Source organism: Vigna unguiculata, chromosome 8, assembly GCF_037176805.1.
Source record: "Vigna unguiculata cultivar grain cowpea cultivar isolate G323 ecotype 2 chromosome 8, ASM3717680v1, whole genome shotgun sequence".
Lineage (NCBI taxonomy): Eukaryota > Viridiplantae > Streptophyta > Magnoliopsida > Fabales > Fabaceae > Vigna > Vigna unguiculata.
The window spans coordinates 38,743,512-38,885,893 of NC_140799.1; the positions used below are offsets into that span (position 1 = coordinate 38,743,512).

The 142,382-nt window shown below is 30.3% G+C and overlaps 18 protein-coding genes, 1 long non-coding RNA gene and 3 pseudogenes across 29 annotated transcripts in view; 13 read left to right on the forward strand and 9 right to left on the reverse strand.

The window, feature by feature from the left end:
* Positions 1-2,197: 2,197 nt before the first annotated feature.
* On the forward strand, positions 2,198-3,147 carry LOC146884470 (uncharacterized). The gene is made up of 3 exons (XR_014984061.1): positions 2,198-2,319; positions 2,539-2,686; positions 2,919-3,147. It is a non-coding gene; the product is annotated as an uncharacterized LOC146884470 (long non-coding RNA).
* Positions 3,148-8,677: 5,530 nt separating this feature from the next.
* On the forward strand, positions 8,678-11,965 carry HMG1 (hydroxy methylglutaryl CoA reductase 1). Its single transcript, XM_028084407.2, has 4 exons — positions 8,678-9,740; positions 10,237-10,418; positions 10,949-11,295; positions 11,411-11,965. Exons 1-4 carry the CDS (start codon positions 8,806-8,808, stop codon positions 11,651-11,653), a joined length of 1,707 nt encoding a protein of 568 aa, XP_027940208.1. The 5' UTR covers positions 8,678-8,805; the 3' UTR covers positions 11,654-11,965.
* A 2,396-nt stretch (positions 11,966-14,361) lies between these two features.
* LOC114195230 (TCP-1/cpn60 chaperonin family protein) lies at positions 14,362-19,997 on the forward strand. Its single transcript, XM_028085627.2, has 14 exons — positions 14,362-14,496; positions 14,575-14,835; positions 15,034-15,159; positions 15,499-15,702; positions 16,883-17,052; positions 17,142-17,277; positions 17,596-17,712; positions 17,798-17,917; positions 18,017-18,115; positions 18,200-18,289; positions 18,619-18,706; positions 18,815-18,903; positions 18,992-19,066; positions 19,538-19,997. Exons 1-14 carry the CDS (start codon positions 14,482-14,484, stop codon positions 19,628-19,630), a joined length of 1,683 nt encoding a protein of 560 aa, XP_027941428.1. The 5' UTR covers positions 14,362-14,481; the 3' UTR covers positions 19,631-19,997.
* Positions 19,998-21,044: 1,047 nt separating this feature from the next.
* On the reverse strand, positions 21,045-24,418 carry CER10 (3-oxo-5-alpha-steroid 4-dehydrogenase family protein). The gene is made up of 5 exons (XM_028085876.2): positions 24,187-24,418; positions 23,696-23,817; positions 23,435-23,474; positions 21,489-22,240; positions 21,045-21,317 (listed from the first exon to the last, which is right to left on the reverse strand). The coding sequence occupies exons 2-5, from the start codon at positions 23,762-23,764 to the stop codon at positions 21,249-21,251; spliced, it is 930 nt and encodes a 309-aa protein (XP_027941677.1). The 5' UTR covers positions 23,765-23,817; positions 24,187-24,418; the 3' UTR covers positions 21,045-21,248.
* Positions 24,419-27,122: 2,704 nt separating this feature from the next.
* On the forward strand, positions 27,123-28,893 carry LOC114195569 (UDP-glycosyltransferase 92A1 pseudogene; annotated as a pseudogene).
* Positions 28,894-33,068: 4,175 nt separating this feature from the next.
* On the forward strand, positions 33,069-34,892 carry LOC114194197 (UDP-glycosyltransferase 92A1 pseudogene; annotated as a pseudogene).
* Positions 34,893-35,518: 626 nt separating this feature from the next.
* LOC114194196 (protein FAR1-RELATED SEQUENCE 3-like) lies at positions 35,519-40,857 on the reverse strand. 3 transcript variants are annotated; one of them, XM_028084303.2, is made up of 7 exons: positions 40,614-40,852; positions 40,233-40,282; positions 37,804-40,078; positions 37,612-37,701; positions 37,211-37,360; positions 36,111-36,227; positions 35,519-35,931 (listed from the first exon to the last, which is right to left on the reverse strand). In XM_028084303.2, exons 3-7 carry the CDS (start codon positions 40,045-40,047, stop codon positions 35,884-35,886), a joined length of 2,649 nt encoding a protein of 882 aa, XP_027940104.2. In that variant the 5' UTR covers positions 40,048-40,078; positions 40,233-40,282; positions 40,614-40,852; the 3' UTR covers positions 35,519-35,883. The 3 variants fall into 3 exon arrangements, 2 of the variants coding, with proteins under 2 accessions (XP_027940104.2, XP_027940103.2); XR_003606351.2 differs by lacking the exon at positions 40,233-40,282 and having other exon boundaries at positions 37,604-37,701; positions 40,614-40,857; XM_028084302.2 differs by lacking the exon at positions 40,233-40,282 and having other exon boundaries at positions 40,614-40,851.
* Positions 40,858-44,305: 3,448 nt separating this feature from the next.
* Positions 44,306-45,659, reverse strand: LOC114195678 (hyccin). Its single transcript, XM_028086225.2, has one exon. The coding sequence runs from the start codon at positions 45,531-45,533 to the stop codon at positions 44,451-44,453; it is 1,083 nt and encodes a 360-aa protein (XP_027942026.1). The 5' UTR covers positions 45,534-45,659; the 3' UTR covers positions 44,306-44,450.
* Positions 45,660-46,712: 1,053 nt separating this feature from the next.
* Positions 46,713-49,057, forward strand: FBX2 (F-box protein 2). The gene has a single exon (XM_028084980.2). The coding sequence runs from the start codon at positions 47,106-47,108 to the stop codon at positions 48,783-48,785; it is 1,680 nt and encodes a 559-aa protein (XP_027940781.2). The 5' UTR covers positions 46,713-47,105; the 3' UTR covers positions 48,786-49,057.
* A 685-nt stretch (positions 49,058-49,742) lies between these two features.
* On the forward strand, positions 49,743-51,734 carry LOC114195154 (GDSL esterase/lipase At1g71250-like). The gene is made up of 3 exons (XM_028085545.2): positions 49,743-50,236; positions 50,550-51,191; positions 51,289-51,734. The coding sequence occupies exons 1-3, from the start codon at positions 49,996-49,998 to the stop codon at positions 51,519-51,521; spliced, it is 1,116 nt and encodes a 371-aa protein (XP_027941346.2). The 5' UTR covers positions 49,743-49,995; the 3' UTR covers positions 51,522-51,734.
* Positions 51,735-51,901: 167 nt separating this feature from the next.
* Positions 51,902-56,402, forward strand: LOC114195668 (geranylgeranyl diphosphate reductase, chloroplastic-like). Of its 2 annotated transcripts, XM_028086215.2 has the most exons (2): positions 51,902-53,202; positions 56,213-56,402. In XM_028086215.2, exons 1-2 carry the CDS (start codon positions 51,904-51,906, stop codon positions 56,273-56,275), a joined length of 1,362 nt encoding a protein of 453 aa, XP_027942016.1. In that variant the 5' UTR covers positions 51,902-51,903; the 3' UTR covers positions 56,276-56,402. The 2 variants fall into 2 exon arrangements, with proteins under 2 accessions (XP_027942016.1, XP_085521891.1); XM_085665765.1 differs by lacking the exon at positions 56,213-56,402 and having other exon boundaries at positions 51,902-53,336.
* LOC114195669 (alcohol dehydrogenase-like 7) lies at positions 53,410-56,690 on the reverse strand. The gene is made up of 10 exons (XM_028086216.2): positions 56,525-56,690; positions 56,245-56,381; positions 55,817-55,854; positions 55,055-55,380; positions 54,841-54,923; positions 54,683-54,758; positions 54,514-54,578; positions 54,332-54,427; positions 53,889-54,053; positions 53,410-53,795 (listed from the first exon to the last, which is right to left on the reverse strand). Exons 1-10 carry the CDS (start codon positions 56,574-56,576, stop codon positions 53,679-53,681), a joined length of 1,155 nt encoding a protein of 384 aa, XP_027942017.2. The 5' UTR covers positions 56,577-56,690; the 3' UTR covers positions 53,410-53,678.
* A 15,245-nt stretch (positions 56,691-71,935) lies between these two features.
* On the forward strand, positions 71,936-76,319 carry LOC114195198 (Fe(3+) dicitrate transport system permease). The gene is made up of 3 exons (XM_028085589.2): positions 71,936-72,214; positions 74,454-74,781; positions 75,896-76,319. The coding sequence occupies exons 1-3, from the start codon at positions 72,067-72,069 to the stop codon at positions 76,104-76,106; spliced, it is 687 nt and encodes a 228-aa protein (XP_027941390.1). The 5' UTR covers positions 71,936-72,066; the 3' UTR covers positions 76,107-76,319.
* Positions 76,320-85,548: 9,229 nt separating this feature from the next.
* Positions 85,549-90,836, forward strand: LOC114194334 (bZIP transcription factor (DUF630 and DUF632)). 5 transcript variants are annotated; one of them, XM_085665757.1, is made up of 7 exons: positions 85,602-85,747; positions 85,913-86,265; positions 86,402-87,559; positions 87,976-88,047; positions 88,274-88,491; positions 88,666-88,889; positions 89,542-90,836. In XM_085665757.1, the coding sequence occupies exons 3-7, from the start codon at positions 86,464-86,466 to the stop codon at positions 90,272-90,274; spliced, it is 2,343 nt and encodes a 780-aa protein (XP_085521883.1). In that variant the 5' UTR covers positions 85,602-85,747; positions 85,913-86,265; positions 86,402-86,463; the 3' UTR covers positions 90,275-90,836. The 5 variants fall into 5 exon arrangements, with proteins under 5 accessions (XP_027940292.1, XP_027940289.1, XP_027940290.1 ...); XM_028084491.2 differs by lacking the exons at positions 85,602-85,747; positions 85,913-86,265 and adding an exon at positions 85,549-85,566; XM_028084488.1 differs by lacking the exon at positions 85,913-86,265 and having other exon boundaries at positions 85,575-85,747.
* Positions 90,837-94,537: 3,701 nt separating this feature from the next.
* LOC114192999 (Late embryogenesis abundant (LEA) hydroxyproline-rich glycoprotein family) lies at positions 94,538-95,525 on the reverse strand. The gene has a single exon (XM_028082682.2). It carries the CDS (start codon positions 95,414-95,416, stop codon positions 94,595-94,597), a length of 822 nt encoding a protein of 273 aa, XP_027938483.1. The 5' UTR covers positions 95,417-95,525; the 3' UTR covers positions 94,538-94,594.
* A 2,595-nt stretch (positions 95,526-98,120) lies between these two features.
* LOC114193808 (Leucine-rich repeat protein kinase family protein) lies at positions 98,121-102,819 on the reverse strand. The gene is made up of 5 exons (XM_028083749.2): positions 102,363-102,819; positions 101,135-102,081; positions 99,225-100,748; positions 98,551-99,136; positions 98,121-98,435 (listed from the first exon to the last, which is right to left on the reverse strand). Exons 2-5 carry the CDS (start codon positions 102,033-102,035, stop codon positions 98,414-98,416), a joined length of 3,033 nt encoding a protein of 1,010 aa, XP_027939550.2. The 5' UTR covers positions 102,036-102,081; positions 102,363-102,819; the 3' UTR covers positions 98,121-98,413.
* Positions 102,820-112,000: 9,181 nt separating this feature from the next.
* On the forward strand, positions 112,001-114,140 carry LOC114195155 (AP-1 complex subunit sigma-1-like). The gene is made up of 7 exons (XM_085665216.1): positions 112,001-112,053; positions 112,304-112,390; positions 112,688-112,779; positions 112,879-112,987; positions 113,080-113,115; positions 113,690-113,776; positions 113,915-114,140. The coding sequence occupies exons 1-7, from the start codon at positions 112,051-112,053 to the stop codon at positions 113,984-113,986; spliced, it is 486 nt and encodes a 161-aa protein (XP_085521342.1). The 5' UTR covers positions 112,001-112,050; the 3' UTR covers positions 113,987-114,140.
* A 2,601-nt stretch (positions 114,141-116,741) lies between these two features.
* LOC114193819 (ETHYLENE INSENSITIVE 3-like 1 protein) lies at positions 116,742-120,589 on the forward strand. 2 transcript variants are annotated; one of them, XM_085665613.1, is made up of 3 exons: positions 116,776-117,005; positions 117,633-117,768; positions 118,312-120,589. In XM_085665613.1, exon 3 carries the CDS (start codon positions 118,425-118,427, stop codon positions 120,252-120,254), a length of 1,830 nt encoding a protein of 609 aa, XP_085521739.1. In that variant the 5' UTR covers positions 116,776-117,005; positions 117,633-117,768; positions 118,312-118,424; the 3' UTR covers positions 120,255-120,589. The 2 variants fall into 2 exon arrangements, with proteins under 2 accessions (XP_027939564.1, XP_085521739.1); XM_028083763.2 differs by lacking the exon at positions 117,633-117,768 and having other exon boundaries at positions 116,742-117,005.
* Positions 120,590-130,789: 10,200 nt separating this feature from the next.
* Positions 130,790-133,217, forward strand: LOC114195432 (AP-1 complex subunit sigma-1-like). The gene is made up of 7 exons (XM_028085906.2): positions 130,790-130,861; positions 131,112-131,198; positions 131,485-131,576; positions 131,651-131,759; positions 131,856-131,891; positions 132,652-132,738; positions 132,916-133,217. Exons 1-7 carry the CDS (start codon positions 130,859-130,861, stop codon positions 132,985-132,987), a joined length of 486 nt encoding a protein of 161 aa, XP_027941707.1. The 5' UTR covers positions 130,790-130,858; the 3' UTR covers positions 132,988-133,217.
* Positions 133,218-133,622: 405 nt separating this feature from the next.
* LOC114195433 (L-ascorbate oxidase-like) lies at positions 133,623-137,464 on the reverse strand. The gene is made up of 5 exons (XM_028085908.2): positions 137,164-137,464; positions 136,984-137,076; positions 136,677-136,889; positions 135,784-135,978; positions 133,623-134,734 (listed from the first exon to the last, which is right to left on the reverse strand). Exons 1-5 carry the CDS (start codon positions 137,440-137,442, stop codon positions 133,775-133,777), a joined length of 1,740 nt encoding a protein of 579 aa, XP_027941709.1. The 5' UTR covers positions 137,443-137,464; the 3' UTR covers positions 133,623-133,774.
* A 1,922-nt stretch (positions 137,465-139,386) lies between these two features.
* LOC114193001 (L-ascorbate oxidase-like) overlaps positions 139,387-142,382 on the reverse strand; it is a 3,695-nt gene continuing 699 nt past the window's right edge. The window contains exons 2-5 of one of the 3 annotated variants that reach the window (XM_085665509.1): positions 142,130-142,222; positions 141,885-142,049; positions 141,281-141,475; positions 139,387-140,049 (exon numbers count right to left, since the gene is read on the reverse strand). In XM_085665509.1, the coding sequence (XP_085521635.1) occupies positions 139,903-140,049; positions 141,281-141,475; positions 141,885-142,049; positions 142,130-142,222 (600 nt within the window). In that variant the 3' untranslated portion in view covers positions 139,387-139,902. The remainder of the gene's footprint in view (positions 140,050-141,280; positions 141,476-141,884; positions 142,050-142,129; positions 142,223-142,382) is intronic. The other 2 variants (XM_085665510.1, XM_085665511.1) reach the window with 2 other exon arrangements.
* LOC146884471 (L-ascorbate oxidase pseudogene) lies at positions 139,495-139,806 on the reverse strand (annotated as a pseudogene).

Here is a 142,382-nt window from a genome sequence, read left to right on the forward strand (position 1 = left end):
CTGATGCCAAAATATCAGACTTTAAGCAAACAAAATTGCTAGAAGTAAAATAAAAATAAAACATTATAATATTGATCTTTACATATACTCAATTAATTTATGAAGACAAATATTACTAATGTTTTTTTCGAGAAAAAAATTATCAAAAAAATTGACACTATGTTTAGTTTAAAATCTTAATAAAAAATCTAAATAAATAATAAAAATCTTCTTGATTATATATAATACTTAATTTTTTTCATATCTAGCTTATATTTATATTTAAATCCCTCACCGATACGTCTGTGAAATACTGAGATATAAAACCAATTCAGAATATTCATATATAATGTACCTTTTATTTAATTATTAGAAATATATATATATATATATATATATATATATATATATATATATATTTGCAAATTAAAAAAATTTAACTAAGCATGTGAAGAGAAAAGTAGTGTGGTAGTGGTAGAGTCATAGTGAGCAATTAATTATTTCTTTTATTTTATTGATTATGAATGGCTCTATGAATATAGAATAAGCCCCCATATATGCTGTGTCCCACTTTTCAAAGGTTGACAATTTACATCATTCATTGTATCTTTCGTAAATATATAATTTTGGCTTTATAAAAATTAATCATATATTTTATTTTTTTGATATTTTAAAATCAAGTAATTTAGTTTTCAATTCATATAAAATGTTGTGTAACAATGACAATTATCTTTTCATTTAAGATATCTTAGAGTAAATTTTGCCCAAAAAATTTAATTTTTAATTAAAAGTATGCGAATAAATATGTTTTAAGAGTACTTGGATCATTGGCTGAAAATGGTTTCAAAAAATACTTGTAGTCAAATTGCTTTGGAACTTGGAAGTATAGAACTATATGTTCCTCTTTTTCTTCGCAATGAAAAAAAAATGTTTTAAAAATATCTCTTAAAAAGGGAAAACTCTTTAAGAGTGGTTTTTTTAAAACTACAGTTGTGATGCGTTTTTGTGTTAACAATATTAACAATAGAGGTTAATAACAAGTTTTATCATATGTTATTTTAATGAATATATTAACAGATTGATAATATAATAGTACTGAACTAAAATAATGCAAATTTAAAATTATCAAATGTAAAATTAATTTTGGCTTGAAAAAATTGAATATTTTGGTTTAACTATTTGTTTATTTGACGTGTCCTAATTTTACTATTATTCACATGAACATGTGTTTCAAATTTATAATATTTGAAAATAAATCCATTAAATTATTTTTGTTACTTTTTTATGACAAAAAATAAACGGCAGGACTAAAATAAAAAATAAAAATATTTAGTGTTGAAAATATCATATAGAGAGAGAGATAAATAAACATAAAATATATATTGTAATCATAAAACTTATTTAGGTCCTTCAATTTTTATAAGGACTAAAACTACTCAGAATTGATTATATTTTTTTTATAGTCTCAAATGGGTTAACTTTTTCTGCTTACCAACTCTTTTAATTACGGTAGTTACAATAAGCATGTCCTTATTTACAGTTTTGAGCCTATTTGCTTTTAAATAACGTTTTCTTTCTATTTTAAATTCGTTTACAAAGTCATAATCTTATTTATAACATCTTTCTGTTTCAAAATCAAAATTACACTAAAAATGTTTTTCTTTTGTTTTATATCTATTTTCTGTACATAAGAGAGTGAAAAAAACAGATGTTTGATCAGTGAATTTTGAGGCTAAAATAGTTTAAACAATTTGTTAAAAAAAAAAAAAACTGAAAGAGAATCAAATTCACTTTATCTAAAAAAAAATACACATGTTTAACTAATACAAAAGTAAAACCTAGAAGATGAAAATTATGCACAATCCGAATTAAGGAGATCAAGAAAAATGTAATACACACAATTCATGACTTATTACAAATATTGATTTAAATTTTTAAAATAACATTTTTTTTAATTAACATTCTATTAAGACAATCCATTGTAATAAAAATAACCAAGTTATAATTTAGTTCAGATGTCGACATTTTAAAATATGAAGAGTTGATTATATTCTTAAAAAATAAATCTGTTATGAAATATTTTTAAAAGTATAATCAACTTTGAATATATGGAAACATATATATTATATCATGATATGCATTATATTATTGTATGCATGGTGTATATGCTTAGTCAAAGGTATTTAATGGTATTTAGAAAGGTGTAATTAGGTTATTTATGCGACTTTGAAACTGAACACAAATGTTGGCATGCATGGAGTACTGGTGCAGTCATTGTTGCAGGGTTTGCCCCACTAGATTGGAACCCATCTATGGTGACATTTCGGTCCATTCTTGCAGGTAATTCAACAATCCTCTCTTTTCTTCTTCCTTTTTCTTCTTCTAATCTTATGACAAAAATTCAAAATTTGAAATTGGTTTCTTGAAGAGTGGGGATTCATCAGAAAGAAGATAACATGATTTATCTCTCTCTGCTAGAGATTTTATCAATGGATCGACTCATGTAAAATCAAATCTTGGAATGTGTATTCAATTAAATTTGAATGATTTTGTTTTCAGTGTCTGCACTTTATGTGGAAAGGTTCTGTTAGATTTGGACGCATCGCTTCACGTGATATTTGCAGACAAAAATGCTGATAAAAGTTCCACAATGTACAATAGAAGAGGGAGAAACGACAAGAATGTACAACCTCAGAAACAAGAAACAGTGAGTACTCCGATCTTTTTTTTTTCAGTTTTGTTCCTTTTGTTTAGACTCAGTAGATTTTGTTATAGAAGCTACTGTAGAGTGTGGAATCGTCTTTTTATGAATGTTTGTTCTTTAACATTGTTGCTTCTATCTGGATGATGCTGCATATTCTGTGTTTTCTGTGTGCATTTATTTTTCTTCATTTAAGTTATTAATCCTTTATTAATTCTGTTTTACAATGTGTTTGCAGGATACAAGTCAGACTTTATCAGAGGCATAGTTTTCTGTGTGGCTTAGTATCTTTAAATTTGCTACCTTAAACAATAAAGCTTATAGTTTTCACAGATATCAAATTTACAGATTATGTTAATTAGGTTTTTTTTTACCCTTCATTCATTTTCATGTACAATAATGAATATCTTGTCACCAAGTTTCAGGATAACAACCATGCTTTGTAATCAAGGATTATGGTTGAAGAATGGTTTATGATTTATTTTTTCATGTTTGTAGTATGAATATTCAATTCAATGCGAGTCATGCAAATAATGAGTTTTATTTATTTATTTTCAGTAATACCCTTGTATTTACATCACTTGTAAAACACTTTACTAGAGTGACATATTTAAATTCATACAATTTTGAAAAGAAAAATAGTTAACCCCAAGGTTAACTTTGAAATGAGATTTTTGAAAAACTTATTAGAATATTTTTGACAACAAATTAATAATAATATTTTACTCAAATGATAACACCAATAAAGCCATAATGAACAATTCAATTCAGAATAATCATACCTCAATATAATTACCAAATCTATTTTTGTTTATAAATCAATTTCAATTTAGAAAGAGATAAAAAATAAACTTGTTTTTAAATTAACAGCACTTGGTATTTAGGCTGTGTTCATTTATAAAGATGGATTTGGAAGAGAGTGTGAAAATGAATTTGTGTAGATTTGGGTGGATGAATTTTTGTGTTTTTTTGAGTGGATTTAGAGGGTAAAGTGAGAGATTTGAAGATAAGTTTTATGAAAGTTAGTGAAAAATTTGATTGATGTGATAAATAAAATAAATTGTAAAAATAGATAGAATTAGAAAGTTACCAAAATACCCTTAATGATAAAAATAAAATAAAATAATTAATAAATCAGTTAAAAATATTAAAATTTATTAATATTTTAATTATTATAAAAATTTATATATTTTTATTATTTTTAATTATTATATACATATTAAGAATAATAAAATTAATTATATGTACATAATTATATTTTTAACAATATTTTAATTATTATTAATTATTATATACGTATATTATTAATTATATATTAATATATTAATCATAATATTTATAACAATATTTTAATTATTATATAAAAAATATTAATAATAAGTATTATTATATATAAATATTATTAATTATTATATATATATAGTTGAGAATACTATTATCATACAAATTGAAAAAAAAATTATGATTCTTTTCGTTAATAAGGTCATAAAAATAAATTTAGTAGAAATCATTGCAATTCTTTTCGTTTGTGAAGGGATGAAATTTGACTATTTAACCACAAATGCATCGCTCTAAATCTGTTCAAATCTTGTTATGCGAACATGAGAAAAACAAAAATTCCATCGTCGCAAATCTGCAGATTTACAAAATTTGTGCATACGAACACAGCCTTAAGTATGACTCTAATTAATTCTTAAATCCCTTCACAGAACAGAAGACTTTATTAAATTGTAATAATAATGTAAACTAAATATTAATTAATATAAAATAGAAGCCCAAAATAATTATTTGTTAATACTTCAGAATTTGGAACAGTTGAATATCACTACTTTGAATAAAAATATCGGTGGAGTGCAATGTTCCAATTGTCATTCATTCATTGGTTCTCTTTCTTTTAAATTCTATTTCATTATACTCATACATTTATTTGGATGAAGTATTTCAATAATTTTAAGAAATTAAAATATATTGTATTTGAAATTCTTGTAATTGAATTCTCTTCATTTTATAAATAATTTGTTTGGACTAAGTAATTGAAACGATTCAATCTCGTGTTTGAATAAAATAATTGAATTTCTTTTATAAGATAAAATTTTATTTTAATATTTATTTAATATATAATTTTAGAAATTAAATTTAACAAATATAATTGTAATATTAAAATATTTAAATTCAGCCAAATTTTGATCAAGCTGACTCGACCAAATTTGGTCAAATTTTGGCTGATGTAAACTTAGACCAATTTCGCCAAATTTAGGTCGGAACTAACTCAGTCACATTCTGTCAAATTTCGGCTAATGCAAACTAGACCAAATTTTGGTTGAGGTTAACTCGGCCAAATTTGGATAAATTTCAAAATTTGGACAACCTAGTCCGTTTGGATTGTTGGAATCGTCTGGTTCATTAGGTCCCCAACCCATTTGGGTCACGGGTCCGCCTTACCTATCTTGGTTGTTGGGTCTGTCCGACTTGTTTGGGTTGTCGGGCTTGCCTGACCCGTTTTGATAGTTGGGCTCGCGCCTGTCGTTTGTGTTGTTGGACCTGCTTAGTCTGTTTGAATCATCTGGTCGGCCTGACCAATATGGGTTGTCGGACCGGCCCGACCTATCTAGGTCATCTGGATCGTATAAACTCAATTGACACCTCTAATATTGAATAATGAAAAATTTCACAAATCGTAAAATTTCAATTTCCTTCATTTTTTAGTGAATTTTAAATTCTACTATTTTAACGATTTAAAATATCTTCTTTAAATTCATCAATTTCAATTCTCTTTTAATTTCTCATCTAAGTAAATTATTTTACTCCAAAAAAATTTAAAATTTTTAAATAAATAAATTACTCTTAAATTATTTCTTCCAAACACATGCTAAACAATTTCATCAAGGAAATCCAGTAAAATTTGTTTGCCTTTCTCACACTAATAATAATAATAATATAAGATTGGTATCGCAATGGTTCAAAACTCTTTCCTTGACCAAAACACTGACAGCTGTAACATTGAGAGAGAATTCTTCTGATGCACGTTCTTGTACGCTTTCATATATTTCAAAATTACTCTTTTCAAAACTATTATAAGAATTAGTTTATACTTCTAATCACAATGATAGTGCAAAAAAATTCCTGACATGTAAACAATGACTTCTTCGTTTTAGTTATTTTTCACAAAAAAATATTATTTCAATCATAACAACTATAGGTAATACATGTTTTTTTCAAATATTTAATAAACTTACGTAACTAAACTCCAAACCCGCTGCACTCATTTACTTGCAAGAAAACTTGAATTTAAATTCAATTAAAGTTAATATTTATTGGCTGAATGAATTTTAATATATAAGAAAAAGAGAATTTACAGGTTTGAATTTATTTATTATGTTTGATGTAGAAATGTAGTTGTTGGGGGTACACTTAATAATCCTATATGGTTTAGGATTTTAAATTTTTTTTTCTTTACTTTTTTCAGATAAATTTAAATAGTAAAATCATGGTAGAGTTTTGTATTAAAAAACGACTAGAGTTTATCTTGAATTCGGTGATTGATATCAATTTCTTGAATTCGGTGATTGATATCAAGTTATATGTATAATTTTTTGTGCATATTACCAATTTTTTTAGAGATTATTGTATTTCAATTAAGTACGTAAGTGATTATTTTGATTATTGTTCATGGATTGATTATTTATATTTTACTTGTGCATATGAATTATTATATTATATTATATTGAAACAAAAGTGATTCTTTCATAAGAAATCGTATTATACTTACATAACTCTAAAAAGCAAAACTATAAAAATGAAACATAAGTACATATATTAGTTTTTATATCATCAGTCTATCGCTATTGAGATTACTATATAGATAAAGTAGAGTGTTTAAATTACTTTCATATATGTGTATATATCAAATACATATTATAATTACATTTCATCTAGAGACAGATTTATTAACATTTATAAATCAATTACATAATACTACATTTTATATTATAATGATACTGTACATGTTGGTCTATAGTTGGAAAATGAGACTATTCAGAGGATATTTGTAATTATGTGACGGGTGATGGAGCAATTCTTGAAATGTAAGATATTTTAATTTCTTTATCATAACAAGTTAGTTATAATGCATTTGAATCTCTCAACATTATTGAAATGATTCATCCAAACACAAATTAAAAGTTAAGAATTCCAACAAAATAAATTTCCTAGAAAATGACTCAGACCAAAACTATTAAGATTTTAATTAATTGAATTTCATAGTTAAAATCATCCAAGAATTATAGCTAATTTTTTTAATTAATCATATATCAAAATTTTAATTAATTAAATTTTGTCCAACAAAAATTCTTCTGACCCAATCAAATTATCCGATTGGTCCAAAATACGATTTTGTTCATTTCTTATATACAACACAAAATATTTTTTCAAAAATAACAAATTGAACCAATTTGAGTCGATTGAAATATTTTTTGACTCATCACTATTTAACGTACAACAAATATCTTATTTTTGAATTTATTCATTTAAATCATACAATTTTACCCCAAACTCAAAAATATATGATAAACTATACGCAATGACCCTATAATATCAAACACTATAACCACATCACTTTCGTATTCAAATAATTTACACTAAAATACTATCAACCCTTAACTACTTGTTCTAAAGACTTATTTATTAAAATTTAAGCTCTCAATTACACTATTGGAATAGAATAACAAGCTCTATGTATAAAAGATCCGTATCAATAATTACATCACATCCTTATGATCATAAATTAACAAATATTTATCTTTATTATAAAAGTAATACATGCAATATCTTTATTATTTATGCCACTTTTATAAATCAATAACACTAAAACAAAATCTAATCAAACAAAATAGCTTTATGTTGTGATCATAATTTGTTTTTCACACAAATTTATAAAGTTAAACTTTGTTCTACAAAATACCTTAATGATCATAAGTTAACAAAGATTCGTCCTTAACCACATACAAGATCTTATTCTCTATACAGACAAAACTTTCCAAATTAAACTAAAAAAAATTGAACTTTAAAACAAAAACTGATATACATACTTTGTTTTTCATTAAAATTCAAAAACGAAACTCTGATTTAAAAACAAATAAACAAGTTCTTAAAAAATATTTAAAAAAAAACAAAAAAGTTAAATAAAGAATATTGTTAATTTTCGAAACTTTATACAAATTTAGTCATTCATCTTTAAAAGTGTGTGGATTTAGTCATTCTTACCAAATTTTGTTAAGTTTATTTCACATTTTAAACGCAGTTTATGATAATATTTGAGTTAACATTAAAGCGAAAATGTGTCAAACAGTGTAAATAATTCAAATACTATTATGAAATACGTTTGAAACGTTAGATAAACTTAACAAAATTTGGTTAAAAAGACTAAATTCACATATTTTTAAAAATAAAGGATTAAATTAGTCAAAAATTTTAAAGAGTGACTAATTTTAAATTTTCCTGAGAGTTGATGAAAAAAAAAACATATTTAACCCTTTTCTTAAATATTTATTTTCTATTTATAAACCTTATACATACATAATAAAATATTAATACTTCACTTTAATTGTACAACTCCTGTTCGAAAAAAAACAATTTAGTGATTCATTACACAGTATTTATTGTACTCTAATGCGATCGAGAGATTTAGTGTAACTGTTAAATGAATCAGATGATATAGCGAACTAGTAATTTATTTTGAATGAACCCGTGGGGTTAGAACCTTCAAGAACGTGCACGGTTATACTTTTCAATTAAAAGGTTACCTTGATCATTTATTTAATATAATTAACGTAATTAACGCGTTGTTTTAGGGTATCCGACGGCTACCATTTTTCAAAAAATAAAATTATTCTTTTTCTAATAAACTTTTTTAATTACAGTTGGATGTGTTTGTGGCGGTTCAGGAAAGTGGAAAAGTTTGAAGAAAAGTGCTTAATAAAAACAAAACAACAGCAAATGCCGACGCTGTTGGGTCCGGTCGCACCATAGCACACTCATCGTTCTTCGCTGTCACACATAACACATCACATGCCTTAACCATTTATTCATCCCTTCACGTTCATTCCGCAACCCTCTTCGCACGCGCAATGGACCTCCGCCACCGCGCGCCGCCCACCGTCCACGACGGAGCTATCCACCATCCCAACCGCGGCGGGAAGAGGGATTCCTCTTCCACACCATCGGTGTCCTCTCCTAAGGCCTCCGACGCGCTCCCTCTGCCGCTATACCTCACGAACGCGATCTTCTTCACTCTGTTCTTCTCCGTCGCGTACTTCCTCCTGCACCGGTGGCGTGACAAGATCCGCAGCCACACACCTCTCCACGTAGTCACGCTCTCCGAGATTGCTGCTATTTTCTCTCTCATTGCCTCATTCATCTACCTCCTCGGCTTCTTCGGCATCGACTTCGTCCAGTCCTTCATCACGCGCGCCTCGCACGACGCGTGGGACGTCGACGAAGCTGTTTCGGAACCCTCGCCCGCGCCCTCGCCCTCTCCGTCAATTACCAAATTGCCCCCTGTTGAGTGCTCGTTGATCTCCCAAGACGACGAGGACATTGTCTGCTCCGTTGTGGACGGCGTTACGCCGTCCTATGCGCTCGAGTCTCGCCTCGGAGACTGTCGCCGTGCTGCGGCGATTCGGCGCGCGGCTCTGCAGAGGATGACGGGGCGGTCGCTGGAGGGGCTGCCGCTGGAGGGGTTCGATTACGACTCGATTTTGGGGCAGTGCTGCGAAATGCCGGTGGGATACGTGCAGATTCCTGTGGGGGTGGCGGGGCCGTTGCTGCTGGACGGGTTCGAGTACACGGTGCCGATGGCCACCACGGAGGGGTGCCTTGTTGCCAGCACCAATCGAGGGTGCAAAGCCATATATGCATCTGGTGGGGCCAGCAGTGTTGTTTTGAGGGATTGCATGTCAAGGGCACCTGTTGTGAGGTTCTCCACTGCCAAGAGGGCTGCACAGTTGAAGTTCTTCTTGGAGGATCCTCTCAATTTTGATACCCTTGCCGTTGTTTTCAACAGGTTTGTTTTGGTACTCTCTAGAGGGAGTTTGGGTTCGTGATCATGATTTGAGAATTTATCATTCACTAGTTGGTGTCCACCTTAATTGCATGTTTGGATTCATCGGATCATCGAAAAGTTTGTTGAAATGTCGATATCCAGTTAACTGATTTTAAATGAATATTAATATATACGGTTGGTTGCATGGTAAAGAATTTATTGAGTCCAAAAGTTGAAGTAGTTTTAAATAGTGTTTGTGTTGAATAAGAAAATTTACACTGAGATTTGCTGTGAATTTCTGCAGTTTAGGGATTCATATTTAGGTTGATTTTTATTTATTTTTTAAATGTTAGGCGAGATGTGGTTTTCCATTAAAAGTTTATGATAATTGTGGAGTGGGATGAGTGGAGGAAATTTGGAGTATAGAGGAGAGGACTACAATTTGGATGTATTTTATTTGAGTGTGGGAGATTTATTTATTTGTGCTGAGTTTTGGTGTTTGGTTTAATGGTTTCAGGTCGAGTAGATTTGCCAGGCTGCAAGGCATTCAGTGTGCTATGGCTGGAAAGAACGTTTATTTGAGATTCACTTGTAGCACGGGTGATGCCATGGGTATGAACATGGTTTCCAAAGGGGTGCAAAACGTTCTTGACTTTCTTCAGACTGATTTCCCTGACATGGATGTTATTGGCATTTCTGGTAATTTCTTTATCTTTCCCTTTTTGATGAACAATATTTCCTGGATCTTTCTTCTGTCAAATCGAGTGATGTCATCAATGCCGTTTCTTTGTATGCTATTACACATCGTCTATTTGTCTTCTTTCTTTTCCGTACTGATTTCTTTCATCGTGAAGTTGGTCCATTTACATTATGTTATTTCTTCCCGTATCATCTTTGACGTCTTAGCTTTTACATTCATACACGCACATACACATTGTAGGTATTGGCAATTTGAACAGGAGACTAGTGTCCTATAATGATGTCACTGTATTTTGACTGGTTCCTTTATATTGATCTATTTGTTTGGCTATTCAATTCGTTGCCTATAATAAGGGCATGCTAAATTTTTTTTAAAGGGGACTATTAGATCGAAAGTGTGATGGTTGTGTTCTGAGTTAGTCCTTTATATTGATCTCGTTGTTATGCCTATAATCACGGGATGGTGAAATTGTTTTAATGGGAATATTAATACGAAAATGTGATGGTTGTGTTCTGACTTGATCCTTTAGGAAATTATTGTTCGGATAAGAAGCCAGCTGCAGTAAATTGGATCGAGGGACGTGGAAAATCTGTTGTTTGTGAAGCAATTATTAAAGAAGAAGTGGTGAAGAAGGTATTGAAGACCAACGTGCCTGCCCTGGTGGAGCTTAACATGCTTAAAAACCTTACTGGTTCCGCTATTGCTGGTGCTCTTGGTGGATTCAATGCCCATGCTAGCAACATTGTTTCTGCAGTCTTTATAGCCACTGGTCAAGATCCAGCACAAAATATCGAGAGTTCCCATTGCATAACCATGATGGAAGCCGTTAATGATGGGAGGGACCTTCACATCTCGGTCACCATGCCTTCTATTGAGGTGATTTGGCAACCCGTCCCATCCTTTCTTACACATTATTACCCTTCTATATTTGGTTAATTTTCCAATTTAGTCAATAGCTAAGGTTTATATGATTGTTCAATTTTCCTCTCAGGTGGGTACTGTTGGGGGTGGAACTCAACTTGCATCCCAGTCTGCTTGCTTGAATTTACTTGGTGTGAAGGGTGCGAGCAAGGAGTCACCGGGATCAAACTCAAGACTTTTGGCCGCCATTGTTGCTGGATCTGTTTTAGCCGGAGAGTTGTCTCTGATGTCTGCGATTGCAGCGGGGCAGCTGGTCAACAGCCACATGAAATATAACAGATCAAGCAAAGATGTAACCAAAATATCATCTTGAGGTGGTGAACGTGGTTGTAGTCATCAATTGTGAGGTCTAGAATAAAAAATTGAGGGTGTGTGAGCATAAAAGTAGAAGTTTGGGAAGGGAAATTGAGAAAAAAATTAGATTAGGCTGTTGCTATCCATGTTTAGCTTTGTATCGCTGTCTGTAGAATCTTTTATTATTTGGAGAGAGGAAAGTAGCTTTCTTCTCTACCTGTTCCCTCTCCCTCTGGGTCTTTCCTTTCCTGGACACTTTTCATTGCATTATTGAATGAGTGCTAACACTCTTGATTTAGCAAACCAATGTATCTGTCATGTGGTATCACAATTCTTTGTCCCTGTATATTATGCTTAGCTTATCCTTCACGCAGTGTCTCTCATGTATTGATTCTATTATCCTGTGATGTGAAGCCAATGCATTGATAAGTGTTGAATTCTTTTCCGCCAGTGCTATCAATTAGATTTCATCAATTACTTCTCATGATTTCCTTTCAACCACCTCATAAGAATTAAATTGGTAGTAGTATTAAACTCACCAGCAAATAATTGTGTAGTTTTCTTGTGTATAGAAACATTGAGATTCCATTGTTTAGTCTTCATCTATTAAGTGTTTGTTATGTCTATTTAAGTGTATTATTGTGAGAATATTAATTATCTCGATAACTATTTTGGAGAAGGTCTTGCAAAAGTTAAGAGAATTTTACATTAGATTTTTGTGAAAGTACTAGCATGTTTTAGTTTATGTGCACGATAGAGACTAGAAATAGTACATTTTTGTCAATTTATTTGTTGTTCTAACTTTTTAAAATTTTTTTAACGTTTGTGTTTGAGGTATCCATTAGCAACGTGCGTTTTCAGTTAATGAAGCATAAGAATCATCACTCGTTTTATACCGTGAACTTGTTTAATAAAGTTCTAAATTGGTTTGTTGAACATGGTAAAATTTACTTGAATGATTTTTACACTTTAAAAACTAATTTTCTTTTAACCCTCACTTATTTTTTTGAATTTATTTCTTCCATTGTAACATTTTTAAAATTTATTTTTTAACTTATTTTTTTTAAATATAGAAATTATTTTATTACATTAATAAAATTGAGCACAATCTTTGTACTTATTACTCTTTCCTCTTAATTCTTTTTTCCTCAATTAAAATAATTACACTTCCCCTTTGTTTCTTTCCTCTTCTACTCTTCTTTTTTATCTCTTATTTATAAAAGGTGTAATACTTATTTTCATAGCTAAAAAGTTGGAAAAACTTATTAGAGAAATTGATTTCAGAAGAAAAAATAAGTTACTTCTAAAACAACTAACTTTTGTTTCAATCTAACACAATAATTATTATTTTATTTAGCTAACCGGTAAAGAGAAAATAAATTAGAAGTTGTTTAGAGTTAGACAAAAGGTATATAAGTTAAAAATTATTAACTTTAATATCATTTTTATTATTCATTATTGATATTAATATTATTGTTATTATTTATTATCAATGGAAATGAAGATGCATGATCAATTATGCTAGGAGCATAATAAATTATTTATTGGTTTTAATTGACGATAAATTTCCATCATTAAACATACGATTAAATACAAAATTTTGGAATTAGTTTTTCTTTGAAATTTATATCAATTTAGTCCTTTATCTTTAAAAATACATGAATTTAGTCATTCTTACCAAATTTTGTTAAGTTTATTTGACATTTTAAACGCATTTTATGATAATATGAGTTAACATTGAAGCGAAAATATGTCAAATTATGTAAATAATTCAAATATTATCATAAAATACGCTTAAAATGTCAGATAAATTTAACAAAATTTGGTTAAAATGACTAAATTCACGTATTTTTAGAGATGAATGACTAAATTAGTCAAAATTTTTAAAAATGAACTAATTCCAAATTTTACTGAATCTTGAAAAATAAAAAATATATTTAACCCTCAAACATAATATTGAAAAAGACCGTATTTGGTACACGGATTAAATGTAAATATTTGCCTACGAAAAATATAAGACCGAATAAATGTATTATGATGTTACTACAGATGATTTAGGAAATATCCAATGATAAAATATATTAATCAATTACACGAAATATACTCCATAATAATATTTTTTTGGTTAATATATGATAATTGTAAGAAGTTTTTTTTTTTCTTCCCGCACCTTATCATTACTAACTGCACTTTCATTTAAACACCAAAAGGACTAAAATGCGCTCCATCTGTACTGCATCACGTTACTACTGCATCATCCTCGCTGCAGAGGTAGAAGAAGGGAGGGATAATATTACGTAAAAAAAGAAGAAAAAAGAGAAAGCATCGTAGAAAAAAAATCTCATTCAAAAATCTCTTATTTGGAGACATATTTCAAAAAAATTGTAATAAAAAATCCACCATTACGTCACGTTTCAAAAAGTTGGTTTAAGAAATCTTATTCTGAGAATCGATTTCATACCTTCTGAAAATCCCATTTCAGAAATTTTATTGTTAGAATGATGTTCTTGAAATCCTAAAGAACTTGTTCTGGAAAATTTTTAGAACAATTAATCCGAAAGTTTAAAATATGATTTTAAAAATTAGAATGGTGTGCCAAGAAGAAATAACGGGGATTACTGGAAGAAAAACCTTGTCAAAATTAGTTGCTTTGTGTATATGGGCCTTGGCCCAAGTTATGATAAAATTGAATTTTGGCTTGGAAATAGGACCAAACCAACTCTAGAGAAAACTAACGTCGCTGTGTGTGAGAGAAAGAGTGTAGGAGCCAGAAACTGCTGCTTCTCGTCCCACTTCGAACTTGAAAACTTAAACCCTAGTTCTCTCTTTTTTTCTGCGTCTTCAACCATGTCAGCGATGCTGGTAGGTTCACTCTCTCGTTCTCTTTGTTATCTTTTGCGTGTTTTCTTAACCTAAGTCTGGAAATGGTGGATCAAACAGCAACCTCAGATCATTCTGCTGAAGGAAGGCACGGACACTTCGCAAGGGAAGCCACAGCTGGTGAGTAACATCAATGCCTGCACCGCCGTCGCCGACGTCGTCCGCACCACCCTCGGCCCTCGCGGCATGGACAAGCTCATCCACGATGACAAGGGAGCTGTCACCATCTCCAACGATGGAGCTACCATCATGAAGCTCCTTGACATCGTCCACCCTGCCGCAAAAATCCTTGTCGACATCGCTAAGTCTCAGGATTCCGAGGTAAACTTGTAACGCTTCCCTTTCTATTCGATCTCTTGCAATGCCTTAGTTTTTTTTTTTTTTACGCTTCCGCAGTTAAGATCTTCTCGTTTTTCTTTTTGGCTCAATTCAGATGTTTGAAATTGTGGTATTGGAATTGCTTGTTTGCAAGTAAATGATGTATTGTTATTCTAATGTTCTTTTTGTGAATGTGAAAAGGTTGGCGATGGAACCACCACTGTCGTCTTGCTTGCAGCTGAGTTTTTAAGGGAGGCCAAGCCTTTCATTGAAGATGGTGTTCACTCTCAAAATTTGATACGGAGCTACAGGACTGCAAGTACCTTGGTACAGATCTCACTGTCGAATGTGATTTTTTTTTTTTAATGTTTGAATAAATTTATCTCTTTATAGAAGAAATTAAGAAAGTAAAACGAATTGAGCTTTTGTTATAAGTTAAATTGATTAAATACTTAGCCTTTGTAAAAGTTCTCTAGTTAAGCTCGTGAGAGATGTTTGGTTCCTTCCTTCCTTTCTGTTTTTACTTCTCTAACAAGTGTTTGTGGAAAAATTTATCTAAACAGGGCCTCAGTTTTTGTTTGAATTTTGTCTTAATGTTGAATACTAGAAGTGGAAGTATCTCACGGATTTGGTCACATTGTATGTCTTTTTTAATCATTGATACAGGCCATTGAAAAGATTAAAGAACTGGCTGTTAGCATTGAGGGGAAAAGTCTGGAAGAAAAGAAAAGCCTGCTTGCAAAGTGTGCTTCTACCACACTTTCTTCAAAACTTATAGGTGGAGAGAAAGAATTCTTTGCATCCATGGTTGTGGATGCTGTAATTGCAATTGGGAACGAGGACAGGTTGAACATGATTGGAATAAAGAAGGTACATGCTGTCTCTTTTACATTGGTGACCGTGTGACGTGTTTCTTAAATCCAAGAAAGTTTTATGGCAAACAAAAATGCTAAAAATGGGGGCCTAAAGACGCTCTTAAACAAAAGGTACTGTAATAAAAAAAGAAAACTGACAATGCTAATGGAAATAGTATGGGCATCCTTTCACTTTTTGTATCTGCGTGCGTGTCTCTGTAGTTCTAGTTAGTGTTTGAGGTTGCTGTTTTCCCTAAGCCTGGATTTTAGGATTTTTGCGTTAGGTTATCCAAACAATAGTCATTCGAACACATGCAAGCAAGTTACATTAAGATCTTGCTATAAAGTCATATATTCACAGTCTCCATTTGTTCATAGGTTAATAATAAATTTTCTATTGTTGATTGAATCATGCAGAGAATTTTTAAATGCATTTATCCTGCCTGATTTACATTTTTTTTTGTTTTTCCTTAGAAGATGTACTTATATTTCACGGTTATTGTTATTACTATGTCTTCCCTCTACTGTCAACTTAAGTATTAGTGAATCTTCTTGGCCTTTAAAAGGGATTGTTCTTTGCTTCCTTCTATTCTATCAACATTATCACGTATGGATTTTTTTTTTTTGTTTCAACCTATTTTGTCACCTAAAAATATCAAGAAAACATTTGTTATTTCTTTTCAATCTTGTTTCCCTTCAGATTGACATCAGTGCTCATTAACTGTTATGTTGATAATTGTAAAATTAAGTCAATTTCTTTTCATTAATAGATGAATTGTTAATTTTACCTTGTCTTTTCCTTAGGAAGATTATTAGTTTCCTTAATTGTTGTGCAATACTCTGTAAAGAAAATTATTATGGAATGAGTATTAAGAGTAAAGCAGTATCATAAGCCTTTTATATATTCCACTCTTGTTCAGATATGCTAGAGCAAATATATGTTTTATTTGTTTTCCATGTTCTGTAGTATTGTTTTTGGAGTTTTAAATGTGTGCATTTGTATTTCATAACTGAAATAATTTTAATACAAAGTAGAATGAATCAATTAATTAGAGTGGTTAGCGATGAAAATCAGGGAGTTTTACTGTCATACCGAATTTAGTTTGTCATAAATATTTAATTCCACGTAAGTCAACTTTGTTATGTACAAACTTATATTTAAAGCCAATGGTTGAGACTCGGGTTTTCTTCTACAGGTTCCTGGTGGTACCATGCGGGACTCATTTCTAGTAAATGGTGTTGCCTTCAAAAAGACGTTTTCATATGCTGGGTTTGAGCAACAACCCAAGAAGTTTCTCAATCCAAAAATTCTATTATTAAACGTAGAGTTGGAGCTAAAGTCTGAGAAAGAAAATGCTGAAATAAGGTGTTTAATTTTAAAATTCGGTTTTTCACAATGCCGACCTGAGATCTTAGGAAGGATTAAATGAGACTATTTTTTATTGTTCTCTACAGGTTGTCTGATCCTTCGCAATATCAGTCTATAGTTGATGCAGAATGGAATATTATCTATGACAAGCTAGATAAATGTGTCAGCAGTGGTGCCAAAGTTGTTCTTTCACGATTGGCCATTGGTGATCTAGCTACCCAGGTTTTAATTTTTCTCTTAATTCAATTTTTCTTACCTATGATTTCTCTAAACTCCGTGGAATAATAAACTTTTCTATTGAATAATGTGCAATGTGTAGTGTGCTACGTCTTGCCAGGATAGTTTCCTGATACATTTCATACATTGTCTCTTGTGTAGGAATGCACTTTTGTTTATGCTTTGATTTTATATTCTTGTTAACGTGTTTTGTTTCTCAAATTGTTTGTAATTATGGTTTATAATTATTTCTTTCTGTGTTTGGTAAAGCCTTTCAGGGATATCACATTCAGTTCTTTTTAAAATAATTTGTTCTTGAAACAGTATTTTGCAGATAGAGACATTTTCTGTGCTGGTCGTGTAACTGAAGAAGATCTAAAAAGGGTTGCTGCAGCAACTGGTGGAACCGTACAAACATCTGTTAATAACATTATTGATGAGGTTACACATTATTTGTATGACTCTTGATTTGATCTTTCTGTAATTTCATTTATTACTGCTGAACTTGTGCTTTATTTGCTTGAAGATCCTTGGAACTTGCGAGGTTTTTGAGGAAAGGCAGGTTGGAAATGAGAGGTTCAATATTTTCAATGGATGCCCATCTGGCCAAACAGCCACCATAGTTCTTCGTGGTGGAGCAGATCAGGTCTGTTACATGTTGTGTGATAACTGTTTATGAAACTCGATGAACTCATTCTACTCTCAGGATTTTATTTGATATTTGATTTTACCTATTTTCCTGCAGTTCATAGAGGAAGCAGAGCGAAGTTTGCATGATGCAATCATGATCGTGAGGAGGGCTTTGAAGAATTCAACTGTGGTTGCTGGGGGAGGTGCTATAGATGTATGTGTCTTAAATTTGTCGGTAGATACCACTGGATTATATTAGTCAACATATTTACATTCAAAATGTTCTTCTCATTGCTAGATGGAGATAAGCCGGTACCTGAGGCAGCATGCACGAACTATAGCTGGAAAGTCTCAGCTTTTCATCAACTCCTATGCAAAAGCACTTGAGGTAAATGTTTTTGTAATTTGAGCCAAATCCATAGTTGTCTTTTTGTGTTTACTATTATTCTATAACTTATTTAATAACGCATGGCAACTCTTGTTGACACATTTTGTTTTGTGACAATATGATATACTTCAAGAATTTCTCAGCTGTGTTTAGATCTCCTCCAACCCCCCTAATTATGAGTTAATACGTTTAAAAAATGTCTGGTAGTTTTTTACCCTTGTATAAGAAAGCATCCCAGTTGTGGAAGGGTATCAGATCATGTTCTTACATTCAAAGTGTATGGTTACTTCGATTGTTTTTTAATGCAGAAAGTTGCGTTATTATTGCAGGTTATACCTAGACAACTATGCGACAATGCTGGATTTGATGCAACTGACGTGCTGAATAAACTAAGGCAGAAACACGCACTTCCTTCTGGTTGGTTTGCCATCTTTTTGTGTGAATGAAGCATGCTGGTTTACATATATGTATTGTACAATTACTTGCGTGCGTGCTGGCATATACTTATTTCAACGCTTGTTCCAGGTGAGGGGGCACCATATGGGGTGGACATAGCCACTGGTGGCATTGCTGACTCTTTCGCTAACTTTGTTTGGGAGCCTGCAATTGTGAAGGTAATTGTCTGCATTGATTTAAATACTTTGATAAGCTGATTCTGATGTTTTATGTGTGCGGTGTTTAAGCTGGTTAATCAATTTGCAGATCAATGCTATAAATGCTGCAACAGAGGCTGCATGCCTAATCTTAAGTGTGGATGAAACAATTAAAAACCCCAAGGTAAAGTCTATTTGTGTCATTGTATGAGCTGAGTATTTTTGCTTATGTTCTTAACTTATTTGAACGACTTATTGATCTTACTATTATCAGTACTATATGTACATTCTAATTTCACTCTCAAATCGGTCTAGGATTTTGTACTTTGAAAGGGTAACGGTTCTTAATAATTTTCTGCACATAAAGAGTTCCCTGTACAAATCCTCTGCACATTAAGAATTCTGCACGTACAGTGGGAAAGCTTGTGAACAGTTTTGATTGATACTGTTACAATTAATTGTTCTACTGGGATGGGATCTCATATTGTGACTTTTTAGAATTTGATATTAATTTGCAGAATTATATCGCCATGTCTACTTACTCTACCTTTTTTTTTATGTAACTAGGTTTTATTTTTTATTTTTTATTTTTGCTTGTTTTATTCTGGCTACTGTCGTGCAGCTGATTTTGATTTTATCTATTTAACATGTGTAGTCTGAGAGTGCACAAGGAGACGCAGCTGCTAGTGCCATGGGCAGAGGTCGTGGAGGCGCATTCCGTGGACGTGGACGAGGGATGCGAAGATGATTGAGTGTGTGGTGCATTGTGTCTAATTTACGGATTAGGAATGCTTGTTTCTGCTAGAAGCATGCCGATTTTTGAACCTACAAGCCATGAAATGAAAATGTAATGGAGATCCTGGTAACATCATTTGATCAAACTAGGATTTTCAAGTAGCAATGTTTGAGCAGTAGTCTTTCTGACAATCATTTTATACTTTGGGAGGGGTGGGTAATTATTGTATGGCAGATGATGGGACTTGAGCTTCGTGTGAAATTTTGCATTTTGTTCTACAATTTTTAACAGTTTATTATTTTGTACGCGTATAAACACGTGATTTCAGTTTTCTATGAAAGCCACCAGTGTGGATGTGGTAGTCGGTAAAGGATGCAAATTCAATCGCAGGCAAATCTTGTATTTGCAACAGCTAATGTTATTATAATTGTTAGGTCAATTGTATTATGAATTTGTACAAACGGCAAATTAATATCAAATTATAATAAATTGTTAGCTAGACTAGAGTTAAACCATCGAGTTTTTAATAAATGCTACTAAATCTTCATAATCTGATGATTGACACGATGTCTTGATCCCATCAGCCATTTGAATTGGGCATTAGGTTGGTCCTTGAAATTATAGGTATTAGTTTAATTCTAAAATTTGATAATTTTGGACATTTGAACAAGTTTCGCCATTGCTGAGATAAACGAAAAAAAATCAAAAGCTAAAATTATCTGACCTCGCAAAACCTGTAATAAACTTTCAAAACTTTATGTTCGATTTTTGTATAAATTAATTTTAATTTATGGGAAATTTAATTTAATATTTTTCTCTGTAAAAAAAATTATAAAGAAACCCGTCCAAAATCAACTACCGACCTTTTAGTATTAATACCACCAATGAATTTGATCTGACATTATATGATCCATTAACATAACCCTTGAAGACAATTATTATTTTAGTTCATTTAGTCTCCCGTATTAGGAACCGAAGTGACTGATACGCAACGGATTAGATTGACTTGTAAAAGCAGGGATTCAAATGATTATCATTAATTTAAAAATCAAATTGATGTACCATAAACATTAGAGACTAAAATTATCGATGACTACTAATGTCAAACATAATTTATGAAGAAAGTGTAGTATTAACACATTTCCTTCAAGCCATACACCTTATAAGTATTTTATTTTTCTTTTTATATTGTTTGAAATGAGAGAAATCTTGCAATTAAGGATAATAACTACCAAAGGAGTATGCATTACATGAGCATGAGTGTGAGAAGGAAGATTAATAGTTGTGACTTATGAAGCCGGCCATTGCTGCGTCTATAAGCCAGAAAAAAGATCTTTCATTTTCTAAAATGATTAATTTGAAAACAGTAAAATAGGCAACAAATATTAAACAGCAAAATCAATTCGGTTAGCACAAGATGAAGACGTTGAAGAAACAGGGATCTCAGTACTACAATCCTGAAATGATTACAAATATTCTGCAAAAAACACTGATTCAACAATTTAGCAATCAACTTCATAGTCAAAAGCATTGCAAGACAAATCCATATCTAATAAAAAGAGATAACGAAAATTCCATTATGCTACAATTATAAATCTCAATCCGTGAGCAGAGATGAGTGCTACGTCTTCTACAGGAATGGGGGCAATATTATCCATCGACGAGGATACCTAGGTCTCCCATCCTTTCCATCAAATAACTGCATGTTCAACCAAAAACATGATTAACACGTTGAATCCACATGTTTAACATGGCAGGAGAAGAAATATCATGTGTATTTATACTTTACAAGAAAATTTTCTGGTGGAATGTATATATTTTTCTGCAGACCATATCGATGAACTGAAATATAAAAGTTAAGGAGACATACCTTCTTCAAACGCCTATGCTTGGCAAAAGCCCAGTTGGTCATGATGAAAGTAGCAACCAAAAGGAAAATATAACCTGCGACAGTTTGCGTTGCGATGTTGAAGCCCAGCCACTGATAGATCTCGGTTGTGTAATTTGCACAGGTAACAATATTGAAGAGAAAGCCTTTTGGGATTTGGTATCCACCTTCACCACCAGGACTGCGGAGATTCTTCAGTATAATATGACAATAGAAGTTTGAAATTTGACACAGTATGCCAAACCCAAACCCAATCTTTATTTGAAGGTCGCTCACAGGAGTGTACAGAGGGTGGTTCACGTAATAAGCAATGTATGATCCAAAACTCCAGTAATAAGCACAGTTACGGAACACATTGGAAAGAGGTGAAGTTGCATGGCTGAACCGATGCACGAAAAACGTTTCCAGAATTCTTTTGGCGTAATGGAAACACCAGTAGTACAAGGCGTATGTCTGCACAGGGTGGATCACACGTTCACCTTTGTAACCAAAATATTTGTAAACAGGGAAGTAATAGAACACTGGATAGAGAAGCAATGGTCCCAAATACTCGCAGAAAAATAGTGTTCGATAAGAAACTTGAGGGCCCAAGTCCTTGAATACAACAGTTAAGGTTTCTGAGTTTCCACTGGTATATTCTTTCAGACTCTTCTTGTAATTAAGGACAACAGGCCTTTCCTTTGATCCGGGTTGGACAGGGAGTGTCAAACGCTGCCTTGATGGGTGCTTCTTGGCTGTAAGTGAAAACATTCAAATCATGTTAATCCAATGCTACCTAGAGACATAGTTAACTTACAGATAAACATTATTTTTGGTAAGAAGTGAACTTTAAACTTAACTCAACCCCACAAAATTGACTTGTAAGACAAGGTTTGCATTCACATATATACTCTAAATTGACCTTATCTCTAGTCGATGTGAGACTCCCAACAATTTTATTCCAAGAGAGGTACTAAGGTGGGAAAACAAAGCCATACAATAATAGCAAGAGTTATATGCAGGGTTGAACTATTGTCATCATCATTACATGCAATGAGACATGGGTTATATTTCATAAGCTGAGGAACTTCTGAATATTTCAACTTGAACAACCTAGAATAGGTTTAACTAAGAAGCTACTGAAAAAGACTTGCAGATCTAATAATCTAATAAAAGATACTATTGACCTGTTAGGGAAAACATCTCTGTAAAACTTCCACAAGAGAGAACAAAATGAAATGAGTTTCTTCATAAGTTAAAATTAACTTATGTGTAAAATCATTAGTAAAAGTGTATTCTATTAGTTTCTATTAGAGATAACTTTTAACTCGTGCATCAGTTTATGAGGAAATTCATTTCATTTCTTTCTTATTTTTGTTTGTTAGAAGTATTTTTGACAAAGTTTACCCAAAAACATGCCTCAATGCTCAATGCTACCAGGTTATCACGCTACTTTATTTTATGCCATGTTTGAAACCATCAGAACCCATCTAATCATTACAATGAAGAAAGATCTTAATTTATGCGGTCCACATCTTTCATAAAGGCAAAAGTATTCACACCAATACACATTCAATTTATTAATACTTTTTAATACAAATTTACCTGATATGGCTAAGATACAGATGAAAACCTCAGGATTCAGTTTAAGTTCAAACAGACACAGATCTTATTATTTATTAGGCTTCTTCAGTGTCAACAATAACTAAGTAGTAAGAATGACAAACATCAATTGCACATCAAAGCCTGTTATCAATTACCATCACATGATGCAATAAGTTAAATCCATCACCAAAATAACTGAAAGAACATCACAATACTATTACCTTGAGAAAGTAATTTATACATCTAAGCCCAGACTAACTCGATTTTAGTCATTTTACATCTAAAGTATTACCTTACAAAAGTAATTTATACGTAAAAACAGTTGTAAGAACAAGCTCACTTACTTTGCTTATGAATTGCCTCCTGCAGATCTGCTACAGTAGCCTACACAAAGAAATAAAAGGATAAACCATACATAGTAAATTATTACTCTTAAAAAACAAAGTCCCCGTTGGCCAATCGAAAATATAGTCAAAATGGGGGAAATTTATACTGACAAAAACCTAATTCCTCGTAATCAATCAGCGATATCAAACTACCGTGACAACAAAAAAGTAAACAAAATGTATAAAAAGTAAGAAATTTAGAGAGAAAAAGAGACATACAGAATCGCTGAGGTGAACACCACCTTTAACCACTTCTCTTCCACTGCGAGAGACCACAGTGACCTTCATCTTTGCGAAGGGATAAAGGGTTTTTATATGCAAGATCCAACAGCACTATGTGTCTGAAACCAAAAAACAAATGAAGATTCACATCAGCAGCCACAAACAGAATGCAAAGAGTGTGATTTTGTTTCTTCGAAGCTATAAAATTTACAATCACGTTAATATAGAAGAAACCCCCCATTTAATTTGCATCAATTATGACGGAAGTTCCAAGCTTTTTAGAATATGTAATCGTTCGTAAAAAAAAAAAAAAAAAGCTAGCAAAAGACCCGAAATTTCAGGAAAGAAACCTATGATTCGATTACTACAAAGAATGTGAGTCACCGAAAAATTAGGAAAAAATGAACAACAAGAACTAGTTGCTAAGATTTGAATGACCCAATTGGAGGAAAATAAGAAAAGAGCAATGAGGAAGAAAGGGGAATCACCTGAATTGGAAAGAGATAGAGAAGGAGAAGATGTGTGTGTTGGACAGTTGTATGTAGTTACTGACAAACACAAAGGAAATATTAGCTTACAAAAATTGAATTTGTATATAATATTATCATATATAGAAAAAGATTATGGATGGAAGATGATGAATTAATGTGAAGTGTGGTGAGTAGTAGATGAAGGCATGCAAATCCATATTCAAACATTAATGTGATGCAGTTGGGGTTGGACAGCTAACCATTTTAGGGTTCATAATCTAAAACTCACCAAAAACTTCTAATTGGGTTGTGTTCTTGAGATTGACAGTGAAATTTTTTATTTTGAGAGATTGAAGTATGAAAAAGTAAATTTGTATTTGCAAATAATTTTTTTTTCTTTTAAAAGAATTACTTTTTGTTTGAATGGTATAAAAGAGTGTAAATATTTTCTCTGTCATGGCACATTCCAATCATTTTTCCCAATTTGTCAAAGTTTGATGTGTTTCACCTTATTATCTTTAATTTTCTTATAACATAAGTAATGTCTAGACAAAGACATGAAAAAGATAAATATCATATGCTTATTTAGATTAAAAATTGGTAGTTATTAAATTCTTAAATTAATATTTTTTTCATTTAAAAATATTGAAGAAAAGCAAAGAAAAAAGTACATATATAGTTGGATGGTAGTGCATTTACTAACTAACTACTACCTACTTTCTGCTTACCTGTGGAGACTTCATTGTAGTTCTGCCTAACAAAACCAATTTATTTTGTGCATTTTGTTTACCTATAATTTATTATTCAATATTATGGAGTTGAAGGTATGATTCAGAATTGATTTAAGAAAATATTAGATTCATTTTTATTCTTAGTTTTAAAAAAATTTAAAAACCAAATTGATATTAATTGAGAAATAAAAAACCCAAAAAATTAATTTAACCTAAAAATAAATTATGAACATGGTTTCTAAGTGACAACATTACAATCTCACATGAATTTTTTTCTTTTTGCACCTCCATATTTCTGCCGGCACCTTTACAAACAAGGTCAAAAGTCATTTTTGTCCTTACATTGTTCTTCGTTTTCTATGTGCACCCCCTCATCACCATTTTCGTAAACTTGAATGTGTTTTAAGATTTGAAATACAAATTTTATGCAGCAATTATTATATAATTTAAAATTATTTTGCAGTAATAATAAAGACAATTATTTTGCAGAATAAAGTATCCTTCAACAAGATAAGACACACACCAGCACCCGTCGACACTTTTATCTAACATAACATTTCTAAATTAGAAAATTACAATAATTTAATGTGCCGACGTCTAGAATTATTAAAACATGTGCGTAATTTAATATGTTTTAAGTCATTGTAAAATTAAGATCGGTTTATGTAAAATGAATAGATAAGTTTTTATTAATTAAAGTACTTAAATTTCTTTTACATATTAGACGAGATTTAGATTGATATTTGAATTATTTAGATATATTATAACTTATTCAGAACTTCTTTTAACATATAAAATAATTAAAATAATTAAAATAATTAAATTAAAAGGATTAAATTCGTTATTTTTAAAATTTAAAAACTAAAATTTATTAAAATTTAGTATATAGAAAAATTTCAATTATGTTTTCAAATTTGCAAACATATTTAACTCTTATTTTTATTTATATTTTAGTCTGCATATCAAAAACACTCATATTTCTGTTGAAATATATCAAAAAAAATCGACATTTATGTTATTTTATAATATTAATATATATATATATATATATATATATATATATATATAATTAAAATCTTTTTTTTAAATAATACAAGTAGATTCCTTTTATTTGTTTTAATTAAATTTCATTCTTTTAAAAATGTTGAATATGGATACGAAGAAAATGTTAAATTATCAATTTGTCATTTAACTCTCCAAAGTTTTTACTTAATTTTGTGAACTTGTTAAAGTTTTTCAATTTGTTGAACATTGAAAACTTTATGATAAGATTTTTTTTTTTAAAAAAGGCAACTGACCTACAATTTCATGAACATGTACTCATATAGGACAAACCAAACTTTTCAATCCGAGTTAAAATTGCAAGATAGACTAGACCTACATTGTCACTCCTATTTTTAATTATATTTGCTTAATTAACTTCAAAACGTTTTAAGTAACATGTGATATGATTTTGCAAGGAATTTTACTATTAATATCTAAATATAGTATATATGTAATATATAATAAATTCAGTCATAAAATTATTTATATACTATTCATTACAATTTTGCTGGTAACATATGTTACCGAATAACAATACATATTAAAAAACATTGTACTACTTTTGAAAATAAAAAAACTCAAAAAGAAAAGGATTATAATACTTTGATAAAAAATTTCTTAACAAAAGTTTATTTTTAATATACACCACAAAAAATTTCTTTTATTTTTAAGTTACATAAAACATTTTTTTCGTCCGTTAAAATCTTGTCACGTATACTTAATTTAATTTGTCGATAAAACTTCACGTATACTTTGTTTGTCCATAACACTTTATCGAAAGATAATTTTCCAAAAGAAAGAGCATTGAAGTATAATAATATTACTGTTGAAAAACATCAATTCTCTAGACAAATGGTACATTTGATGGAAATGAACATGTGCTATAGTGCACTTTATCACCCTCGCATGTGATCCATATTTTACTTGTATAATTATATTATATTATTTTTACTCCATAAGCAATTTTGTAAGAGTATTACTAAATTATTATGTAAGGTTGCAAATAATTGAAAAACATCGTTTTTAATGATATTATATATAACCTTTGTCAAATAATAAATGAAGGATAGTATTATTTTAACATCCAAAAGAATTTTACACACATTTTATATTTATTATTTTACTTTTTAACTTTTTCATTTTTACAAATATAAAATTTATTTTTTTCTAAAAACCAAAACATTTTCCATATGTAAACCCTAACGACTGTCACAACTTCGTAAGAGTACACGTGTTGTCTTCTTCAAGTGTGACATCCCGTGACACCCAAAAGTTGCTGTTTTGATTTAACATGCATTGGCTGGTTTTATATCTTTCTGTCCCAACACAATCTGCAACTTCATCTTCTCCTTTATAAGCTCTGCAACTCTTTTTCTATCACCAACAACATTTTTTCTTTTTTTTTCACCTTCATCTCGCTCCAATGGCAGAAGAAGCAAAGAACAAGAAGAAACACATCGTGATGGTACCAATCATGGCACAAGGACACATCATCCCGTTCCTCGCACTAGCAAGAAAAATCCAACACACAGCAGCAACAACCTTCACCATCACCATAGCTTCCACCCCTCTCAACATTCAACACCTAAAATCTGCACTTTCTTCTACCTCTCCTAATCAAATTCGCCTAGCTGAATTACCCTTCAACTCTGCACAACACGGTTTGCCACCGAACACAGAGAACACCGAGAAGCTTCATTTCCCTCAACTGGTAAAGTTCTGTCACGCAACACTCTCGCTCGAGGCTCCTCTTCGCTCCCTGATATCACGCATAACAGAAGAAGAGGGTCACCCTCCACTCTGCATCATATCTGACTTGTTCCTTGGCTGGGTTAACAACGTTGCGAATAGTGTAAGTACTAGGAACCTCACCTTCACCACTTGCGGTGCTTATGGAACCTTGTCCTACATCTCTATCTGGTCTAACCTACCCCACAAGAAAACACACTCTGATGAGTTCTGGGTTCCGGGGTTCCCTCAGAACCACCGTTTCCACCGCACTCAATTGCATAGATATCTAAGAGAAGCTGACGGCACTGATGACTGGTCAAGATTCTTAATTCCACAGATTTCACACGCTATGAAGTCCGGTGGGTGGATTTGCAACACGGCTGAGGAATTGGAGCCTCTGGGGTTGCAGCTTTTGAGGAAGTATCTTCAGCTTCCTGTTTGGGCTGTGGGGCCACTCCTTCCACCTCCTGCACTCAGAGGCTCAAAACATCGCTCAGGAAAGGAATCTAGTGTGACTCTTGAAGCATGCATGGAGTGGCTAGATTTGAAGGATGAGAATTCTGTTGTCTATGTTTCTTTTGGATCGCAGAACACGATCAGTGCCTCCCAAATGATGGCGTTGGCTGAAGGGTTGGAAAAGAGTGGGAGATCGTTTGTTTGGGTTATAAGGCCACCCGTTGGTTTTGACATTGATGCAGAGTTCAGGGAAGAATGGTTGCCAAAAGGGTTTGAAGAGAGAATGAGGGAGAGCAAGAAAGGGTTGTTGGTGCAGAAATGGGGACCCCAATTGGAGATTCTGTCACACAAATCCACAGGAGTGTTTCTGAGCCATTGTGGATGGAACTCTGTGTTGGAGAGTCTTGGCAATGGGGTCCCAATGATTGGGTGGCCACTGGCTGCAGAACAAATGTACAATGTGAAGATGTTGGTGGAGGAAATGGGTGTGGCTGTGGAGCTCACTAGAACTGTGGAAACTACCATTTGTGGGGATGAAGTGAAGAAGGTGATAGACATGGTTATGGAGAAAGAAGGGAAAGGGAAGGAGATGAAGGAGAAGGCGAAGGAGATTGCATCTCATATGAGAAAGGCCGTAACAGAGAAAGGGGAAGAAAAAGGTTCTTCTGTAAGAGCAATGGATGATCTTGTTATGACCATTCTATCACCCTACTCTCTGTGATTTTCTTCATTTAGAATCTGAAAAATAAAGTTGCTTGTGTCACCATGTTTGTCATGAACTCCTCATAATATTTTCCGTTGTTTCTTAAACCCAACAAAAAGCAAACCCAGAAACAACAAAAAGCATCTATAAGGCTCTGATGCTTAAATCAGTTCAAGTCCGTTTGAGTAACTACAATTAATATTGTAATAAATGCGAAGTAAAAGTTCTCACGAACTTACCTTAAACTCCTATTTATAGTTTTTGAGATGGATCCATGATCAGAATTTTCTTAATCATGGTCCAATTGCTTTTTAAATTTGATTACCGACTTATATTACTTTAATTTATTTTTAGCTTACTGATTTAGTTTTGGCGCAGTCGTCCAATTGAAGGACTGTGCGTTCTAACGGAGGTCCCCATACTTAAGTTATGACAACAAAATTCCATTAAAATGAACTGTGGAGACCGTTCGGTTGTAAACTTCCTCAAATCATTTTAAAGAAATTGTCACATCAACAACTTAAAGAATCGTCCATCTATCATGGACCGACTTGGGTCATTTATCCTTAAACCGTTTGACCAAATGTGTGGCCGGAGATGTGCCAGACGGTAAATAACCTTAAGTTAAAAGTTATAATTAATACTCTTCCTAAAACATAACACTTCAAAGCATTCGATAATGAAGTGACATAAATGTTATCTAATAATAGGAAGAGATTTTGAAAGACAAGAATTTTGAAAAGAATTATGCTTTCTGCGATCGACACTTGTAACATAATAAAGTTGAGGAAAAATCCAACGTGCGTGGTCCCTGTACAACGATCATGCTCACTCATAGACCACATATAAGGGATCATTACACTATACAGTCAAACACGTTAAAAAAAAGTTTTCAAACTTTCAACTTATTCATGGTGGAAAGATTATAATTTATGGTGATAGAAAAATGTTTTCAAATTTTAACATGGTCATGATAGAAAGATTGCATTTTATGGTTATGCTCATGGGAAACGTTGTAACGAAACTCATTGGACATTATTATGGAACTTAAGATGAGTATGTAAATTTAGCTTATAAAATATTGAAAGATACATATGTCTGGATTTTTTTTAAAGAACATTAAGTTTTGTTTTTACCAAATTTATAAGAACTACACTTTTTATTTGTTTACTCCTTTCATTGGTAGACTTATTGGAGAGATTGTTTTTATTGGATTTATGAAGTGCTACGTGCACATATAAATCAAGTAGAGATTATAAAGATATAGATTTAGTGAGTCTTAAGTGACGAGTAATTGACATATAAAAAAATTGACATTATCTTTAATTTAAAATTTTAAGACATTAGTTTTGTAGATTTTTTCTTTATATTTATTTATCTCATTCATCTATATCAATATAAGAAATTTAATGTCAGAGTTTTCGTATAAAAATGTCATGTATTAAATTATTAGATGTTGTTTTGGATATAAGAGCCTAACGTTTACTTAACTTAAATAACTTGTCTAATCTTCAGGTCTTTATTTGAGCTCTCCATTCGGAGTTGTTATTATTCGTCTGGTCTTCCAGTTGATTGGCTAAAGAGGCTTTGATGCCTAAGCTAGTAAGAGTTTTGTCGGAGAAGGTAATTAATGGTGTAATAAATGCGGGAGAAAAGTAGTTCCAACAACCTTACCTTTGACCTATTATATTTATAGTTTTCTACATGGGCCTTTGATTAGGGTTCATCTAATAAATATCTAATTGCTTTAAAAACCTTATTACTAACCTGTTTATCCTTAATTACCATTTGACTTGTTTATCGTTCGGCTGGGCCGGCCGCACGTCCTTGTTCAAGTCATAAAGTCATCTGACAGATATTTATGGCAAACCTTAACCTGACTTACTGTGAGTCGTTCGACATCTAAGATGTAGTTCATTCGTTAACATTATTTCATATGATTAATGATTGCCTCCCTAACGCTCGACGTTTCGTAGGCTCAGGGTTGCTCACGGGCATTCGTTTGTTGGCACATAATTTCATGATTTCTGGAGTGATCGCTGCATCCAGAGGAAGTTGTCCGTTGACACATAATTTCCTATTATCAACAATTGGAGTCTTGATGTTCGGTGTATCGCTCGTGCGGTATCATCTGCAAGCAATTGTTCGTTGACTAATAATTCTATGATTTCCACAGTTATTGCCACTTCCAAGGAGAATGATTGTTGACACGAGTCGATCAATACAAATACACTCATACATTACATATGTATGGATTTTTCTTTTTATATATTAGTCATCTAACTTATTTATAATCATATTTATAGGAAATTTGATGTCACTTATAATCCAAAAGTGAGTCTCCTCCATACAATTTTTATTCTCCCTCCATTTTGAAAGTATTTTACCTATAACCTTTAAGCTATAACTTTCAACCATAAAATTTGTGAGTCTTATTTTTTATATATTATTTATCTCACACTTATCTATTCAATGGGAAAGTCATCACTTCAATGTTTGATAATTATAGAAGAATAAGAAAAAGAATCAAGGAAACAAGAAACAGAAAGTTGAGATAAAATGCAACAAGAGAAATAATTGAGAAAGAAATAAGAGAAAAAGGAAGTTAGGACAAAAAATTAAGAGTAAGAAGATAAAAGAAATTAGAAAAAGACAAATAAAAGAAAAATAAAAAGAGAAAAAAATAATACTAGAATTTTTTTAGTTGTGTAAATAGTGTTGAATTAACCATTTAACATTAAATGAAAAGTTATAATTAATAGTAATGATGTAAGTTTATTTAGAATATGACACTAACAACTAACAAGTGTTGATACAAAAATCAATATGTTTTCATATTTATGATGTACCTATGCTTCAATTTAGGTCAGGTATATATATTTTATTATACTTTACCCATACTTAGTAATGAAGTATTTAATCTATAAAATAATAATATTTTTATGATGACAATAATTTATAATTTTTTATGTTGATTTAGTACATATGGTTTTAATTTGGATTCACACCTTAACAATCATATATTTATTATGTTTTCAAGAATTATTATACACTTTTCAATAAACATTTATCATGTATCGTATCCTATTATGTTTAGAATAAATGTATTAATGTATTGAATATGTATTGTATTCGTACATCATAGCTTTACACATACATATATATATATTATTTTAATAACAGGTGAAAGATATTTCAAAGACACAAATTATATTTTCTACAATCCACACTAGTCATAACTCAAGGCATTTAATTAAGAAACATAATAAAAGTTATGAAGAAAAATCCAATAAACATATAACCTCTACAAATATCACATGATGGCTATATAGTCAAACACTTTCAAAATAAGAAAAGAAAAGAAACGAAGCAAAAAAGTCATGCCTAACCGAGATAGAAAAAGAATAATATCTCAATTACTTTTATTAATTTTTTAAATTTTTTTTATATATATTCACTTACTTAATTTGGATAAGAATGAATCACTTTTTTTTAACTTTTCCTTGTAAACAAGTTGTGTCTCATTTATAAAGATAATTTTGTATTGTATGGTGGGGTTCTTTTTTAACATGGTCATGGTAGAATCACAATTTTTGGTCATGGTAAAAACTTTTTAACTTTAAACATGTTCATGGTGTAAAGATTACAATTTATGGTCATAGTAAAAGGTTTACAAAACATGTTCATGGTGTAAAGATCACAGTTGATGCTTAAAACATGTGTAATCAAGCAAGATATGCTCAAAATGTGAGATTGAGATTAAGTTAAAGATACTTAAGTTACAAAACAAAGTTACAAATGTTTGAGATATAAAGTAACAATTATAATATTGTATGAGAATTGTAAAATTGTGATTATAATTAAAGAAGGTGACTTATAAGATAACAATCAGGAGTTAACAGGAAAATTAAATCATAGGAATTCAATTCATAAGTGTAAAATTTCTTAATACTAATAGCTTACAAAAGTTTAATAGAGATTTAGCTAAAAAGATTCAAATTTATTAAAACTTTAAAACGTAATTAAGTCTAATTTATATTAATAATAAGTATGGTATATGGGGAAGTGATTTCTTGGTGAGTATTTCTTGAAATATTGAATTTTTTATTTTAATTAAAAAAATCGTAATCCCTAAACCCTTATGCACAATAAAAGTAATTTGATTGAAGTATGTGTGTCTGATATGGAAACGGAATAATCGCATTTTTTAACTGTTATAGAACACCTTACATTAAAGAATAACAAAAAGAACACTAAATTATGTTACTTTTTGTGTTCAAAAGACACTTCGTGATCACAATGCACAAATGAGGCTATACGTATTTATGAACAGGCCCCACCGCACCGAAAAGGCACCATTGAACATTGCACTGCTTTACTTTCAAACGTGGATTGCAGAGATCCACACATTTTCCTTTTGCTTCTGTTCATCTTAAGCTTTAACTGTAGCTCATAGAAACATTTTGTATCAGAAACCGATAGCAGAAAGCTCTTAGCTCCAATGGCAGCAGAGACAGCAAAGAAGAATGGACACATCGTGATGATACCCTTCATGGCACATGGCCATATCATCCCATTTCTCCAACTAGCACGACAAATCCAACGCAAGACAACCTTAAACATCACTATAGCCAACACCCCCCTCAACATTCAATACCTTCGATCTGCACTTTCTTCCACTTCCCCTCATCAAATCCGTCTGGCTGAGTTAGAGTTCAACTCTACCCGCCATGGTTTGCCACCAAACGCAGAGAACACAGAAAAGCTTCCTCTCAGTCACATTGGCAAATTGTTTAATTCATCACGCAGCCTTGAGGCTCCTCTACGCTCCCTCATAGCACAGATCACAGAAGAAGAGGGTTACCCTCCACTTTGCTTGATATCTGACGTGTTCCTTGGCTGGGTTAACAATGTTGCAACTAGCTTAGGTATTAGGAATCTAAGCTTCACCACTTGTGGTGCTTATGGAACTTTGGCCTACATCTCTATCTGGTCCAATCTTCCTCACAGGAAAACAGACTCCGACGAGTTCTGGGTTCCGGGGTTCCCTCAAAACTACCGCTTCCACCGCAGTCAACTGCATAAATTTCTAAGACAAGCTGATGGCACTGATGAATGGTCACGGTTCTTCATTTCACAGATTGCACTTTCTATGAATTCTGACGGATGGATTTGCAACACGGTTGAGGAGATAGAGCCTCTGGGGTTGCAGCTTTTGCGGAAGTATGTTCAACGTCCTGTTTGGACTGTGGGGCCTCTTCTACCCTCTGCCAAGGGTTCAAAACATCGTGCAGGAAAGGAATCTGGTATAGCCCTTGAAGCTTGCATGGAGTGGCTGGATTTGAAGGATGAGAGTTCTGTTGTCTATGTTTCTTTTGGATCACAGAACACAATCAGTGCCTCCCAAATGATGGCGTTGGCTGAAGGGTTGGAAAAGAGTGGGAGATCGTTTGTTTGGGTTATAAGGCCACCTGTGGGTTTTGACATTGATGGAGAGTTCAGGGAAGAATGGTTGCCAAAAGGGTTTGAGGAGAGAATGAGGGGCAGCAAGAAAGGGTTGTTGGTGCAGAAATGGGGACCCCAGTTGGAGATTCTGTCACACAAATCCACAGGAGTGTTTCTGAGCCATTGTGGATGGAACTCTGTGTTGGAGAGTCTTAGCAATGGGGTCCCAATGATTGGGTGGTCACTGGCTGCAGAGCAAGCATATAATGTGAAGATGTTGGTGGAGGAAATGGGTGTGGCTGTAGAGCTCACTCGAACTGTGGAAACCACCATTACCGGAGAGGAGGTTCAGAAGGTGATAGATATAGTGATGGACCAAGAAGGGAGGGGAAAGGAGATGAAGGAGAAGGCAAATGAGATTGCAGCTCACATTAGAGATGCCACAACAGAGAAAGGGGAAGAAAAAGGATCTTCTGTAAGAGCAATGGATGATCTTGTCACAACCATTTTATCACCCAAGCCTCTATGATTTTGTTACATTTGGAATTTGAATAACATTGAAGTTGATAATGGAAGGACTCTGGTTAAAGTGCTCAGCAACCTTTACCACTAAATTTTCAACATGTCACTGGGAAGATCACAGGTTCATGCATTTCAATTGAAATGATGACTTCAAACAATATAATATGATCTCATATAAACTTTATAGAATATGATAATCATAAATCGTATTGACGAGTTCCAATATACACTAACTCAACAAAATTTTATATATGTACAAAAGCAAATGCGATCTCTGCAATATTTCGCGTATATCATCTTCAATATTGAATCTTTTAGGAACGGAATTTAATTATTAAAACCGCTATCCCTGTTTTCGTGTTTCACATTCAGAATTGTTATCTTTAAGAAAAACTAATGAACTGTATCAAAATGTGTTTTTTCATGAAAAATGCAAAAAGAAATTGTTGACATTCAATCAGACAGGACTTGCGTCAATGACTATTTTGACTAAAATTTCACGTTATCATCCAATAAAAATTTATATTAAGTATGACTTGACTTTTAACATAAGTATTATAAAAATCAACTAATTTATTACAAATGAGCATTTGAAATTAAAGAAGTATTTACACTGCCAAATATCACTATTTACGTCCAAAGTTTCTTTGACAAACTAAAGAACTACTATAATTATTATTACTTTCTGTGAAAAAAAAAAAAAGGATCCATACGGTAATTTCGTCACCAAACTAATATATTTTTTCCATTCCTGCTTTTGTTTGCCTTTTTTTTTTTCCATTTCCAAATTCCTAAATCCACTTCAACTCGTTATTCGTTTGGAGAATGCTCCTCCACTCCACCCCAGTGAAGAGATAAGGATCTTCCAAACGGTTCCTTTAAAGTAACTATGCTGCCTATGATATGCTACATGTACAAATAAATATCCTAGACAACAAACTTAACACGCGCAAAATAGGAAAAAGGAAAGAGACTTTACTACACTACTTTTCTAAAAGCCATTTTTGTATTCACTGTTCACAATGTGGCCATCAAGATTAATAGTCACGAACCTATCTGGGTATGAAACAAAAATTCGCTGCTTCACTTCCGAGGTCTTTTCGATATAGCAGCTTCTGGCTGTGCATCGCCCTGCCAAATTTTAGCCTACAAATTAACATTACGTACACAAAAAAGCACCCAAGTGTGATAATAAAAATTAGATCCTTAGTTTCCAGATTGATAATTAAAGTTGGATGGTTGATACCATACTATTAAAAACACATTGATACATCAGGTAGCACTTGTTCAGGTAACAATAAACAACTTACAGGAACCGATAGTTGCTCACGTATATAGTCCATTGATCGTAGTACAGCAACTAATGTTTCCTTGGACACCTGAAATTTGACTTCACACACACCAGTATTTGTATCGGCAACTGGAAGCTGAAACAGTTAAAAGAATTTCAACAATCTAAAAGTTTGTCGAAATACACAGATCAAAAATCAAAGGAACATTTTCAGAAAGTGGGATTTCTATACGATAACATCTTAAACAAGCAGGAAAGATGCATCAACCCCACAAAACCCCCCATAAAGTAAGAATAATACAATTAATGAAAATAATTATTCTTGACTTTTGTTCTGTTTATCTCTCTTCTCTTCTATACGTTATCGGATCGGAATGGGGCAAGACAAGCCAGTAAGGGGAAAAATAAAGAAAAAAACAAATACACACCCTTTTATATAGACATGACCGATCAATGTATAGATGTATCATCATTTCCACAATGATTTCACCCAAATCGACGAAAAATGCTTGAAATATTCATTAAACACAATCATTACTCAGTATATATGCTCTTTGCATACAAAATATGGCCTCCAAGTTAGAATATCAATTCCTGTTCAGTCTTGAGATACAAAGGAATGAAGCTAAGTATTTATCCATATTTATGCTCTTCATATCTTAAATTGAATTCGGTAAAGATCAATTATAAGATTTTAATCAAAAATCAAGTATATTGTCGTAACATTATATTATAAGTTATCTACCTTAACAGCATCATATCATTCATACAAAGCTATATTTTCAACTGCATGATGTCTGCTTTCTTTAATAGCCGATATGAATATTCTCATACCTAAACAATTTCCCAAATAATCAATGTCATTCACTTATACAACCAGCCTCTGAAATTGCCAATCGAAATAATTAAAATTTTCTTCCTTAGTAACCTAATTAATAGTTTGTGCTCCTTACATAAAATCTAACCTTATAAATTTAAATCAAAATATATATTCTACCACTTCCATTTACATCCACTCGGTAAGAAGAGAAGTTCTTCAAGGAAATTTAATGTGAAAATGCAAAGCAGCATCAATCCCTGCTTTTCTAGTACTAATACTAAAGCAACAAAATCACACACCTTTAAATTTAATACAGCAAACTTCCTAGTTGGTGCAGAAAGTTGATCTCTGATGTTGACCATGTGGTTAAATAACGGTTCCAAAGTAACTTTCGAGAGATTAAACTTAACTTCCGATTCTGTTGATGGATTCCGGCTATAATCTTGCAACTGCATTTGAAATATGCTTAAAGGACTTAGGATCACATTTTCACTATTTTTTAGAACTATGCAAGAGGATAAAAGCAGGATAACCTGTCACGATCAAGTATTACAGAAGACATTTATACCCATAAAGGGACAAAAGGTTATTTGAGTCTCGGAAAATTCTCATGCAAAAAGCACAGGTATCTAAACCAACTTTAAACTAAATCATGAGTATTACTACCAGGTTTTCATCATTCATATAATTACCAGCACACCTTAAGATTGATAACAGCCACTCTATTCCCTGGTGTTGAGGTCTTGTTCTCCATTACCCATGTCAATGATTTCAGACAGGGATAAACCACCTACAGAATAGAACACAAGGACCAATTTATTGGAATGTGGTCCAATTCCAATCCCACAAATATGTCATATAAAAAATGGGGAAGAGGTTCTCCTTCACATACCATGTTTTCAGGTGTACCATCATCTCGCTGAAGAGACACTGGGGTCATTCGTGGTAAATTTAGATCAGCAACTGATTGAACAGGAGTACTAGCATCATTAAGATTAAACCTCTTTGTTAATTCATCCTGCTGTGGCCACAAAAGAGGGTTTGTATCTGCTGTTGAAGTAGGGGATTTTCTGTCATCATAAGCAATCCCACTGACGGGATGACTGGGTGGGGAAACTTTGGCAACACTTCTCTTCATGAAAGAAATCTTCTTTGCACTTTCTCGAAGAGCACCGATTGCAGTATCATGTGTTTCCACAGTCATTGCCCCCTCTTCGGCATATTTGATGGCTTCCCAACAAAGATTGCTATATCGTGATGCCAAAGACTCATGTACATGCGATTCACTAGCATGTTCAACTGACCCAGCACTGATTTTTGCATTTCTTGTCCACCGTTTTAAAATATAATGAGATGGCAATGTAAGTACATTAGTCACAGTAAAAACAGTTAGAACATGTCTACATAGAATGCCTGAATACTCAAACATTTGGCAACTACAGTTAGCTCTCAACTCAGAGAGGTTTAACGTGACAACATAAGCCTTTTGGTCATCGTCAAATTTTGCAACCCTGAATATGCTACTTTCTCCATCTTCTTCAATTCTGTTGGCTGTATAAGCAAAGGTTTCCACTAGCTCTTCTTGAAACTTTGAAAATATTTTCCGAGTATAGAGATTAGCAGCCTGCTTCTCCATTGGGGAAGGTGTCCTCGGGACAGGGGTGGTGCAAATTGTCTCATAATCTGTTTCTAATTCTTTTTCAAACCAGCTCTCTAAAGCTTGTTCGTACTGCCTAAAGAACACTGGCAATGTCGCCTGATGGTTGGCAAAACCATAAAAAAAAGAACCATCAATTCCGTGATTAGGAGATATTACTGCAAAAAATGAATCGCGGAAATATGCTGGAACCCATTGCGCACGAGCATTGTACAATGACTGAAGCCAATCATTTTTTGTGAGATCATATTTATTCATGATAAAATTCCACGATGAATCAAACTCCTCAACTGTTTCTGTCAGATTAATACAATTATATAGTTCAATCTGAAAATTTGGATGCATGTTGCATACATAGGCCAACTTCTCATGGCCTTCTCGCAAGACATGCCATTTGCTTATACAGTGCCGTGTTTGAGGAAAAACTTGTGAAATTGCTGTTTGTATAGCTCTGTCTTGATCAGTAGTGATAGAGACAGGGTAACGGTCATTCATTGCTGTCAAAAATGTCTTGAAGAGCCAGATAAAAGAAGCCTCAGAATCATCCAAGAGGAGTGCACAACCAAACAAAATCATCTGACCATGATGGTTTACCCCGGTGAACAGAGCAAAGGGCACTCTATATTGATTTATTCTGTAAGTTGTGTCCATAGTAACTGTATCACCAAAATGACCATAAGCAGTCCTTGATCTCGCATCTGCCCAAAACACATTAGACATATGATTATCATCATCAAGTTGTATTGCATAGAAGAAACCAGGGTTCTCAGCTTGCATTTTCTTAAAGTACTCCAGCAGGTTGTGAGCATCCCTCCCTAACGTCCTCTTTTGAATAGGTGGCCTAACAGCATAATTCATCATTGACGGACTTTTAACCGGGTGAACTGTTTCAGCAATAGTAGCAACTGCGGGAATATTCCTAATCCCATGAATATTCTTAGTGGGAATGCAATTCTTATCCATAGATACATACATCACACCGCTTGGAACAAGCCCCACTCCTTGGTAAGTTTCGGGCATAGTTCTTCCCACACTAGAAAAGTGCTTGCGAGGCCTAATACTATGCACCTTACTAAGGCTTGCCATGGAATGGCTATGTTCCTTTACAAATTGTGTAACAACCCACTTATTTTGACCCCTCTTCTCGATCCTAATCATTGCATTACAACTGTCAGCAGGCTTTCTTTTCAAATCCTCCCTGCCACAGAAATACTCACAGTACATATTCTCCCCATCGGCTTTGGAACGACCCTGTGCAGCTTTGCAGCTGAAACCCACTCGTCTGGCATACTCATTATAGAAAGTCTTTGCAGCATCTTCAGAAACAAACTCCCTACCCACATATGGCTCAGATGCCCCAACCTCAACATGAGAGATAGAGTTATTTTCAGCCTTATTAACTCCACCTCCTCCAATATGTTCAACATTCCCATCATCTGCCATAGCTTGATGGTCACTTCCTTCTCCCGTGTTTATCATTTGTATGTAGCAAAAGTTGCATGCTTTAATCCTATCAAATAGAAAGATACGTTGGCTTAAATTGCCTATGCAACAAGTCAATCCAAAATAAAACTGCTTCTAGTTGCAAAACAACGAAACGAACCACAGAAAGGATGAAAAAAAAATGAACTTCTTCAACTTTAAAGAAAATTGTTGTCATTTACCAAATTAAGGTCGTACAATGGTACAATGTGAGACGAATAAAGAGTCAGTCCTGTCACAGAGTGTAGATAATAATTCAAAATTGACAGGCATTATCAGATATTTGGTATAGTCAAAAACAATGCCAATGCAACAAAGGTTTATTGTCAGATAGGTTTGAGCTAAACATCTTAACTACAACAAGCAATTTCAACATTCAATTAATTATTACAATTAGTTGTCACAGATATATCAAAATGCATACCTAGAGATGAAGTAATCAAAGGAATCGCAATACATTCAGTCAAATTCACAGAAAAACAAAATTCAATATAAGTAGTAACTATTAAATAATTAAATAATTCATTATAAAAATTAAACAGAGATAGGAAGTCCTAGCTTACAGCGATGAATATTGAGTATGGCGCTAATAAAGCCAGTCAATAATTTCAGTGCTCCTTATCAGGTTGAAGAATCGCAGAAACGCACAAACGGCGAGGAAACGAGAAAACGAAACGGCTGCGTTCTGGCAAGAGGTAGGGTTTGTGGCAAAGCAGCTCCGGGCGGTTGCAGGGACGGAGGAGGAAGGAGCGTGAGAGTGGGTGGATGTAGCGTTGCATATGTTAGATATGAGTGCACACGTCATATTTACCGTTGATCTAAATCCCACGGTTATTGTTAGCTTAGGCCGAAATTCATTTAAAACTGTAACTTCCTTTATTTTTCTGTTTTTTGTGGTGAGATTTCTTGAGTGCACTGTGCACCATCCATCGATCAGGCTCCACGTAATCTTTCCACCGTCCATTTTTTTGGATTGTATTCAGGCTTAATTATAATTTTTCACTCTATATTTTTCAAAATTTATTTTTTTTTCCTTTTAAAAATTTAAGTTTTTCATTTTTTAATTTTCAATAATTTATATCCTTAAAATTTTTTAACATATTATTGATTCTTTAGTTTACGGAATTTTTTATCAGATTAGTGTAATTTTTTAACAAAAAAATTCGGCATATTTTTTAAATATTATCTATATGAGTAAAGTTGTGTTTAATAAACACGTTTTCAAAACAAAAACAATAATAAAATCGTTTTACGGTTTCTAGTATATTATATTATAACTGTTTTCTAAAGATACAATTTTATGCATTTTTCATTTTAACTTATAGAAATCTTAACAGCACAAGATTTCTTGCTTTTATATTTTATAATTCATTTCTTTTTTAAAGTTTATAATTTACTTATTTTTATATTTTATACTTCATTTCTGTTTTAAAGTTTATAGTTTTATGTTTTTTTTTTTAATTTTATATGAACTAATCTTTTATTCTTAAACTATTTTTTCAATACATTTTTCAAAAAAAATATATTTTCTTAAAATTTTATACCATAATATACTTCTTTTATATATTCTTTAGTTTGAAATATTTGCTAATAATTTAATTAAAGAGTTAAAAATAATGTTTTTTATTTCTTCTAATCTTTAAAATATTTTCTTTTTCTTTTTATTTTATGTGAAAATATTTTTTATTTTGAAATTTTTTGATAATTTTGTTTTTAAATGTTTACGAATTTTTTTTAACAAATAAATACATGTAATTTTAGTTTTAATTTATTAATACGATTAAATAAAAAAATATTACTACATAATTTCAATAATATAAATTTTAAATTTTGATTTTTGAATAATTTGATAAATAATTTTATATATAAATAAAACTATATAATAATATTTTTTTAATAATTTTATAAGTAAATTAAAATTAAAAATATACATATTTATTTATTTAAATAAATAAATTTTAATAATAAACTTATGTACACATCTCATAAGGAAAATAATATATTCATATAAGAAATAAAAACATTATTTTTGGTTCATTAATTAAATTATTAATAAATATCTCAAAATAAAGAATATATAATTGATATATGATGGTATAAAAACTTAAGAAAATATAAGAAAATTTTGAAAAACTATCATCTATATTATTAAAAAACACTTTAAATTAGAAAATATGTTTATATAAAATACAAAATATATAAAATTATATATTTAGAAAAAAAATTATATAATATATTAAAACCGTACTCATGGAACACGATTTCATTACTTCTAATGTTTTGAAATCGTGTTTAATAAACACAATTTTTTACCTATTTAGATAATATTTTAAAAATATGTCTATATTGGTATTTTGTTAAAAATTTAAACTAATTTAGTAAAAAAAACCTTAGTTTTAACTATTCATATTTTATTAAATTTTCAATTAAACTATTCGTACAGTTTTTATTATTAGAAGATAGCATGATAACATTAAGAAATACATATAATACTCACGATCTTTTTCCAGAAATGAAAAGGTAGCACCACTTTGTAACTCCATATCTTTTCTATTAAAGGGTTAAAAAATAAGAAAAATAAGAAACATAATAAATTTTACAAAAATAAAGATAATAAAACTACAATTAATCCTTCCTTTTAATACACTTTAGAAAAAATAAATATTTATTAACAGTATACTCTCATATGATAGCATAACTCTATCATAAGTTTATTTATTTTAATTATAACTTTCCTATTAAATAAATTTCTAAATAGTTAACCATATTGCATATTTTATAAATTCCACCATTTATGTATATATTTTATTATTCTTTTTAATTTCCTTTAAAATTCAAACAAAAATAAAAACTGATTATATATAGATATAAATGTGTTGTTACATTTTCAAAATAGTATAATTTTTATATTAAATACCATGGCTACAAAAAATTTCATTTACTTATTTCAATATAATTATATTCATTTTTTATATATATTTTTATAGTTAGAGACAATTAATTTACGCGTTAAATAAGTATTTAATATCTATGGAATTGAACTTCCTTAAAATTGATTTCTCCATCTACAATAATTTCAGTATTTTCCACAATCAACATATAAAATACCTGACGCTGATTATATAACTTTATTTTTAAATTGAATATACGATCTTTTAAGATATATGTTAACGCCAAAATTAACACGTAAATCACCACGATAATAAAATTAGACGAAATTCATGTAATTACAAAACGTCCCTATCAAAATTACTAAAAATATTCAGTTATATTATTTGTAACCTAATATATCACACTTTTTTTAATGATTTTGCAAAATTAACATGATTTGATTTAATTATATGATTTTAACTTAATAGCATTTTTTTTTGTTGTAGTAATCATTCATTGTAGGATATACTATATTTTCTAAAAAGATTCATTGATATTTATATTTCTTTTTTTATATATATAATTTTTTCAAAGATAGTTTGATCAGCGTCAATGATGTTTATTACAATAAACATATACAGCATATAATATATACGTAACAAAAGTTAAAATCGTTGAAGAGATAATACTTATAAAATAAATCAGAATTATTTCCTCTTCAAAATTTTATATCAATTTAAACTTTTATTTTTAGAAATATGTGAATTTAATTTTTTTATCAAATTTTGTTAAATGGGTTAAATATGTTTTTGATCCCTTAAGTTTTAGCGAAAATTAGAATTAGTCTCTCATCAAAACTTTTGACCAATTTAGTCCTTCATCTTTCAAAATGCGTGAATTTAGTCATTTTAACCAAATTTTGTTAAGTTTTTTTTTTTTTTTTACGTTTCAAGCACATTTCATGATAGTATTTAAATTATTTACACTGTTTGACACATTTTTGTTTCAATGTTAACTTAAATATTATCATGAAATGCGCTTGAAACGTCAAATAAACTTAACAAAATTTTGTTAAAATGACTAAATTCACGCATTTTGAAAGATGAAGGACTAAATTGGTATAAAGTTTTGATAGGGACTAATTCCAAAATTTACTAAAATTTGAGGGATCAAAAACATATTTAACCCTTGTTAAATTTATTTGACATTTCAAAGATAAATTTATACATTTTCAAATATAAAATATTAAATTGGTCAAAATTTTTGAAGAGAGGTTAATTTTAAATCTCACTTAAAATTTGAAGGACAAAATCATATTTAACTCTCAAAATAAATAAAGGAAAAATTTAAATAAAGATTACAAATATAAAAACTAAAAGTCCTTTCAAACTTATTATTAATTTTTCTGGTGGTGACAAAAATAGGATGAATGTTGATATATGTTTTCTGGGTAAAGAAAGAGAGTGAGATAAGAACAGAAACTACAGAATGAACGTGGTTTGAGAATGGGAATGAAAAAAAATGATTTTTCAGAGAGAAATAACATCAGAGAAAGGTAGGTCAGTGGGATCAACGTTGTTGTTGTTGGGCATAACAGTTTTGGAGAGTCTCATGAGACTCCTCATGGGAAGAATAGCTTTAGGGTTAACATCATGCATGCTCCTCGAAAACAAACACCTGCATGCTTCATTAGCCTTATCAAAAAGCTCAACCTCTCTGTTGTTGTTAGGACCCAACAAACAGTGTCCCAGAATCCTCATCACAGGTTGTAACAATTCCCAACACAGAGGAACCCTACCCTCAACCTTCGCCTTCTTTTCAACCACCACCTCAGAACTAACCGCTTCTAATTCCTTTCTCTTTCCTTCTTCTTCTTCATCCTCATCCTTCTCTCCACCCTCTTCGAACTGCTTATACATTTCACCATCTTGCCCTGCCCACACCTTGCAGAACTCGCAAAAATCGATTTTTGAAGAGACTGGCATCTGCCCGATCTTCGTGTAGAAGAGTTCCAGCGCCACGCCCACGATGCGGGCTCGCCGTGTCGACCGCACGGTGCCGTGGGGCTCCAGCGTGGGGGACACCACGGCGGTTTCGGGCTCGGTGCCGCCGGAGTTGGGGGTGCTGGGGCCTTTGCCGGAGGTTTTAGCGCTGCCCTCGTGGTACACGCTGGATTGGCTGAGGTCGGGGATTGTTATGGACACGGGCTTCCCGGCGCGTGAGGTTGTTTCGTGCGCGTAGAGGGCCAGGAGGACGGCTTCGAAGCCTGCTTGGGGTTTCCGGTCGGCGACGCGTGAGAGGTAGATGCCGGCGATGATGGGGATGAAGCGGAGAACAAGGAGCTGGAGGTCAATGACGCCACACTGGAACGTGTCGTAGAGCCAGCGGCAGAGGTTGTTGTCGCCGGCGCCGGAGTTGGGCTGGCGTAGGAGGGCGGAGATTTTGGGGTAGAGGTCGGGGCTGGTGAGGAGAGAGGCGGGGGTGAGCTTGGAGAGAGAGGGGACGATGGAGGAGAGGGCTTCGACAGCGGTTTGGAGTTTTGCCGGGGAGTCGGCTGCGGTGGCGGAAGGTTTGGCTGCGGTGGGGGGAGTGGTGGCTTCGTCGCCGGACATTGTGTGTGGAGTTATTGAGAAAGGGCTACGTAGTTTTGTTTTGTAGCGATGAGTTATTGTGTGTGAGAGAGAGAAAAAAAAAACGTAACGGAAGGAGCCAAAATAGGATCTTATGTTTCGCTGCAAAACAAGTGCTCATCAAAATAAGTGAGTAGCATTTTTTTATTTTTTAATTAATGCAACAAATGTATATAAATGAGAAAGAAAATCAAATGCATTGTAATAATATAATCGATCGAGATAAAGAAAAAAATATCATATTATGTTTTATATGAATACAATGTACCAAAATTAGATCTGATGATGATGCAGTTGTGAAAAACAAAACGTTCATGGATACAAAAATAAGTCAAAGATACGAATTAATTAAAAATTGTTGTTTTAGGTAAATAATTGCTATATGCACCATAGGTGATATAAATTGTAATCAATATAATATATATTATATAATTTAATTATTCAACACGGTTCATGTTATCTTTATGCACCAATCTAAAGTAATTCATGTTATTTTTACTGGTATGCTCTATGCATTACCAGTAATTCATGTTTTTTTTTAAAATTGTCATTGTCTGTTCTTTTAGATCGATTCCTCAACGATCGATGATGATGATCTAAAATTCTGCATTAACAAGATAAGAAATTAATAAGATAAGAATTTGATACCTTTGTAAATATGAGAGATGAGTTTATTAATATTATTTTTCTTTAATATTTTTTGAAACAAGACATGCGGGAAATTATATAAATTATTAAAGTGATGATTTTTTTTAAAGATTAGTTTTTAGTTTAGTTATATTACAAGTGTATATATGTATTAAGCTTTATTCTTTTTGAATCTATTTATTTCGTTTTCGTTCTTTTTAGTCTTTAATATTTACTATTTCAATTTTTTTTGGCATGTCAAGTTTTGGTATTTATTTATATTTCAAGTCTTCTCTTTCCCGCATGCAGCCACCTAGATTCCATGTTACACCCTGTTTACATGAGGGAAAAGGGAAAGTGTTTTAGTCATGTTATAAAAAATTGAATGGAAAAAGTCTATGTAAAGAAAAATTTAAATTTGGAGATCAAAAAATAAAAAATAATTTTTTAGGAACAATATATTAAAACCTGTATATTACATTTTTTTTATTACTCTTAAGCATTAATTTTATTTTTATAATAATATTGTGTTGGATATTCCTTTTCTCCGATCCAACCTGTGGATCTCATCTTCATTCTTTGTCTCGTCGCAGACTTAACCACACAAACCCTAATCCTAATTACATTTCCTTATCTCAATCTCTTCTCTCACTTTGCTTCACCACTCTTCTCAAGGTATTCCTTTCCTTTGCTTTTATCCTTTACACCCTTTTTCCTCCATTCAATCATTCTTATTTTTTTCCCAATTATTTTTTCAAAATTAGGATTCTTCTAACCATAATTTGGTCACCGATTCATCTTAGGGTAACTATAGGGTTCTCGATTTAGTATTTTTCTTCTTTTCGATTTCGGATTTTTGTGTCTGTTACGTCGCGGGGGTTTGAGCTTTCAACCCTTTTAATTCATAGAGTAGAATCCACATTTTTTATGGCATTTGAGTGCCCAAATAGGACTGAGGTTTCTCAAAATTTGACACAATTTGTAGCAAATCCAGGCATAGACACAATTGAACCTAATCAGATTAGTTCCAAATCCTTAACCGAAGGAGTAGCAACCAAAAATCTTTTTCCAGATAGCAAACCTGGGAAGGGTGTGAAGCTTAAGGGAGCATCCAAGATTAATTCTAAGAAGGGAATCAAAGCTTTGAGCCAATCATCAATTCCCGGTGATGTGGCTTTAGATTGTGGTTTGTCCATCACTGACCTTCCTCCGGCATTAATATCCGAGATTCTGAATTGCCTTGACCCCAAAGATCTGGGCATTGTTTCGTGTGTCTCGACGATTTTTCAAAGAGTTGCATTCGAGCACCATGCTTGGAAGCAATTCTATTGTGAAAGATGGGGGCTTCCAACAACCTCCTTGGTTGTGGATGATGACAAGTCATGGAAGGAAATTTTCATGGAAAGGGAGTTTAGGAGTAAGACTTTTATGGGACGGTATAGTATGGAAGTGTTGTATGGCCACACTGAGGCAATTAGAACTATTTTCCTATTGGCTTCTTCGAAGCTCATATTTACCTCTGGGTATGATTCTGTTGTGAGAATGTGGGACATGGAGAATGGGTTGTCGATTGCTTCATCAAAACCCCTTGGCTGCACCATTAGAGCAGTTGCAGCGGATAGAAAACTATTGGTTGCTGGCGGCACTGATGGATTTATTCATTGTTGGAGGGCTGTAGAAGGACTTCCTCACCTGTTTGAGCTTAGAGCCTCACAAAATCAAAACACTGAGGTTCGACTTTGGGGACACGAAGGTCCTATAACTTCCCTTGCTTTAGATTTGACAAGGATTTACAGTGGTTCGTGGGACACTACTGTTCGAGTTTGGGACCGTCTTTCAATGAAGTGTACCACAGTGCTGAGGCATAGTGACTGGGTCTGGGCACTTGTCCCTCATGATACAACTGTGGCCAGCACATCAGGTTCAGATGTGTATGTTTGGGATACTAGTAGTGGGGATTTGATGACCATTGTTCATAATGCTCATGTTGGTAACACTTATGCTTTGGCGCGGAGCCACACTGGGGACTTTCTTTTTACTGGAGGTGAAGATGGTGCAATTCACATGTATGAGATTGTAAATAATGGTTATGATTGTAAAGCTTGGCATGTTTCTACCTGGGTTCCTCACTCGGCTGCTGTGTATTCCCTTGCCTTTGAATTTCCATGGCTTGTTTCAGCATCAAGTGACGGCAAGCTAGCTCTTATTGATGTGAGAAACCTGTTGAGGACTAACAAACGAGCTCCGGGGAAGAGGGTTTCAAAGGTGAAGCATTTGGATGGAGACGTAGCTGAACCTCCACAGAGGATGTTGCATGGATTTAAGATCAATCTTTTCTCTGTGGGTATAGGAGCTGATCGAATTGTGTGTGGAGGTGAAGAAGGTGTTATCAGGATATGGAATTTCACTGAAGCTCTGGAAATTGAGCGCAGAGTCCGCACATTAAGAGGAATACGATTAGAGAACAGAATGAGGCGACGGAAGCTCCAAACAGAGCTCAGCAATAAAAGTGGTCGGAGTGATCAATGTTCAGTTGCTGCCAAGAAGAATTCTGTGACTTGTATCTGGCCCAATAAACGTGGGATCAGCGGAAAGCTTAAAACATAGAGACTGACTATGGTCATCTGATTTGCTTTACTTGCACCAACTGCCATTTTTTTTTTCACAAAAATTCATGTATACGATATTTTAGTTTCAAGCAGGTAAATTGACCAATTTTATGTTTATCTATACTACTATGATATTATTAGTGTATGTAGGTAGTGATTAGATCAGACCACTTCCATCTACTTCTCAATGGTACCTGAAAGTGATAGTCTCTTCTCTAGAATTGTTCTTAACCCGTATTTCTATTTGAATTCTATGTCTGTTTGCTAGTATCGACCTTCGATTTATATACAAATAGATGAAAGAAGTTGCACAGGCATAGTCATTTATGTTTGTGGATGATAAGCTTTTTCATGGATATAATCATTACTCTCTGAATCCATTTTTTTATGCTAACATTTTCAATGATATGGCATATCGTGTCAAGCATATAGACAGGAATATTTGCAACCGTCTTCTAAAATAAAGTTATACAGTAACGAAGGATAAGAGAATGCAATTATACATGTTCCATTTTTTTATTCAGGGAATAGGGTATGTGATAAATATATTATATACCTTTACCAAAATTTCACCCACAATAGTGAGTGGGCTTGTCCACTCTTAATGGAAACCCGATTAGGCAAATTCTATTCTCCCAATCTAGATCAAATTCGTATTTTTAATAAAAATTTGCAGTCATGGTGTGCAAATTAGAAATTAGAAAAGAAGATACATTTACGAGAATATTGACCATGCCTATGGAAACTTTGAATTTTGGACAAAATTGCAATGGACTTCGAGAAGGTTTTTTTTCACCTTTTTTTAAAGTACTATTACCGATTATTTTCTTGTTTTAACCTTCTGCAAATAGAAAAAAAAAAAGGAGAGATGAAAACATAAATTGGATGACGAAGGTTGTTGAAAAATGGGAAAAATGTGACTTTCAAGGGAGAAAAGTGCACAATTTTCCATTTGACAACATTGTGTTATGAATGAAGTTATTTTCCTTCGTCTATAATCAAATAGGAAAGCTTTTTAGAAAAAACATAATTTCTTAGTTTGCAACTTTCTAGTGTAATCCTTGCTGCACTAGAAAATCCGATCAAATAAGTTCCCTTACTCTACTTGAATGATTTAGTTTCAACACCAACAAGTTATAGTAGCAAATCAGTTCTTATTTACAACAAAGGTGAAATCAATTTGAACGGAGAAACAGAAAAGTACGAGAATGTTTATTATTGTTGTTGCTGCTGTAATGGGCATTCTTAGCACAGTTCATGGGCAGCACACAAACAAACCAAATGCCCCTGCTAATGAGAAGAACGCCTCAGATGTATCAGCATTGTATGTGCTAGGGGATTCCTCGGTTGACTGTGGAGACAACACTCTGTTCTACCCTTTGCTTCACGGTCGTCTCTCTTTGTATCCATGTAACGGCTCTGATGCCACCCTTCTTCCTCAACTTCTTGGTACTTTTCTTTTATCTTTCTTTTCCCTCATCTCTAGACGCTGCATCTATAGACGATAAAAATGCACAAATGCACACACAAACTCATTCGAATAAGAATCAATGAATAGTCAAAATATATGAGATAGTAAGATTCTAAAACTGTGTCTTTTACAAGATAAAACAAACCTTATCTTAATGATTCTAGCAAATCCTATGAGGGAAATGAAACCATATTTCCTTAGACAGAACTTATTTAGGAGGTCTGGTCCCAGTTCCACCTCCATAATCCAAACAATACTAATAATTTATGTACCGGAGTCACTCTGTTGCAGCTGAGAAGATTGGATTCACATCAATCCGGCCATTTTATGGTCAAAATGGATCTCTGGAGGAGGTTCTTGGTGGTCTCAACTTCGGGTCAACACAAGCTAGAATCATGAATCAAGGAAGCTACAGTCACCAGTCTCTCAACCAACAACTACGCCAGGTTTCTGAAACTATGCAGCTGTTGCAACTGCAGCTGACTGAGGACACAGCTCTTCAACTTACAAAATCCTCCATCTTTTTCCTCTCCTTTGGCAAAGAAGATTACATTGACCTATTCATCCATAACTCTTCCAGTTCCAACCACACGCTGCAGCGCGGTTCCCAATATTTTGCTACCATTTTGGTGAACCAAATGGCGAATGCTGCGAGGTATCTTTATAATGCTAATGCAAGGAAAATCACATGTTTGGGAGTCCTGCCTTTGGGATGCACACCTCGTATGGTCTGGGAGTTGAATAGCACGTCATTAGCGGGAGATTCTAATGCAACCGGTTGTGTGGAACATGTCAATGACATGATCTTCGAATACAATAGATTGCTGGACGAACAAATAGATAAGCTCAATACAGAATTTCCTGATGCTCAGATGGTGTTCTGTGATGTGTACAATGGAATGATGGAGATTATCAACGAGCCAAGGCTTTATGGTATGTTTTTCCATCCCTTGATAGCTTTGCACTGAAGATTTTCCTGTTCTGAATGTTCAGCATCTTACAACAATCATACCAAGTGTTCTTTATACAGGTTTTGAAGACGTGAAGAGCGCGTGTTGCGGACTTGGTTTGAATGGTGCCATGATAGGATGCATCTCCATGGACATGGCCTGTGATCAAGCTTCAACTCATGTCTGGTGGGATTTGTTTAACCCTACACAAGCAGTCAACAAAATCTTAGCTGATGCAGCCTGGTCTGGCCAACCAATTCCTGATCTTTGTCGTCCTATCAGTATCCATGAACTAGCTAGCATCAAAGTCTAGCATTTCCTATTGATTCATGTTATAAAACTTACTAAAGTTTCAGAACTCTTTGAAGTAGCTGTAATATATACACTCTGTTTGAACACATGCAGAGCAGTAAAAAACCAAGCACACAACTTGCAAAGCTGATGCTAACCCCACATTCAGTGGAAAGATAAAGAAATAGGACCGTATATCTTGAAAACAATTTTTTATTACAATGCCTTACCATGATGGAATCTGGTCCTGACATCATTTGCATCTGCCTCTGAAATCGATTTAAAGTATGCATTATGCATTAAAATACTATATTCTTGGAGGAGGAGTAAAGTGATAAACCCTAATTCCTAATTCACAGATACTGATCCCAAATTCAAAATTCAAACTCATTTCCTCATTCTCCATGGCTGCCAAAATTCAAACTAGTTTTTGTTTACCTTCATTCTCCATTGCAACCTCAAAACCCAAACCTTACTTCAAATCCTTCACCGTCTCAGCTTCCAAATCCATCTCCGGCCGAAAGCTCCGAGCGGCAGTGATCGGTGGCGGTCCCGCAGGATCCTCCGCCGCCGAGGCCCTAGCTTCCGGCGGCGTTGAAACATTCCTCTTCGAACGAAACCCCCCGTCCGTCGCGAAGCCATGCGGTGGCGCCATCCCTCTCTGCATGCTTGAAGAGTTCAACATCCCTCACCACCTCATCGACCGTCAAGTGACGCAAATGCGCATCTTCTCCCCCTCCAACATCGCCGTCGACTTCGGCAAAACCCTAAAACCCCACGAGTTCATCGCCATGCTCCGCCGCGAGGTCCTCGACTCGTTCCTCCGCTCCCGCGCGCACTCCGCCGGCGCTACCGCGGTCGCCGGCCTCGTCACAGGCCTCGACCTCCCAACGGCGCCAGCCGCGCCCTACACAATTCACTACACAGCCAACGGCTCCTCCCGGCACTCGCTCGCCGTGGACGTCGTGATCGGCGCCGACGGCGCCAACAGTCGCGTGGCGAGGTCGATCGGCGCCGGTGACTACGCCTGCGCCATCGCGTTCCAGGAACGGATCACATTACCGGACGAGAAAATGGCGCACTACGAAAATCTCGCGGAGATGTACGTGGGTGGCGACGTGTCGCCAGATTTCTACGCGTGGGTTTTTCCCAAGTGCGACCACGTGGCAGTGGGCACGGGTACGGTGCGTGCAAAGAAAGATATTAAAGTGTACCAGCGCGGGATCAGAGAAAGAGTGATGCCGAAGATCAACGGTGGGAAAGTGATCAAAGTGGAAGCGCACCCTATTCCGGAGCACCCGCGTCCGATTCGGGTGAAGGGACGCGTGGCACTCGTAGGTGACGCTGCAGGGTACGTGACGAAGTGTTCGGGTGAGGGTATCTATTTCGCGGCGAAATCGGGTCGCATGTGCGGAAACGCCGTCGTAAAGGCCTCGGAGGGTGGGGAGAGGATGATCGACGAGAGTGATCTTAGGAGGGAGTACCTGAAGCCGTGGGACGCGGAGTATGCTATGACGTTTAGGTTTTTGGATCTGTTGCAGAGGGTTTTCTACGGTAGTAACGCGTGCAGGGAGGCTCTGGTGGAGCTCTGTGGGGACGAGTACGTTCAACGCATGACGTTTGAGAGCTACTTGTATAAGAAGTTGGCGCCTGGCACACCATGGGAAGATGCTAAGCTTCTCATCAACACCATTGGCACCATGGTTAGGTCTAAAGTTGTGGAAACTCGCATGAACAGATTCATTCTATGATTCTCTAAATCTGTTTTCTATCATGCTATGATTTTGTGTTGCATGTTGTATTATTATATGTTATTTATGATTCTAGTGGACCAAAATTGGAAAAAAAAAACGCGTATGATTAGATAAAGATTACAAAATTGCAGAAGAAAAAATAGGCACATATCAAGATTTAAAGAAAGATACAAATTTGAATTAAATAACAGAAGGTTTACAAACTTTACTGATGTAATATTTGATTACACCTTCTAACGAACACACACACATTTGATGCAGCAACCATCGTAATGAACGATGATTGTAGCGTAGCCTTGTTTATTTGTTTTTTGAAATGAAATTTAGATAATATTTATTGCATCATTATTTGTCACCAAGAGTACGATGAATCAATCAACTGATTTTACACTGAACTTGTTTTCATCCTAAGACAGTGTCCAACTTCACTCGTCCATCCAAATCACACATCGGAGACTCTTTCCTTCATTCAACAAATCAAAAGCTTTGTTGATATCCTTAAACTGCACCTCATGTGTGACAAACTCCTCCAGATTCAGTTCCTGTTGGCAGTCAGATAAACTTGGCATCATGACACTATGATAAAGAGCACATAGAGTTTAAAAAAGAGAAGTAGAAGATGTTGTACATAGTACCTTATCTATGTAGCGTTTTATGAGAGTAGGTACATCAGTCTTAGGTTTAAGTCCTCCAAATAAGCATCCCCTTAGGGTCTTCTGACTAAGCAGTACCTCACCAGTGTCAAGGCTCAACCTGGATCCTGGCTTGTCCAATCCTACAACCACTGTTTTTCCCCAACCCTGTTGGCAAAGTAGCAGTTAACTACATTCAACAAGTTTTCATGGTTTATTCTTCAAACTGTTACAAGTGCAAGTGCTACTTCTAGTGGATTTTCAAGTTATTTGGTACAAAAAGAACACTATTGCTAGTGCTACTTTTAGCTGAGTTTCAAGCTTTGTGGTAGGATGATTCTTGAAAATTATAATGCAGTTACTGCTTTTGTCGCATATTTCTGTCTGCATATTAACCATAGTGCAATGCATGATTGAGAGATGGATAGATAGAAAAGGAGAGAGACCCTTCTACTAGAAGCATATGCATCTTCCATCAGTGATGCCTTGCCAACACATTCGAAACAATAGTCTGCTCCTCCATCAGTCATTTCCATGATAATCTGCTAAACAACCACTCATGAGAAAAGGAAATTTCAAGACTTTAAGGCTGTTGAATTAAACAAAGATTAGAGCCAAGAGGGTGGACCTGGCTCACAGTTTTGTCTTTATTTTCTCCAGAATGGACAAAGTGAGTGACTCCAAACTTTTTCCCTGAGTAGATCAGAGAAACAAACTCAATCAGTTACATAATTTGAGCACAACAATAACACAAAAAAACTTATCTAAACATTCTTATTAAGCACATAAAGCATTACCAACTTCATATTTCTCTGGGTTGATATCCACACCTATAATCTTAGCTGCTCCACAAATTCTAGCTCCCTCAGCAACCTATGAAACCATTCACTTGCAATGAGTTTTCAGTACTATAAATAAACCACTAAAACAAATCAAAATTAAGTGGAATCCTTACAGCTAATCCAATACTTCCCAGCCCAAAAATGGCAACTGAAGAACCTGGCTCCACACCTGCAGATTTCCAAGCAGCACCTACTCCTGAAAGTGGAAGTTTAATAAAAATATTGAATTAGATGAATGTTGTTAAAACCTTTATTTATGACCAGATATTCTGACTATAATGTATATTATGTAAATTTATTTTATGCTTGAATAGTTTAGAAATTTACCAGTTGATATACCACAGCCAAGTAGGCATGCCAGCTTTGGTGGTATTGGTAGATCAACCTTTGTTAGATGAGCAACGTCAATCACAGTGTACTCACTAAAACTAGAAACAGACATGAAATGCTGTAGGATCTCTCCTTTTGAATCCTTGAATCTTGATGTGCCATCTCTAGGCATCCAAGGAGAGAACTGAAAAGGAAACTTTAAACAAAGATTGCTCCTGCTTGATTTGCAATCTCCACATTCCCCACAATCAGCTAAGAAAATTGGGACAACCAAATCTCCTTTTGTAAGTTCAGTTACACCCTCTCCAAGACTTTCCACAACCCTGGATCATGTCAATAGTGGTGGGAACTATCAGCATCCACTTCAGTAGCATTAAATGAAACTTGCAGAACAGATAAAACGGTTCAAGGTTGCAAAAATAAAGATTGTTAGTCATAGGAATTTGTTCTTAAAGAATGTTTATATTACTGCTGTTAAATCATGTGGAGAAATATTGCAGACATACTTTGCTTTTCTAAGGAATAGAAAATAGAATCCACTATTGTAAGGACTGAGGAAAAAGGACGGCAGTGATGTTTGACCAAACACTGATATATTAAAAGCACAAAAAGTTTTTCTTCTGATACAGAAAGACCGTACAAATTAACAATACAAACAATGCATAAACAAATAGTGAATTCCTTTTTTTCTTATGAATGTGTAACTTTATCCAGTAAATAATATTATGAAATCAAAAAGAGTAAAAGGCATACACTCACCCAAAAGCCTCATGACCCAAGATTCTTGGAGAAGGGTCCTTCAAAACACACAGAAACAAAAAAAGTTATTGAAGAAACCCATTATTAAGAAGTTCCACTGAGGCAAAAAAGAACGAAAAAGTAATACAGAAGATCAAAAGAAAGAATGACAGAATAAATAAAAAATGGTTAAGGGAAGACATTGACTAAGAAGAATCTTTCTGTTTTGAAATTCAAGAACATCCCAAACACCCGAAAAGAAACATTATAAAGAATAATGAAAAAGAAAGTACTCAATAATTTATGATAACTACAATAATTAATTATGTTCTGTCTCTTCTAAATCAAAATTTATCTTCATTTATATACTATAAACTGATTTTATCTTTGTGATCATATTTCAACCTCGATATGAAGGATCATATAAAGGAAAAGAAGATGATGAAAACCTGCATATTCCAAAAGGTAACATCGGTGTGACAGAGAGAAGTGCATATAACACGAATCCTAGCTTCACGAGGCAATGGAGGTGCTACAGTGATCTCCTCAATAGTCAGTGGAGAGCCAGGCTTGCGGCAAATTGCAGCTACAGTTTTTGCAAATAAAGAACACAGTTTTATACAAATGAAGCATAGAAACTAAACTTGAAAGATGTAATAAAACTCTGAAAAAGTAATAAAAAAGAGCACATAGAACTCTTTGTTTTCCATGAATCATGGTTTGGCATACCTTTACATTTCAAGGGGCGTCCTTCAGTTGCAGTTGGTACATTACCTGCCATGGCGATCCGAAGCAAAAAGAAGATAATGAGTTAATAAGTGCAGCAAAAAAGTTGAGAAGTGATGAATGAAATTTAAGTGCGTGCTGAGGGAAAAAGACTAAGTGTATGCATTAATATATAGCTTTGATTAGGGGAGAAGAGGCATAGGATAAGGGTTGATATTCTTCAACTCAGAATTTGATTCCTAAAATCATGTTTGACATTTGATGAAGTTACCGACACCTACACGAAATCAATCGTCTTTGAAAATCTTCGAAGTTTATATCTTAATAGTTTAGTGTTTGACCAAGAAGTTTGATAAGATTACATTTTCATCAAAGATTGGGAATGTTTCATGCCAGATTTGGATAATTTTTTCTTCATGAAATTAAAACTGTAGAATTTTACTATATTAATGTTAGATCATTTTAAAGTTCATCTGAAAAAAAATGTAAGAAGTCAAAAATCTTCATCCCTTTAAATTTTCACTTATTTTTTAACCCACCCAAAATCCGTTGAATAATGATATTTTAATATATATTTTTTTATCCACTTTTAACCCATCACTTTTCAATCATCATTAGATCATCACATCATATCACTAAAAAAAATCAAAATAGATAATATAATAGTAACAGAAGTAGTGAATTAAAAGTGAATCAAAAAAGTAGGTTAAAATATCATTATCCTTATTATTAATTCCATTTCTTTTCATCTATATTTATATAAAGAGATTTTTTTTATTTTGAGTATTCACATTTGTATTTCAAGTTTATCCTTTAAAGAAAAGTGTTTTAAATTAAAACAATTATTTTATCAATTTTGCCTTTTGAATAGTTGTTTTCTTAAATTTAATTGTTTCTTTTATTTGACCTGTTTCTAAATTTAAAATTTTTTTTAATTAAGAAAGTGTGTACAACATAAATAAAAATGATTTATAATAAAATTATAAAAAAAATTATATATAATTTTCTAATTATAATAATAACAATAATAATATTTTTATTAATTTTTTTATCATATAGAAAAGTCAATTTAATTAAAATTGAAACTCAATTTTAGGCTTTTCATTAACTAGAATTTTTTTAGGTTTAATTAGTCGGATGATACCCACTTTCGTTCAAATGTATCAGTTTGGTACCCGTTTTTAAAAATGTGTCAATCTAGTCCTAACTTTTGAAGAACTGTCTTAATCAGGTCCCTTTCAGACAAAATTATTAAAGCCGTTAACTTAATTCATAACTTTTACCACCAAATTTTAATATAAATATCAATACTTAATTTTTGTAAGTCATTTTAGATATCAATACCGTTAACTATGTTAATAATTTTTTGCTGAAAATGACATAATTGAAGCATCTTTTCAAAAGTTAAGACTCAATTGACACATTTAAAAGTGGGTACCAAACTAACACATCTATATAAGAGTGACTACATCCGATTAATTAAACTTTTCTTTTACGTTGATAAAGTTATTTTATGACTTAAATTGTTGGAGCCATTTTTCTTTTTTCAATCACTATTCCTTTCTTTTTATAGTTGATATTTTTTTAAGTGATTTTTTTATTAATGTCTGTAAAAAAAAATCATCAACGCATATGTTACTTTTGTTAAGAGAATGCTAATATATTTTTTCCTAATGTGAATTGATAAAAACAAAATCGGTTAGCATTAACTAGGATTACTTTTTAACAATGTCAACCGAAGAAATTCTTTAGTCTATATTGATAAAAAAAAAAACTAAAAACTCTAAGTATTATCGTAAAAATAATTTTAATCAATATCAGTTTAAATAATCATGATTAAATTTCATTGAAAACAATGCCGATTAACATTAATTGAACAAAAGTTTTACAAATATAAATTTAAAAAATATTATTAACAACCTGTGGCAAAAAGAGTAATACCAATTAATATTAATTAAAAATATCATCAATAATAATATTTTTAAGTTATTACTGATTATTTAATATTTAAATTTAAATATTATTTACATTTAGACCATTGATTGGTGCATTAATATATGAAAAATTGTTTACTCCAATTGTAACATCATGTTTGACATTTGCTGTATTACCGACATCTACACGAAATCTTGAAAATCAGTAAAGTTTGTATCTTGATAATTCTTTTTTGACGTGGAATTTTAATAAGATAATTCATTTTTATAAAAAAATTAGGAATGTTTGATGCCAAATTTGTTACTTTTTTATAAGGAAATTTACATTTTAAAATTTCATTATATTAATTGGATTATTTAATGTAAAATAATTTTAAATTTCATTAGAGAGGCAAGTTACAAATTTTCACATGTTTAAATTTACTTATTTTCTCTTCGTTTGATTTTAGTTGATGTGTCATTAATTTAACCAAAACTGAAATATTACTGAGATGATTAGTTTTTATTAATATAATTATATATTTTTTATCTATACTTATATATTTTTGTGTGTATATTTAGCTTTTAGTTTTATTCTTTAAATATTTTTAAAAAAATAAAATAATTATTTTATTAATTTTATCCTCACTTTTTTAAAAAATTTAACCTTTTTTTATTTGACCCTTATTTAAATTTAATTATTTTTTAATTATAAAACTACCTACAAAATAAATAAAAATTATTTACAATGAAATTATAAATTATTTTTATTTAATTTTGTAATCATAATAATAATAATAATATATTTTTCATTTTCTATTATTATTAAAAAAAAAGTGAATGGACCATTGTTCCCACTTTTTGATAATTGAAGTTATTTTTCGATTTTAAATCAGTAGATTTATTTTTCTTTCTTTTCAAATCATTGTCATTTTTATTCAATATTAATTACGGTTTTGTCAACTAATGTTTGGAGTCTATATTTTCAAGAAGTTCATTATATTCTTTTTCTGTTAATATTTATGGTGATTATTTTTCTTAATATTTGTAATGATTTTTTTATTATCTACACACTTTTTTTAATAGATTGTTAAGAGAGGTATGTTTGGACCCTTTCGGATAGTTGGATCCGTTCGAGTTGTTGGATCCGTCTGAGTCATTGAACCCGTTCGGCTAGTCGTGCTTGTTGGAGTCATCAGGCAGGTTCAGGTCATTAGATTTGTTTGGGTTGTCGTGTTTATTCGTGTCGTTAGCTCATCCAAATCGTCGAAATCGTCCCATAGATAATAATATATTTTAAAAGGTAATGTATTTTTCATGTTGAAGATGAAAGCTCATGGGTTGGTCCTGACCCACGGGCTTTTTTGGAATTTTTAGCCCTATGAACTTCTTTGATGAGTTTTTTTTTTTTCTTAACGTGAGTTTTTCTTTTGTCCTAGCCCATATGGGTCAGGACTAAGTTCTATGGACTGGACCAAATTGATACCTCTTTCATGATGTCAATTAAGGAAGGTTTCGGAACACATTAGTTATGATTATATTTTTTATCAATGTCAACTAAGGATACTTTATTAATTAAATAAATTAACAAAAAATCTCAACCATTATTGTAAAAATAATCTTAATCAATATAAGTTTAAATAATGATGATAATAAATTTATTGAAAACAATCATAGTTACTATTAATGGAACAAAAACTTTACAAATATAAATCAAAACAATCTTTGCAAAGAAATTAACATCAATTAATAACAATCAAAAACATCATCAATATTAATACTTTCAAATTACTAATTATTATTTAAACTGCCCCCATCTGAAACAATACATCTAAAAAATATACAATTTTTAATGAGAATGGTTTGAATTTAATATATTTATATGTATTAAAAATTCCAAAATGAAAACTCTTCACAATTTTAAAACGTGTTGGCTTTAGTCATTTCATTGGCCTAACTTTTGCCTTTATCTTATGGCATTCACATGAGCCACGTATCGTTTCCCTTTATCGTATGGCATTCACACGAGCCACGTATCACTTTCCTTTTTCTGTGGTCGAAAGAAGAAACAAAAGATTGATGGTATCTTTTCATAAGGGTAATGTGTTATTGCAAACATTGTTTAAAAGTCTTATATTTTCTGCAACCATTCATCACACACCTTTTCGCTTCATCCTCCTATTCATATTTGATGTTGACATTGTCATAACTTACAACGTTGTTCTTTTCATAACTTGCAACGTTTGTTCTTATAATGGATAACCTCCTTGTGGTTTGAATCACTAAAATACTAAACTTATCAATCACTTTCTATTTTAAATGGTTTCTAATATTATTACATTTCTATCAAAAGTAATGAATAGGTAGCGTGGAACAAAAAAAATATTTCTATTACAGTAACAGCCACAGCAGAGGAACCCTGAAAGAAGAGGAAAAAAAAGAAAAGAAAAAGACGTAAAAAATTAATACATCGACATATAATCACTTTCTAATGCTATTAATGTTGATTGAATGGAAGAACAATTAACTCTATGTACATCATATAAAGACTATACAAAGACTCTGTAAACAAATTATAAAATAAATCATAAACTTATAAATTATCAAATTACTAATTAAGTATATCTGTTAAGTTAAAAATATTTTAATTTTTTTATCAATAACAAAAAATTTAAATATACCGGTGGAAATATGTGTTTCCGTGTCCATTATTATCTTTGTGATTATAAAAAAAATATTTTAATTATTAAAATAAATATATAAATAAATATATAAAAAATATTTTTAAAAACTGAAATTATTAAAAGACATATACAAAATTTAAAAGATAAAATAATTCAATATATATAAATATATATTAAGAGATTTCTTTTACCACATTTCATAATTCTAATTTTAACTTTTATGATATATTTATTTGTTAAATTTTTAAAAATTCACTGTTGTTTTTATATGTTTTTTTTTATAAAATTGACTATCTTTTCCCTTTCTTTCTTTTTCTATTTATCAATTGTTGTTTTTTTTTTACATTTTTTTCATTTCACTTTATTTTTAACAATTATAAATTTATTTTGTATATTAACTCAATAACATTATAATATTATTATCCAACTTATATAATATTATTCATATTTAAAAATTGTGTATACACAAAAACAGAAAGACCACGCTTATATTAATATTAATAAAGATAAAATCAGTAGTGAAATGTGTATACCAAAAAATGATTACTGACTACTACCAAAAGAATTTTTTTTATATGAATAGATAAAAAAAAGTATACAAATGTCTTAATTTTGCAACTAAGTCATACATAAATAAAAAAACAATATAATAACACATATTTCATATTTTTTTCCCTACTAAACATATTTTTAAGTTAATAAAATTAGTCTACCTAACTCATTTTAGCCTTGTCATCACTTACCCACCAAGAAGGTGATGTACCAAGGTAGTCTATCTTATTAAAATAAGTTAAAAACCATGATCTACCCCTTCAATAGACAAGTTTATAAGTCAATCTATAATTCTTTCATTATTTAATCATATAAATATTTTTAAATTTTATAATTGGTTAAGTGAAAAAAATAACAAGATAAATTGAAATAATTAGTATATGTTAAATTAGTATAATTAATAATTAATTTAATTACAACTATTAACAATTAAAATTACTATATTTTGTACGTATGAATTAATATAATATAAAAGAAATTTAAAATTAATTTAAAAAAAAAAAAAATCAACAAACGGTCCATTCCAGCGTATCCTTCACATGCCAATTTAATGGATTAGGTAAAATGGATCAAAATAGAGTAACACATTAACATCTTCAATACAATCCACCAAATTATCGGGTCAACCCGGATGTCATGACCCACTTTAAGATGTTTTGTAGCTTCGTAATTTGTCATGAACACCTTATATGTTAGAAACAGCACAAGAAAACATATGTTTATATACCGAAAGAAGAGAAGTAGTTGAATTAGCAGCACTTATGCCTTGACAACAACCCTCACATGTCCCAAATTCATTTATGTCTCTTGTTGCTGTACCGTGTTACATAGGACTTAGGTACTCAAAGAGAGAGAGACATAAAATACAAGTTGCATGCTGATGTAACAGATCTTGTTCAGACATCACATTTGTATGTTACAACTTGTATCACAGAATGTCCATAACAAGTCTAAGGTCAGATATCACAAATAAAAAAGAAAAAAAATATATTTAATAAAATAGAGGTATATGTTCAGGTAGATTTTGACCTAATATACTTAAAATTTTTATTTATTTATTTTATTAATAAAAAATATGTGAATATAATTTTACATAATTATAATTATAAAAAATTACATATATTCAAAGAATTGTCCTTTTTTTTTTTAATTTTTAAGTCATCCATAACCGAATTAAAACTAAAATTTGTGTTGTTTGTTTTGAAATAAATAATTTTAATAATTAATTATAACTGAAATTATCGGTTATTTACTTTTCAATGTAAATGAAGTCATTGTTAACAAGAAATTTATCTATCATTTTATTTCACAATTTTGTTTTAACAATTTCTATTGTAGAATTATATCTTTTCTATCGTAGACTTAAAAATAAAAATATTTAAAATAAGACGAATTAAGTCAATCAAGTAATTTGACTTTCTTATCTTGATAAAGATTGAATAGTTAAAGTGTATGATTGATAAATTATCTAAATTTTGATGGTTAACAACATCGACAATAAAATGCTGAAATTGAAATTTTAAATTAATTTTCTTCACTAAAATTGCATATATACTCAACATGGTGACTTTCACTATGCATTGTTGTGTGGTGAGCAAGAACTACTTAAATATGGTTGAGAAATGCACATTTTTCCTACATTAATATTTTTTCATGTTTTGAATATTTTTTTAGTAAACACACCTGACTTAAGATGACCAAATAACTTTGAATCAAAGAAATGACATTACAAACAATAAACTACGTCATTAGTCACCGAATACTTTAGGCAAAAAGAAAATATTTTAAACCAATTAGATTGAAATTTCCTCATATGTTTTTCTTTAGAAAAATAATAATTTTGGAGTTGTACATGATATGAACTTTATTTTAAGTAAGCTCATGATATGAACTTTATTTTAAGTAAGCTCATGTAGTTTTATCTCTGTGACTCATTAAATATTTTCATCTACAATTCTTTTAATCTTTAAAAGGACTCCTCTAACCGAATAATTTGACAATATCATACTCCATAACAAATAAATAAGTTTAATTTGTGTTATTTTCATCTTCACTGCTAATTTTTACTATTAAAAATCAAATATAGTCTTTCATTCTTCATTAAAATACTTATTTTTAAAAAAGAAGCTATAAAAATATAATTAAATGTTGATAGTAGTTACTAAATGAAAAACCTATGGGCAAACACCCCCAATATACGTTAAATGAACAAATAGCATAAAAAAATGTAATCAAGGTTATTAAAAAATAGATATACGTAAATTTTGTGAATTTTGAAAGTCAAAAAATATATAAAAGAGAAAATAAAAAATGTGACAAAAGAAATAAATAAACATTTTTTAAATCTAATTAAACACGCGAGAGAATAGGTTTGTTGGATTACTTAACAAACTATTAGTGTTTTAATATTTAAAAATGAAACACAATAGTTGACGAAAAGAATGTGTACAAAAAATTTGTACATGTTTACAAGTACAATATTATTTAAACAAATACTTATATTTGGTCACCGTAGAGATTTTTTATCTATAACTATAACCATATATAAAGAAGATTCTCTCTTTTCTGTCCACATTTCATAATTTCAACTTTACCCTTTACAATTTAATTATTTATTAAATTTTCAAAAATTAACGGTTACTTTTACAAGTTTTTATAAAATTATTTACTTATCTCATTCTTCTTTCTTCTCCTACTATTCATCAACAATTATTTTTCTCATATTTTCTCCATACATTTCACTTTATTTTTTATAAATATACTTTTATTTTGTTTATTAACTTAATAACATTACAATATCATCAATTATTAATATAATTCAAAAAATGGGTATACACAGACGCGATATAGCTAATCCCGTCAACGCTAGATTCTAATGTTCATATTTTATTTATTTATTTTGTACTTAAAAGTTAAATAGGATTTCTTTTTGTTTTGTAGCTATTTAAAAGTTAAATATTTTCAAAGAATGCAAAATTAACAAATATGGATAATTATTTAACTATGGTGTTAGAGAAAATGACCAAATTGAATAAAATTAACGAATATTATGATCAAATTGAAAAAGAAAACAAAAGTAGGACCACATTGAAAAAACCGAACGAAAACTAGGATCAAACCATTATTTAAGCCTTAAAAAATATATAATACTTGTCTTTTTAACTCAAAATATACCTATATGAAAATTGCATAGTGAACCAAAAAATCAAAGTGTTGTTCGATAGTTCCATTTAGGGTGTATACCTAAACCATTCAAAATTGTAGTCACAATTTCAACTCTAATTTTAAGAGCGAATGAAACAATATATGTTTAAGATGTCAAGCCCTTACAAAGATCAATAACAATTTATGTTGGCAATAAATTAAATATAAAGCCAGATTGTAATATGAGAATTTCGCACAAAAATAGCCTCACAAACCACCGGTGTTTCTTGTCATAACTAAACATTTTCATCTTGTAAAAAGATTCAAAATGTTATCTTGGATATACTTATACCTTGTCATGATTATGAATACATATTTCAAATTTTGCTCCCTCAGTCTAAGTGTGGTTGCACACCCAATTACACAACGAACATTCTAATTGTAATCTCAATATCATTCGGACTCAAGAAATTGTCAAAAATAGAATAAAGCATTCATCTCACAAGTGAATTATGAGAAATGTATCAAATATAAGCATATGAAATTTGCATTGGGACAAAGATAGCTAAAGAATACATCAGTAGTTTGAATAACAAGAGGCAACTCAATTTTCTCATGTGAACAAAGAAAGTCAAAGTACACTTTGACAATTCTTTTTATGACGGGACAACTAAAAATATTCTCATATGGAATTTGTACAGTGAACTAAGAAAATCAAAGTGCGATTCGATAATTCTGGTGGGATAACTCAAAATATACCCGTATGAAACTTGCACACAGTGAACCAAAAAAATCAAAGTGCTATTCGATAGTTCCATTTAGGGTGTATACCTAAACCTTTCAAAATTGCAGTCACAATTTCAACTCTGATTTTAAGAGCAAATGAAACAATATATTTTTAATATGTCAAATCCTTACAAAGATCAATAACAATATATGTTGTCAATAAATTAAATATAAAGCTAGATTGTAATATGAGAATTTCGCACGAAATTAGGCTCACAAACCATCGGCGTTTCTTGTTATAACTAAACATTTTCATCTTGAAAAAAGATTAAAACTGTTAACTCGGATATACTCATACCTTGTCATGACTATGAATACATATTTCAAATTTGTTTCCCCCAATCTCAGTGTGGTTGCACACCCAATTACACAGCGAACATTCTAATTGTAATCTCAATATCATTTGGACTCAAGAAATTGTCAAAAATAGAATAAAGCATTCATCTCACAAGTGAATTATGAGAAATGTATCAAATATAAGCATATGAAATTTGCATTGAGACAAAGATAGCTAAAGAATACATCAGTAGTCCGAATAACAAGAGGCAACCAGATTTTCTCATGTGAACAAAGAAAGTCAAAGTGCACTTTGACAATTCTTTTTATGACAGGACAACTAAAAATATTCTCATATGGAATTTGCACAGTGAACTAAGAAAATCAAAGTACGATTCGATAATTCCTAGTGGGATAACTCAAAATAACAATAATTTTGAATGGAGTAAAAGCTAGTTTTACGCTAAACAATTAAAAGGATTAAACCAATAAAACACTAATAAATAATGAATTGGTGAATGAAGTCCTTTGTTTGGGTAAACACACCTTTTCATGTTGTTTCATTCTCTAGTCAAGGGGGACATCATTCCCCTACAATTTAATACATGCAATAATCATTGATATTACAAAGGAAAAAATAAAGAACTTATTTTCAAACAATGCCGCATGTTAGCAAAACAAAGTTTATTACTGAAATAACTCCAAGGAGACAAATTGGCGATCATCGATGCGCCATAATCATAATCTCAGAGTCGGCCTCTGCTCTAGGATGCATGACATCTCTAATCTTCATCACCTGCAAATTCAATTAGCTCCCCCCCGAAACCAATACAAAAAATCACGGATCACTAATTAAAGTTAGGGTTTATGAGAAACTACAATTTTAAAAGAAAGTGGAATTTGAATAGGAAGGAAAAACACTGAAAGAAAAATCAACTTTCAAAAAGAGTAGAAAAGAGAAAAAATGCTTAGAAAAAGAGAATAGCAAGAGGAAATTCAATTAGCTTCGCCCCGAAACCAATACAAAAAATCATGGATCAGTGATTAAGTTAGGGTTTATGAGAAACTAAAATTTTAAAAGAAAGTCAAATTTGAATAGGAAGGACACCGGAAGAAAAATCAACTTTCAAAAAGAGTAGAAAAGAGAAAAAATGCTTAGAAAAGGAGAATAGCAAGAGGAAATCAAGAAAAGAGAAAAAAAAATACTTACAAGAATGTCTTCTATGAGAGAAAAAGATGACGTCCAGATAAAGAAAGAGAAAAAAAAAAGACAATCAAATTTATAAAATACTCTGCAATACAAATGACGCGAAAGAGTTGATTTAGGCGCAAAATACTTGCTTGCTATGAAAATCAATTTAAAATTCAGGTTAAAATATACCGTCGATTTTAAATCAACTATAAATGTTATGAATATAAAAGAACTTTATTTCTTTTTATTAATATGAATTTAATAATTACTATCTCTTTTTCTATTTGATGGTTTTTTAAATGATAACTTTATTATTTTTTTAGAAGATATTATTGAAGTGTTGAAAAAAGGAAAAGAAATGTTTAAGACTCATCAATAAAAATAATTATACTATAAATTTGTATTGGTATTTTTGTAAATTTGGATTCTCATTGGGTTTTGATGTGTTGTTCTCTATTATAAAAATACATTGATGATCGTTGATTTTAAAGTTTTAAAATATATTATAAATATCTTTTAAGAATAAAATTAGTGTATTTTTAGTGTTTAGCATAGGATAAAACAAAAGAAACTCAACAAGCTCTAATTTTGTACTGGTATTTTGTTGTGTGTTGATTATCTATAATTAAATTTTCCATTGCATTTCTAAATGTTCCTGAAATCAATCTAATAAGTGGTTTATGTGTTTTTATATTAGTAATATTGAATGATTCAACAAATAAAAATTTATACGGTCAACAAAAGTATCAAAGTATCTGGTTATTGTTTAGGATGAATTTGAGGGAGGTGTAAATGAGAGGATAGGAAAACTAGTGTGGTGTTTATTTTTAGGTTGTGTTTAGATTTGAAAATGAATTTGAGTGAATCTGAGGGAGAAAAAGTGTAAAAGTAAAGTTGTTTGGATTAAAGGAAAAATAGTCAGAAATGAATAGATTTGAGATGAAAATTAATAAATGATGTGATATATTTGATAAATTAAAAAAATGTTTTAATTAATAAAAATGAAATATTACCATTTTGTCCTTAAACATAAAAATAATTTAAAATAAAATTTATTATTATTATTATTACTAACGAACACATATCACGCCTGTGTATCCACATTTTTTTAATTTTAATAAAATCAATAATATTTATTTTTAAAAATATAATAAATTTTAAAATAGTTGTTAAATAAAATAACTGTTCAAAAAAAATTTTAGAATAACGATCAAAATATAAAAAAATAAAAAAAATATTAAAAATAAACTAATTATAAAATAATTAATTTTTAAAATAATAATTAAAGATAAAATTAGAAAATAAAAAGTGTACACAAAAACAACAATTTTTTTAAAATTGTTACACTTTCCCGCACCATTCTGAAGATTGACTTCCTTCTATCAGTTGCAATTGCAGGTTTATCATACCTCAACTGTAACTTATAAATTAGTAGTGATATTCCTCCAATATTTTCCCTACATATATAATTATTAATATGGCTTTATACTTGCTTAGAGTAGGGATTTTAATAATTGAGATTGGTTCAAATTAATACGTGTAGGAACAAATTTATTTATTTATTTATCATTCCCACACCAATAATAATAACAATAATAATAATATAAAATATAAATAATAATATTTGATTGGATTTTTTTTTGTAGTAAATAAAATATAATTTATTTATCTAATAAAATAAGTAATTAAATAATTTTTTTATTTTAAAATTAACTAAATAATCCATTCTTTTTAAAAAAATCTTGCAAACTTTTTTAATATTACTTTACAAAATTATATATATAATTATATTATTTTTCTATTTTTCAATTAATCTATGTATCTGTTCTATTATATAAAAATAAATTAGCTTATTTTATGTTACCTTTTACTTGAATAATTTTATTTCTCAATGAATAAAAATAATTTATTTATTTAGTAAAATGAGTAATTACTTAACTTTTTTATTTCACAATAACTAAATAATTTATCGTTTTAAAGTAGTTGCTGCATTATTATCTTAATATTATTTTTACACACACACACACACACACACACAAACACACACACACACACACACACACACACACACACACACACACACACACACACACACACACACACACACACACACACACACACACACACACACACACACACACACACACACACACACACACACACACACACACACACACACACACACACACACACACACACACACACACACACACACACACACACACACACACACACACACACACACACACACACACACACACACACACACACACACACACACACACACACACACACACACACACACACACACACACACACACACACACACACACACACACACACACACACACACACACACACACACACACACACACACACACACACACACACACACACACACACACACACACACACACACACACACACACACACACACACACACACACACACACACACACACACACACACACACACACACACACACACACACACACACACACACACACACACACACACACACACACACACACACACACACACACACACACACACACACACACACACACACACACACACACACACACACACACACACACACACACACACACACACACACACACACACACACACACACACACACACACACACACACACACACACACACACACACACACACACACACACACACACACACACACACACACACACACACACACACACACACACACACACACACACACACACACACACACACACACACACATATATATATATATATATATATACACTTTAAATCATATTAGTTTTATATTTTTAATTACTTCCTTATAAAAATAAAAAAATTATGCATTTATAGTTTTCGAAAATTATATTATTATAATATAGTAAAAATGTAAATACACTTTCTGCGCATATATTTTCGTTAATAATAATAATAAAATAATAATAATAATAATAATAATAATAATAATAATAATAATAATAATAACTAGCATAAATACTGGCGCGATAGCGTCTGTGTGTATGTATTTTTTAAATATGCGTAATATTATATAAGTAGGTGATAATATTGTAATGTTATTAAGTTAATATATAAGTAAGTGAAATATATCTGAACAGATGAAAGAATAACCATTGATAAATAAAGAAGAAGAAAAGAAACAGAGATAGCCGATTTTATCAAAAACTTGTAAAAATAACGGTCAATTTTAAAAATTTAATAAATTATTATATTTAAAGGGTAAAATTGGTATTTTGAAATGTGGACACAAAAAGTAGAATCCTCTTTATATATTGTTATAGATAATAATAATGACCGTTAAGATGGAAAGGTATCGAAAGTAAAAAGCAATTTAACTCGATCACTAAATTTATTATGATTAAAAGTCTCATCAATAATAATAAATTCATCTCAGTTTACATATTTTTTAAAATTAATTCTCAACATGTTTTTTCTCTTTTTTATTATTTACCAAATACTTTTAATTAAGGATTTTTAGTTTAAAGGTAATATGTATAAGAATTATTGTAAATTTAATTTTTCAAACACAAATATTTTATTTAATTATTTTAGAATTAACATATAAAGTGTTTGTAGTACGGTGATCAAGAAAAATTGAAAATTCATATTAAACAGAAGATAATTCCTTTAGTTATTTAAGTGAGAAAAATGTGAGGGGATAAGTGTTGGTAAATATAATGAGAGAGAAAAAGTATTTTTTTACTTTAGTCAAAAAGTCAAAGGTTATTTAGGAGATTTTGAAAACAATGAGAGATGTAGAAGAAAAGTTAGGAGGTGTAGAAAGAAACCCAAAAGAATGTGTCTATGATCAAGGATTGGGCTATGAGTCTCAAAGCTCTTATCCTCTAAAAAGGGTCTCAACATAAAAAAGGTGTATCTAATAGTAAACTTACAAAATAAGGAGAGGCTTCCAGGCGCTAAGAAAGTTCCCTCCATCCTTAGAAGGAATCATGAACTCATCATTACATTTATTATTATAAAAAAAAGTAAAACGGTAATATTAAGATAGTAAATAAAACATTAATGGTAAAAAAAAAATTGAACTTTAAATTTAATTTTAAATAACTTTCTTTTCTTCTTTCTTTATTTTTCCTCTGCCCTCTAGTAAAATAATTCAAACAAAAGGTTAAAGTAATGTACTACTATTTACCTAGGGGTGGCAATTAGGGCCTGGCCCGCGGGCCCGGCCCGCAGGCCCGCAGAAAAAATGCGGGGCGGGCCAGGATATTGAGCCCGCAAGTCCGCGCAGGCTCGGCCCGCATAGGCCCGTGGCCCGCACGGGCTAGCCCGCGGCCCGCGCGGGCCGGCCCGCAAGCTCGCATAAAATTTAAAAAAAAAAAAAAAAACTTGTACTTGTATATATTAATTACTTCTTTTATGGACTCTTGCATTAACATTTCAAATTCTTGTATAATTGGAAAAGACAAGTATTGTGTAATTTTTAATGTGCTAAAATTTAAAGAATACATTGTGTATGTCATAGTATGAATATGATGAAAATGTTGAATTATCAATTTATCATCTAATTCCCCAAAGTCTTTACTTAATTTTGTGAACTTCTTAAAGTTTCCCAATTTTTAAACATTGAAAGTTTTATTATAAAAAAAATAAATAAATAAAAAAATTTAAAAAAAAAAAGCGGGCCGGCCCGCAGGCCCGCGGGCCAATGTATATGCGAGGCGGACCAGAGTATGCGGCCCGCATAAAATGTGCGGGGCGGGGCGGGCCGGCCCGCGATGTGCGGGCCTTATGCGGGGCGGGCCGGCCCGCATTGCCACCCCTATATTTACCCACATATAATTTATTTTTCAAAATAAACCGCAATATCTTATTTCATACATATAGAATAATATTTCCCACCTTTTTTCGCCATTTTATTCAGAATTAGTTATTTTCATCCCAATCGAAAACAGTGGTTGCATGTTTGTGGAGTTCCACAACAGATCTGAACGATCGATTCTTCATCTTCGTGGGCAATGGGTGGCTTCACCGCTGAAGATCTGTCCACCATCGGCGGAATCGCCACCGTCTCGCTCCTCCATTCCTTCATCCCCACTCACTGGCTTCCTTTCTCTATTGTCGGTCGCGCGCAGAAATGGACTCTCTCCACAACTCTTATCGTCAGTAAGTTCCTCCTTTCATCACTCTTTACTCTAATTGCGCAACTTAGGTCACCGACATTTTTATTTTAGTTCATTGTTGCTTTTGGCATGTTTTTGTTGTTGTGCATGGTGCGCGAGTCTTCGTTAGGGTTTAGGGATTCCGGTTCTCTTCAGCATTGTTCTGTTGCAGCGGTTGCTTGTTTGGATGCGAGTAAAGTGAGTGGGATGAAAAACAAATTGTTCTCATAAATGAATTAGTGTATAAAGATGAAATCTAGTGATGCGATTGAGTTTCCTTATCCTCTTTTTACTTTGGATGGTATTTTCTGGATTTTGAATGCATACGGATTTCTTCTGTGCGTGTGTGTTTTTGTCCCTTTCCTTGTTTATCTGTGTCAGGAACTTAATTGGCAATCATTCAATCTCAGATAGTTGAAGAGGTCGACCACAGAAATGCAATAGCAGAATGGGGAGATTAATGTTGTTGAACTTTTATATTGTTATTACTTAATTAATTAATACTATACCAGTGCTGGAAAATAAGGTAGAAAAAAAAAGTCAGATTCATGTAATAATTATAATTCACAATTAATAATAAGGTTTGTATGTTTTAAGAAAATTATACAAGTATAACGACAAAAATAAGGTAATAAGCAAGTTTAAGTGTTTAAGATTTGAAGTAATTAAAACATTACATTCAAATTAAAGTTGTTAATTGGAATCTTCAATCATCCTCTTAAAGATTTAAGCATGTCTTATTATCGTTTCTCTACTACTCAACTGTAGTGCAAACGTTATTTGCATTAGTATTTACATGGGTTTTTTTCTTGTTGCTTAATTTTAAAAAATGAACATTGACGTACTTGGAGCATTTCTATTCCTTTTACCTTATGACTACTTGCAATTTGACTATCTTATACATTATCAGATCTTTAAAGTCTTACCTATGATTTCTCCATTTTAACTAAACTTATCATTGCATTTATAAAGTGCCTTCTGTCGCTTCAATATCAAGATCAATTCTTGGATAGCTGTAAAAGAACTAAGGATTTGGAAAATGACTTGCTGGATGTAATGGATGGTGAAGTTGACACTCTCATCTTCAACCAATGATTGCAAAAATTTCTTTTTACCTATCTTCATTACTGATAAAGCACTTTGAATTATAAATACTTTAAAAATTTTGGAGTGCAAAAAAGGAATGGACCAGAATGCTAGAAATTACAAGAACAAAAAAAAAAGTCAAATGTGAATTCAGAAGCAAAAAATTATGTTCTTTATATATATAGAAAAACAGAGCACAAAACAAAGTGAACAACACCACCAGAAACCAAATCACCAGGAATTTTTTTTGCATGAATTACAAACAGCAAAACACAGAAAAATGATAAGAAAAGAGAACGTACTGGACAAGAGAGTTGGTTCCATTTCCCAGCCTGCTGGACAGTGAGTGGGTAAACAGAGCAATAGAAGAGAAGCAACAAAAGGGGAAATCGGTGCGATAAGAAGAATCTGCTGGACAGTGAGTGGGTAAACAGAGCAATAGAAGAGAAGCAACAAAAGGGGAAAACGGTGCGATAGATATTGTATTCAGAAGAATCTGGTTTGCTGTCTGGAAAATGCAGCTGAGAAGGCTGGGTCATGCATGAGGTCATTTAATTATATTTTTGTTTATGGCTGCATTTGATGCTGGATCATTGTGCTCACATGACTTAAAATGGGCGTTTTCCTTGTTATGTTCAAGGACTATTTATTAATATAAGAATTGGAAAATTGTTTTGGAATACCATTCAAATGCGTTAGAGAAGCAACAAAAGGGGAAAACGGTGCGATAGATATTGTATTCAGAAGAATCTGGTTTGCTGTCTGGAAAATGCAGCTGAGAAGGCTGGGTCATGCATGAGGTCATTTAATTATATTTTTGTTTATGGCTGCATTTGATGCTGGATCATTGTGCTCACATGACTTAAAATGGGCGTTTTCCTTGTTATGTTCAAGGACTATTTATTAATATAAGAATTGGAAAATTGTTTTGGAATACCATTCAAATGCGTTTCATATCTGGACTTCTAGAGTAATTGGCATCGTGGTATTCTTACTTCTGGCAGTATCAACTCAGCTACAGCAATTAAGGATGTCAATAAACTTTTGTGTAGCTTATTATGGTGTTTGATTTTACCTTTCTATTTATAGTAAGACTCAGATGACTGTTATAGGATTTGTTGACAGGTTTTTAACCTTATTCATTTTGTTTCATGCAGCTGCTCTTGGAGCAATTTTGCATGTAATATCCACTTCACTGCTTGGTATAACGGCAATTACCATGGCGAACACCATTGCTGGTGAAGAAACAGTGCATAAGGTTGCTTCACTTTTGCTTGTATTTCTGGGTGGTAGTTATATACTGTTGTTTCTGACGGGAAAGGGTGGCCATAGTCATTCACACAACCAACCAATGGAGAAAATGGCTGTAGCTGGACTTATTCTTGTTCCCGCTTTGTCTCCTTGTGCTACAACTCTCCCAGTATTTCTCGCTGTTGGAAATTCATCTTCCATGATGGTGCTTGCCATCGTAGTACTACTGTTCAGGTATGAGTTAATTACCCCAAACAATAGGATTTTTCCCGTCCTGCTATTTTATGCTTTGTTTTCAAATGTGTATACTTGTCTTCTGCTTCCATATGCATGTTTCGTGGATCTTTGTTGACCTATTGTTAGTGATATGTTAGTTATTGGAAAACGGTATCAATGATTATCAATGTTAAAAATTCTGATGTTGATGAGGACATCGAATCAAGCAAAGGTCCCCAAGAAATTTTTTACTTCGTGATCATGAAAATGTGTTTTGACCATTGAGAAGCTAATGAAATACATTCTATTCAATGTTGTTAAAGTGAACCAAAAAGTGGTAGGTTGGGATTAGGGAGATTCCAGTTCACGTTGATCTGTTTTAACTAGCTGGTTGAATCTTTAGGACATCGTTACATGAAACATTATAAAATTAAAAAACTTTTAGAAAAAGTAAATTGATTAAACCAGGTCGAGTGGTTTAAAGTCGTCTGAAGTTGTTTGACCATCTCCTCAGTTTTTGAGATTGAATTATGATCAGACAAGTGACATCTCATGGTTAGACCAATTGGGCCACCTAGCCTTGTTGGTCCCGAGAGCAATGACCATTGCTTGAACATTTGCCAACAACGTTAGCAAATACTTGAGTTTTAAGTTGTAATTTCCGTGAAACATTATCAAATTTATACAACTTTTTAGGACAAGTGAACAGGAGATTAAACCAGGTTGAGTGATTTTAACAGGTTAGAACATAAGATGTTTGACTGTCAAATCAGTTTTGAGACTGAATTATAATTGGACAAGTGTCCAATTAATGGTTAAAACTGGTGGGACTGCTTAGTCTGAAATCCGACAACAAAATCTCCATGGCTTGAAGATTTGCTTACAGTGCATGGAATACATGGAATGTCAAGTTATAATAACATGGCATCATGCAAACCATTTTTTATAACAACAACGTATGGTAAGACTTCTAATAAGATTTCGGTCTTTTGTTAAATTTCTAATGCCATTCTGCAATAAAAAAATATTTTAGGGTCCATAATATCTTAATCAGGTCTGATGCCAATCAAGTTAAAAAAAATGTTCAGATATTCATTACTTTTACGAAGCTTGACACTTGTCGCATTTACAGCACAATAACTGTGATGACTTCGCTGGTAGCATTGTCGTTTTATGGAGCCAGTCAGCTGAAGTTTCACTGGGTGGAGCGGTATGACAAACTTCTTGTTGGTTCAGTGCTGTGTTTAGTTGGAGTCTTGACCCTACTTTTCCATGATCATGATCATGGAGACGTGATTTCGATTGGAGAACAGCACTCACATAGGAAGATTATTACTTTTTGAGATCTATAAATGTTTTGTAATTACATGTTTTTGAGCATCGCCAAGGTGGTGTTTTCATCTTGTTGTAGTGGAAGGAAAAGAAAAGGAAAAAAGATGTTTCTGTTCAGGAGAATTGATCACCTTGGTCAAATTTAAGTGTTTGTATACTGAGTTTACAGTGAGAAGTTGATGAATATTCAAATTACCAAATAGTTTAGTCTAGTTCTGAAAGAATGACCACTCCCCAATTTCACTGTCCTCTGACAGATTATTGTGCTTTTAAACTTTGTATTGGAATAAAAAATGTTTTTATAATTCAGATAAATATTTTTTTTTTTTATCAGCATTGAACCATTTGACTGGTTTTCGTTTTAAATCTTTATAATCTAGTTATCTTATTTTTTTCAACAAATTCTTTGGAAAACAATAAATCATCAAAGCAATTTTAGCGCCACACTTTGGTACATACGGTAAATCTATCTTTCATTGGCCTACGTAAATGAGTTTAACATATTTGTTTTGGTTCCTCAATAAAAGAGACAGAAAAAAACATGCTTTCGATTCTAAATATTAAATTTGAAAAATTAAAATAAATAATGTAAAACTATGTTTAGTCAAATTTAATATTAAGAACTAAAATCAGGTTTTACTATATTTATTAACTAGATTTTTTTTTTTTAAAGAATTGAGGATAAAAAAAAGTCAAAGTATTATTTTACCTCACCAAATATGCCAAAGTCTGTCTGATTTAGTGTAATAAAGTAAGTGATTATTCATTTATATAAGTGAACAATGATTTCCAATCTTAATGTAGAAAATATAAACTTTAATGCTTAGTTGGGAAGACAGAAGAAACAGATGGGTGTAAAATAGTAACTGAGACAAGAAAATAAGAGAAATAAGTGAGAAATATAATAAAAATAAATGCTGTTTGATTAAAAATAGATAGAATTTTTTTTATATTGTCATTATAATAAGTTTTTTCATGATACATTAGATCTGTCATTATTTATCATTTAAATATTAGGTATTATAAAAAAAATCAAGCATATAAGATTATATTTTACTGAAGGATATATGGGATTCTATTTAAACTTTTGTATGTAAAATCGATCTTAAAGAAGTTATTGTGGAGGTAAAATTGAGTAGTTGTATCTTAAAAATTAAGTTTAACATATAAATAAACTAATCCACAACCTTATAAAGGTAACTTGAGTAGTAGTAATTTTATTTATTTTTAGTTTATAATTTGTTTATATAAAAGAAATCCATTTACCTATTTATTTATAAATATGACATACCTAGGTAATTCTTTTTACATGAAATAGCTTGTTAAGAAAACTAATAACTAAAGTCAAACTTAAAAAAAAAGAATGCGACCAAATATTCAAAAGTAGTCTAAGACACCAAATAGACTAAGTTTGAGTTTTATTTATTTTTTAAATTCGTCAAGACTATTTAAATGAAGCACTTAATCTATTTTATTCTATGCATGTATTGTCTAATACTTCTAAATGTAATATACATAAAATTAAAAATATATTTAATGAATTAATTATTGTATTTCCTAAGTATTATTGATAATTAACATTAATAATATTTATATATTGGTTAATTTTAATAAATTTCAAATGCATTCATTAAATTTATTACTTTTTGAGTGCATGTATACTAAATTATTATGTTTAAATAAATAATAACTATTACGTAACTTAATATCTGTATATTTTATTTTAAATGACATATTATATATAAGTCTTTTTTTTTATTTCCCTATTGTTTTAAAAGTAGTCTTAAAGTGTATTTAAAATTTGAAAATTTAATATGTATTTTAATACAATATATTAATATTTCTATTGATAAATTATTATTTTGATCATATTTTATACCGGGAACAGTGACACAGATCTTCAAAAAAAATATATTAGAAATATTAATATTATTTTATAAATGTACAGAATTTTTGAAAGTGTTAAATATAAAAAATATATACAAATTAAAAAGCAACTTGTTTTATTCACATACAAATTTACAAATATAAAATTAAAACCTGGGGCCAAAACCACTCTCAGACATGATTGGAAAACTTGGAATATATATTAATACAAAATCTATAAACTGAATAGCTATACTCAATTACTTTACATTTTTTATTTTTATTTTAAATAAATTCTAATAAATTATCTTACTGTTATTAATATATTGAAAATTACTTATACTTTTATATTTATTATCAATAAAACATTTTAAAGAAGTAAAAAATTAAGCATAAGATATTGTGGAAATTGATGTTGCCTTTGTGTTGTATACAGCACACAGTATGACAGTGATATTGGACATCCAGACATCACAGTAGTAATTAATCTTATTAAATCATTATTTATATAAATTAATATTTATCATATTTATTAATTGTTATATTAATTAATATGATATTTAATTAATGTTATTAATTCAGACATCATATGATTAATTAATGTTAATACTTCAGTATTTGCATAAATTAATATTTTTATCATATTTTATTATTTTTTATATTTATTAAGTATGATACATAATTAATTTTAGTATTATTATAAAGTCATATATTTTTTATTAATTTCAATATTAATTGATTCATTTCAATAATTAAATTTATGATTTCATATTATTATATGTATATGAAAAGTGTATTAATCACTATTACAGTATTTATACATATATGTAAATCAAATTATACACTAACAATATGAAGTACTCTGTAATATTTTAAAAATACTTTATAAAGTGATATTTTTAATCAAAATGCACTTTAGTGTAATATAAAGTGATATATTATGTAAAACACGTTTTAAAATATAAAAGTTGAAATATACAGTCTAATATGTATCGATTTCAATATAAAAAAATACACAGTTATTACAAAACTTAATACCAATAAATATTCAATCATACTCATCCTACTATTATTATAAAATAAATTTGAAAAAGTTTCAAGAACATATTATCATAGTATCGTTTTACTTAAATTCTATATTGTTTTATGTAAACTGTTATGATATATTTCAAGTTTAATTATAAATTTTAAAATCGTTAGTTCTATTTATTATTCATAAAACATATTCATGAAGTTTTTTTTATTGATTAGAAATATATTTTAAAGCAGTGAATAAAAGAATAGACTCGATGACAAATATTAATGTAGTGTTTAATGTTTTTAATGTATTTTTCATATGAATAAGTTTTTGTTATATGCTATTAATTGAAGTATGGTTAAATATGATACAAAATCAACATTAATAGTATTATGAAATCAAATATGACAGTATTTATTCTAATCTGATAACTTTATTAATATATTTTATTAATGCATGTGATATAGGAAGTTGATTTTTTACTATAAATAGTCAAATAAATAATTAAAACCATAAATGATATGTAATTGACAGCATATGCTGGAAAAACCATTAAATTAATATTCAAGCAAAAGAGTAATTTATTTCAAACTATAAAAGCTTGATTTACTCATCTTTAATTTTTCCCATTTTAGACAGTAAAAATATATTAAAAATGAATTTCTTTAATAGTTTCTTGATAGTCCACTAACTAGTTTTTTAATCATACAAGGAGAAAAATGAGTGATATTCCTTAAAAAATAATATCCTATTTTCTAGAGATAAAAGTGTGTTTGGAATTTGGAATAACTATATCTACAAACACATGTGTTAAATATTAAACTATATTTAAATTTTGTATCAAAAGTATAACAACAAAGTCTATCTCATTACATTAGTCAACTCATCATTAACAAGTCATTATTTATTTTGGTTGAATACTAAATATTTTAAAAAAATTTGCTATAGGAATTCTCAACAATTTCCAATATGTTTTTTTTTTTATATAAATATAATAATATTTTTGTATTATTTTTTGTTTTCTTACTTATATAGTATATATAAAATTTTATTGTTGTGTTACTTCCAACTTTTTTTTATTGTCCCTTTAAAACATTTACCACATAAAATATAATTAAATATATAATAAATAAAACTTGAAAATGCATGTACTCATAATATTCTTTAATTTTTTTGCCCTATATATATTTATTTATTTTGCATCCTTATTCAGAAAGAATCTAATATCACTATATTGGATCAAACTTATGTAAAATGCATGGTGGCATTTTACGGGAATACACTTACAATTATTAATTAACAAATTATCCATAATTAGTTAATTATGTGAAGTCTTTCTCTTTTTATTATAATTAATTATAGCTTTATTAAATTCGAGATTAACCAAGGTACGCGTTTTGCTACTCCTTTGATAATTTGTATACCAAATAAGCAAATAAATGAATAAATAATTTCCTTTTGTATATGTTTTGAAAGAACATTGTAATATAAATAGGGGATGATCCTGCAAATTCTTTTTTATAATAAAATAACTCTTTCTGAGTTTTTTTCTCTGAGATTCTTTTTTTCACATTCATGATGAATCATTTTTTGTCTCCAAACAGAGAAATGGTTCAAAAGAATGGAAGCAATAATCAAATACCCAATAAGTATGAATCACTTGGAGTTAATTCAGAGGCATCTCAACACAGATCTAAGAATTATCCTCATCTCATCAATTTCATGCAAGGTACCAATTTATTTATTTTTATTAATTTTCATATCTTCATAAAGTTCATAAGTTTTGTATTGTGTTAAAGATTATGGATTTATTTTATTTGATTTTTGTGTGTGTGTTTGTTTAATGTAGGTGTTAAAGATGTCAAAACTCAATCTATGGTTCCTTATGCATCTTCTTCAAGCAGCAACATTACATCAAGAACAACAACAACCAAATATGATCAAGTGTTGAAATTTGGTTATCAGAATATTCTGAGTCCTCCTTCACAAATAGACTCAATTAAAAATTTCATGCAAGGTACCAATTATTTTTTTAATTCTTCAATTTTTATTTGAATTTGTCTTCTCATTCTTCAAATATAAAATATGTATTTTTAGCCTTTGTAATTAATATAAAGAAAAATCTTGTTTTACAACATGGTTGAAATGATTTTTCTTGTGGTGTTGAAAAACAAACACATAAGTAAAATGTTTGTTGATATTAATGATTTATATTCTATAGTCAAGCTATTTGAGACTAAACAACTTACATATATATTTTTTTTTTCAAATTACATAAGTAATTTTGAATTTCATAGACAAAAACAAATTTACTTCTGTTGAAAGTCTCACATCGACTACAGATAAGACAATTTCATAGTATACAAATGAGGTACAAACCTCATCTTACAAATTAGTTTTATGGGATCCTAACGTGATATTACAATTAAGTTATAAAAAAAAATTATCTTAACGAGATTTATGTTTCTTGATTAAGTGGGAAGTTCACTTAGTAATGATTCCAATTTTTTTATAGATTAAAATATGTTTAAATCTTCATTAATTAAAATCCAACTCTTGTTCTTTTTTTCTTTTACAATTTGATTTGAATATAAGTTTTAAGATGAAATGATGAAAAGTACTAACAAAGTCAAGAATGTTATAAACTTGTAGATGTGAAGAATCAATCCATGGCACCTTATGTTTCTTCCTTCAACAGCACCACCAATGGATCATTAATGGCAGCAAGTGCATATGGTAAAACGTGGCCTTTGGGTTTTCCATCACACTCAAATAAGAATTTCTCATTCAATGATTTTGGTTTACAAGGTCATCAAATAAGTGGTTTTTCAAGTCACCCACATGGACCAAATTCTCTATATCATCATCATCATCAAAGGAATAATAATAACCCCTTAATGTTCAACTATTTAAACCCTAATAGGGTTTACACAAACAACATTCATATTACAAACCCTAGTTTTGTGCCTCCAATTCAAGTTCAACATTTGGAGTTACTTTCTCCTAAGGATTTAACTCGTGAGAGGGCAATGAAACGACCCTTGTGTGAATTTCAAGACATTGACACCATAGCAAGTGCTTCAAAAAGGTCAAAAATGAGTTTTGATTTACCTTATTATTGTGAAGGAAAGCAATTGCAAGAGATGCTTCTTTTGAAGGATGAGGAGCATCCACTTTCTACTCCCAAGAGTAAAACTTATGCAGATAAGAAAAATTTAGATCTTTCCTTATGCATTTGAATGCTTAAATCTTTCTTTAGTTTAATGTTAAAATGTTTAATTACAATTATGTATGCTTGAAATTCTCAATAGTAATATATCTCTTTATGCATTTCTCTTGTTTTCCTTCTCATACAATTCAATATTTTTGTTGTTTTCGGTTTCAAAATATTCTTATCTATATATATGTATGTTTTTTTTTTCTGCGGTTCAACAAATTTCTAATCCTCAAAAACACATATGCTAACGAAAAATAATTTTTTACTACTAAATTTTGACAACTTTCTCTTACAACTTAGATGCTATTTTTTAAGTGATTTTTCATCTTTGTATTTTCTCATTCTCAATATTTCAAAACCACCTAGAAAATGTCACCTCATATTATAAAACAAAATTTTCAAAATTTAGTAATAAAATATTATGCCAACACTTCAAAATGTATAAGATTAAGAGATTTGTTTTTCTTTTTACATTAAAAACACCACTTAACAATTCACTTTTAAGGATAGTAGGGTCATTAAAAAAGTTAACTTTTTTATTTATAAAAAAAATATAGATTGAAAAGTAAAATAGTGAATATAAAATAGGTATATAAATTTATTGGATGTAAAAAGTAATAGTGTCTAAAGATTAATTTATTTCATTTGAATTAAACTAACTTCACCTTCAAAATATGGGAAACTAAAGTACAAAATTGTCAAAAAGAAAACCCATTTTATTAAATTTTGCGATAATTAAGTTAAAAATCATATAATAGTTTTCGGTGACTGACTCTATACAATTTTTAGGAGTGTTGGCATTAGATAGGATAAAATGAATCCACTAAGAGAATGTCGAACTGGATTTATGTTTTTATTTTTTTTTTATACTGAATTCTTTTTTCTTGAAAGTTGTAAATTTTAAGTTCCAACCTAATTAAAAAAATAACATGATTTTTATAAAAGTTAATTCAAAACTTTAAGTAACTCGATAAATTAAGTCATAGTTTGTCGAACTAATCTAAAATACTAAAAGATAAACATAACATAATTTATACATACAAAATTATAAAATGGATTTTGAATTATCTAAACTGAATTCATCACTTTATTCATTTAGTATGATTGAGTCGTATTAATTCAATTATAAATAAAATTTAATTTAATTTAACTAAGTGAAATTGAGTCGAGTTTGATTATAATCTAACCCAATGAACATTTTTAATCATGTTAAGTTGAATAAAATTTATTTTTTCAACAAAAAATTTTATTTTTCATAAAAATGTAATTTCATAATTTCTTAAAAATCAAATGTTTTATTCATTAATATGCAATTCAATTACTAACTGAAAATATAAATACAATTATCTTTTCAATAGTTAAATAATTAACAAATAGGTCCCTATTGATAAACATACGAACGTTAACAACATTTTGATGGTAAAAAGAAAAAAATCAATGCTTGATGAAAAAAAAATCATGACAAAGATTAATTTAAAAAAAAATAATTTACATTCATAACAAAATAACTTCTATGGAAATAAAATTATATATTTATGTATTCGAGATTATTTCGATTTATATACCTAAGGATATTTCAAATCTGCTCAACATCATCTAGTTCATAATAATTGAGATAGTTTTGCTTCACATTTAACTGAGATGATCTTGGTTTGTACCTACCTAAAACCATTTCAAACATTCATAATATAATTAATTACATAATATTAGAACATTTATTAGCATATAAGTTACCTCAAACAAAGTCCAAAGTCCAGACTTAACGTTTATACTACCTATTTGTAGTCAATTTTCAGAGGAGAGAAAGAAGAAAGCCTTTCAGATCTTCCTCAAATTTATAGAGGAAAAAGAAAGGAAGAAGAACAGTGAAGGAGAAAGATATGAATAAGTTTTAGTGTTATGAAATTAAATGCACTCTTTCAATTATTATATGCACCCTTACACTTATTATTAGCTCACTCTTCCTTGTTCTATTTCCTTTCCTTCATGCTTCAACTTAAAAAAACCTAATCCATATTCTATATTCTCACTCTCTCATCTTAATCACCTTTCATCTTCTAAAATTATCATATATATATATATATATATATAATAGTAAATTGAATGGTAACTTATAACATAACCATAATTTTAATTATGACATTTCCCTTTTGTTTCACACACTTATATTAAACCACACTCAACAAGTTTTAATAGTATTAATTTAAAAGAAAATAATTGATTAGGTGAATGATGGAAATACCATTATCTTTTTTATATTTATGCATTTTCTTTTCCACTTCATTTCTCACTGTAATCATGATTGGTTAGAAGACAAAAGTTTTAATACCATTAATATTTCTCTAGTAACTCTATTTTATCTTTTTCATTTCAAGTAAGTTTTGTTAGGTCGATGCTTTTCTGTTTTTTTATGGGTAGAAGGACAACATAAAAGGTGGTAAATTTAGTTCAGTCAGAGTAACATTATTGCAAGCGATAAATTTTTCTGATTCACACACTTCATGGCAGTTAGGTTGATGTTTTAATCGTATAAAGTTTGATTTTTGATTTGACTGGTTGAAAGTTATGGTGCTACAATATTATTATTATTTTAGAGAAAGATCATCTTTAAAGTATTAAATTTATAGGTTGCATGATTACTTTTTGTTAAATGTGAGGAAGAAGCTGACACAATGCTTGAAGAATATGGTGACATTTATTGTGGCCCCACAATTTTGAAGGACAAATTTAGAATTAGGGTTACAGAAAAAAAGTAAAACATGACCCAGAAAAGATATGATCAAGCCAAGAAACTCATCACATGGCCACATTTCATACACTTTTTTCTTTTTCTCCTCTCACCCTTTTTTGCAAATTTTGAATATCTTATACCTTATTATATGATACCATTTACCTCTTTGTTTATAAGTACATGTTGAACAAAAAAAATTCAAACTTTGTTTAGTCTTTTAAACCAATAAACAAACAAACATGTACGAGATTGCACAGTCACACACACAGTACTTTTATGCTAACACAACTGAACTGTATCAGACTCAGAATATTAAACTTCAACAGACAACATACATGTACCTTTATTATTAAAGCTTTGATTTTTTTTCTCTCTTGGGTATTTTTTTTTTTAAGAGAAGAAAATAAACAGATATAAGAAGTTAGACACTTTTTTTAGATGGAAAATGAACGATGGAAAATTAGATGCCTTTGAAAAGAAAGAGAGTAGTACCATTTGCTTTCTTGTGCATTGAAGTATTGAATGCTCCAAGCGCGTGTTCCCCACGCTCCACTTTCGGCAGACAGTGGGACCCATGTGGAGGTGGCATCACTGATTCACTGTGGCCTCCTATGTTTCTTTTGCATGGAAGCAGCAATGGTAATAAGATTCATCATATTACATTTACTTAACATTATTCTCTTTCTCTCTCTATTTCTCTCTCTCTTCTCTGAAAATTCCCAAATCCCGTTTCTGTCAATGATTCTCTTACATGGGCCTTTGCTGAAATCCAAGTTCATATCGTGCAGCTTTGCTTCACTGCAGCCTTGGTTGGTAGTTGGTACCCACCAAATTTTTCATCTTTTTGCAAATTCCAATTTTTTTTCTTGTGATTTTCTGCTTTATGGGTACCCTCCTTGTTCCTGCTACATAATTTGTTTTTGGATTTAATTCAACTTTTCTTTTGGCTAGTTACTAAAAAAAATCCCCACTTTCTATTTTGTAGTTGGATAATCTATAATCTACCCCTTCCTTGAAATTTGTCTCCTTTACTGTAAATTTCGTTGCTTTCTGCATCCCCACGCACTCACTCACTGTCTGGGTCTCTCATTGGGCTTTGAACACTGTCTTTTGGCTTTCAACTTCACCCTTCAACTATTGCTGTCTTTTTGGATAGTGGATGCTCTTTCTCTTTGATTGTTTTGGAGTTTGAGCTGGTTTTCCCTCTTCAATTGTTGCTTCTGTTTGCGGTGGTTTCACTTGCATTGTTTTCCGCGGCATATTTCTCAGATCAGAAGCAATTTTTGTTTGCTTGTGTGTCCTGATGAAAATTGATGGTGACATTTCATGGTTTTCACGGTTATCATCTCCACCTGTTGTTTAAATTGTCCTGTTTCTTAGTTTCTTGCAAAGAAAATCATGTTTATGTGTCCCTAAGAAAGAGATTTGATCTGGTTTGTTATGCTTATTCGTTTACTGTTTGATGAAATTACAGATAGAACTTCAGTGAAGGATTTCCATTAAGGGAAAGCCAAATTCAGCTATAGATTTGGCATAATGGGGGCCTCAAGCTCCAAAATGGAGGATGACAAGGCTCTGCAGCTATGCCGTGAAAGGAAGAAGTTTGTGAGACAAGCACTTGATGGGCGTTGCTCACTAGCAGCAGCTCATGTTTCATATATTCAATCACTGAAGAATACAGGAACAGCTCTGAGAAAATTCACAGAACCTGAAGGACCAATTGAGCCTTCTTTGTACACAAATGCAACACCAGAGCAACCACTTGCTTTAACAGAAAGGACCCTCTCATTCTCTTCACCGTCTGTGTCACATCACATAGATGCAGCTGAACATGAAACATTCTCCCCAACTCCCTCCCCTCCTAGTTCTTCAAGTAAGTTCCGAGCAAATCATATGAAACATAGCACTATTTCTTCTAAGAAAGTTGAAGAAAGACCACCAGTACCTGTTATTGGAATAGTAACATCATCAGGTACTACAACACAAAATGCCAGTGTAGCATTTGAAGATTCCTCTCTTCCTGCTGGAACCCCACAATGGGATTTTTTTGGTCTCTTTCATCCCATTGACCATCAGTTTTCTTTTCAAGATGGGAAGGGTATGCATCAAGATATGGGGAATGCTGATGATATACAAAGACTAAGGGAGGAGGAGGGAATTCCTGAATTAGAAGATGATGAAGAGAAGTCTTCATCTCATGGAAGGGAACACTCTAGGGACTCTGAAGATGAATTTGATGAAGAGCCTACTGCAGAAACTCTAGTCCAAAGATTTGAAAATCTGAATAGAGCTAATTCAAGTCATGTTCAAGCAGATGCTACACCTGCCACAACTAGGCCTCTGTCAGGACATTCAGCTTCTGAAGTTGAATCAGTAAATGGAGAAAAGGGAAACTCTGCTAATTTATCTACATCAAAGACAGCACCTATGGCAGCTTTGCCTCCACCTGAAACAAATAAACCAATGGAGAAGGAAAGTCATAGTGAAAATAAAGTCACTCCTAAGAATTTCTTTTCAAGCGTGAGAGATATTGAACTGCTCTTTAATAAAGCTTCAGAATCTGGCAAAGAGGTTCCAAGGATGCTTGAAGCAAACAAATTTCACTTTCGTCCAATATTCCCGGGAAAAGAAAGTAATCTTGCTGTCTCTCTTCTTTTCTTTCTATCTGTCTGTGAATCAGTATTCTTCTGGGAATATAAAATACTAGCAGCTCTTACTTTTTAGTGCAAGTAAAACATAAATATGAGATTTTGAATGCAATTTTTTCCCACATTCATGCTACAACTTAAGATACTCTCTAGACACTTGGCCAAAAATAGAAAAGGAATATACTCTGTAGGCCACAAGCAGACACTCCTTGAATGAATGTCCTGTAACTAAGATTATCGTACATATTTTACTAAAATATCTTGGTGATATCCTTGAGTTGACAGAAAACTTCACTTTCTGTTTCGAAGAAGCTTTTGGATGTTTCTTTTCATTGTTGTGTAATTTATTTCAAAATGAAATGTTGTAAAATTTTAACCAGAGAATTCTTATTTGCTACAGATGGTTCTGTGGTATCCTCGTTATTGAAGGCATGTTTCTCATGTGGAGAAGACCCAAGCCAGGTTCCAGAAGGTAATTTGAGTCATTTTTATTGTTTATCTTTTTGTTTTGCTTGACATTGCTGACCTTGTGGAGTTGAACTAATCTCTTAGTTATGAAATTGAAAGTATTCCCTAAGGTTATACCAGACCATCTGATAAAATTTTGCTATCTTTTTTTTTTTTTTGTAATTTCTATATGTTCATTCCTGTGTTTTTGAAACCTGGTTTCTAACTTTTCCTCTTTTACATCTTCCTAGAACCTGCTCAAAACTCGATTAAGTACTTGACTTGGCACAGGACGGCATCATCCCGTTCCTCCTCATCCAGAAACCCTTTAGGAGCAGCAAATTCAATGGACAATGTTGAGGACCATACCAATAATCTCTTTGATAGTTCTTGTATGATTTCTGGAAGCCATGCATCTACCTTGGATAGGCTATATGCTTGGGAAAGGAAACTCTATGATGAAGTGAAGGTACAGTGTATTTCTTATCAACAATTTTCTCAACCATTGTATATTTTGTGAATGTTATATTTCGGCAATAGTATGTTCAGAAATCTTTGTTGACAGTAAAATATTTTGAATACGTTGGTACATATCTTGTTCTCTGTCTGTTTTGCTAATATCATTGCCTTTTTCTGTGAGCAGGCTAGTGAGATTGTTAGAAAAGAATATGACATGAAATGTAAAATCTTAAGACAACTGGAATCAAAAGGAGAAAAAACCTCTAAGGTTGACAAAACACGTGCAACAGTCAAGGATCTGCACTCAAGAATCAGAGTTGCAATTCACAGGATAGACTCTATATCAATGAGGATTGAAGAGTTACGGGACAAAGAGCTTCAACCACAGCTTGAGGAGTTGATTGAAGGGTATGTTTCTGTAGCTTTTTCTTGTTTTATTGACTATCTATTTCATGCTGACATGCATTGCCTCGATAATACAATAAATACCAGAGTGAATAGCATAAGAAAGTTTATTAGCAAGTTTCTGTTTATAGTTTGGTAAAAGTTACTATGTTGATAAATTCATTTGGTAATTTGTTTTTTGTATTGAAGCTATGAATTTACTTAACCAAAAAGCAATAGTCAGTAATCAAAAGCTCCATTACTTAAATACATTGTTTTTGCTTATGTGAAAGTCATTCTATATCAGCTCAGGTAACTGAATTACACCCTTGTTTAAATTTAAAGTCCTATCAATGGGGCATAATCAGAAGATCCTTTCTACTATGGATCATGTCTCTTTGAACTTAACGACTGAGGTATAGCACGTCACTATAGTGGCTTTTCTGCACGCTAAACAGTGTAGAGTTTTTTACCAGAAGACTATAGAGATCAAAACCCTTTTTCTTAACTAGATCTACCTTTCATATCAGTTTACTGAGTTTGGATCTGTAAGCAACTTATGCTTTTCATAGTCACAGAGATGGATGGTTCACACATGTAAATTCACCTTTGCTGATTGATATCAACCTCTTGCTTGTTGTGTATTTCATCAGTTTCTGTGATGCTTTGTTGACAGGTTGTGTAGGATGTGGGAAGTGATGCATGAATGCCACAAACTTCAGTTTCAAATCATGTCAGCAGCATACAACAACAGCCATGCTAGAATCACCATGCATTCTGAATTACGTAGACAGATCACTGCCTATCTTGAAAATGAACTCCAATTTCTGTCATCAAGCTTTACCAAGTGGATGGGAGCTCAGAAATTCTACCTGGAGGCTATACACGGATGGCTTCACAAATGTGTTCTTCTCCGAGAAAAATCATCCAAGAGAAAAAAGAGGCATCAACCTGATCTTATCCGATATGGTCCTCCAATATATGTCACCTGTGAGTTCTGGCTGAGTAAACTCAGCACCATACCAGTAAAGGATGTTGCAGATTCCATTAAGAGTTTGGCAGCAGACACTGCCCAGTTCTTACCACACCAAGACAAGAATCAAGGAAAAGGTGCTCATCCTCATATGCCAACATGGAAGGCTGATATCGGTGGCGAATCGGCCGATGGTTTACTGGCAGATGACATGTCAGAGGACTGGGCAACAGGCCTTGATCAATTCCGGCGAAGCTTGATTCGGTTTCTCGGTCAATTAAATAATCTGTCTGGTTGTTCTGTCAAAATGTACACAGAACTTAGGCAAAACATTCAAGAGGTCAAGAAGTTTCAGCGGTTGAATTCACAGTCTCAAAACGGTAATCTGAATTCTCAGTCTCAGGATGGTCACCAGAATTCTGAACCTCAAAGTTGATCCTTCAATGTCACAATCTCAAGTGGTTTAGCCTGAAAATAAGCATCCACATGATAAGAGAATTGCGATGAAACATTGTGGAATTGCAGAATTATAGCTTTGTGTTTAGCATACAAGTCCACAGGATGGAGCATTTGTGCATGGTAGGATGTAATCAAGACCTTACAAATTGCCACACTTATTGTTCATTCATTTAGTCCTTTTGGGGTTCAAAATCTTCAAATCAAGAAAAAGTCTCTTTGTAAATGCAATTCAATGATAAGATTGTGTACAATGACTCTCTCATACCTTCCCATAGCAAGGAGCTTTCTGGCATTGGAGTAACTTAGTTTATGAATGAAGAAAAGGGAGCTGATAGAGCTTCTGATGGTGAAGATTTGGGTGCAAATTTTTGCTAATAAAGGTTTTCTACCATGACATGTGCTCTGCTTCTTCATTTTCATTGCTGGTGTCATTTTTTTTTCAGTTATGTTATGTGTACATAATTATCAGTTAACAATATTTGTTTGAATTTTGGAACACACTCAAATAATCTTATAGTTCACATTGTCATTTTGAACAACTTGCATTTATAAATTGTTCATACAACTTTTGGGATAAACGAGTTGAATAACGATGATAATGTCTCAAAAAGTGTTCATAATTTTGACTCCCCTAGCTGCTTTTAAGACCATTAATCTTCTTTTTAGGCACAAAGATATTAAAATAGTTCTCAAAAGAATAACATCCCTCTTTATCTCTGCATTGATCCAGAATTTTGGGTTACAAAGTGTTTGCATAAATATGACATAACATAATATGGTTCCCAGATAACTTAAATTATTTTTATAGGATATAAAAACAGACTAAAGTAAAGCAATTAATTTTGCTTATTTTTTTTAATCAATATCTCACCAGTTTTGTTTAATCTTTTTGTTTAATTTTTTTTGAAACATTCTCATTTCCGGTAATTCTTTATCAATTTCAATTTTGCAACACTTAATTAATCAATGGCATGTGATACGATTGAATAAATTATAACTTAATCTACTTTTTAGTCATTAACTTTAATGTTAACTATTTTTTTACTTCATCAAATATATCAATCTTTTTAAAGATATTTACTATTTTAAGTACATAGGATTTTTTTTTTTTACGTGGACATAATAGGATAGCTTAAGTAATGAAATTATTAATCCATTGAAATACGTTCTAATTTCTCCAAAAAGGGTTCCGTCGTTTCGGTGTCTTACTATCTTTTGTTAGTCCTTCACTATAGTGAGTTAATGCTGTAAATATAAAATACTAATCAACATTGTTAAGGGGTTAAATACGTTTTTGGTACTTTAAATTTCAGTGAATTATGGAATTAGTTTATTTCGAAACTTTAGACAAATTTAGTTTTTCATATTTCAAAATACGTGAATTTAGTCATTTTAATTATATTTTGGTAGGTTTATTTAATATTTCGTACGCATTTCAGGATTGTATTTGAGTTGTTTGTACTCTTTGACACATTTTTACTTTAATGTTAAGTCAAATACTATTATAAAACGCGTTTGAAATGTCAAATAAACTTAACAAAATTTGATTAAAAGAACTAAATTCATGCATTTCGAAAGATGACTAAATTAGTCCAAAGTTTTAAAATAGACTAATTCCAAAATTAACTGAAAATTAAGAGATAAAAACATATTTAACCCTTGTAAGGTGACAATAAAAGTTTTCAAACTAAAATAATTATATTCTTTTACGCATAATTAGTCAAGTAATATATTATTTAATATGAATAAGATAATTATATATTAATTTTTATTTTTAATCACTTTATTTTCATATTATATTTTTTATTTAAAATAGTTATTATTTACTTAGAGCTTATCATTTATTTTAGAAAATGTAATACTGAACTATTATAATTTTTTTTCATATATCATAAACAAGAATTTTATCTCTAAATATATATATATATAATCAATCCTTATAACGTACTATAATTATACGTAATGTAAAAAAAAAAAAAAGAAAACTAGTTAGCTTAAATATGCATTAAGTCTCTACAAATATTATCCTATTTTAGGTTCCGTAAATTTTTCGTTACTCACACACACAGTTGATTGATTGAACGAGATCATAGTCGCTTTAGCCTATTTACTACATACATGGAACGTTAACATAATTATTCATATTTAATAGAAATTTATATGTTACATCAAATTTAAACAAAAATCTACCTATAATCTGACTATAATTCATACAATAGTAATTAGGAACAAAACTAAACATAACATCCAATACCCTCACTTTTAAGAATTATACCTAAAAACCTAATTTATAACTCTAATTCCTCTAAAAAGTCTAAAAAAAGCAATTGAAGTATAAATATCATACCAAACCAAAGTAGAAATTCAAAGTCCTCTTAAATACAACTCAACAAGAAATTCAAGATATACAAAATTTAACATGTTTTATTTCATAATTTATTTTTAACCTCATTTGCAACCTACTAAATAAATAATAATATAACAATTACTAAGTATCATCATATAGGTTTCACATTATCATTCCTTTAAAAGTATAATATATAAAAACTAGGCTTTATTAATTTTAAATCCATAATAAATTTGACTATTTTTTGTCGAGTTCTTATAGAAAAAGTTATCATATTGAGTACTTAAAATTTATATATTAATTGTTTGATTTTATCATTGGTTGATATGACATAGTTATTACTTTGTATAGTCATTGTTTACATGTTTTTACTAAAATAAAAAATAAAAAATGACTTTTAATTAAATTTTAAATTTCATGAAAAGAAAAAGAATGTGTAAAATTATATATATGAAGCTTCTTGCACCTAATGGTTAGAATATAATTAGGTTTGACTTATGCAAATAAGAAGTAAGTTATACGCGCGGCTGTGGAAGAAAAGAAAAGAAAAACGTAACAATGGAAACGGTAAATGCTGAATATTATTAGATTGATAAAGATGCACCGGAAATGACGGTGGATATATTAATAATATGTTCCCAAAAAAATACTTTTAAATTTTAAACTATTTTTAATACATTAATTAATCTGCCTCAAATACGTAAGTCCAGTATCCACCTAACAAAAAGTATATTTAATTCTGCACCTAAATTTCACTAATTCATTACGCAACCATTCATGGATATTCACCAATTAGTAAAAACAAGTAAGAAAAGTTACTAATTCAATGTAGTTCTTCTTCTAAAGTGAATGAGGTAAAATAAGTTATTTAGATTTTAATTGTTGATGAAAAATAAAAAATTGAAAATTAATTATCAAATATTTACCGATAATTATTATTTTTTAAAGCATAATCTCACTGTAAAAGAAACAAAACCTAGTAATGACTTTTAGAAGTATACCAACTTGTATACTTTTACAAGTCTATCATACTTGGCTTTCGCTCACGTTAACTAAATTTAATAAGAAATATAAATTACCTTGTTTAATTAGATTACAATTAATACTAAAAGTAATTTATTAAAGTTAATGTCACAACAAAAGAGAAAATAATAATGGTCTCTTTTACTCAGGTGTGACATAAACTAGATCAATAGTTAAATGGAATTAAAAAAGGAAATTGAAAAAAAAAATTCAGTTTTTTTTTTCATACACTCAGTCTAGAATTATGTCTTTGGGAAGAATACTAAAAATAAGAGTGCGTTTGAGTTGTGCATAAAGAATATTACATTTTTTTTTGGTTATTTTTTGTTCTTTTATAATCATAAATAATTGTCAAGCATTTAGTAAGTAGCATTTTTGAAATTGATAGAAAAAGGTTAACTACTCTACTCTGAGAAATGGTCAAGAAAGAAATGTATTGCATAATTATTAATAAGTCAAATTATTTTATATTTATATTAAATTGAGTGACGTAGAAAGCATTTTATTTAACACTCTCTTACTAGTGCAATATTTTCTTTTCTTAATTTTTCTTTTAAAAGTATAACGTTATAAACAAAATTCACCAAATATATAATTTTAATAATTTAAAGTCAATAATAAAAAGTTGACGTTTTATCTTAAGCTAAAACATGCTAAAATTAAAACATTTATAATAAAAATGGAAAGTCTTCTGCAAAACCAAATATATCAAAATCTCAGACCCGTGGCGTATCAATAAATGCAACTATTTATGTAATTTACGATTTTTTTTTATAATTTCTGCAATTTTCACTATATTATTTATTTGAAATATAAACAATGTATAATCTCAGGAATGTCTGTGTCCTATCTCTATCTGTGACAAAACAGTAATAATAATGATAATTAATAATAAATGAAAACTGACTCCATTGTCCATGTTTTTCATCACCAAAGATCAACCTTATAGTCACAACTTTTAGAAACAATCTTCGCTTGCACCGTTAACTCGTTCACCGTCACGTCACAGTCCACCTTAACGGTAATCTTCCATGTCTTAACGGACCCCACTTTTATTTTCACAGGCGCCCTAATTCTAACGGTCAACGGCACTTTCCGTTTGGTCTGCGACTCCAACAACGACTTTCGGTCCTCGCTCCTAAGCTCGATTCCGTTATCCTTCAAAACCATCCCGAACACCGTCACGTTATTTGACGGCTGGTAAAACGCCGGTAGTGCGCCGTTACAGAGCCTCGCGTCGTTGTAAAATACTTCGGCGGAGCTATCCTTCAAATAATAGATTCCGATCTTGTCGTTAGGGTTATCGGCCTTGACGGTGACGTTGAACTGCGGCGAGATTGCCACATCGGACGACGGCGACGTGACGTTAATTCCTCTGATGGCGATATTTTCGATGGTGTACTTCGGCGCCTCTGGACGGAAAACGAGATAGAAGATGCCGGCGGCGATCCCGAGAAGCACGATGAGAATGAAGAGGATTCCGATGAGCCAGCAGCAGCAGCAACAGCATCGGCTCCGGCGGTGCTTGCGGTGAGTGTATTGGTCGTAGCGGCGGGCGTTCTCCGCCGGAGGAACGCGGTAGACTTGATCCTTGGGTATCTTGATGACGTAGGTTCCAGGTGGAGGCACCGGCTTCTCCGACGGCGGTGGCCGCAGCGCCTGTGGAACGACGGAGGAGTCCTGAGGCGAAGCTGGTTGTGACTCGGCGGAAACGGGAGGCGAGTCGCGGGGGTGAACTCGATCAGCCATTGAGTGAGTCAGTGACGAGTTAATAAACTATCTCAGCAAACACGAATGCAATTGAAATGAAAATGAAACGAGAAGAACGAGTGAGTGATGCAGCGTTGTTTAGGCGCTTGTGTGTGACTGTATATGAAGCAAACGGTTTACGCGTGCAGTGGAATATCCACGCGGTTTAGAGAAATTAATATTATATAAAAAAGTAAAATTTATCTCATTATCAAAAAATATTAAATCGCGTTTAAATTCTTAAAAAGCATTATTAAAATTTTAGGAATAAATGACTAAAGTTAAAATAAAACTAAAAGATTAAAACGTCTCGTGTTTATAGTTTAAGAAAAAAGTATTAAAAGTCTTGTTAAAATTAATAACTCGAAACAGTTTTTTGTTTGCTAATGATGATGATAGTAAAAAAGAACACACAGATCAGAATGCTGCATTGCACGTTGGAAACGCTAATAATTATTAATTTATTATTTAGATAACTCATAAATGAATAGCTATGTATTTTTCAAAAATGTCGAAAAATTATTCAAACCGTGAGCGGTGATTATTAAATAGAGTTTTTAATTGTGATATATTTTTGTTAAAAAAAATGAACATGATGCAGAATTTAAATTCTAACAAATGGCATCAATTCGAAAGAAGTTATGCTTTGAATAGTGAATGTCTTATTTTACTATTTATTAGTATTTTTAAATAAAATTTATAAAAATATGCATGTGTTTATTGCTTAGAATTTATTTTAATCATACGAAATATAAGTTTTTGGACATAAAAAGCAATTTAAATTAAGATTGGTATGGGGTACAGTGCATGTGTGATGAATGACAGTTGGCAAGTTTAGACGAAATAAAAAGGAAAAGGTGTGTTTGGATGTTCCATTTGGATGGCAAAGGTTGTTTAGTGGGATTCTTTTGGGTACTTGCTAGTTGGCGCTTTGCCACACGCGGTTTTGTTTTTTCTTATGTATCCACCAAACTAAACCCTTTCTCAATGTTTTTCCTTAATGTGTACGCATTATGAATCTGCACCAAATTTATGTGCTTTATAAGTTTAATAAGGATTAAATTAGTCAATTTTAAATAAAATTGTGATTAAATTGAATAATAATAATAAATATAGAGATCAAATTGAATATAAAATATTAACTTTGACATGTGATATCTTACTAAATTAATAAGTGAATATTTAAAAAAAAAATTAAAACAAATTTAAAAAATAATTCAAAAATAATAATAAAAAATTTAAAAAAATCACGAAGTGACACATGGTCGTTACTGTTCATGGTCGTTAATGATTTAAACGATATTAGCAAAAAATGACCTAATTAAATAAAATTGACGAAAATTTAGACCTAATTGAACACAAAACCAAAATTGTGACTTATCTTACAAAACTTGATGAAATTTGGAATAAAAAGGTATTTTAACCTTTTATTTATTTTCCATTTGCTTGAAATGCTTTGTAGGTCCATTCCTTTTACACATAACTAGTGTAAACACAGGCGCTATCGCGCCTGTGTGTACGCATTTTTTGAATTATATTAATAATTGATGATATTGTAATGTTATTAATTTAATAAACAAAATAAAAGTATATTTATAAAAAATAAAATAAAATGTACGGAGAAAATAAGAGAAAAATAACTGTTGATGAATAGTAAGAGAAAAAAAGAAAAAGGAGATAAGTAAATAATTTTATAAAAACTTGTAAAAGTAACCGTTAATTTTTAAAAATTTAATAAATAATTAAATTATAAAGGGGAAAGTTGGAATTATGAAATGTGGACACAAAAGAGGGGATCCCCTTTATATATAGTTATAGATTTACAATAAATAATTTTTTATTACTGTTTTTACCATTTCTTCATGACTTATACTTTAATTTTTAATCATCATCTTTATAATAATATTTATGAAATAAGTGAACATTTTAATTCTGATTAGAATCATCTACAATAATTATATAAAATAATTAAAAGAATAAAATGTTTTTATTTTTAGATGAGTTAACCCACTTCAATTTTATTTTTTACTTATCAAAATCAAATTTAGATGACTTATTTTTAACTTTTGGCAAGCATATTAAAAAATATTTTTTTTTTCAAAAAATATCATGTATTTCAAATTAATTACTCAATTAGAAAAATGCTTTTGATGAGTAAGTTCATTGACACCTAGAGCTCGGTGTGTATAATCCACAATATAAAAACTGAGAAAAAAAAATTAATCTCTTACAAAATAAAATTAATTTTCGTTGTGCATTTGTTCCAGATAGACAAAACTGTTTTCTTAAATTTATTGCTATGTTGTCATCTTTGCATATTACATCCAACTAAATTGTTTTCAGTAACGACAATTATTACCATCAATGTGACGTTAATTATTAAAATAAATGTAAGTGACTGTTTCTTTAGGATTAGAAGATTTAAAGGTTACTAAGAAAGATAATTACGTTTTTAAATTAAATTTTAACATTTATAAATATAAAATTAAATATATATATATATATATATATATATATATATATATATATATCATAATTTTTTTTTATATATTAGACATATAACTTTTTTACCTTAATGTTATTGATGAACCTCGTAAAATCATTTTTAACCGTAAATCTCTTTTGTATGATGTACATAATTAATCATTGGTCATATTAACGAACAAGGAAATCAAGCCTCTTTCGATGAATGTTTATAAGAAAATTAAAATGAAATGTTTAATTTTCTATTTATAAGAAAATGAAATGTACATAATTAATCATTGGTCAAATTACGTACAATTTCATAATCATAATCAAACACAAAAGGAAGAAAATTTAGTGTGAGTTTGGATCACAGCATTATGACAAAATGGTGAATTAACGTCTTCTAGCATTATCAATTATTACACAGAACAGTACAGCAAAAATCATCAATATACACAACCTGAAATTGAAGGGTTGAAAAAAATGAATGTCCTTTGACAAAGAATTTCGTTTCATATCCTCACTTGTTTGTTATAATGCCTGTTGTTGAATGCTGTCATCAAGGGACAAAAATTCAACAAAATTGAAAACCAACTTGAACAAATTCAACAAAATGATGATGACGATGATGTTAGTGGTTAAGGCTACGATATGATCAGCAACTCTACCTTATTATTGCTGATAGATCATCAGAGACAGTTTTCATGTCAGGTCTATCAGATGCTGGAAGGATGCATCTAAGAGCCACCTTTAGCATTTCATCAAGAATTTTTGAGTGTTTTTCCCCATTATGCTTCTCCACTAGAAACCTATCAAAGCACTGGCTTGAACGGTCTTGTTCAGCCAAAAACCTCACCCAATCAGTGAGGTCAACCACCCCTGGAATCCCAGATACTATTTCTCCAGAATTTCTTCCTGTTATGAGCTCTAACAAGACCACTCCAAATGCATACACATCACTTGTCAAGGAAGGGCATGGCTTGCTTGACCTAGCAAACTCCGGCGGCCGGTAGCCGAGTGCACCGGCATTCAGAACTTGCTCGGTAGTACCTGCAGCAGTGAGTATCCTGTGCAGGCTGTAGTCTGTGAGGAGAACATTTTTGTTGGGAGTTTCTAGCAAAATGTTTGTGGATTTGAGATTGCCATGAGGTATGGCTTTCTCATCATGTAAGAAATGTAGACATAGTGCCACCTCTATAGCCACTCTCAGCCTTTCATCTAGAGTTAAAGGATGGAGATTTGTTTTATCTACTTCTGCATAAAAGTAAAACAAGAAGAGTTAAACAAAACTGGGAAAGGCTAGGTTTAATGCTGCAATCAAAATATGAAGCTATGAGCTTACCATGGAGATAAATGTCAAGAGATTGTGCATTCATGAAATTTGATATGATGAGTTTCTCATGTTCCTTTGGTCCCAGATAGTAACCCTGAACAGAAACCAGGTTTGGATGCTTGATGGTCCCAAGTTTCTTTATTTCCCGAGCCAAATCCTTTTTTCCTTTGGTTATTCCTTCTCTTAGCCATTTGACAGCCAATGCATGACCAGAGTCAAGTGTTGCTTTGTAAAGTGTACCATGACAGCTCCTGCCAATAACTTCTGCTGGAGCACATGAAAGTTCTTCCGCAGTTAGTACCAAGGACCCATCAAATATATGCAAGTCTCCAACCAGTTTATCTGGAGATGATACTTGGAGGGAACCAGGATTCTCAAACTGGTGGCTTTTAGAAGATGAAGGATTTGAAGGTGACAAAATAGACATTGGGGAATACATTCCTTCCTCGGTTTTACCTAATTCACTACGGCCAAGACTCATAGGATTCTCTCCCACTGGATGAATGTTTCTTGCAGCATCAGAAGAGCCCCTTTGAGATGGTGGTAATGCTTCCAAATTTCTGTAAACTGCCTCTATATTTGATGTGAAATTACCCTCTTGAGTGATACCTCTAGCTTCATTTTGTTTTGAAGTCCTTTCTTTTTCATGATGAACCTTATAGTAAATTATTATGCCCACAAAAGCCATCACAAAAGCACCGGCAACCAAACATGCAATCAGGACAATCCTAGTGGCAGACCTTCTATGTAACCGATGTTCCCTCAAACCTAGGTTGGAAGCATCTTTTGGTGATGATTGCGAATGAGGAAACACCAGCATAGTATTTCCTGGATGAAATGCTGATTCAGGAAAATGCTTTAAGTTTTCAGGTACCACACCAGAAAAATTATTGAAGGACACATTTAATGCTCTCAACTCATCTGGAAGGTCATCAGGAATATTACCATCCAATTTGTTGTTGCATAAATTGAGATATACCAAATTGTGAAGCCTACTCATATTTGAAGGAAGAGGCCCACTCAAGTTGTTGTTTGAAAGATCAAGAAACACCAGACTAATATTTTCAGTAGAAACCAATGGAGTATTTGGAGGTTGAAATTGAATAGGAATTGATCCAGAAAACTTGTTGTTGGAGAGATTAAGATTAATCAATTTGGTTGAGTAAAAAAAGCTTGGTAGGAGGAACCCAGAAAGCTGGTTGAGGCTAAGATCAATCTCCTTCAGTTCTGGAAATGTTCCCAAAATTGGTGGGAGAAAGCCCTCTAACAAGTTATTGGATGCCTTAAGTTCAGTTAACCTTAAAAACTGAGAAGTTTCGTTTGCAAGCATTCCAATTAATGTGTTGGTACTTAACTGAACAACTTCCACATAGTTACCCCAATATCCAATCCTTGAGAAATTACCTGATAGTGTGTTATTACTAAAATCTATGACAGCACAGTGGCCTACCCTGAGAGGTAAGGGGCCAGACAACTTGTTTGAAGATAAATTAAGCTTCCTCAGAGTCACCGAGGTAATAATTCCAATGGGACCTACAGAGAAAGTTTAAGTTGTGATCAAAAGGGTAAGCAGAAACTCATTGAATAAGACGTTAGGAAGAGGATATGAAAATTATTTTATTTATTCCACAGAAGAACAATCCCCAAAGATACTTGAAAAGGGCACTAGAAAGATAGTTGCAGTTTCATATTTCAGTAACTAAACAGAAGCCTGACATGGGTTATTGGCAGTAGTTTTTAACAACCAAATCTTCATTTATGAATAAATTAGCATAACTGATAGCAACACAATGGGAGCAGACAACCAGTTCAATTGCATCTTACAGGTTTACAAACTATACATTTATATAAAAAATGCAAAAGCTTTAACCTTAAAGAAAGAAGACAGATACAATTTACACAGAAAACATAGATGGTACCTTGAAGCTTGTTTTGACTAAGATCCAGTTCGGATAACATCATTGAACTTTCCTTCAATAGAGCTTCTGGCAGCAAACCAGTGAGCTGGTTGAATGCAAGTCGAAGTATCCGAAGAGATACCACAAAAGTAAAGGAAGGTATATTACCCTCTAACTGATTATTACTAGCATCAAAAACCTCTAAATTGTCAAGGTATGGCATACCATCATGAGCAAATAACTCACCACTCAAGGAATTATGGCTAACATTTAAATATTGAATTGAGGAGAGAAAAGATTCATCCGCAAGTCCCAAGTCCAGTGCACCAGAGAACCTGTTGCTGCTTAAGTCAATATATAGTACACTTCCCATCTGATAAAAGATATGCATAATATCCCCAGAAAAGTTATTCATGTGCAAATCTACATACTTCAACTTCCCAAGTTTGTGAAACTCTATAGTAAGAGTGCCTCCAAGTTCATTAGAAGAAAGATTCAGATACACTAACTTCCGCAACTGAACAAAGTTAGAGAGTAACGGTCCATTAAACTTGTTGAGGGACAAATCAAGATATTCAAGTGATTCCATTGTAGTAGCATGTGAGAGTTCTCCAGTGAAGTGGTTGTTCACAGCTGACAAATTGCGAAGCATTGCAAGGCCACTAATTGCATGGAAATTAAAGTCACCAACCAAACCAGCATTGTCCAGAGTGATTGATATAACACTGCCTTTACTGCACCATATTCCATACCAGTTCCTTGGACATCCATCAGAATCTAAAGACTTGGGATTCCAGGAACTAAAAACTAATCCAGAAGGGTCATTCTGAATGCTTTTCTTAAATTCAAGGAGAGCATCAATATCTGAATTCCCCAATGCAATGGCCACCAACAACAATAGCATCAACCAGATAGCCAGCATGCCTTTCCTTGTAGCTCCTACTCCAACTATATGAGAGAATGTGCCACTGGAAGTGAGAGCAAAGGGGCCAGTGTAAACAAAAATTTGAAGGCAAAAGATTAATTTTAGAGAACCTTATTCTATAATATGTAACGCACATTGAAAATCACTTCTTGTTACTACAATTACGAATCTCAGGTGAAAAAGAGAGAAAGAAAAACCTTAAATGCATCACTAACAATAATGTAAGAATTATTAGACAAGTAACTTTTTCTTCTTGCTGCACAGTCATAATCCCCGCCCAACAAAAAAGGAAAAGAAAAAAGGTAAACAATGATGCATTCTTACCTCGTAATTCACAAGAAGTAAAGTTGAGTAATGAAGCATATACGCGTAACAGAAGCAACAATTGCTAACCAAGATGAGTAGAAGAACAAATTCAGAAGAAGGGAACCCCAGTAAGTTTCTGCAATGGTTCTGAGAAAATGAGGTTATAAATCTGAAGAAGGGGGTGAGTGGGGTGAAATGCAATGTGGCAAAGCAATGATTGAGGAAAAGTTATGATTTTGAGAGAAGGGTAGAAGCAGAATAGAATGTGGAAGAAGAAGAATGAGGAAAACATTAACTGAGAAACATGGTAGGTAGGTTGCTGTTTTATCATGTCATGATTAACAAAATCATATACAGAAAAATTGTATCTAACAGATATTATTCTTCCTTTTTTTTATAACTTTTTCAGTAATCATTATTTATTTTTCTCACATTGCTTTAAATAAGAAGAAAAGTGAATTCAGTAGAACAGAAGAAGAAGAAGAAAAAAGTGATATAAAAGTATAATTTTTGAGTGAGAAAAGGTTTGTTGTGTGTGAGACAAGGTGTGTTTTTGTCTCTGATACAAATGTAGTATGAGACATCGTTAGCTGCACCTTTGACTCTATGATGTGTTTGGTTTTGTTCCGAAGAATCACATTAATGCGAAAATCATGTGAAATTTCATAGAAAAAATAAGTAATTATACGTGTTATTACTCAAGTACATCACAATCACAATCACTTTTAACCACAACTTTCTAAGCATCCAATGCAAAAGCGCGTCTTGTCATTTTCAGCGCTAACTATTTTGTGTCCCACGTTTTATCAAAAGAAAAAAAAAACAAAAACAAAATTGTATTATCCCATTCTCACTGTTCTTTTATTTAATCATAGAAAACCTGCTTATTAAACCTCACTATTTTTAATATCTTTTATAACACATTTCTTAAAAAATCACGGTCAAATAAAAATGAAATAAAATTATAATATATATAAGTAAATAAAATATCATCTCATAAATTAATTTTAGATTTAAATATATCTTTATCTATTATTACCAAAGTAAAATACAACTTTGGTTTGAATATCGATATTTCAATTATTAGAATGAAGTACAAAATTTGTATCTTTTATTATAATTAAAACTATGCATTTTGTTTGGAATGTTATAATTTAAATACAAAAAAATCATTGTGTTAATGTATTTATGAATATTATGTAAAAGTTTATCTAAACATAGCTTAATTAAGTACTTGATGAATGTTTGTTCCTTGAGAACATATATGTTTCATGTTTACAATTTCGAAGAATTATTCGAGGACTTTATTATTTAAAGATTAATTTGGATTGGGTGATTTGTTAACAGATAGAGGGGGAGAAAAAGTATAAATATGATGCAAGAAATCGTGTTCATAAAAAATAAGGAAAAAGAAAAACCTGGAAGAAGTAAGAAAATGAATTAAAATAAGATATAGAACTCTTTTTATTATTTTAACAAACTATTTTAAGTGATTTTTCATAAATTACTTAGAGCATCTTCATTTAACGAGTTCCTTAATTTGATAAACTTAAATATTAAAAAATTACTATATTATACACCCGATTCCTTTATTTAAGAAAAAATTATTGTTTAAAAGACAATTTTGTTATAGTAAAAGCATACATTTTTAAATAAATCTAAATAAATTCACAGAAAACAAATATTTGAAACGTGATTAAGTAAAATAATGTATATAATAATATTTTTTGTTACGAAAGTATGAGTTTTCTAATACCTTTTAAAACTTTAATGTGTTTTTAAAAATTGCGTGTTACTGACAAAATATTTAGGAAACTCTTGCTGAAAAGAATAAAAATATTAAAATTTATATTATAATACTTTTAGCAAAATATTTTCTTTTATATCTTTTGGCCTATTTTTTAGGTGGCTCCCACCACATTGGAAAAGTCAAATGTGCAATAATTTATTTGTATATTATACTATTTTCTTTCTTTATTTCGAGCAGAAGCATTTAAAGGATTTATTATCTGTACTCATAAACCTCAACTTTTTTCTAGTTTTAAGTATACATTTTATCAATTACTTTCTATTTCATTAAATATTTAATTTAGTTTTAAATTTTGAATGTGAAGAAATTTAAATTTAAATATTAACTATTTGATTTGGATTACTTCATACTAAACAACCTTTCTTATTTTCCAATCGTAGATCGAATATATGAAAAAATTATTGATTTTTACAATAATATATGAAAAGATAAATTTTGTAATAAATAAATATTTTTAAACGAACTAGATCTCGAGGAAATAGAGAAGAAACATATAGTCAACGATCTACTTGACCTCTCTTCTGGCACCACAATCGAGACAATTAATTTTTTAGGGTAAATCCCAAAATTCTTCATGGGCTTTCGGCCCAATTTCTTTATCTTGCAATCAGCCCAATCCTAGTTAATAATAAAACAAAAAGAAAAAGGGGAAATATTATCCGTATGAAACAATTTGTCGTTACTATAATGAAAAAAGGAATATATAAAAATTAAAACAATTTTGGTTGTAGTTTTTATTTGATTGTAAAAAAATCAAAATCAAAACATTTATATTGTGGTTTTTGTAAAAAAAAAAAAAATTCAAATAAAAAATAAAGATATTAATACCTTTGAAGAGATCTAAAACATGTTATCCGTTATTGTTCACCTAAAAGTAATACTATGTTAAATGCCCTGCACTTCCACACGTTTTGAAAAATATTTTCTCTAAAGAAAAAAACTTTTGGCTCCTATACCACACGTGTGAACATTGAAAAAAAGAATAAAAATGAAAAGTGACACTTAGGCAATATAAAAAATAGTAAAAAAATTGAGTTAATATATCATTTTTCTTACTTATATATACTATCCAAGGTTTAACTAAATGAAAGATCAATAATTAAACAGATATAAGTTAAATTACATACATCCTTAAGTGATTGACACTGACATATTATGCAGACGAACATTTATAACTTTTGATAATCTAACTTTTATTATTTTTAGTTTAACTTTTTAGGAATAACTCAGAAGTTAACTTTATCTCGGAATGAATTCTAAATATAGAAAAAAGGCATAACATTTTTAGTACATGAATTCTAAATGATTTTTTTTATCAAATTATTCATAAATATTATTATATAATGTGAAGGAAATATTATTGTATTTCTTTTAGTTTAAACGTATAAGTTACTGTTCCGGGCCAACCAACGCCCACTATAGCCCAAAATTTCAATTAAATTGGCCCATGAAATATAGAGTTCAGCAGCCTGCAAGTCTGGGGAGCTTATTTCCCACCTCCAAAAAAATTTAAATTTCCTATAATACTCCTCCGAACCTTTTGACTTTTAAACGGTAAAATTCTTTCATATTTTGAAATCCGGTAAAATTCTTAACCGGCTTTCAAAATCCGGTAAAATCCTTAACCGGCTTTCGAAATCCGGTGAATAGTGTCAAAAAAATTTGAAAATCCGGTGCATAGTGTCAAAAAAATTTGAAATTGTGAATCGGCATTTGAAATCCGGTTAAGTGATTTAACATAATTCAAATTTCATTTTCATTGTATACCGGTATTCAAAGTCCGGTTATTGAATTGTCTACCAGCATTCGAAGTCCGGTTGAACCTTTAACGAAATTCTAAATCAATTTTTTTTTTAAAACAACATTCATAGTACAGTTGGTGATTTTAATTTTCTTATTTTCTTATTTGATTTTTTATAAGATTTAACTTCAATTGTTTTATAATTTATGTATTAATTATTTAATTTTAAATTATTTATATTTTATATAAGTACATTAAATAAATTTTTATTAATTTAATTTTTGTAGTTATTTTTACTTTATTAATTTTTAATTAATAGTGATAAATTTTTATTTAAAATATTTGCCGTTATAATATCTAGATTAATTTTATTTAATTATTTTCAAATTATTTTTATTTATTTATTATTTGTTAGCTTTTAATGTTTTTATTTATTTATTTTATTTATTTATAAGATTTAATTTTAATTTGTTTATATTTATATATTAATTATTTAATTTTAATTTTAGATTGTTTACATTATATATAACTACATTAAATAAAATTATATACCGGTAATGGAAGTAGGGTTCAGTAAATTATTTTTTTATTTAAAGTTTATATTTATATAGCATTCGAATTTCGTTAGTTTAACTTTTTTTTAATTTATTTTACATATAAAATTAAAAAAAATGAATACAAAAAATTGTAGAAAACAAATAATATTAAAAGTTTATTTTTTAATTTATTAAACAAATAAAAAACTCATTCATCAAATAAATAAAACTTTAAAAAAGTGTAGAAAATAATTAATACAAAATATCACAAATAACAAAAATTACAAAACAATAAAGCAATAAAATGAATAAAAAAAGTAACAAATTAAAACAAAAATAATAAAGATAAATAAATAAAAGCTCAAGTTCAGAACTAAAAAAATAATAAATATTAATAAAATATATTATAATAAAACAACAACTTAATAATATTAATATAATTGAAAATAAATCTTATATGCAAAATAAATTAAAAAAATTAAATGGACTTAACCGGATTTCGAATTCCGTTAAATCACTTAACCGGACTTCAAATGCTGTCAAATGCTGGTTGACATTATTCACCGGATTTCGAAAGCTGGTTAAGGATTTTACCGGATTTCGAAAGCTGGTTAAGGATTTTACCGGATTTCAAAATATAAGAGAATTTTATCGCTTAAAAGTCAAAAGGCTCAGAGAGGTATTATAGGAAATTTAAATTTGTTTGGAGATGCAGTAGAACTCTTTGGAGGTGCAGGAAGAAACCCCGCAAGTCTGTTAAATAAAGGATTTTACTTCGAGAACCCATACAATTTCTTCACGTATCCCAAAAATGTTTTAACTGACCATTTTATTCTCTAAAAAAAAAGACTTCTGGACTATATGTTTCGGAAACCTTCCAGAACAAGTTTTTCAGAACAGATTTCCTGAAATTTTAGAATAAGATTTCTTGAACAAAAATTTTGAAACAGAATTTTTGGAATCAGATTTCGAAAACAAAATATCTGGAATTAACTTTTTGTTGTAATGCATGAAATACATACTTAAAAAGTTTTCCGGAAAAATAAAATGAAATAAACTTTCCAAAATATATATATATATATATATATATATATATATATATATATATATATATTATATAATATCTTCCTAAATGAATTTTTTGAAATGTTCATATCCTGTATTATTTAATATTTAAAAACGGTTGATCATTTTTGGTATTTTATTAATCCTTTTTTACCAGGACATAATGTCAGGTTTCCGAAACTGTACCTATACTCCCTCTATCTATTTTACGTTTCTATCTTTCTGTCTCGTAATAAATACATAATTAGATTAACTAAAATTATAATACAACAAAGGATTAAATATGATTTTTTTTCTTGCTTTTTAGTCAATTTTGAAATTAGTCTTGAAACTCTGGACTAATTTAGTATTTATCTTTTGAAATACGTGAATTTAGTTTTTTTAATCAAATTTTGTTAGGTTTATTTGATGTTTCGTACGTATTTCATGACTGTATTTGAGTTGTTTATACTATTTGACATATTTTTGCTTTAATATTAGGTCAAATACTATTATGAATCGCGTTTAAAATATCTAATAAATATAACAAAATTTGGTTAAAAAGACTAAATTCACATATTTCAAAAGATGAAGGACTAAATTGATTTAAAGTTTTAAAATAAACTAATTTCAAAATTTGCTAAGGAATTAAAACATATTTAACCCTAAGATTAAATAACGAGTAATGTTTATATATTGAATTTTGTAAACAATAATAAATGAAAAAAGAATTAAAGGAGAAGAAGAATGAGTGAGGAAGAAAGTAAGTGAAAAAGTGAAAGGAAAAGAAGTAGATGGATAATACAAAAAGGAGTTTATTTAGACTTTATGCAAGGGTTGCCATTAACATCTATGGTGAATTGAAACTAAAATGGTGCCACTTATGATATTCGGAAAAGTGGGGTGCATGAGTGCTTAATCTACAATGTCACATCACAATGTGCAGAAGAAAAAAAAAGCACCTTTGGTGCTACCACGACCCCACTTCAATTTCTTTATGCTAAAGTGAATTTTATGCCTTCAATAATTCACCGTCGTCAAAATTTCCTTACTTTCATCCACAACGGTTAATAATTTTAGTATGAGTTTAATGTCTATTTATTAAAAAATTATAAGGATACGGGACTGCAGGTGCAAATTAAAGAGGTGCGGCAAGAAACGACCCTCAAACTAATTAAAAGCCCAAATCAGGCCCAACTACTTAGTATCCAAATCCATTTGAGGTTATGAAGTTTCTTACGATGTTATAAGTATGTAAATATTGCATTCGTTATGTATTTATTTGTTGTTGATTAAAAAAAGTTAATTAAATTTTTTAAATTATTCTATACACTTGTATTAGCGTACAAGATACTCCTTTTTTACCCATCTAACCTCACAATAAAGTTTATCAGTGATTCAATTTATTAATACTAGTGTATACAACAATGTTAGTGTATACACATTTTTTAAATATACGTGATAATACAATGTTATTAATTTAATATATACAATAAAATTATATTTACTAAAAAATAAAATGAAATATATCAAAAAAGATGAGATAATAACTGTTGATAAATAAATAAATAAAAAAGAATAAAAATAGACGATTTTATAATAAAATTTATAAAAATAATGGTTAATTTTTAAAAATTTAATAAATAATTATATTTTAAAAGATAAAATTAATATTTTGAAATATGAACATAAAAGATGAAATTTTCTTTATATATTGTTGATACTTATCAAACACATTCTATTTAGATAGAGACTTGCAACATACTAATATAATAAAAAATGCAGCACTCAATATTGGAAATTAAATATTGCACATTAACTTTAAAATTGCAACACTGTATCATTGTCATAACTAATTACTATTATATATCATTATTTATGATTGAGTAATATATTAGGACCAATCATATAAATAAACATATAATAATAATATGTTTACCTTAATTAAAATTTCAAAATTTATTTGTTTAAGTACAAATTCTAAAATTATGAATGAACGTGTCAGACGTTCACTACTTACAGTCTAGGTTGTCAGGATATTACAAATAAACATATAATAATAATAATAATAATAATTATTATTATTATTATTATTATTATTCACAACCTAATAATAATAAAAATTTATTCTAATTATCAATTAGCTTTTTTTATATTACTATTTATATTTTGTAATAAATTTTTTATAATCTTTTGAGATCAAAACAAAGATTTGTAAAACATGATACAAATAATAAAAAATGTAAAAGTAATGATTTTATATTGTATGAGTTAATGATTTTTAAATTTAATTGAGATTATACTTTTATTTAATTTATAAAATTTTGTGATTAAATAAATTTTTATTAATAAGTAAAATTTTATTTTGATTAACGGTAATAATATTTTTAACTAAAATTAACCAAGACTTTATTTTGATTAATTAAATTTCTACTTGGTGAGGAAGCAAATAAATAAACATGATGACAAAATAAAAATTGATTCACAATGTATTTTGATTAAATTTATTTTGAAAAATAAGCTTTGGTTGAATTTACTTTGAATAATCTAAATGGTATAATTTTTAATTGACAGTGTATTTTGATTAAAAGTGAAAACATCAACAAATTAATTGATATATAATTTGATTGTTTTGAAAAACCTACAACCATGATTAATTTAACATAAACATTTAGATAAACTATAATAAATTTATGAATCTATTTTGGAAGAACAATGGAATGAACCTATTTCAATATCGTTGTTTTAAAGATCTTTTATTAATTTGTTATTTCATTTATTGTTGTCAAATTTGCCTTTATATTTTTTCATATCATTCTTATTTATTAATTTTAATTTTCAATAAGCTATATCCTTACTTTTATCTGTTATGATTTGTATTGTGTTTTAGTAATGTTTGTGTAGTTACTTTTAAGAATTGTTTTTCTTCTTGTTGGAAACAACTTAGGATTTGCTTTATTACATCTAATTGATTTAACTATTGATTTGACCTTATTAAAGTTGTTTGAGTTGGATTGTGTTAATTCCATAGAATCAATGACAACTTATTAAATTATTAAATTTTAAGGGTACAAACTTTTATTTATGTTGAGTTTATGCTTTAGAGCATTCTTTGAGAAGGACTTTCAAAAGTTCTGGTTGAAAAATTATTATTCTTTAGTTTGTCATGATTTTTTGGATTAACAAAGGGTTCCTTGGAGTCTTAGAGGTAGATGATGTAGGTGTTTTGATTTTTGTCCGCATATACAGTTCAAATTTTTTTATGTTTTTCATTCATAATGATTTTATGTTTTATCTCTTTATATTTATTTATATTTTTTTTTCATGTATAATTTGTTTATGTCTCATAAAGTATATTTTTATCATAGATTTGATATGGTCTCATGCTTTATATTTTTTTATTTTATTTTTTTCTTTTAATAAATTTTCATATAATAACAAATGATGGATAAACTTGCACTAACATAAATGAAATGTTAAATTTCATAATAATATTTGATATATCTTATATAGAATTAGTATCCATACTCCCCGATTACTTAATAATAATTTCATTAATTGTTCTTTTTGTTTAATTATTTTTATTATTATTAATAGATTATCCGGAAAAATATTATACATAATTGATAAAATAGATACATAATTTAGCTTAAAAGTAAAGTACAACTTTCTAAAATAATTTAAAGACGAAAAATACATTTAATATTTTTTTTTATCGAAGTCTTTTCAAATATAGGTTCATTATTCATTTATAATTATGGTTTACATGGAATATTGATTAGAGATAATCTTATAAAAAAGTTATCATTTTATTACTCACTTTATTAATTTTCTTTCTTATTCGTACCTTATTTTTTCGATTATAATTACCCAATTAAAATTTAAATAAAACGTGTGGTGCCATGTTTTGTTGGCCTACCATTTAGGTGGCAAGTTTAGTACACGTCAATACATCAATAGATTTTTTAAAAGATTTTTGTTTAATGCATCAATATTCCTTTTATTAATGAATCCATGATATGTGGTTGGAATCAAACGATTTATGCTCACATGTTGTAAGGAATGATATAAGTGGTACAAAAATTGTATTCAATTTCTGTCAAGTGCAAGAACTTGTTATAAATTTTCTAATTGAATTAGTATTTGATTAATATGTCGGAGGATAAAAAAATAATCTTATAATATGCAAGGTTGCATAATTAATCACGTTTTCTTATGTTGTGATATAACATCATTAAGAAGAAACCAGAAAAAAAGTTACACACACAAAAATATCCTACAATAAAACAAACCATAGTTAGGCTTGCATAGGACATCTAACTAACAAATCATTATTTTTAGTAAATGACCAATCCATGTTTGAAAATTTAGTTTTCTCTTGAAATAATAGTTAGATATACAAATTAATCAAAAACTTAATTAACTTTGATCCATAATTTTAGGAGTGAGACTAGGACTAAATAACCCAAATTTAAAACGCATAAAACATGAAATATACATTGTCCCTATATGAAAAGTGAAAATTAACAATTTCAAATACTTTTTTTCTTAATCTCATCTTAAAATCAAATATCAATGGTAAATGTTTTGCCTTCTAATGATGTTTTAGTTATTTACAATTTTATTTTCGTTCAATCAATGAAATCATGTTAAGAAAACACATTTGTGAGATTCCTAATCTCATTTTGTGTTTGATGTAGTGTTGGTTTAATATCCAACACATCTAATTCTTGTGCATAGGGGTTAGATTTGAAGTGAGGTAAATTATGCTTATGTGTTGATGTATATTATAATTTAGTGATGTAAAAAGTAATAATTTTTTTTTCAGATCCACTTTGTACTTCTTATCAGTCGGCAAGGAAAAGTGAGACTCACAAAATGGTATTCACCATACTCCCAGAAAGAGAGATCCAAGGTATCTATCATCAATTATAATCCTAACTCATGGTAATTACAATTACTCAAATATTCGGATTTTATTATGTGTATTCAACAATATTGTTTAACCTACATCAGATGTATATATCTCGGCATGAATAAAGTGTGTTGGAAGTTTCACATCGACTAGAGATAAGACAAATTTGTAGTATATATATGGGGTGTAAACCCCATTTTACAAACCGATTTTGTGGGATTGAGTTAGATTTAAAAGCTTACTTCTAACATAACATGATTCTTATTTTATTTGATCTATTTGTTTACATTTTGGAAGACAATTAGAGAGCTATGTGGGTTAATTATCTCTAGAGCTCCGAAACTATGCAACTTTGTGGAGTGGAAGGGATTCAAAGTTGTTTATAAAAGGTGGATCAAGACTGTTACCTTCATTGTTTTGATTGCATGGCTAAGAAAATACCTTGAAGTGTAAAAATTGACGATCTTTCAGTTTTGGTTATTGATTAGATATGCTAGTCTCTACTTTTGCATATGCAACGATGAGGAAGACAATGAATTAGAGACCTTGGCAATTATTCATCACTTTGTCGAGACATTGGATCGATATTTTGGCAGTGTTAGTATCAATTATCGTCGAATTCTAAAATTTTTCACACTTTATACTCATAGCTTGAATTTTTTTTTTTTATCTTCTACTTCTCTTATCAGGTTTGTGAGTTGGATTTGATTTTTAATTTCCACAAGGTAATTTGTTTCCTCTTAAACTATATTACTATATTGCACATAGTTAAACTATATTTGCATAGTTCTTGAATAAGTACTCTCTGGTGTTTCCACTTTTTAATTTCTTTTATATTGTTAAGTAAGTTGACGAAAATATTTAATTACTTTTTCAAAATAATCTTTAATATTTTTCAATGCAATTCAACCAAGTTAATCGATTCTCCAATGTCATTTTATCGAGTGTTGTCTATTTCTAATCAATCATAATGTTTTTCCGATATAAAATTGAAAGTGACATATAATTTAGATTATATGTTAAAAATAGAGTTTAAGCCTAACTCAAAATCAGTATATTAAAATTAGTAGGTGGTCTGTTAGAATAGGCTTTAACCTGGTTCTGATACCATGTTAGAAAATGAAATTTAAGTCTAACTCAGCTCCATAAAACCAATTTATAAGATGAAATTTACACGTCAATTATATATTATAAAATTTTCTTATCTCTAGTCGATGTGAATCTTTCAATATTATATACCGAGAATTTATAAGATGTTTATGTTGCATGGATGGTTAAAATTGAAGTTGATGTTTGTAGGCATATTTTATATTGGACGAAATTTTGATAGCGGGAGCCATGCAGGAAACGAGCAAGAGAACAACTTTGAGACTCATTGCTGCACAAGTATCTATTACAACAATTCCTCTTCTATTTTTCTCCTATAATATTTTTCACAATTTTTTATACTTCTTTTTTATTACTTTTTAAATACAATTACATATTTATTTATTTATTTTATCTTTTGACCACAATGTGTTGTAGGAGGATTTGGTGGAAGTTGCAAAAATGGAAGCAAGTTCATTGAGCAATATAATCGCCCAGGCTACAAAGTAAAAACATATTTAACGGGTAGAAATGATCGATTATACAAATTTTTATTAGGATATTGTTATTTTTACATCACACTATTTTTTATAATTATTTAATATTGTCTCTCCTTATTATTTATTTTCTTTTTCTTTTAAAAATATGAAAAAATTAACTAAGACTATTTTATCAAAATTGTCAAATGGTGATGAAATGGTGTTAAAAAAACTTTTTTTTAATATTAACTATGAAATGCATATAATTGATGGATCGAAATATACATGGTGAAAATACTTGATTATTATTTTATTTCAATTGAAATTTTGTATTGTGTTCAATTGTTCACCGTTTAAATATTTGTTTGCCAACAAGTATAACAATTAAATGAAGAAAAATCAGTAATTCATGAAAAAATGTGACTTTTTAAGAAGAGGTGTAACTCTTGATACATAAAGATGTGGAAATGAGGCTTTATGGATAAATACATGTGATTTCTTAGGAAGAGATGTGACTTTTCATTCATTAAAAGTAACTCTTCCTAATAAATACTTCATTAATTGAAGGAGGAATCCCAATAGTTTTATATATCATAAATATGCAATATTCTTATATGAATGATACATGAATCATAATTTATGATATTTCATTACAGCTAATTCTTAAAACTTTTACCAAATATACCACTTCTATTTCTTTCATCTTTTTATCCCATTTTTTGTTTTTTTTTTCAACTTGCTATTGAAAAGTTAAAAAATATATGTTAATTATACTCTTATGCGTCTTATGCGTTGTTTAATCTTTGAATAATTTATCCATGTACCGTGTGAATAAAGAGAGGGAAAAAATAAATATATTACGTAAGTTTTTAATACAATCAAGAAAAATTATTATTGAATAACACTAAATAATATCTCTTACACCATCAGGTAAACTTTAAAAATTTATTTTAATATCATTATGGAAAAAAATTACGACAAATAATAAATTAAATAAATACTTTTTAATTCAATTATTTTTTTTTCTCAAATGATAATATTATATATTTTCTCTAATAATAAGTCCAACATGCATTGACATTACATGTTGGCATCCAAATGCAAATTCATATTAAATGGTTTAGTAACGTTATTCTCCATTTAAAGTAACTTTAAAATAAAATAAAAATTTATGTCAAAAGGATAATTATAAATTTAAGATACCTTAGGTTGAGTTTTAATTCTCAATTAATATATTTTTATTTTAATAATAAGTAGTGTTATAGAGTATGGATAACCATCATTACTATATTTTTTTTCTTTTTCAATATTTGAAAAGACGTTAAAACAAATTAATATTTACTTGAAAGATTGGAAGGGGTTCAAGTTCCTTATAGATGCAGTTAAAGCATTTTTTTTTAAAAAAAAAAGAGAAAATATTATGGAACTAAACAGTGGATTGAAAGATTACTTGTTCCAATTTTATTTAAAAAAAAACAGCCAAGATAGGTTACATGTACTAATTTAACTCACAAGACAAGCTACAAAAGATAAAGGTAAGTTAAATTGTGTGATCTTCCTTTATTTAATGTTTTCACACAATCAGTTTCTAATAAGAAAATATGAAATATATATTTTGTTATTGACTTCAGCAAAATTAATTTTCGTAATAAAATACACATTTTAATATATATATAATATATATATATATATATATATATATATTTATATATATAAATTACATTAAATAATTTAAAATATTTATATTAAAATTAATTTTAATAACTTAAAAATAAATAAAAAGAAACATCTTTTAAATTCATGTGAGAGGATTAAACTATTAATTATTATATATAACAATATTCATAAAATCTTATATTTTTTAATAATATTAAAATAAGTAATCCCATTTAATATTATTTTTATAATAAAATGAAAAATATCAAATTATTGAAAATAATTACATTTGAATTTAATCATTATTCACATATTAGATACTCCCATCTCTTTGCTGGATATATTAAAAAAACTAGAAAACACAAAATATAATAATTTATTCTATTTTTCTGGAAGAAATAAAAATAATAATGATAATACACATCTCAATTTTTATTCAACGTTATTAAACACTAACAAAATCATATTTTTACTTTAAAATATAAAATAATTTAAAATGAATGAATTTAAAAAATAAAAAAATATTTTTATTAGGTATAAAATATAAATATAAAAATTAAGAAGTGTACATGTTTTTTTTTTCTCCTAATGAAATGCATGCAACTTTAAATGAAAGAGAATAATTACTCTAAGCTTGAGATCTGGCACTCCAATTATAAGTTAAATTGAGATTGAAAATCACAATAATTCTCACAACGAATTAATGATAACAAATTTAAACATATAAAAATTTGAAGACCGGAAAGTGTTTATTTGTTATTTCAATTAACATGTTATTTAATTTATAAGGGAGGAGATGAGAAGTTGAAAAAATGTTATATAATTTTACTAAAGAAAAGAAAATTTGTATTTATATTTTGTTTATTGTGTTTTAAAAATAAATAAAATTAAGTAGTTTTTTTAAGTTATCACACACGGATAACACACACATATAAAAATAAAAAAAACCAAACAGACAGATAAAAAGGAAAATAAAACTGAAACTTCATTAATCATATTCACACACATTATGTCACAATAAATGAATTAATAAATATTAATAAAAAATTAATGGGAGGTTGGGATGGGATTAACCTAACCTCTGTTATAAATGTATGTGGAACTTCACTTTCTCCTCCAATTGAGGCTTTTTTATCAATGTTTTAATCTTACCAATAATGAATGCACCCCACTTCACATTCACCAATGGCACCACCATCAGCAATAATAAATAAAAGCAAGATAATGCTCACAACTCTGTCCCTTTTTCTTACTCACTATTCTCTCTTCCCTTTCATCTCCCTACACTCTCTTCTTCTTCCTTCTCTCTCTGTTTTTAGTCTATAAAACTTCTCTGTTTTTTCTTTACAAATTGACCTGTGCTCATCTTACAACTGCACCCTCTCCTCATACTGGTAAGGTTCCCCTCATGAAAAAAATTGTTTTTTTTTCATAATTCACTTCCTTCTTGATCTCTGCTTGGTCAACAAATTTCTGGGTCTTTCTTATTTTGCTATTCTTCTGCGTTTTCTCTTTCTTTTGGGTACTGTTTTTACACTGTTGATTTGATAAGTTTTAGTATTTTCATGATTTTCTGATCTTGGGAAATATATATGTATACATGTATATCATGTTCTGTTCTGGGTTTACTGTTGCTATTTATGGTGTTGAGGGGGTTTGCTAGCTATTAGTTTGCCCTTAGATCCCGTGTTCATGACTGGTTTGATTGTTTCCTCTTATGATTTGGGTAAGTAATATGTTTTTATATAACATGTCAATTGACTCTGTTTGATTATAGTTGATGAATGATTTGTTTTTCTTCTTTTCTAAATCATCTTTGAACTATGCTATGTGTTTTTGGTGATTATGTTTTCACTATTTTCATTCCTATTTGGCGGTTGATTTGGATCTGTTCAATCAGGATAGTTCTGATCTGGTATCTGTTTTTGATGAATTAGGTTTTTGATATAAACTTGAATTTTGATATTGCATTTAACTTGTATTTGGGTGAAGCACTCTAATAGAGGAGTTTGATTTTTTAGGGGATTCAAATTTATATTCAGGAACATGTTCTGTTTTTGAAATTCCTCCAAAATAGTAGGAATTTTTTAAATTTATTACTCTCCTCCTTCATTCAAATCCATTAAGACACGTCCCAGACTCTTCCATAGTTGAAAGGTGACAACTTTTATTTTTTACTTTTCATCTCTCTTTATTATTTATCTAAATCCAAGTTTACTTTTATATTTTGAATATATTAATATTTTTTTACGTATCTAATTTTTTGGATTTTACAAGTCCTTATATATTCTTCATATCATTAAAACATAGTTTTATCACACCTCTGTACTGAATCCCCATGGGAAAAAAAAATAATAATTCAAGAAAGTTACTTTATAATTGAATGGCTTTTGATTGTTTCAATTGAATTTTTTTGTATTTATTTTATTGGTGAATACTACAGAACTGATGACCTATATGTGAACCGAACTCAATAGTCGTATCGATTCAACATAGGTGACAAATCAACTTTGGAATTCTTTTGCTTATATAAAAAATTTAGTGGATGAGAATGAGGGAAGAATTTGTGGGTCAAAATACATGCTTAATGAATCTTGTAAGATATTGCTACAGATTTGATGCTTTTGATATCTGGAAAGTATCATTTGATCTTTGCACCGTCTCAATTGACAATTATTCCTTGTTTTTGGCTTTTGACAGTTGTAAAGTCAGTTTGTTATTCACTTCATCTGAAGCTGGTGGGTTGAATTGAACCTCTTTTCCTAGAGACTTGGTCTATCTTTGGGCTGTTTTTTTCTTTTTTCTGGGAAAAGATGATGATGTTCGAGGACATTGGGTTTTGTGGCGATTTGGATTTGTTGAGTTGTCCCCTTGGAGACGAGGATATTGTTGCTGTGAGACAAACGGATCCAGATCCTGTGGTTGAGGATGATTACAGTGATGAAGAAATTGATATGGATGAGCTGGAGAAGCGTATGTGGAGGGACAAAGTGCGGCACAAACGATTGAAAGAACAACAGAAGGCAAAGGAAGGGACAGATGCAGTGAAGCAGAGGCAATCCCAAGAGCAAGCTAGGAGGAAAAAGATGTCAAGAGCTCAGGATGGAATACTGAAGTACATGCTGAAGATGATGGAGGTCTGCAAGGCACAAGGGTTTGTTTATGGCATAATTCCTGAGAAAGGAAAGCCAGTGACTGGAGCATCAGACAATCTTCGCGAATGGTGGAAGGACAAGGTGAGGTTTGATCGAAATGGTCCTGCTGCTATAGCAAAGTATCAGGCTGATAATGCAATTCCAGGGAAGAATGATGGCTGCAATTCCATTGGTCCAACTCCACACACATTGCAGGAGTTACAGGACACAACACTGGGTTCTCTTCTGTCAGCACTTATGCAGCACTGTGATCCTCCTCAGAGAAGGTTCCCATTAGAGAAGGGTGTTCCTCCACCATGGTGGCCCACTGGGTATGAAGAATGGTGGCCTCAAATTGGTCTTCCCAAAGATCAAGGCCCTCCACCTTACAAGAAACCTCATGACCTCAAGAAGGCATGGAAGGTTGGTGTTCTTACTGCTGTCATCAAACACATGTCTCCTGATATAGCCAAGATTCGGAAGCTTGTGAGACAGTCTAAATGCCTTCAGGACAAAATGACAGCGAAGGAGAGTGCAACATGGCTTGCCATCATCAACCAAGAGGAAGCCTTGGCTCGAGAGCTTTATCCTGATTATTGCCCCCCGTTTTCCTCTGGTGCAGGTAATGGCTCCATGGTGATCAATGATTGCAGTGAGTATGATGTTGATGGGGCTGAGGAAGAACCAAACTTTGATGTGGAGGACCGGAAGCCAGACCCTCTTCATCCATCTAATCTTGGTGGGATGGAGAGAATCACCGGAAGACTACCACTACAAATTTCTCATCCATTTAAGGGAGATGTTGTCACAAACCTTGATTTCATCAGGAAGAGGAAGATTCCTGGTGACTTCAACCTCATGATGGATCCCAAAATCTATACTTGTGAGCATCCTCAATGCCCTTACAGTGAACCTCGCCTTGGTTTCCCTGACAGGTCGGCTAGGGACCATCATCAACTGAATTGTGCATACAGAAACAGTGCTTCAGATTATGGTGGTGGTCCCAACTTCCATGATGCTGAGGTTAAGCCGGTCATATTCCCTCAGTCATTTGTTCAACCCCACACTACATCTCAGGCTGCAAGTGTGGTTCAACCTTCATTTGGTGTATCTGGGCTTGGAGTTCCGGAGGATGGCCAAAAAATGATAAATGACCTTATGACAATATATGACACAAACGTTGTAGGAAACAATAACTTAAGTTCCAACAACTTTGTAGCCGCAGAAAATCATAACTTTTCTCAGACCATGTTACAGCAACAGCAACAGGACAGTCGTGAGAGTTATTTCACTGGCCAAGGAATGGTGACGGAAGGGAATTTCTTTGCACGAGAGGAAGGACAATTTGAGAGGTTCAAAGCCATGAACATGAACGCCCCTTTTGACACCAACCACATGGTGTTTAGCCCCCAGTGTGATTTGTCATCTTTTGATTTTAAGGATATGCAAGGGGTAGGAATGGATACAGTTCACAGACAGCAGCAAGAGGTTTCAATTTGGTTCCAGTGAAAATGAGAATGAGAAGAGGAAACAAACAAGTATTCCTAGGACTTTCATTGTGTGAAACGGTTACACTAAAATCTCTTGACCCAGATGCAGTTACTGCATTTTTACTTCATATATATATATATATATATATATATATATATATGTAATTGAATGTTTAGGTCCAGATATATTTATATGCTTTCTCAGGTCTTTTATCAGGTGGTGTTATGGATTAAAAAACATCATGGGTGTTCCCATAACATAACCCTTTTATGTGTGTTTCTATGTAATAGCCCTACTATGCTACTCAAAGTACTATACTGTCATATAAATAAAGTTATTTTATTGAGTTTCAATGCTCTGCATTCATAGTTAAGGAATCTGAATATATATGGGTGAATTATGATGGGAACAAAAGTTAGTTAGGTGGGATGAGAAGAGTGCATGTTTGTGATCTGAATATGCTTTTCTTTTCAACATTGCACAGTTAAAAATGGTCCCATCAAAGATTGTTTGGCAGATGCCAATTTAGATGGCTGAGGGTGTTCAATTGCGTGATGGAGTTGAATGTGTGTGGTGGGGTCTTTTCATAGGGACACGTTGTCTTTGTTTTTTAGCAGTCGCCAGTCAAATCCTTAGGCGTGCATTGCAATGGTTCCTCTTCACTCACAGTGCCAAAAGGGCAATTGCCTATTTCTGAGACAGAGAAAGGACCACATCACTTCACAGTGTTCTTGCTTAGTTTACCTGCCAATGCCACATTAATGTTCTGCAAAGTACCTTCATTATTTCTTAGATATCAGAAGCATCTGTTGCGAAACATCGTGTTTAGTTGCATAATTGTCACCAAATTTGACGAGCTTAACCAAAATGTCTGAAAGGGTGGCATAACTAACTAATTGCACTGCGTGTTCATCATATGCATGGTTCTGTAGATTTTTTTTTTTTGTTAAATATGTTTTTTCCTTAATTTTCAGTGAATTTTGAAATTAGTTCATTTCAAAATTTTGACCAATTTAGTTTTTTATCTTTCAAAATACGTGGATTTAGTTTTTTTAATCAAATTTTGTTAGATTTATTTGATGTTTTGTACGTATTTCAAAATTGTATTTGAGTTGTTTATACTGTTTGACCTATTTTTTCTTTAATGTTAAGTCAAATACAATTATGAACCACGCTTGAAATATCAAATAAATTTAACAAAATTTAATTAAAAAACTAAATCTACGTATTTCGAAAGATGAATGACTAAATTGAGTTAAAGTTTCATAATAAACTAATTCTAAAATTCACTGGGACAAAAACATATTTAATTTTTTTTGTAAGATAATGCAATATATAGTAAACTTGTTTAGTTTAAAAATAATTACTTTAAAAGTCAATATCTGTTCTAAGTTTGCATCTGTTTCTTATTTATGGTTCTGATCAAATTATGAATTTTAATTTATAATACTTTTGAAATTATTTTTTAGGTTTAATCAATAATTTGGTCTACATATTTAAATTTAATTAGAGACCATATTAATTAAAATTTTCATTAATATTAATTTAATGAAAAAAAAATCACATTAACTTTATTTAATAAATATTAGATTCAATTACTTTAAAAGTAAATATAAAAACCAACACAAATAAAAAACTTAAATACACGGACCGATAACTACAAATATATTTAAGTACTTTTTTTAAACTAAAGAAATTTAGTTTGGCTCTTAAACTAAAATAGTGGGTCTTTAGACTTAGTTTAAATGTTTCAGAAAAATACAAAAATGATATTTTTAGAAACTATAAAGTTATTAAAAGACTCGTGGAGAATTGAAATGTTTTAAGTCTAATAGAATATTTATAAACAATTATGATTAAATTTTGTAGATTTTATAGAAGTTGATAGAAATTTAGGAATGTTAGTTCAAATTTATGAATTTGCACCCACTTTTTGTCCCTTGTTTTAGTTCATAGTTTTCCAAAGTATCCGGAGAGCATTATTAATTATCACCTAATTGTTTGAAAGGGTGACATACCTAATTGTAGTGTGTTGAAAGTTGTGAACATGGCAAAATCCAAGCAATTTAGGAATATTACACAATCTAAATTGTAAGATAATAATAATAATAATAATAATAATAATAATAATAATAAGTTAAGATATAATTTATAGGTAACGGTGACATTAAGTAATATTAAATGAATTTTGACATCAATAATTATTAATATAATTTTAATTTATTTAGTGAATAAAAATGTTCATAAATATTTAAAAGTGCAACTATATTGATATTATTTTATTCTTTAATTTTTTTAATTTTTTTATATATTATAAATGACATCATTATATTATTTATGGGCATTTTTGACATCATTATATCATTATATCTAACCAATTTGACTCGTATTAATAATTATTAAGATTAAATTTATTTATTATTATAGTTAATTATGAATTTTTATGAGTTCCAATATTTATTAATTATTTTTAATCAGTGAACTGATTATCATAATCCTATTTTTAAAACGTGTAACGTTGGAGTGTTAGAACTCTTGCATTTTTTATATTTTTTATAGACACTTTAATATAAATATTTATCAAATAAAAATGATTTATATGATTGGAAATTCATTTAAAATCTTCACATGTCATATCAACATATTATTTGAGTAAAGTTTCTATAAAATCTAGGTTTAAAACTTAAACTATAAATATAATTCCATCACTATAGACGTTTATTAAATTTTGTTAAGCTTTTATTTAGTTGATTATATGTTTTATGTGGTGTACGTGTTTAGTAAATAACAAATATTTGTTCTAATTACAAGTCAAGTGAGATAACATTATTAGGATAAATAATCACATTTAATTTATTATTTGGTTTGAAACTGACATATATGTTATGATTTTATTTTTAAAAAACGTCTCAAAAAGAATTATGTATTGTCACTAATGTTTAAACCCTTATCACAAACGAACATTAGATGTAAAAGGAAAAAGCGAATAAATATCTCCCCCAAGCACTCTTTAAATTTATACAAGAAAAGAAAAAAAAAATAGAGGCTATCAATTAACTTTAAAATCTGAAAAATGACCCATCAATAGAACTAATTCATCTTGAAAATACCATGTATATGGTAATCAATGTTCTATTTCTAAATAAACGTTACAGAACATAAATAAACCATCTTTTTGTTTACATTTTTCTTTTTTAAAAAGTTAACAAATATATCTCATTTTCTTCTGGTTTGTTTTACATTCACAAATATAGAACTTTAAAAGTAAAGATTTACGTGGAAGCTCTCTTGACTTATCGTTTATATGTCGGTACATCAATAAATCTCATATCGCTTAGAAGATGAAGTTAAACATAGTGTAAATATTTTTTCTTTTCTTTATTTTTGAAATATCTTTTAAGAATAAAATCATGACAGAGTTTCACGCTATTCGAAACGGATAATATCTCAGATCAGAAATGCGATGAGTTAAACTTAAAATTAATTTTTCTTTTAAATTTTTGCTCCAATAATTTATGTGATTTATAGATAGAGTTGACTATGATGTGTTGCAAAATATAAATTATGAGTGAAAGATGAAAGGTGTGGCTAGTAATGATCTGAATGTGATGTAGGGAAGCAAGGTATTCCCAGCCACTGCTTTTTCTTGGTTTTGCTTTGTCTTAAATGGAAAGGAACACAGCTGCATATTTACTTTCTGCTTTCTTCTATCAAACTCAACATTTTAAGCTCACTATAATCTCCATTTTTTTTTATGCAAAAGATACTTTAATGTTTTTTTCAGTGATAAAACTTCAAGAACAAATATTAGAGAAAAAGTTGAAGAAATTTTTTTATTATAATCATATACTTTCATATATATATATATATATATATATATATATATATATATATATATTTGTTTTTTCTTGGTTAAATGATATATCATAATTGATGTATTAGATATGTAATATATATTTATTGGATAACATTGAAGTGTCGTATGCATTTATCTGACATTTATTATAGAAAAAACTTGCAGCTTAATAATTTGATTATTGAGTAATTAAACAGTGTCATAGATTTGATTAAAGTTAATTCTGGATAAGGTTTAACAAAGATATTATCAATATATTAGGTATGAGAACATTTTTAATATAAGATTTTATTTTGGCCTCTTATATTCTGGTGGGCCATATTGTATTATATAATATATAACATTTTGTCTAATTTGTTGGCTTTAATGGTATATTTTATTTTAAAGTTTTAAATAAAATTTTGTTAATCTCTCACATTTTCTTTTATTGATATGAAATATAAAAAAATAATTTTCTTAAAAGATTGAGAATTATTTTACAAAAACCATCTTGAATATTGTTTTAGTAATTGTAAGAAATACTTCTTTCACTAAGATATAAATGAAAATGTTGTATTAAAGATATGCTAATCTCTCTTTTTCTTCGGATTTAAAGTATCACACGAATTACTTTCTTGTAAAACTTGACTCGTAAGAAAATATATAATAGATATGTTAGGTTTGATCTTAATTATTTTAAAAGCTATGTATTAACATACGAAATTGCATTGAGAATGAATCGTAAATTTTTACTGATACAACTTTTTAAAATAATTATAGTAAACAATAATAAATTTATAACATGTCATTGAATTAGTATTTTGATCTTAATATCAGTATATTGATTCAACTTGATTTGTATTATTCGATCCTCACTTTATTTTTTTTTAAATTATTTTAAATTAGTGTTAACCCGTTTGAATTTTGGAAAACAGTTTGGGGACATTGAGAATTTTGTTATAGGTGAAGAACTCGCATGAAATTAATGAGGATGGAAAAGAGGGAGAGAAATGAAAAAAACAAAAGAAAATGATGGTAGAGAAAAGAGAAAAAGAAAATAGTGATGGAAAGTGAAGGAAGAAGGAAAAACAAAAGACCAAAAAACTAACAAATGGTCACTTTCGAAAGGATATTAATACAACAAGTTCAATAAGAAGGCACATTCAATTTTTTTTCAAATAAAATGAAATTGAAATGAGAGAAAAATATTAAAAATCACATTAAATCAATTTTATAAATATTCAGACCAAAACACTAATCAAATTTTATTTATAATTAGATGATAGTATAACATTTTACAGGGTTAATATAATAATATCCTACATAAGCAATTTATTAAGAAATATGGTTAGTAGAATTTTAACCTTTTTTATTATATAAGATTTTAATACATAGAAACTAAATTCATAGATGAGTCTTATGAAAAAGATTTATTTATAATGGAGACATAACATGGTAACACCAATTAGTACGAGTATGCACTAATATTACATGTGTGTTTGTGTTTGATTTAACGTAGGAGAATTGATTTCAGCTGAATTAATTTTCTAACGCAGAAACAACAATTAGTTATTTTACATTCAATGTATACCTTTACCTTTCAATTGATTTTGAAAACCAAATATGTATCGATTCTACATTAAAAAATCAATTTTAATCAGTTCTACATCATTTTAACGCAGAACGAAACATGCATTGTATCTATCTGAAAATTTTATAAAATAATTTATTTATAGATTTTGTTTAACTTTCTTATTTCTTTAAGTAGGATACTATTATTTTCACACTCATCAAATTTTGTATATACACTTTACACCCATTATTTTACTTTTAAATTTTTTTAATGATTGAAATATCTCTAAAAGTGATTATGAATCTAAACATTGGTACCGAAATAATTAATGGACGTAGACAAAAGAATTGAAATTTGGATGGTAAAGGGTGTGGAGTGAATTATTGGAGGCATGAAAAACACTTTAGCATAAACAAAATGAAGTGGGGTCGTGGTAGTACCAAAGGTGCATTTTTTCTTCACATTGTGACAACAAAAACTTTGAGATGTGACATTGTAGATTAAGCACTCATGCACCCCACCTTTCCCAATATCATAGATGCTGATGCCAACCCTTATATAAAGTGTAAAGTCCTTTTTATATAAATTATGTAATTTTTTTTTTCTTTCACCTTTTGAGTTACTCACTTGCTGACTCATTTTCCTCCTTTAACCAAATCTATATATTAAATAAAAGGTTTAATTAATAGAAAGATGTGTTAGTTTATTATTTGCTTTTTAAAAATATGTTAATTTAGTTTCAATTTTTGAAAATATGTTTAATCAGGTTCTTTTTAGACAAAAATTATTAAGGTCGTTAACTTAATTTATGATTTTTACCACTAAATTTTGATATATATAAATATTTAATTTTATAAGTCATTTTAATTATCAATATCTTTAATGGTGTTAATATTTTTTTTGTTAAAAAGGACTTAATTGAAACATTCTTTTAAAAATTGAGACTCAATTTATACTTTTTTAAAAATAGATATCAAACTAATACAACTAAAAGAAATGAAAATTATTCGACTAATTAAATCTATCTCAAATTGAGACGGAAATCAAAATATGACGCGGAGATTCGAAAAATGTGAGTTTTGTAGAGGGACCCAGATTGATTTTAAGGATTGGATGTTTACCCAAAGGAAAGGAGATAAATCCCAGTTAAAAAGGTTTCATGTGATTTTCATCTTTTTCTTTCTCATCTCTCTCTCTCTTTTTTTTTGTCACACTTCACACCTTGTACCATCTTTTCAATTATCCATTATTATCTGACTTTGTAACCGATGGATCCATCAAGAATGGATTTAACGAAAAATATGATAACATTAATTGAGTTCAACATTTACAATTTATATTAATTTTCTGGATTCAAGTTCTATGAGTGTTATATTTTTGTAGTAAATTATTTTCTTAAAAGTTTTATCAGTAATATCAAAGTTATATTTATTTTGGTGTTTGACTCAAAGTAAAGTAAAAGTTGTATTATTTTCACTCAATATGTCTCATATTATTCTCAACAAAAGTTATATTAAAATGTCTTCTGACAAGAATTTAGACAAGTGTGTCCAGCTACGTTACAACAATAGTATAAGAATGTAATAATTGAGAAACTTCTGGTTAAAAATATTTTCACTTGAAGATGAGTGTATTAATATGGGTTAAATATATTTTTGTCTCTCAAATTTTAGTGAATTTTGAAATTAGTCCCTCTTCAAAATTTTATACCAATTTAGTCTTTTATCTTTCAAAATGTGTGAAATTAGTCCTTCTTATCAAAATTTATTAAGTTTATTTGACATTTTAAACATATTTTATAATAATATTTGAGTTAACATTAAAGCAAAAATGTGTCAAACGGTATAAATAATTCAAATACTATCATGAAATGCGCTTAAAACGTCAGATAAACTTAACAAAATTTGGTTAAAAAAACTAAATTTACGTATTTTTAAAGATGAATGACTAAATTGGTCAAAATTTTTGATGAGGGACTAATTCCAAATTTCGCTAAAACTTGAGGGATCAAAAACATATTTAACCATATTAATATGGAAAGAACTCACTCTTCAAAGAAACATTCTCCAAATCCACAAGAATGAAAACTTATAAGCGTGTGTTTGGTAACGTTTCGAGAAAGATCGAATCGATTCTTCAATAGAGAAACAAATATTATTTATTTCTTATTGACGTGAAATTTTTAGTTAATTTGACGTGAATTTTATAGTTGAAACCAATTACGCGTCCGAATGACAGTAAACCAAACACACTATAAATTGATTACTTTAATATTTTGTGTCGTCGACTTTAGGTCTTATTGGTACTTGATCTCAAATTCTATTTTCATAAGTTACATTAGTAATAAAGAGTTTGCAAATTTATCCACTAATTTTATACTTCTTTTTTTTGATAAATTTTTATTTTGGGTCAATGAGTTAATTTTAGATCAACTTACGTAGATTGCTAAAAACTATTACATGACTTTTTTTAATTGAGTCCTTAAGTAGTGTTTACTTTTCTTTTAGCTTTTTAAAGTAATAATACTGTTAGGTTAGGTGAAACATTTACACGTGGATTTACATAACACAGAACACTCATGGAGGAACATGGTAATACTGTATATGGAAACCAACAGGTACAAAATCTGATTGGATGAAAGAGAATATTTAGTTCAAACTTTTATTAAATGATCAATTTGGTCTTTATAATTAATTATTTGAACATCAATTGAATAAAACAAATAAATACAAATTAAAATTTAAAATAGTTTAAATATTTGTTTGAAAATAAAAGAAAAACAGTTCGTAATAATAATAAACAATTAACACTTAATTTTAATGGATATGAACTTTGTTTGAAGCCACCACTATTGAATGTGTAGAATGATTTATTTTAATTTAATCAGTGATGTGAGAATTGGAATAGACATTTATATTAAATATCAAAAGAAAATATGTACTGCTAAAAAATATTCATATACTTTCTTTAAACATAATTTTCGTCCTAAAAAAAATTTTCCAGATGCAACCTACCAACTATCCCTAAGGTACCCTAGTTTTATCAATTATTCTATTGAAGCTGAAAGGTATCTTGAATATGAAGAAGTTGAAGGAGAATTTTTTAATAAAAAAAAAAGTTGAAAAGATAGTTAGGTATAATTATAATAAAGAAGAAAATAGAATAACCTGAAAGAGAGAGAGAGAGAGAGAGAAAAACACGGCTGAATATTACTATGCTTCTAGACCTGTGCTTTTTCTGAATGTTGTTGAAGAAAACTTGAATAAAAAAAAAATACTATTTATAAAAAAGTATAATAATGCAAGAGAGAGGAAAAAGAGTATAAAATACAATTTAAATAATTATTTTATAAATTGTTTCAGTGAACAACATAATTGGATTAAATAAGATGCCAACTAATGTGGTGAAGTAAACACACACAGTGCAATAAAATATAGAAGACATGTGCGATTTAATTAATATAATAATAATTTTCTTGATTCTGAGCATTATATAATACACTTATAATTGAAACTAAAAGTCAAAACTAGAACATTGAGTAACGTCTCTATCATATATTCACTGTTATGGCATATTATCATCAATGTCTTAGTCTGAAGGATACTAATAAAATAATAAAAAAGAAGCTGTAAGATATTTTTAATATAAAATAATATTAATAATAATAATATAGGATATGTCATAATCATGGTAAGAGGAGAAGGATGAGAATACACTTAATAATGTCTTCCTTTTTTCTTCATACTACAAATTCATGTGAGTTTTTGGATCAAGATTTCAGATCCGGCCCAGGCCCAGGCCCAATAGTAGACATTACACTTTCGAAACCAAATTAACTATTTACCCATAGAAGAAAAAAAAACTCATAACACGTTAAGTGTGTAGATCATACATGCTATTGGGTTTTTTATATCGATGGGCTGATTTTTGTTGATAACGTTGGACCTTAAGAATATTGTTAGGACCTTAATGATATCGTTTTATTTTAAAATTAAGAGAAGATAATTATATAATTTACAAAAAATAAAAATAAAGTATAAGGAATAACTTTATGTTCTTTAAAAGAAAAATACTGAATCTATTGGAATTCGTTACTGTAACGTTTTGAAATAATTATTAAAATTTATCATAGTTTGTAATTGATCGAAAATATAAAATATTTTAGTATTCATAAACTATTTATTAAAATTAAGTTATCACATGTATATTAATTTATAATTATCTTTAATATTCAACTCTAAACATATATCCTACAAAATCCATTGTCCTCTTTAGTGAAGTCTAATTGGGAGAATCAAAATTCATGAGAAGGAAATTTTCACTTTTGGGTGATGCTTTTCATCATTATAAGTTGTGGTTACCAACAAATTAAATTTAAAATATGTTTGTACTTTCTCATATTTTAATTTTTAATTATTGAATAAACTAATTTTGACTTATATTTCTTTTAACTTTTTCTTCTCATACCTTTCTTTTGAAAATGTTTACAAAAAACTCCTTTGAGTAGGTTTTCAACGTTACAATATACAAAACAGCCCTCTATTAAATAAACAAATAAAAACCATACTTTTACACTCTTGCAATTCACTTTAATAAATAATATAATAATATATTAAAATTTTAAATTAGAAAACAAAAGAAATATTATTAAACTATTATTATTTTGAGTTAGGAAAGAAGTGTTTTGTTTGGTGAAATATTAAAGTATCATTATTCATAAATAAAAAGTCTTACATTAAATTTAAAATTGTATTGCCTGTAATTATATAAACAAAAGTTTGATGTTTCTTAATATGTTTTTTATTATCTTATTCATTTTTATTCTAATATTGAAAATGGATGCATTTACATTCATATGAATTCACATTTTTATTACATTAAGATAATCCAACTTTAGAAATATATTTAATTAATTGAAATACAAAATTACTTAATTATTTATACAACAGTTATTTAAAAAAAATATTTAATTAATTGAAATACAAAATTACTTAATTATTTACATTATTAAATTACTAAATTATTTTTTGCTTTTTAAGAGATAAAATTATCCTATTAAAAGATGATACCAAATAAAATTACTAAATAATATATTTTCTTTATATAACAAGTATAGACTATGAGAAATACCTTTGTTCTTTTTCTGTAAGATCAAAAAGCGGTTTCTGACAAATTTATCTGTGCTCGTTCTCAAAAACTTCATCTCAATACATAATGGTACGTGTTTTTCCTTATCATCATCTTCATTTCTTAACTATTTTCAATTCTTTTCTCTTTTTTTTCTTTCAATCTGTGGAATCTTGTATAACTATGATTCCTCATATGAACCTAACCCATTCTGCCTCTAATGTCATCATTTGTGATGTTAGCTTAATCCTTCACATCTCATACGGATATGATTTGAAATTATGCAGATCATGTGTTTGCACATTGGTTTCAAAAAATAATTCCCTTTTTTATGTTACAGATTCAGTTTGTGATTCTCATTAGTAGACAAGGAAAAGTGAGACTCACAAAATGGTATTCACCATACTCTCAAAAGGAGAGATCCAAGGTACCTCTCTCTGATTCAAATATAAGATAAAAGGATCTAATCTCATGTTAGCTCAATGCATAGAATCATGGGTAATGATGATGTTTTATCATGAATATCACTTGTTTGATAAACATCTGATATTTGTATATCAAACGTTGATGTTTATATTTTCTGATGACTATATAGGCACTGAAACATATTCTAAGAGTCTTCAGTTAGCATTTGGCAATAATTTTGCTTATTGTTTTTGTTTTCTTTTGCCTGAATTATGCATAAGCATTGATTAATCTACTTTTCTTGGAAGATTATTCGAGAATTAAATGGGCTAATTATCTCTCGAGCACCAAAGTTGTGCAATTTTGTAGAGTGGAGGGGATTCAAAGTTGTTTACAAAAGGTGGGAAAAACATTGTTAAATGTTTATTGAATACAATAATTGAGAAACTCTTGATTTTGGTTGTTAATGTTCAGATATGCTAGCCTCTACTTCTGCATGTGTAATGATGAGGAAGACAATGAATTGGAGACTCTAACCATTATTCATCACTATGTTGAGACTTTGGATCGCTATTTTGGCAGTGTTAGTACCATACATGTTGAAATATGAAGTTCTTAATAAATTCTATACATGCTTCAGAACCACCTGAATTTGTTTCTCTCCTGCTTCTCTTACCAGGTTTGTGAGTTGGATTTAATCTTTAATTTTCATAAGGTAATTCATTTTCTCACAAACTATATTCTTTCGTTATTACTCAACAACTTGAATAAAAATCCTAACATTAATATTGCACTCTGTTCAACTATATTTAGATATACTGATACATAAAAATTGATGATCTAATGTTAAACAAGTAGCTTATGTGATAAATGAGAATTGGATCCCTTACAAGTATGCCGTTCACATTGTGATTGTTGGATCTTTCGAGTACCGAGAAGATATAACACCAATTAGACATGAACTCAACTCACATATAAGGGATTGAGATCAACTTTAATCCACAATTTTAAAACAATGGGTTATGGATTTTCATTCCTATATGATGTTCAATTTTCCTATTTTTAGTCAATGTGAGACTTAGACTCACATTTGAATTTTTCACGTAAATACACCATATTGTTTGTGTTTTTTAAAACAAATTTGAAAGTCCTACTAAGTAAGTGATTGAAAAAGACAATATTATGTAATGTTATGTTGGAAATCAAATGAGTTTAAATTCTATTAAGTAAAAATGAGAAAATTAAGTATTATATATTAAAATATATAAATTTATTGTCTCAAGTTTTTGAATTGGATGTCAATCCTTTTATCTATGAATTTAAGTTCATGTCTCATTGATATTGATTCTTTTCAAAGAATCCTTTTAAATGATTCATCAATATTGTATTTTTCCGGTGAATTTTTTTCGAAACACTTATCATGTTTTCAATGTTAGTATTGCATCAAAGGCTAAAATTGAGCCTGATCCTTGCAGGCATATTTTATATTGGATGAAATTTTGCTTGCGGGAGGCTTGCAGGAGACTAGCAAGAGAACAACTCTAAGACTAATAAATGCACAGGTAATATTATAAAATAGCCTTTCCACTTTCAATTTCTTTAGTACTTATTTGCGTAGTTCATTGATTATAGTCAAAGTTTTACTTTATCAATAATTAGAGAATAACACTAAATATACTTGAGAAGTTGCATATAATGTTTAAAAATTTCTAATTTTTTGGTATTGATTTGAGTTGTAGGAGGATTTAGTAGAAACTGCCAAAATGGAAGCCAGTTCACTGAGTAATATAATTGCACAGGCCACCAAGTAAAAGTGTCATGGAGGATTGTAATTATGCTGCAGTGATAGTACTACATTTCACTCAGCTAAAAATTTGTCTGTATAAAAATCATTTAAAAAGGGTTAAAATAAATATTTTTTATAAGATAGTAGAAGCACAAATGTGCAGGACATGCACCAAGTTATTTTCAACAAAACAAGTTAAATTTTTGTAATTATTACTATGTATTGGTTTATTGTTTAACATTGTATATTGTGTATTGTCCCCTGTATAAATTTTTAAATTAGTCTCTTTTTGTATAATTAAAATTCTTTTAAAAACCTACATTAACTTTATCATTTAACATCACTCTAATCATGTCTAACTTTGATATGTTCAAACTCAGTTGTATCTAGTTGTGTTAAAAAAAATGTAATAACTGAACTCACACAACATGACATAAGGAGTTCATTACTAAAGTTATATAATAAGAATAATACATTTGAATTAAAATAACAAAACATTAAAAAGAAACATTAACAATGAACTAAAATACAAAAGAAAGACAAAGTAAACTAACCAAAGATTACTACTAGGTCAACTTTGAATTTAAATTTTTAACTGATTTTTCTGTATTGTTTTTCTCTTGTGTTTTCAAACTATATTGATGCTCATTAATTTTAAAATTTTAAAATATATTAAAAAAAATTAAAATACTAATATAATGTATTTTTAATGTTTAGAAGAGAACAATATCAAAATATCTGATAAATATTTGATAAACATTTGAACTTGTCAACCTTATGAACTTGTCAACCTTATAATACCTCGACCAGATCTAATTGTGTTTCTTAGTTATTGACATGTTCCTAAGAAGGCCACATGCGAGAGCCTCACTAGGTATTCTCTTAACATTTAGAAGAGCCTCAGCAAAAATCACACCCATTCCCATGAACAAATGAGGCTCAATGTGACAATGGAAGGGCCAAACTCCAGGGTTATCTGCCCTAAACCTCAAAGCAGTCCAACCATAAGGGAACACCACTACATTGTTCCTCAATGGTGGGTTCTTCAAGTTGAATTTCCTCTCATCACCCTCTTCAAACCTCCCATCTCCATACCCCAAAACCCAAAAGTCATGCCCATGCAAATGCCAAGGGTGAATCTCACTACCTTTCCCCTTCATTACATTAGCATTTTGCAGTATCACATCCACCACTTGGTTTAACTGGAACATGTAAACCCCACTACCAGTGTTTGCATTAGGGTTCAGGGGAGGGTTGTATATGTCATAATCCTCTGAGAACGTGTTTGGAGGGTTTTTAGTGTCGAATGAGCCATTAAAGTTAAACTTGATAGAGCCTAGGTAAGGGGTTGATGGCAATGCCAAGGAGACATTGTTGATGGCCCACTTAGTGTAACCACGAACGAGGTTTTGTGTGTTGAGAAGGAGAAGCCTACGATCATAGTATTTCGGAGGTTTTTCGGTTCCCTTGAGGCTGAAAATTTTGTAAGTGAATGTCTTGCTATGGTTGTAATCATCCCATTGAGGTGTGATTGGTGGTGGAGAAGTGGGAAAAACTGTGGCAGGGTTTGTTTTGTAGTTTAGGATCGTTAATCCTTGTGGGGTGTTAGGTTTTCTTCCTCTGACACCAATCGAAATCCAATAATTGTTGTTCGGATCTTGATTTGTAGTGACGAGGACTGAATAGGTTTCACCAGAATATATGTCCATGTCGTCAACAGTAAATGGTTTCACGTAGTTTCCATCAGCTTCCACCACCACCAATTTGTGGTTCTTCAAGCAGAAAAACAAAATCAAGTATTAGAAGCAAATCCTTCATGTCATGCATGTTAAAGTATATTTTTTTGCGAAGATTATAGGTAAAAATCATATTATGTAAACAGTAAAAATATGATAGTGATAATGAGATTAATTTTGATTTTGCATATTGATGCAAATAATTTTGTTAACTATATCATTGACATGTGCTCAAAAGTATGGAGCGTGGTATTATTGTGGGACAAGGATTAGAAAAGATCGAAGCATAAGAAGGAAAATGTCTTTATCCAACATCAAAATAATGGAAACATGGCATTAGGTACTTTTGTTTTCTCTTTCTCGTCTCTACTATAACGAATAATCTATTATATACGATGCTGTTGCTACCTTTCTCCATTTATTTAATGAAAATAATTTTTTCCAACATTTTTTAAATTTTTATTTGGGTTAGTTTTCTAAATTTGGAATCTAATGTAATCCAGATAAATGACCAGGATGATCTAACTGAAATATATATATATATATATATATATATATATATATATAATTGGTATTATTAGATAAATTTAGTTGATCGTAAAATTGTGCAAAAGAATATACAACTTATATTTTTCATTATCACTGACAAAAATAATTAAAATATAACCTATATATTTGTAAAGAAAGGATTCATTCTGATATCCACCTTTTTCTTCCTGTTTTACCTTTTAATAAGTAACTATTTTTTAAATTAAAACAATTAACTTGCTAATTTTATCTATTAAATTATCATTTTTTAAATTTAATTGTTTATTTTTTTATTTAACTATTGTTTTTTAAATTTAACTATTTTTTTAAACTAAAATACCTGTTTATAATAAAAAAATTACCTACAAAATGAACAAAATTTGTTTTTTATCATAAAAATTATTTTATTTACTATTATAACTATAATTTTATTATAATAAAATAGTAAACTCATATACGCATAAAATTCATGTTTCTACTAATAAAAGAATGATTAAAATATAATTAAAACTAGCATACATATATGAAAATTTGATGAAGCAATAATAAAAACTTACACCAATAGCCAAGTTGAGAGAAGCCAAGGAAGTTGTACTAGCAATTCTAATTCTGTAGGTCTTGTTTGGATGAACATAAAAAATCTGAGGTGCACATTTTTCATTGCCTCTGAACTTGCACTGTGGCAAGGACGTGTTCATAACATTAGCTGCCATAGAACAATTGTATTGTCCTCTTCCATTCATAAGCAGAGACTGAAAAGGTTAAATGTTTCAAAGCTCACAAAAATTATTTCAATAGTAATGCCTTTTATAGGCTGAAACTTGTAATAAATTAATGATGTAACGTGGGTTGAATTTTTTTTTTCTTCTTCTGCTTATAGAGTTAACCACACCTTAGAAACTCTATGGAACTAATTATTAAAAAGTACAAGATATTTTTACTCTTGGACCACTCATCAAAATGAAGGTATTTTAATAAGCACGGCACTATTAGTTTCTCCTTAGTGTATCTCTCACAATTAATTTTTGGTAATCACAATTAGAAACCTAAATAATATTTACATGTAACATTTGGAAGTCTCACATCGTCTAGAGATAAGATAATCTCATAATATATATGCATCAGTACAGTTTAATATTTAGACAACCTCATATATTTCTCGATTCTCACACAAACAAAAATATAGAAACACATTTTTATGATTTAAAACAACTTTTATGCCTCAATTCATTAAACAACCGAAATCTATGAATGTTTATTTCTCCATTATATTTCCAACCAAGACAATAATGCTGCTAAAAATTTCAACTTTCTTTTATAAAAGACAAAAACGATATATATATGTATATATATATATATGTATATATATATATATATGTATATGTATGTGTATATATATATATATATATATATATATATATTGTTTTGATTTAGGTTTGGTTTCATTTACTTGAGGTTCATTGACCCATCTGAATGGAATGGAGGAGAGACCAAGCTCTTGTTCTCGTGTGGTTTTGTGCCACCAGTCACTCAACAGAAGGTTGAATTCACCATCATAACCAAATGCTTCTTTCTTTCCCTTTGCTAAATCCACTATCAGAAAACCATACAACCCTGCTGTTCTTTGCAAACCATAATGTCCATGGTAGAAGTACGTACCTGCCTGCACCATATTTCAACCTAATTCTCATACTTTCTTCATTCAAACATCATATGCAAAACACATCAAACATAGATGTTGTACGAAAATGTAATACCCTGTCAACTGTGAATCTGTAATGAAAAGATTCTCCTGGAGCAATAGCACACTGAGAAATGGAAGCAGTTCCATCTGCCCAAGGCGTTCCATACTGCAACACAAAACATCCAAAAAAAATTTGAAAACAAACTTTTTCACAACAATTTATGACTCAGAAAATAGTATATATAATGAGAACCTGTCTTATTCCATGCCAGTGAAGAACTGTTCCTTCTGTGAAGAGCTTGTTAGTGAGAATAATATGAAGGGTGTCTCCTTCTTCTGCTGTTATGGTTGGGCCCGGAAAGTGGCCATTGATTCCGATCACAACTTGCTCCACGCAATCTGGTTCACCATACATGTACTGCACATCAAACTTGTACTTCCTTACAGTTCCTACTGATACTTCCAACAAACACAACCAGACACACCACAACGTTACTCCTCTTAAGCTCATTATGTTGTTGCTTTTGCTCATACACAAGGAAAATTTTCAAACATCTATTACAAGTTAGTTATTCAACAACTATATATATATATATATATATATATATATATATATATATATATATATATATATATAACTTGTGTGTTAGGGCATAGCATGTAGGTTTTGATATAGAAAGAGGCTATAGATGTATGTTATAATAGATTTTGTCAAAGTTAATAAAGTAGAAAATATTTATGAATACCTAAAATACTGATCTAACACATAATTTGAGTTATAAGGTTGAAGGATATATATGATGTGATAAAACCAATAATTAAATAAATATTTCGTAGATATAGATGAAAATGTACGTAAGCGTGTTATTATTCCATTAAGTTATTGTGATAGTGAGCAAAGTTAAAAGTAACTATTTATTATTTTACTTTTTATGTTGAAAAAAAAATGTGATTATCAATTAGTGTAAAACAAACACACTCTTAATCAATTGCATGTGCGTCGCAATTTTTATTTATTCTACTTTTTGTGGTAGAATTTTTTTTCTTGGTCTAAAATATATCTTAGAGAAATGTTAGTATAATATTAATAGTTTTTTTTAACAAAAACGTGTGACGAGTTGAATAGTATGATACTAGACTAATATAAAGACAACAAGTATAAGTGATCTTTCACTCAATCTTTTTACACCAGCACTATTTTTAAATTTCACCGACCTAACCTAATAATTAACAAAAGATTTGCTTTAATTTAAAAATAGAAGTAAAAGATGAAACTAAAGATATACATAAATAAAAAACTAGAATTTCTAAAATTAGGGGTGATAAAATGAGTTAAACTCGATAGGCCAGTCGGTAAGTCTATGTTAAAAGAAATGAATCAAGTTAAAAATTTCAACCTATCAATCTATTCTGGTCCGATCTGTCCAATTCGTCAATTTGATATCGGTTCGTTGGCCCCTTTTTTTTAATAAAAAATTATTAAAAAGATTAATTGTTTATATTATATTTTTTTAAGGTATAAATATGCAATAATATTCTAATTTAAATCATTAATACTTATAAATTATTTTAATTTATTTAATTAAAAAAATTAAATAATCAATTAAAAGTTTAAAAAATATTTTATATGATTAAATATGCTTTTAATATTTATTTATATGTATATATAAACAAATTTTAAAAATAAAAAAAAATTAAAATTTGAAAAAAATTAAAAAATGTTAAAAAATAAATAAATAAAAGTGATGGACTAGTCGGGCTGTTAGCCCAGTCTAGTAGGGACGGGTTATTATTATTGGTCTCTTTATGTTTGATGGGCCGAACGGACCGTTTTGTCACATTTACCTCAAATATATTTTCTATTGGATTCTTAATGATATTACAAAAAAAATGATGTTTGTGGTTAAAATTGTAAATTTTAGCGGTTAAAAATCATTACAATTAAAATTTTTGACCATTAATAAAATCGTCACAATTACAAAACTCAAGAATAATTTGTCACAAAAATATTTTAACCATTGATATTATTGTTAACAAAGAAAAAAAATACTAACAATTAAAAACCGCTACAGAATATACTTTTATTTTCTAATATTTTTATTATATTTTGATAGTTACAAATTGTTAATATTTTTATTATATTTTGATAGTTACAAATTGTCACAAAATGTTTTTTTTTATTGTCTTTTAACATTTATTGAAGATTTAAAATCGTCAAAATTTAGTTTAACATTGAATTTTTTTAAATTGCATATTAATTATTATTCATATTTTTAGAACCAATATTTTAATTATTTGTTTTAGTTAAATTTATTTAAGAAGAGATGAAAAGCTATACATGTTGATTATAAATATATACAACTTGACATATCTTGAACTCACTCTTTATAATGTGCTTGCTTAGCTCTTAGAATACGGATTCATAATTTACGTATAAACTAAAATTATTTTCATTGAAACAAACAAAATACTCACAAGTGTGATTCAAGGGTCTTAAATCTTTATATTCTTTATATTGACTTCCTGTAAATTTATTGAAACCTCTTACATATTATGCCATTCTAACCATTTTTCATAGCCATTTTTATATGTTCCTTGTAAGGCCACATCCCATAGCATCTCTAGGTATACCCTTCACATGTTCAACACCCTCTGCAAAAACCACTCCCATTCCCATCTCAAAGTGACCTTCAATGTGACAATGGAAGGCCCAAACTCCAGGGTTATCTGCCCTAAACCTCAAAGCACTCCAACCATATGGGAATACCACTACAGTGTTCCTTAATGGAGGGTTCCTCAAGTTCAATTTCCTCTCATCACCCTCTTCAAACTTCCCTTCTCCATACCCCAAAACCCAAAACTCATGTCCATGCAGATGCCAGGGGTGTAAACTCATCTCACTCATATTTCTCTCATTCACTTATTAGGGTTTTTTTTTCTTCTGTAGTTTAGAATGGCTAATGCTTGAGGTGTGGTTTCTCCTCCTGTTACACTAACTGATATCCAATAGTTTGTGTTTGGAGATTGGTTTGTGGTGATGAGAACTGAGTAAGTCTCCCCAGAATGTATGTGTATGTTGTCTGTTGTAAATGGTTGCACGTAGTTTCCATCGGCTTCCACCACCACCCATTTTGTGCTCCTATAACCAAAGACAAAAGGGAGAATAGAAATTAACAATGAAACCATTTGTTTCATAATATATATATATATATATATATATATATATATATATATATATATATATATATATATATAACCTATATCATAGTTTTTTTTTATTTTAGGGTCCATTTGAAGTAAAAATATAAAAAATGAGTCCATTGATATTTTTCTTTTGCAAAATAGAGTCAAGTCGTCACGATACAAGACCACATTACAAATGAGGTCGTCCAGGTTTTTTTTTTTTAAATGCAAAGTCATGAGCTTTTTTCTTAAACATTAAAAATATATTATTTTTTTCAACATTAAAAAATCATACGCAGTGTCGGTCATTAGTCTAGGCAAGCCTGTGTCAGTCTGGGTCGACTCATGTCGGTGGTTGGCCTGGACTAACCCGTGTCGGTCTCATCCTGGATCGACTGTTAACCTGGGCCAACCTAAACCAATACGTCTAAGACCAAATTGTGTCTGCCGTTGGCACAAGCTGACCAGTGTCGGCCATCAGCCTGGGGCGGTCGTCGGTCTAAGTTGTCTCATCTTAAGCGTGGGGGTGGGTTGGTCTATCTCGGTCGTCGGCCCAACCCGAGTCATGTCAGATATCAGCCTGAGCTAGCTAGTGTAAGTTGTCGACATGTGCATAGGTTGTGTTAGCCGTTAACCTGGGCCTACCCATGTTGGTCATCGGCTAGGGCCATCTCGGTCGTCGGTCTGGTCCTGCCTGTGTTGGTCGTCAGTCGAGTTGTCCCATTTCTACTATCGACCCCGGACGACCCGACTAGTGTAAGACGTTGGGCTGAGCCGACACATTTCGACTGTGGGCCTGACCTTGCCTATGTCGATCAGCACTAGCCCGTGTTGGCAGTCGGCCAAGGAGGCCTGTGTCAGTCGCTAGCCCATGGTTGTCGTTGACCCTGGTCGACCCATGTTTGCCATCTTCCTAACCTGTTTGGACCAATCCAAGACAATTCTGCTTGATCTTTGACTCAAACTCAAAATATTGGTTTTAGGAAGGCAAAGACCACATTTGCCCTAGGCCTAACCCACTTAAGAGATAACTTTAAAGGCTGGTTTTTTTTTTTTCCTCTCATTTGGAGGGCCTCTAAAAGAGGACTTGTTGAAAGGTGAGTTAGGATTTGACCCATGGATTATCGGTCAAATTGACACCTTTATTTATATATAAAAATTTTGATAAAAAAATAATAAAAACTTACCCCAATGGCTAAGTTGAGAGATGTTGAGGAAGTTGCACTAGCAATTCTAAGTCTGTAGGTCTTGTTTGGATGAACATAAAAAATCTGAGGTGCGCATTTTTCATTGCCTCTGAACTTGCATTGTGGCAAGGACGTGTTCATAACATTAGCTGCCATAGAACAATTGTATTGTCCTCTTCCATTCATAAGCAGAGACTGAAAAGGTTAAATGTTTGAAAGCTCACAAAAATTATTTCAATAGTAATGCCTTTTATAAGCTGAAACTCGTAAATTAATGATGTAACTTGGGTTGATTTTTTTTTTTCTTCTGCTTATAGAGTTAACCACACCTTGAAACTCTATATATAGACTCAATTAAATATTAAAAAGTACACGGGGAGAAATTGTGGATATTTTCGTTGGACCACTTCATTAAAATTAAGGCATTTGAATAAGCACGACACTGTTAGTTTCTCCTATGTGTATCTCTCACAATTAACTTTTGCTAATCATGATTAAAAACTCTAGATAATATTTCAAGTAACAATCAAATAGATACAATCGTTTTAAATTTATATTTACATTTTTCTCATAAATAATTATATGCATGCATGGTTTGATTTACCTGAGGTTGATGTGTGTTTTTTTGCCACCAATCACTGAGCAGAAGGTTGAACTCACCATCATAATCAAATGCTTCTTTCTTTTCCCTTGATCTCACTATCAGAGCACCATTCACCCCTTCTAATTTCTGAAAACCATCGTGTCCATGATAGAAATATGCACCTGCCTGCACCATATTAGTTGGCGTAGGACTTCCAACACATTTAATAAAAGAAAAGTGTTAAAATATTTTGTATACAGATATACCCTCTCAGCGGTGAATCTATAATGAAAAGTTTGTCCTGGGGCAATAGCACACTGAGAAATAGAAGCAGTTCCATCTGCCCATGGCGTTCCATACTGCAACACAAAACACACAAAAAAGTGCTTTTACATTCTCTATATACGCATGGAGAGTGAGTGACTGAGTCAAGGGAAAATGAAAAAGTAATATATAATAAACTTAATTTAAATGTGTTTTTTCTTTAACTTATTAGAATTATTATCTTTTAAAAATAAT

Excerpts from the sequence above, each read along its gene's own strand:
- LOC114192999 (XM_028082682.2), bottom strand. The coding sequence starts at position 95,416 with ATGGCTGATCGAGTTCACCCCCGCGACTCGCCTCCCGTTTCCGCCGAG.
- LOC114195230 (XM_028085627.2), top strand. Across the intron at positions 17,053-17,141 it reads AAAGAAAATGCTGAAATAAG|GTTGTCTGATCCTTCGCAAT; the intron begins GTGTTTAATTTT and ends TGTTCTCTACAG. Across the intron at positions 19,067-19,537 it reads AAACAATTAAAAACCCCAAG|TCTGAGAGTGCACAAGGAGA; the intron begins GTAAAGTCTATT and ends TAACATGTGTAG.
- LOC114195198 (XM_028085589.2), top strand. The coding sequence starts at position 72,067 with ATGGGTGGCTTCACCGCTGAAGATCTGTCCACCATCGGCGGAATCGCC. Across the intron at positions 72,215-74,453 it reads CTCCACAACTCTTATCGTCA|CTGCTCTTGGAGCAATTTTG; the intron begins GTAAGTTCCTCC and ends TGTTTCATGCAG. Across the intron at positions 74,782-75,895 it reads ATCGTAGTACTACTGTTCAG|CACAATAACTGTGATGACTT; the intron begins GTATGAGTTAAT and ends TCGCATTTACAG.
- LOC114193819 (XM_028083763.2), top strand. The coding sequence starts at position 118,425 with ATGATGATGTTCGAGGACATTGGGTTTTGTGGCGATTTGGATTTGTTG.
- LOC114195433 (XM_028085908.2), bottom strand. The coding sequence starts at position 137,442 with ATGAGCAAAAGCAACAACATAATGAGCTTAAGAGGAGTAACGTTGTGG. Across the intron at positions 137,077-137,163 it reads ACTGGCATGGAATAAGACAG|TATGGAACGCCTTGGGCAGA; the intron begins GTTCTCATTATA and ends TTTGTGTTGCAG. Across the intron at positions 136,890-136,983 it reads ACAGATTCACAGTTGACAGG|GCAGGTACGTACTTCTACCA; the intron begins GTATTACATTTT and ends AATATGGTGCAG.
- CER10 (XM_028085876.2), bottom strand. The coding sequence starts at position 23,764 with ATGAAGGTCACTGTGGTCTCTCGCAGTGGAAGAGAAGTGGTTAAAGGT. Across the intron at positions 23,475-23,695 it reads GTGTTCACCTCAGCGATTCT|GCTACTGTAGCAGATCTGCA; the intron begins GTATGTCTCTTT and ends TTCTTTGTGTAG. Across the intron at positions 22,241-23,434 it reads GGAGGCAATTCATAAGCAAA|CCAAGAAGCACCCATCAAGG; the intron begins GTAAGTGAGCTT and ends TTTCACTTACAG.
- LOC114195432 (XM_028085906.2), top strand. Across the intron at positions 131,760-131,855 it reads TGGATCGCTATTTTGGCAGT|GTTTGTGAGTTGGATTTAAT; the intron begins GTTAGTACCATA and ends TTCTCTTACCAG. Across the intron at positions 132,739-132,915 it reads TAAGACTAATAAATGCACAG|GAGGATTTAGTAGAAACTGC; the intron begins GTAATATTATAA and ends TTTGAGTTGTAG.
- LOC114194196 (XM_028084303.2), bottom strand. The coding sequence starts at position 40,047 with ATGATAAACACGGGAGAAGGAAGTGACCATCAAGCTATGGCAGATGAT. Across the intron at positions 37,361-37,611 it reads TGGCTGTTATCAATCTTAAG|TTGCAAGATTATAGCCGGAA; the intron begins GTGTGCTGGTAA and ends TTTCAAATGCAG. Across the intron at positions 35,932-36,110 it reads GTGAGCAACTATCGGTTCCT|GGCGATGCACAGCCAGAAGC; the intron begins GTAAGTTGTTTA and ends AAAATTTGGCAG.
- LOC114195678 (XM_028086225.2), bottom strand. The coding sequence starts at position 45,533 with ATGTCCGGCGACGAAGCCACCACTCCCCCCACCGCAGCCAAACCTTCC.
- HMG1 (XM_028084407.2), top strand. The coding sequence starts at position 8,806 with ATGGACCTCCGCCACCGCGCGCCGCCCACCGTCCACGACGGAGCTATC. Across the intron at positions 9,741-10,236 it reads CTTGCCGTTGTTTTCAACAG|GTCGAGTAGATTTGCCAGGC; the intron begins GTTTGTTTTGGT and ends TAATGGTTTCAG. Across the intron at positions 11,296-11,410 it reads TCACCATGCCTTCTATTGAG|GTGGGTACTGTTGGGGGTGG; the intron begins GTGATTTGGCAA and ends TTTTCCTCTCAG.
- LOC114194334 (XM_028084491.2), top strand. The coding sequence starts at position 86,464 with ATGGGGGCCTCAAGCTCCAAAATGGAGGATGACAAGGCTCTGCAGCTA. Across the intron at positions 87,560-87,975 it reads AATATTCCCGGGAAAAGAAA|ATGGTTCTGTGGTATCCTCG; the intron begins GTAATCTTGCTG and ends TATTTGCTACAG. Across the intron at positions 88,048-88,273 it reads CCCAAGCCAGGTTCCAGAAG|AACCTGCTCAAAACTCGATT; the intron begins GTAATTTGAGTC and ends ACATCTTCCTAG.
- FBX2 (XM_028084980.2), top strand. The coding sequence starts at position 47,106 with ATGGCATTTGAGTGCCCAAATAGGACTGAGGTTTCTCAAAATTTGACA.
- LOC114195154 (XM_028085545.2), top strand. The coding sequence starts at position 49,996 with ATGTTTATTATTGTTGTTGCTGCTGTAATGGGCATTCTTAGCACAGTT. Across the intron at positions 50,237-50,549 it reads CCTTCTTCCTCAACTTCTTG|CTGAGAAGATTGGATTCACA; the intron begins GTACTTTTCTTT and ends ACTCTGTTGCAG. Across the intron at positions 51,192-51,288 it reads CAACGAGCCAAGGCTTTATG|GTTTTGAAGACGTGAAGAGC; the intron begins GTATGTTTTTCC and ends TTCTTTATACAG.
- LOC114195668 (XM_028086215.2), top strand. The coding sequence starts at position 51,904 with ATGGCTGCCAAAATTCAAACTAGTTTTTGTTTACCTTCATTCTCCATT. Across the intron at positions 53,203-56,212 it reads TCAACACCATTGGCACCATG|GATCATATAAAGGAAAAGAA; the intron begins GTTAGGTCTAAA and ends CTCGATATGAAG.
- LOC114193808 (XM_028083749.2), bottom strand. The coding sequence starts at position 102,035 with ATGCTGGCTATCTGGTTGATGCTATTGTTGTTGGTGGCCATTGCATTG. Across the intron at positions 99,137-99,224 it reads TCTTGACATTTATCTCCATG|AAGTAGATAAAACAAATCTC; the intron begins GTAAGCTCATAG and ends ACTTTTATGCAG. Across the intron at positions 98,436-98,550 it reads GATCTATCAGCAATAATAAG|CATTCAACAACAGGCATTAT; the intron begins GTAGAGTTGCTG and ends CCTTGATGACAG.
- LOC114195669 (XM_028086216.2), bottom strand. The coding sequence starts at position 56,576 with ATGGCAGGTAATGTACCAACTGCAACTGAAGGACGCCCCTTGAAATGT. Across the intron at positions 55,381-55,816 it reads TTGGGTCATGAGGCTTTTGG|GGTTGTGGAAAGTCTTGGAG; the intron begins GTGAGTGTATGC and ends GACATGATCCAG. Across the intron at positions 54,759-54,840 it reads TGGGAAGTATTGGATTAGCT|GTTGCTGAGGGAGCTAGAAT; the intron begins GTAAGGATTCCA and ends ATGGTTTCATAG.
- LOC114195155 (XM_085665216.1), top strand. Across the intron at positions 112,391-112,687 it reads CCCAGAAAGAGAGATCCAAG|ACAATTAGAGAGCTATGTGG; the intron begins GTATCTATCATC and ends ACATTTTGGAAG. Across the intron at positions 113,777-113,914 it reads TGAGACTCATTGCTGCACAA|GAGGATTTGGTGGAAGTTGC; the intron begins GTATCTATTACA and ends AATGTGTTGTAG.